Below are 144179 nucleotides of genomic sequence, written 5' to 3'. Positions count from 1 at the left end.
GGCATTAGGAGTAGCTAGTCGACTCGTGGACTCGGTACCTGATTCGAGGAGTGAACTCAACTCGAGGAGAAATGTAGAGTCGGCACGAGGAGTAGCTAATCGACTCATGGACTCGGTACTCGACTTAAGGAGTGAACTCAACTCGAGGAGAAATGTAGAGTCGGCACGAGGAGTTGCTAGTCAAGTCGTGGAATCGGTACTCGACTCGAGGAATGAACTCAACTCGAGGAGAAATGTAGAGTCGGCACGAGGAGTAGCTCGTCGACTCGTGGACTCGGTACTCGACTCGAGGAATGAACTCAACTCGAGGAGATATGTAGAGTCGGCACGAGGACTAGCTCGTCGACTCATGGACTCGGTACTCGACTCGAGGAATGAACTCAACTCGAGGAGAAATGTCGAGTCGGCATGAGGAGTACCTAGATGACTCGTGGACTCGGTACTCGACTCGAGGAGTAAACTCAACTCGTGGAGAAATGTAGAGTCGGCACGAGGAGTAGCTAGTCGACTTATGGACTCGGTACTCGACTCGAGGAGTGAACTCAACTCGAGGAGAAATGTAGAGTCGGCACGAGGAGTGGCTTGTCAACTCGTGGACTCGGTACTCGACTCGAGGAATGAACTCAACTCGAGGAGAAATGTAGAGTCGGCATGAGGAGTAGCTCGTCGACTCATGGACTCGGTACTCGACTCGAGGAATGAACTCAACACGAGGAGTAGCTAGTTGACTCGTGGACTCGGTACCCGACTCGAGGAGTGAACTCAACTCGAGGAGAAATGTAGAGTCGGCACGAGGAGTAGCTAATTGACTCGTGGACTCGATACTCGACTTGAGGATTGAACTCAACTCGAGGAGAAATGTAGAGTCGGCACGAGGAGTTGCTAGTCAACTCGTGGACTCGGTACTCGACTCGAGGAATGAACTCAACTCGAGGAGAAATGTAGAGTCGGCACGAGGAGTAGCTCATCGACTCGTGGACTCGGTACTCGACTCGAGGAATGAACTCAACTCGAGGAGATTTTTGTAGAGTCGGCACGAGGAGTAGGTAGTCGACTCATGGACTCGGTACTCGACTCGAGTAGTGAACTCAACTCGAGGAGAAATGTAGAGTCAGCACGAGGAGTGTTGTCGACTCGTGGGCTCGGTACTCGACTCGAGGAATGAACTCAACTCAAGGAATGAACTCAACTCGAGGAGATTTTTGTAGAGTCGGCACGAGGAGTAGCTAGTCGACTCATGGACTCGGTACTCGACTCGAGTAGTGAACTCAACTCGAGGAGAAATGTATTGTTGGCACGAGGAGTGGCTTGTCGACTCGTGGACTCGGTACTCGACTCGAGTAGTAAACTCAACTCGTGGAGAAATGTAGAGTCGGCACGAGGAGTAGCTAGTCGACTTATGGACTCGGTACTCAACTCGAGGAGTGAACTCAACTCAAGGAGAAATGTAGTGTCGACACGAGGAGTGGCTTGTCGACTCGTAGACTCGGTACTCGACTCGAGGAGTGAACTCAACTCGTGGAGAAATGTAGAGTCGGCACGAGGAGTAGCTAGTCGACTTATGGACTCGGTACTCGACTCGAGGAGTGAACTCAACTCGAGGAGAAATGTAGAGTCGGCACGAGGAGTGGCTTGTCGACTCGTGGACTCGGTACTCGACTCGAGGAATGAACTCAACTCGAGGAGAAATGTAGAGTCGGCACGAGGAGTAGCTCGTCGACTCATGGACTCGGTACTCGACTCGAGGAATGAACTCAACTCATGGAGATCTTTATAGAGTCAGCACGAGGAGTAGCTAGTCGACTCGTGGACTCGGTACCCGACTCGAGGAGTGAACTCAACTCGAGGAGAAATGTAGAGTCGGCACGAGGAGTAGCTATTCGACTCGTGGACTCGGTACTCGACTTGAGGCGTGAACTCAACTCGAGGAGAAATGTAGAGTCGGCATGAGGAGTAGCTAATCGACTCATGGACTCGGTACTCGACTTAAGGAGTGAACTCAACTCGAGGAGAAATGTAGAGTCGGCACGAGGAGTTGCTAGTCAAGTCGTGGAATCGGTACTCGACTCGAGGAATGAACTCAACTCGAGGAGAAATGTAGAGTCGGCACGAGGAGTAGCTCGTCGACTCGTGGACTCGGTACTCGACTCGAGGAATGAACTCAACTCGAGGAGATTTTTGTAGAGTCGGCACGAGGAGTAGCTAGTCGACTCATGGACTCGGTACTCGACTCGAGTAGTGAACTCAACTCGAGGAAAAATGTAGAGTCGGCACGAGGAGTGGCTTGTCGACTCGTGGACTCGGTACTCGACTCGAGGCGTAAACTCAACTCGTGGAGAAATGTAGAGTCGGCACGAGGAGTAGCTAGTCAACTTATGGACTCGGTACTCGACTCGAGGAGTGAACTCAACTCGAGGAGAAATGTAGAGTCGGCACGAGGAGTGGCTTGTCAACTCGTGGACTCGGTACTCGACTCGAGGAATGAACTCAACTCGAGGAGAAATGTAGAGTCGACATGAGGAGTAGCTCGTCGACTCATGGACTCGGTACTCGACTCGAGGAATGAACTCAACACGAGGAGTAGCTAGTTGACTCGTGGACTCGGTACCCGACTCGAGGAGTGAACTCAACTCGAGGAGAAATGTAGAGTCGGCACGAGGAGTAGCTAATTGACTCGTGGACTCGGTACTCGACTCGAGGAATGAACTCAACTCGAGGAGAAATGTAGAGTCGGCACGAGGAGTAGCTCATCGACTCGTGGACTCGGTACTCGACTCGAGGAATGAACTCAACTCGAGGAGATTTTTGTAGAGTCGGCACGAGGAGTAGCTAGTCGACTCATGGACTCGGTACTCGACTCGAGTAGTGAACTCAACTCGAGGAGAAATGTAGAGTCAGCACGAGGAGTGTTGTCGACTCGTTGGCTCGGTACTCGACTCGAGGAATGAACTCAACTCAAGGAATGAACTCAACTCGAGGAGATTTTTGTAGAGTCGGCACGAGGAGTAGCTAGTCGACTCATGGACTCGGTACTCGACTCGAGTAGTGAACTCAACTCGAGGAGAAATGTATTGTTGGCACGAGGAGTGGCTTGTCGACTCGTGGGCTCGGTACTCGACTCTAGTAGTAAACTCAACTCGTGGAGAAATGTAGAGTCGGCACGAGGAGTAGCTAGTCGACTTATGGACTCGGTACTCAACTCGAGGAGTGAACTCAACTCAAGGAGAAATGTAGAGTCGGCACGAGGAGTGGCTTGTCGACTCGTAGACTCGGTACTCGACTCGAGGAGTGAACTCAACTCGTGGAGAAATGTAGAGTCGGCACGAGGAGTAGCTAGTCGACTTATGGACTCGGTACTCGACTCGAGGAGTGAACTCAACTCGAGGAGAAATGTAGAGTCGGCACGAGGAGTGGCTTGTCGACTCGTGGACTCGGTACTCGACTCGAGGAATGAACTCAACTCGAGGAGAAATGTAGAGTCGGCACGAGGAGTAGCTCGTCGACTCATGGACTCGGTACTCGACTCGAGGAATGAACTCAACTCATGGAGATTTTTATAGAGTCAGCACGAGGAGTAGCTAGTCGACTCGTGGACTCGGTACCCGACTCGAGGAGTGAACTCAACTCGAGGAGAAATGTAGAGTCGGCACGAGGAGTAGCTATTCGACTCGTGGACTTGGTACTCGACTTGAGGCGTGAACTCAACTCGAGGAGAAATGTAGAGTCGGCACGAGGAGTAGCTAATCGACTCATGGACTCGGTACTCGACTTAAGGAGTGAACTCAACTCGAGGAGAAATGTAGAGTCGGCACGAGGAGTTGCTGGTCAAGTCGTGGAATCGGTACTCGACTCGAGGAATGAACTCAACTCGAGGAGAAATGTAGAGTCGGCACGAGGAGTAGCTCGTCGACTCGTGGACTCGGTACTCGACTCGAGGAATGAACTCAACTCGAGGAGATTTTTGTAGAGTCGGCACGAGGAGTAGCTAGTCGACTCATGGACTCGGTACTCGACTCGAGTAGTGAACTCAACTCGAGGAGAAATGTAGAGTCGGCACGAGGAGTGGCTTGTCGACTCGTGGACTCGGTACTCGACTCGAGGCGTAAACTCAACTCGTGGAGAAATGTAGAGTCGGCACGAGGAGTAGCTAGTCGACTTATGGACTCGGTACTCGACTCGAGGAGTGAACTCAACTCGAGGAGAAATGTAGAGTCGGCACGAGGAGTGGCTTGTCAACTCGTGGACTCGGTACTCGACTCGAGGAATGAACTCAACTCGAGGAGAAATGTAGAGTCGGCATGAGGAGTAGCTCGTCGACTCATGGACTCGGTACTCGACTCGAGGAATGAACTCAACACGAGGAGTAGCTAGTTGACTCGTGGACTCGGTACCCGACTCGAGGAGTGAACTCAACTCGAGGAGAAATGTAGAGTCGGCACGAGGAGTAGCTAATTGACTCGTGGACTCGATACTCGACTTGAGGATTGAACTCAACTCGAGGAGAAATGTAGAGTCGGCACGAGGAGTTGCTAGTCAACTCGTGGACTCGGTACTCGACTCGAGGAATGAACTCAACTCGAGGAGAAATGTAGAGTCGGCACGAGGAGTAGCTCATCGACTCGTGGACTCGGTACTCGACTCGAGGAATGAACTCAACTCGAGGAGATTTTTGTAGAGTCGGCACGAGGAGTAGCTAGTCGACTCATGGACTCGGTACTCGACTCGAGTAGTGAACTCAACTCGAGGAGAAATGTAGAGTCAGCACGAGGAGTGTTGTCGACTCGTGGGCTCGGTACTCGACTCGAGGAATGAACTCAACTCAAGGAATGAACTCAACTCGAGGAGATTTTTGTAGAGTCGGCACAAGGAGTAGCTAGTCGACTCATGGACTCGGTACTCGACTCGAGTAGTGAACTCAACTCGAGGAGAAATGTATTGTTGGCACGAGGAGTGGCTTGTCGACTCGTGGACTCGGTACTCGACTCGAGTAGTAAACTCAACTCGTGGAGAAATGTAGAGTCGGCACGAGGAGTAGCTAGTCGACTTATGGACTCGGTACTCAACTCGAGGAGTGAACTCAACTCAAGGAGAAATGTAGAGTCGGCACGAGGAGTGGCTTGTCGACTCGTAGACTCGGTACTCGACTCGAGGAGTGAACTCAACTCGTGGAGAAATGTAGAGTCGGCACGAGGAGTAGCTAGTCGACTTATGGACTCGGTACTCGACTCGAGGAGTGAACTCAACTCGAGGAGAAATGTAGAGTCGGCACGAGGAGTGGCTTGTCGACTCGTGGACTCGGTACTCGACTCGAGGAATGAACTCAACTCGAGGAGAAATGTAGAGTCGGCACGAGGAGTAGCTCGTCGACTCATGGACTCGGTACTCGACTCGAGGAATGAACTCAACTCATGGAGATTTTTATAGAGTCAGCACGAGGAGTAGCTAGTCGACTCGTGGACTCGGTACCCGACTCGAGGAGTGAACTCAACTCGAGGAGAAATGTAGAGTCCGCACGAGGAGTAGCTATTCGACTCGTGGACTCGGTACTCGACTTGAGGCGTGAACTCAACTCGAGGAGAAATGTAGAGTCGGCACGAGGAGTAGCTAATCGACTCATGGACTCGGTACTCGACTTAAGGAGTGAACTCAACTCGAGGAGAAATGTAGAGTCGGCACGAGGAGTTGCTAGTCAAGTCGTGGAATCGGTACTCGACTCGAGGAATGAACTCAACTCGAGGAGAAATGTAGAGTCGGCACGAGGAGTAGCTCGTCGACTCGTGGACTCGGTACTCGACTCGAGGAATGAACTCAACTCGAGGAGATTTTTGTAGAGTCGGCACGAGGAGTAGCTAGTCGACTCATGGACTCGGTACTCGACTCGAGTAGTGAACTCAACTCGAGGAGAAATGTAGAGTCGGCACGAGGAGTGGCTTGTCGACTCGTGGACTCGGTACTCGACTCGAGGCGTAAACTCAACTCGTGGAGAAATGTAGAGTCGGCACGAGGAGTAGCTAGTCGACTTATGGACTCGGTACTCGACTCGAGGAGTGAACTCAACTCGAGGAGAAATGTAGAGTCGGCACGAGGAGTGGCTTGTCAACTCGTGGACTCGGTACTCGACTCGAGGAATGAACTCAACTCGAGGAGAAATGTAGAGTCGGCATGAGGAGTAGCTCGTCGACTCATGGACTCGGTACTCGACTCGAGGAATGAACTCAACACGAGGAGTAGCTAGTTGACTCGTGGACTCGGTACCCGACTCGAGGAGTGAACTCAACTCGAGGAGAAATGTAGAGTCGGCACGAGGAGTAGCTAATTGACTCGTGGACTCGATACTCGACTTGAGGATTGAACTCAACTCGAGGAGAAATGTAGAGTCGGCACGAGGAGTTGCTAGTCAACTCGTGGACTCGGTACTCGACTCGAGGAATGAACTCAACTCGAGGAGAAATGTAGAGTCGGCACGAGGAGTAGCTCATCGACTCGTGGACTCGGTACTCGACTCGAGGAATGAACTCAACTCGAGGAGATTTTTGTAGAGTCGGCACGAGGAGTAGCTAGTCGACTCATGGACTCGGTACTCGACTCGAGTAGTGAACTCAACTCGAGGAGAAATGTAGAGTCAGCACGAGGAGTGTTGTCGACTCGTGGGCTCGGTACTCGACTCGAGGAATGAACTCAACTCAAGGAATGAACTCAACTCGAGGAGATTTTTGTAGAGTCGGCACGAGGAGTAGCTAGTCGACTCATGGACTCGGTACTCGACTCGAGTAGTGAACTCAACTCGAGGAGAAATGTATTGTTGGCACGAGGAGTGGCTTGTCGACTCGTGGACTCGGTACTCGACTCGAGTAGTAAACTCAACTCGTGGAGAAATGTAGAGTCGGCACGAGGAGTAGCTAGTCGACTTATGGACTCGGTACTCAACTCGAGGAGTGAACTCAACTCAAGGAGAAATGTAGAGTCGGCACGAGGAGTGGCTTGTCGACTCGTAGACTCGGTACTCGACTCGAGGAGTGAACTCAACTCGTGGAGAAATGTAGAGTCGGCACGAGGAGTAGCTAGTCGACTTATGGACTCGGTACTCGACTCGAGGAGTGAACTCAACTCGAGGAGAAATGTAGAGTCGGCACGAGGAGTGGCTTGTCGACTCGTGGACTCGGTACTCGACTCGAGGAATGAACTCAACTCGAGGAGAAATGTAGAGTCGGCACGAGGAGTAGCTCGTCGACTCATGGACTCGGTACTCGACTCGAGGAATGAACTCAACTCATGGAGATTTTTATAGAGTCAGCACGAGGAGTAGCTAGTCGACTCGTGGACTCGGTACCCGACTCGAGGAGTGAACTCAACTCGAGGAGAAATGTAGAGTCGGCACGAGGAGTAGCTATTCGACTCGTGGACTCGGTACTCGACTTGAGGCGTGAACTCAACTCGAGGAGAAATGTAGAGTCGGCACGAGGAGTAGCTAATCGACTCGTGGACTCGGTACTCGACTCGAGGAGTGAACTGAACTCGAGGAGAAATGTAGAGTCGGCACGAGGAGTTGCTAGTCAACTCGTGGACTCGGTACTCGACTCGAGGAATGGACTCAGCTCGAGGAGAAATGTCGAGTCGGCACGAGGAGTAGCTACTCGACTCGTGGACTCGGTACTCGACTCGAGGAATGAACTCAACTAGAGGAGAAATGTAGAGTCGGCACGAGGAGTGGCTAGTAGACTCGTGGACTCGGTACTCGACTCGAGGAGTGGACTCAACTCGAGGAGAAATGTAGACTCGGCACGAGGAGTAGCTAGTCGACTCATGGACTCGGTACTCGACTCGAGTAGTGAACTCAACTCGAGGAGAAATGTAGACTCGGCACGAGGAGTGGCTTGTCGACTCCTGGACTCGGTACTCGACTCGAGGAATGAACTCAAGTCGAGGAGATTTTTGTAGAGTCGGCACGAGAAGTAGCTAGTCGACTCGTGGACTCGGTACCCGACCCGAGGAGTGAACTCAACTCGAGGAGAAATGTAGAGTCGGCACGAGGAGTAGCTAATTGACTCGTGGACTCGATACTCGACTTAAGGAGTGAACTCAACTCGAGGAGTAATGTAGGGTCGGTACGAGGAGTTGCTAGTCAACTCGTGGACTCGGTACTCGACTCGAGGAATGAACTCAACTCGAGGAGAAATGTAGAGTCGGCACGAGGAGTAGCTCGTCGACTCGTGGACTCGGTACTCGACTGGAGGAATGAACTCAACTCGAGGAGATTTTTATAGAGTCGGCACGAGGAGTAGCTAGTCGACTCATGGACTCGGTACTCGACTCCAGTAGTGAACTCTACTCGAGGAGAAATGTAGAGTCGGCACGAGGAGTGGCTTGTCGACTCGTGGACTCGGTACTCGACTCGAGGAGTGAACTCAACTCGTGGAGAAATGTAGAGTCGGCACGAGGAGTAGCTAGTCGACTCATGGACTCGGTACTCGACTCGAGGAGTGAACTCAACTCGAGGAGAAATGTAGAGTCGGCACGAGGAGTGGTTTGTCGACTCGTGGACTCGGTACTCGACTCAAGGAATGAACTCAACTCGAGGAGAAATGTAGAGTCGGCACGAGGAGTAGCTCATCGACTCATGGACTCGGTACTCAACCCGAGGAATGAACTCAACTCGAGGAGATTTTTGTAGAGTCGGCACGAGGTGTAGCTAGTCGACTCGTGGACTCGGTACTCGACTCGAGGAGTGAACTCAACTCGAAGAGAAATGTAGAGTCAGCACGAGCAGTAGCTCGTCGACTCATGGACTCGGTACTCGATTCGAGGAGTGAACTCAACTCATGGAGAAATGTAGAGTCGGCACGAGGAGTAGCTAGTCGACTCATGGACTCGGTACTCGACTCGAGGAATGAACTCAACTCGAGGAGAAATGTAGAGTCGGCACGAGGAGTAGCTCGTCGACTCATGGACTCGGTACTCGACTCGAGGAATGAACTCAACTCATGGAGATTTTTATAGAGTCAGAACGAGGAGTAGCTAGTCGACACGTGGACTCGGTACCCGACTCGAGGAGTGAACTCAACTCGAGGAGAAATGTAGAGTCGGCACGAGGAGTAGCTATTCGACTCGTGGACTCGGTACTCGACTTGAGGCGTGAACTCAACTCGAGGAGAAATGTAGAGTCGGCACGAGGAGTAGCTAATCGACTCGTGGACTCGGTACTCGACTCGAGGAGTGAACTGAACTCGAGGAGAAATGTAGAGTCGGCACGAGGAGTTGCTAGTCAACTAGTGGACTCGGTACTCGACTCGAGGAATGGACTCAGCTCGAGGAGAAATGTCGAGTCGGCACGAGGAGTAGCTACTCGACTCGTGGACTCGGTACTCGACTCGAGGAATGAACTCAACTAGAGGAGAAATGTAGAGTCGGCACGAGGAGTGGCTAGTAGACTCGTGGACTCGGTACTCGACTCGAGGAGTGGACTCAACTCGAGGAGAAATGTAGACTCGGCACGAGGAGTAGCTAGTCGACTCATGGACTCGGTACTCGACTCGAGTAGTGAACTCAACTCGAGGAGAAATGTAGACTCGGCACGAGGAGTGGCTTGTCGACTCCTGGACTCGGTACTCGACTCGAGGAATGAACTCAAGTCGAGGAGATTTTTGTAGAGTCGGCACGAGAAGTAGCTAGTCGACTCGTGGACTCGGTACCCGACCCGAGGAGTGAACTCAACTCGAGGAGAAATGTAGAGTCGGCACGAGGAGTAGCTAATTGACTCGTGGACTCGATACTCGACTTAAGGAGTGAACTCAACTCGAGGAGTAATGTAGGGTCGGCACGAGGAGTTGCTAGTCAACTCGTGGACTCGGTACTCGACTCGAGGAATGAACTCAACTCGAGGAGAAATGTAGAGTCGGCACGAGGAGTAGCTCGTCGACTCGTGGACTCGGTACTCGACTGGAGGAATGAACTCAACTCGAGGAGATTTTTATAGAGTCGGCACGAGGAGTAGCTAGTCGACTCATGGACTCGGTACTCGACTCCAGTAGTGAACTCTACTCGAGGAGAAATGTAGAGTCGGCACGAGGAGTGGCTTGTCGACTCGTAGACTCGGTACTCGACTCGAGGAGTGAACTCAACTCGTGGAGAAATGTAGAGTCGGCACGAGGAGTAGCTAGTCGACTCATGGATTCGGTACTCGACTCGAGGAGTGAACTCAACTCGAGGAGAAATGTAGAGTCGGCACGAGGAGTGGTTTGTCGACTCGTGGACTCGGTACTCGACTCAAGGAATGAACTCAACTCGAGGAGAAATGTAGAGTCGGCACGAGGAGTAGCTCATCGACTCATGGACTCGGTACTCAACCCGAGGAATGAACTCAACTCGAGGAGATTTTTGTAGAGTCGGCACGAGGTGTAGCTAGTCGACTCGTGGACTCGGTACTCGACTCGAGGAGTGAACTCAACTCGAAGAGAAATGTAGAGTCAGCACGAGCAGTAGCTCGTCGACTCATGGACTCGGTACTCGATTCGAGGAGTGAACTCAACTCATGGAGAAATGTAGAGTCGGCACGAGGAGTAGCTAGTCGACTCATGGACTCGGTACTCGACTCGAGGAATGAACTCAACTCGAGGAGAAATGTAGAGTCGGCACGAGGAGTAGCTCATCGACTCATGGACTCGGTACTCAACTCGAGGAATGAACTCAACTCGAGGAGATTTTTGTAGAGTCGGCACGAGGTGTAGCTAGTCGACTCGTGGACTCGGTACCCGACTCGAGGAGTGAACTCAACTCGAAGAGAAATGTAGAGTCGGCACGAGCAGTAGCTCGTCGACTCATGGACTCGGTACTCGATTCGAGGAGTGAACTCAACTCGTGGAGAAATGTAGAGTCGGCACGAGGAGTAGCTAGTCGACTCATGGACTCGGTACTCGACTCGAGGAATGAACTCAACTCGAGGAGAAATGTAGAGTCCGCCCGAGGAGTTGCTAGTCAACTCGTGGACTCGGTACTCGACTCGAGGACTGAACTCAACTCGAGGAGAAATGTAGAGTCGGCACGAGGAGTAGCTAGTCGACTCATGGACTCGGTACTCGACTCGAGTAGTGAACTCAACTCGAGGAGAAATGTAGAGTCGGCACGAGGAGTGTTGTCGAGTCGTGGACTCGATACTCGACTCGAGGAATGAACTCAACTCGAGGAGATTTTTGTAGAGTCGGCACTAGGAGTAGCTAGTCGACTCGTGGACTCGGTACCTGATTCGAGGAGTGAACTCAACTCGAGGAGAAATGTAGAGTCGGCACGAGGAGTAGCTAATCGACTCATGGACTCGGTACTCGACTTAAGGATTGAACTCAACTCGGGGAGAAATGTAGAGTCGGCACGAGGAGTTGCTAGTCAAGTCGTGGAATCGGTACTCGACTCGAGGAATGAACTCAACTCGAGGAGAAATGTAGAGTCGGCACGAGGAGTAGCTCGTCGACTCGTGGACTCGGTACTCGACTCGAGGAATGAACTCAACTCGAGGAGATTTTTGTAGAGTCGGCACGAGGAGTAGCTAGTCGACTCATGGACTCGGTACTCGACTCGAGTAGTGAACTCAACTCGAGGAGAAATGTAGAGTCGGCACGAGGAGTGGCTTGTCGACTCGTGGACTCGGTACTCGACTCGAGGCGTAAACTCAACTCGTGGAGAAATGTAGAGTCGGCACGAGGAGTAGCTAGTCGACTTATGGACTCGGTACTCGACTCGAGGAGTGAACTCAACTCGAGGAGAAATGTAGAGTCGGCACGAGGAGTGGCTTGTCAACTCGTGGACTCGGTACTCGACTCGAGGAATGAACTCAACTCGAGGAGAAATGTAGAGTCGGCATGAGGAGTAGCTCGTCGACTCATGGACTCGGTACTCGACTCGAGGAATGAACTCAACACGAGGAGTAGCTAGTTGACTCGTGGACTCGGTACCCGACTCGAGGAGTGAACTCAACTCGAGGAGAAATGTAGAGTAGGCACGAGGAGTAGCTAATTGACTCGTGGACTCGATACTCGACTTGAGGATTGAACTCAACTCGAGGAGAAATGTAGAGTCGGCACGAGGAGTTGCTAGTCAACTCGTGGACTCGGTACTCGACTCGAGGAATGAACTCAACTCGAGGAGAAATGTAGAGTCGGCACGAGGAGTAGCTCATCGACTCGTGGACTCGGTACTCGACTCGAGGAATGAACTCAACTCGAGGAGATTTTTGTAGAGTCGGCACGAGGAGTAGCTAGTCGACTCATGGACTCGGTACTCGACTCCAGTAGTGAACTCTACTCGAGGAGAAATGTAGAGTCGGCACGAGGAGTGGCTTGTCGACTCGTAGACTCGGTACTCGACTCGAGGAGTGAACTCAACTCGTGGAGAAATGTAGAGTCGGCACGAGGAGTAGCTAGTCGACTCATGGATTCGGTACTCGACTCGAGGAGTGAACTCAACTCGAGGAGAAATGTAGAGTCGGCACGAGGAGTGGTTTGTCGACTCGTGGACTCGGTACTCGACTCAAGGAATGAACTCAACTCGAGGAGAAATGTAGAGTCGGCACGAGGAGTAGCTCATCGACTCATGGACTCGGTACTCAACCCGAGGAATGAACTCAACTCGAGGAGATTTTTGTAGAGTCGGCACGAGGTGTAGCTAGTCGACTCGTGGACTCGGTACTCGACTCGAGGAGTGAACTCAACTCGAAGAGAAATGTAGAGTCAGCACGAGCAGTAGCTCGTCGACTCATGGACTCGGTACTCGATTCGAGGAGTGAACTCAACTCATGGAGAAATGTAGAGTCGGCACGAGGAGTAGCTAGTCGACTCATGGACTCGGTACTCGACTCGAGGAATGAACTCAACTCGAGGAGAAATGTAGAGTCGGCACGAGGAGTAGTTCATCGACTCATGGACTCGGTACTCAACTCGAGGAATGAACTCAACTCGAGGAGATTTTTGTAGAGTCGGCACGAGGTGTAGCTAGTCGACTCGTGGACTCGGTACCCGACTCGAGGAGTGAACTCAACTCGAAGAGAAATGTAGAGTCGGCACGAGCAGTAGCTCGTCGACTCATGGACTCGGTACTCGATTCGAGGAGTGAACTCAACTCGTGGAGAAATGTAGAGTCGGCACGAGGAGTAGCTAGTCGACTCATGGACTCGGTACTCGACTCGAGGAATGAACTCAACTCGAGGAGAAATGTAGAGTCCGCCCGAGGAGTTGCTAGTCAACTCGTGGACTCGGTACTCGACTCGAGGACTGAACTCAACTCGAGGAGAAATGTAGAGTCGGCACGAGGAGTAGCCAGTCGACTCATGGACTCGGTACTCGACTCGAGTAGTGAACTCAACTCGAGGAGAAATGTAGAGTCGGCACGAGGAGTGTTGTCGAGTCGTGGACTCGATACTCGACTCGAGGAATGAACTCAACTCGAGGAGATTTTTGTAGAGTCGGCACTAGGAGTAGCTAGTCGACTCGTGGACTCGGTACCTGATTCGAGGAGTGAACTCAACTCGAGGAGAAATGTAGAGTCGGCACGAGGAGTAGCTAATCGACTCATGGACTCGGTACTCGACTTAAGGATTGAACTCAACTCGGGGAGAAATGTAGAGTCGGCACGAGGAGTTGCTAGTCAAGTCGTGGAATCGGTACTCGACTCGAGGAATGAAGTCAACTCGAGGAGAAATGTAGAGTCGGCACGAGGAGTAGCTCGTCGACTCGTGGACTCGGTACTCGACTCGAGGAATGAACTCAACTCGAGGAGATTTTTGTAGAGTCGGCACGAGGAGTAGCTAGTCGACTCATGGACTCGGTACTCGACTCGAGTAGTGAACTCAACTCGAGGAGAAATGTAGAGTCGGCACGAGGAGTGGCTTGTCGACTCGTGGACTCGGTACTCGACTCGAGGCGTAAACTCAACTCGTGGAGAAATGTAGAGTCGGCACGAGGAGTAGCTAGTCGACTTATGGACTCGGTACTCGACTCGAGGAGTGAACTCAACTCGAGGAGAAATGTAGAGTCGGCACGAGGAGTGGCTTGTCAACTCGTGGACTCGGTACTCGACTCGAGGAATGAACTCAACTCGAGGAGAAATGTAGAGTCGGCATGAGGAGTAGCTCGTCGACTCATGGACTCGGTACTCGACTCGAGGAATGAACTCAACACGAGGAGTAGCTAGTTGACTCGTGGACTCGGTACCCGACTCGAGGAGTGAACTCAACTCGAGGAGAAATGTAGAGTCGGCACGAGGAGTAGCTAATTGACTCGTGGACTCGATACTCGACTTGAGGATTGAACTCAACTCGAGGAGAAATGTAGAGTCGGCACGAGGAGTTGCTAGTCAACTCGTGGACTCGGTACTCGACTCGAGGAATGAACTCAACTCGAGGAGAAATGTAGAGTCGGCACGAGGAGTAGCTCATCGACTCGTGGACTCGGTACTCGACTCGAGGAATGAACTCAACTCGAGGAGATTTTTGTAGAGTCGGCACGAGGAGTAGCTAGTCGACTCATGGACTCGGTACTCGACTCGAGTAGTGAACTCAACTCGAGGAGAAATGTAGAGTCAGCACGAGGAGTGTTGTCGACTCGTGGGCTCGGTACTCGACTCGAGGAATGAACTCAACTCAAGGAATGAACTCAACTCGAGGAGATTTTTGTAGAGTCGGCACGAGGAGTAGCTAGTCGACTCATGGACTCGGTACTCGACTCGAGTAGTGAACTCAACTCGAGGAGAAATGTATTGTTGGCACGAGGAGTGGCTTGTCGACTCGTGGACTCGGTACTCGACTCGAGTAGTAAACTCAACTCGTGGAGAAATGTAGAGTCGGCACGAGGAGTAGCTAGTCGACTTATGGACTCGGTACTCAACTCGAGGAGTGAACTCAACTCAAGGAGAAATGTAGAGTCGGCACGAGGAGTGGCTTGTCGACTCGTAGACTCGGTACTCGACTCGAGGAGTGAACTCAACTCGTGGAGAAATGTAGAGTCGGCACGAGGAGTAGCTAGTCGACTTATGGACTCGGTACTCGACTCGAGGAGTGAACTCAACTCGAGGAGAAATGTAGAGTCGGCACGAGGAGTGGCTTGTCGACTCGTGGACTCGGTACTCGACTCGAGGAATGAACTCAACTCGAGGAGAAATGTAGAGTCGGCACGAGGAGTAGCTCGTCGACTCATGGACTCGGTACTCGACTCGAGGAATGAACTCAACTCATGGAGATTTTTATAGAGTCAGCACGAGGAGTAGCTAGTCGACTCGTGGACTCGGTACCCGACTCGAGGAGTGAACTCAACTCGAGGAGAAATGTAGAGTCGGCACGAGGAGTAGCTATTCGACTCGTGGACTCGGTACTCGACTTGAGGCGTGAACTCAACTCGAGGAGAAATGTAGAGTCGGCACGAGGAGTAGCTAATCGACTCGTGGACTCGGTACTCAACTCGAGGAGTGAACTGAACTCGAGGAGAAATGTAGAGTTGGCACGAGGAGTTGCTAGTCAACTCGTGGACTCGGTACTCGACTCGAGGAATGGACTCAGCTCGAGGAGAAATGTCGAGTCGGCACGAGGAGTAGCTACTCGACTCGTGGACTCGGTACTCGACTCGAGGAATGAACTCAACTAGAGGAGAAATGTAGAGTCGGCACGAGGAGTGGCTAGTAGACTCGTGGACTCGGTACTCGACTCGAGGAGTGGACTCAACTCGAGGAGAAATGTAGACTCGGCACGAGGAGTAGCTAGTCGACTCATGGACTCGGTACTCGACTCGAGTAGTGAACTCAACTCGAGGAGAAATGTAGACTCGGCACGAGGAGTGGCTTGTCGACTCCTGGACTCGGTACTCGACTCGAGGAGTGAACTCAACTCGAGGAGAAATGTAGAGTCGGCACGAGGAGTAGCTAATTGACTCGTGGACTCGATACTCGACTTAAGGAGTGAACTCAACTCGAGGAGTAATGTAGGGTCGGCACGAGGAGTTGCTAGTCAACTCGTGGACTCGGTACTCGACTCGAGGAATGAACTCAACTCGAGGAGAAATGTAGAGTCGGCATGAGGAGTAGCTCGTCGACTCATGGACTCGGTACTCGACTCGAGGAATGAACTCAACACGAGGAGTAGCTAGTTGACTCGTGGACTCGGTACCCGACTCGAGGAGTGAACTCAACTCGAGGAGAAATGTAGAGTCGGCACGAGGAGTAGCTAATTGACTCGTGGACTCGATACTCGACTTGAGGATTGAACTCAACTCGAGGAGAAATGTAGAGTCGGCACGAGGAGTTGCTAGTCAACTCGTGGACTCGGTACTCGACTCGAGGAATGAACTCAACTCGAGGAGAAATGTAGAGTCGGCACGAGGAGTAGCTCATCGACTCGTGGACTCGGTACTCGACTCGAGGAATGAACTCAACTCGAGGAGATTTTTGTAGAGTCGGCACGAGGAGTAGCTAGTCGACTCATGGACTCGGTACTCGACTCGAGTAGTGAACTCAACTCGAGGAGAAATGTAGAGTCAGCACGAGGAGTGTTGTCGACTCGTGGGCTCGGTACTCGACTCGAGGAATGAACTCAACTCAAGGAATGAACTCAACTCGAGGAGATTTTTGTAGAGTCGGCACGAGGAGTAGCTAGTCGACTCATGGACTCGGTACTCGACTCGAGTAGTGAACTCAACTCGAGGAGAAATGTATTGTTGGCACGAGGAGTGGCTTGTCGACTCGTGGACTCGGTACTCGACTCGAGTAGTAAACTCAACTCGTGGAGAAATGTAGAGTCGGCACGAGGAGTAGCTAGTCGACTTATGGACTCGGTACTCAACTCGAGGAGTGAACTCAACTCAAGGAGAAATGTAGAGTCGGCACGAGGAGTGGCTTGTCGACTCGTAGACTCGGTACTCGACTCGAGGAGTGAACTCAACTCGTGGAGAAATGTAGAGTCGGCACGAGGAGTAGCTAGTCGACTTATGGACTCGGTACTCGACTCGAGGAGTGAACTCAACTCGAGGAGAAATGTAGAGTCGGCACGAGGAGTGGCTTGTCGACTCGTGGACTCGGTACTCGACTCGAGGAATGAACTCAACTCGAGGAGAAATGTAGAGTCGGCACGAGGAGTAGCTCGTCGACTCATGGACTCGGTACTCGACTCGAGGAATGAACTCAACTCATGGAGATTTTTATAGAGTCAGCACGAGGAGTAGCTAGTCGACTCGTGGACTCGGTACCCGACTCGAGGAGTGAACTCAACTCGAGGAGAAATGTAGAGTCGGCACGAGGAGTAGCTATTCGACTCGTGGACTCGGTACTCGACTTGAGGCGTGAACTCAACTCGAGGAGAAATGTAGAGTCGGCACGAGGAGTAGCTAATCGACTCGTGGACTCGGTACTCAACTCGAGGAGTGAACTGAACTCGAGGAGAAATGTAGTGTTGGCACGAGGAGTTGCTAGTCAACTCGTGGACTCGGTACTCGACTCGAGGAATGGACTCAGCTCGAGGAGAAATGTCGAGTCGGCACGAGGAGTAGCTACTCGACTCGTGGACTCGGTACTCGACTCGAGGAATGAACTCAACTAGAGGAGAAATGTAGAGTCGGCACGAGGAGTGGCTAGTAGACTCGTGGACTCGGTACTCGACTCGAGGAGTGGACTCAACTCGAGGAGAAATGTAGACTCGGCACGAGGAGTAGCTAGTCGACTCATGGACTCGGTACTCGACTCGAGTAGTGAACTCAACTCGAGGAGAAATGTAGACTCGGCACGAGGAGTGGCTTGTCGACTCCTGGACTCGGTACTCGACTCGAGGAGTGAACTCAACTCGAGGAGAAATGTAGAGTCGGCACGAGGAGTAGCTAATTGACTCGTGGACTCGATACTCGACTTAAGGAGTGAACTCAACTCGAGGAGTAATGTAGGGTCGGCACGAGGAGTTGCTAGTCAACTCGTGGACTCGGTACTCGACTCGAGGAATGAACTCAACTCGAGGAGAAATGTAGAGTCGGCACGAGGAGTAGCTCGTCGACTCGTGGACTCGGTACTCGACTCGAGGAATGAACTCAACTCGAGGAGATTTTTGTAGAGTCGGCACGAGAAGTAGCTAGTCGACTCGTGGACTCGGTACCCGACCCGAGGAGTGAACTCAACTCGAGGAGAAATGTAGAGTCGGCACGAGGAGTAGCTAATTGACTCGTGGACTCGATACTCGACTTAAGGAGTGAACTCAACTCGAGGAGTAATGTAGGGTCGGCACGAGGAGTTGCTAGTCAACTCGTGGACTCGGTACTCGACTCGAGGAATGAACTCAACTCGAGGAGAAATGTAGAGTTGGCACGAGGAGTAGCTCGTCGACTCGTGGACTCGGTACTCGACTGGAGGAATGAACTCAACTCGAGGAGATTTTTATAGAGTCGGCACGAGGAGTAGCTAGTCGACTCATGGACTCGGTACTCGACTCCAGTAGTGAACTCTACTCGAGGAGAAATGTAGAGTCGGCACGAGGAGTGGCTTGTCGACTCGTGGACTCGGTACTCGACTCGAGGAGTGAACTCAACTCGTGGAGAAATGTAGAGTCGGCACGAGGAGTAGCTAGTCGACTCATGGACTCGGTACTCAACTCGAGGAGTGAACTCAACTCGAGGAGAAATGTAGAGTCGGCACGAGGAGTGGTTTGTCGACTCGTGGACTCGGTACTCGACTCAAGGAATGAACTCAACTCGAGGAGAAATGTAGAGTCGGCACGAGGAGTAGCTCATCGACTCATGGACTCGGTACTCAACCCGAGGAATGAACTCAACTCGAGGAGATTTTTGTAGAGTCGGCACGAGGTGTAGCTAGTCGACTCGTGGACTCGGTACTCGACTCGAGGAGTGAACTCAACTCGAAGAGAAATGTAGAGTCAGCACGAGCAGTAGCTCGTCGACTCATGGACTCGGTACTCGATTCGAGGAGTGAACTCAACTCATGGAGAAATGTAGAGTCGGCACGAGGAGTAGCTAGTCGACTCATGGACTCGGTACTCGACTCGAGGAATGAACTCAACTCGAGGAGAAATGTAGAGTCGGCACGAGGAGTAGCTCGTCGACTCATGGACTCGGTACTCGACTCGAGGAATGAACTCAACTCATGGAGATTTTTATAGAGTCAGCACGAGGAGTAGCTAGTCGACACGTGGACTCGGTACCCGACTCGAGGAGTGAACTCAACTCGAGGAGAAATGTAGAGTCGGCACGAGGAGTAGCTATTCGACTCGTGGACTCGGTACTCGACTTGAGGCGTGAACTCAACTCGAGGAGAAATGTCGAGTCGGCACGAGGAGTAGCTAATCGACTCGTGGACTCGGTACTCGACTCGAGGAGTGAACTGAACTCGAGGAGAAATGTAGAGTCGGCACGAGGAGTTGCTAGTCAACTCGTGGACTCGGTACTCGACTCGAGGAATGGACTCAGCTCGAGGAGAAATGTCGAGTCGGCACGAGGAGTAGCTACTCGACTCGTGGACTCGGTACTCGACTCAAGGAATGAACTCAACTAGAGGAGAAATGTAGAGTCGGCACGAGGAGTGGCTAGTAGACTCGTGGACTCGGTACTCGACTCGAGGAGTGGACTCAACTCGAGGAGAAATGTAGACTCGGCACGAGGAGTAGCTAGTCGACTCATGGACTCGGTACTCGACTCGAGTAGTGAACTCAACTCGAGGAGAAATGTAGACTCGGCACGAGGAGTGGCTTGTCGACTCCTGGACTCGGTACTCGACTCGAGGAATGAACTCAAGTCGAGGAGATTTTTGTAGAGTCGGCACGAGAAGTAGCTAGTCGACTCGTGGACTCGGTACCCGACCCGAGGAGTGAACTCAACTCGAGGAGAAATGTGGAGTCGGCACGAGGAGTAGCTAATTGACTCGTGGACTCGATACTCGACTTAAGGAGTGAACTCAACTCGAGGAGTAATGTAGGGTCGGCACGAGGAGTTGCTAGTCAACTCGTGGACTCGGTACTCGACTCGAGGAATGAACTCAACTCGAGGAGAAATGTAGAGTCGGCACGAGGAGTAGCTCGTCGACTCGTGGACTCGGTACTCGACTGGAGGAATGAACTCAACTCGAGGAGATTTTTATAGAGTCGGCACGAGGAGTAGCTAGTCGACTCATGGACTCGGTACTCGACTCCAGTAGTGAACTCTACTCGAGGAGAAATGTAGAGTCGGCACGAGGAGTGGCTTGTCGACTCGTGGACTCGGTACTCGACTCGAGGAGTGAACTCAACTCGTGGAGAAATGTAGAGTCGGCACGAGGAGTAGCTAGTCGACTCATGGACTCGATACTCGACTCGAGGAGTGAACTCAACTCGAGGAGAAATGTAGAGTCGGCACGAGGAGTGGTTTGTCGACTCGTGGACTCGGTACTCGACTCAAGGAATGAACTCAACTCGAGGAGAAATGTAGAGTCGGCACGAGGAGTAGCTCATCGACTCATGGACTCGGTACTCAACCCGAGGAATGAACTCAACTCGAGGAGATTTTTGTAGAGTCGGCACGAGGTGTAGCTAGTCGACTCGTGGACTCGGTACTCGACTCGAGGAGTGAACTCAACTCGAAGAGAAATGTAGAGTCGGCACGAGCAGTAGCTCGTCGACTCATGGACTCGGTACTCGATTCGAGGAGTGAACTCAACTCATGGAGAAATGTAGAGTCGGCACGAGGAGTAGCTAGTCGACTCATGGACTCGGTACTCGACTCGAGGAGTGAACTCAACTCGAGGAGAAATGTAGAGTCGGCCCGAGGAGTTGCTAGTCAACTCGTGGACTCGGTACTCGACTCGAGGACTGAACTCAACTCGAGGAGAAATGTAGAGTAGGCACGAGGAGTAGCTAGTCGACTCATGGACTCGGTACTCGACTCGAGTAGTGAACTCAACTCGAGGAGAAATGTAGAGTCGGCACGAGGAGTGTTGTCGACTCGTGGACTCGGTACTCGACTCGAGGAATGAACTCAACACGAGGAGATTTTTGTAGAGTCGGCACTAGGAGTAGCTAGTCGACTCGTGGACTCGGTACCTGATTCGAGGAGTGAACTCAACTCGAGGAGAAATGTAGAGTCGGCACGAGGAGTAGCTAATCGACTCATGGACTCGGTACTCGACTTAAGGAGTGAACTCAACTCGAGGAGAAATGTAGAGTCGGCACGAGGAGTTGCTAGTCAAGTCGTGGAATCGGTACTCGACTCGAGGAATGAACTCAACTCGAGGAGAAATGTAGAGTCGGCACGAGGAGTAGCTCGTCGACTCGTGGACTCGGTACTCGACTCGAGGAATGAACTCAACTCGAGGAGATTTTTGTAGAGTCGGTACGAGGAGTAGCTAGTCGACTCATGGACTCGGTACTCGACTCGAGTAGTGAACTCAACTCGAGGAGAAATGTAGAGTCGGCACGAGGAGTGGCTTGTCGACTCGTGGACTCGGTACTCGACTCGAGGAGTAAACTCAACTCGTGGAGAAATGTAGAGTCGGCACGAGGAGTAGCTAGTCGACTTATGGACTCGGTACTCGACTCGAGGAGTGAACTCAACTCGAGGAGAAATGTAGAGTCGGCACGAGGAGTGGCTTGTCAACTCGTGGACTTGGTACTCGACTCGAGGAATGAACTCAACTCGAGGAGAAATGTAGAGTCGGCATGAGGAGTAGCTCGTCGACTCATGGACTCGGTACTCGACTCGAGGAATGAACTCAACACGAGGAGTAGCTAGTTGACTCGTGGACTCGGTACCCGACTCGAGGAGTGAACTCAACTCGAGGAGAAATGTAGAGTCGGCACGAGGAGTAGCTAATTGACTCGTGGACTCGATACTCGACTTGAGGATTGAACTCAACTCGAGGAGAAATGTAGAGTCGGCACGAGGAGTTGCTAGTCAACTCGTGGACTCGGTACTCGACTCGAGGAATGAACTCAACTCGAGGAGAAATGTAGAGTCGGCACGAGGAGTAGCTCGTCGACTCGTGGACTCGGTACTCGACTCGAGGAATGAACTCAACTCGAGGAGATTTTTGTAGAGTCGGCACGAGGAGTAGCTAGTCGACTCATGGACTCGGTACTCGACTCGAGTAGTGAACTCAACTCGAGGAGAAATGTAGAGTCGGCACGAGGAGTGTTGTCGACTCGTGGACTCGGTACTCGACTCGAGGAATGAACTCAACTCGAGGAATGAACTCAACTCGAGGAGATTTTTGTAGAGTCGGCACGAGGAGTAGCTAGTCGACTCATGGACTCGGTACTCGACTCGAGTAGTGAATTCAACTTGAGGATAAATGTATTGTTGGCACGAGGAGTGGCTTGTCGACTCGTGGACTCGGTACTCGACTCGAGGAGTAAACTCAACTCGTGGAGAAATGTAGAGTCGGCACGAGGAGTAGCTAGTCGACTTATGGACTCGGTACTCGACTCGAGGAGTGAACTCAACTCGAGGAGAAATGTAGAGTCGGCACGAGGAGTGGCTTGTCAACTCGTGGACTCGGTACTCGACTTGAGGAATGAACTCAACTCGAGGAGAAATGTAGAGTCGGCATGAGGAGTAGCTCGTCGACTCATGGACTCGGTACTCGACTCGAGGAATGAACTCAACACGAGGAGTAGCTAGTTGACTCGTGGACTCGGTACCCGACTCGAGGAGTGAACTCAACTCGAGGAGAAATGTAGAGTCGGCACGAGGAGTAGCTAGTCGACTTATGGACTCGGTACTCGACTCGAGGAGTGAACTCAACTCGAGGAGAAATGTAGAGTCGGCACGAGGAGTTGCTAGTCAACTCGTGGACTCGGTACTCGACTCGAGGAATGAACTCAACTCGAGGAGAAATGTAGAGTCGGCACGAGGAGTAGCTCGTCGACTCGTGGACTCGGTACTCGACTCGAGGAATGAACTCAACTCGAGGAGATTTTTGTAGAGTCGGCACGAGGAGTAGCTAGTCGACTCATGGACTCGGTACTCGACTCGAGTAGTGAACTCAACTCGAGGAGAAATGTAGAGTCGGCACGAGGAGTGTTGTCGACACGTGGACTCGGTACTCGACTCGAGGAATGAACTCAACTCGAGGAATGAACTCAACTCGAGGAGATTTTTGTAGAGTCGGCACGAGGAGTAGCTAGTCGACTCATGGACTCGGTACTCGACTCGAGTAGTGAACTCAACTCGAGGAGAAATGTATTGTTGGCACGAGGAGTGGCTTGTCGACTCGTGGACTCGGTACTCGACTCGAGGAGTAAACTCAACTCGTGGAGAAATGTAGAGTCGGCACGAGGAGTAGCTAGTCGACTTATGGACTCGGTACTCGACTCGAGGAGTGAACTCAACTCGAGGAGAAATGTAGAGTCGGCACGAGGAGTTGCTAGTCAACTCGTGGACTCGGTACTCGACTCGAGGAATGAACTCAACTCGAGGAGAAATGTAGAGTCGGCACGAGGAGTAGCTCGTCGACTCGTGGACTCGGTACTCGACTCGAGGAATGAACTCAACTCGAGGAGATTTTTGTAGAGTCGGCACGAGGAGTAGCTAGTCGACTCATGGACTCGGTACTCGACTCGAGTAGTGAACTCAACTCGAGGAGAAATGTAGAGTCGGCACGAGGAGTGTTGTCGACACGTGGACTCGGTACTCGACTCGAGGAATGAACTCAACTCGAGGAATGAACTCAACTCGAGGAGATTTTTGTAGAGTCGGCACGAGGAGTAGCTAGTCGACTCATGGACTCGGTACTCGACTCGAGTAGTGAACTCAACTTGAGGATAAATGTATTGTTGGCACGAGGAGTGGCTTGTCGACTCGTGGACTCGGTACTCGACTCGAGGAGTAAACTCAACTCGTGGAGAAATGTAGAGTCGGCACGAGGAGTAGCTAGTCGACTTATGGACTCGGTACTCGACTCGAGGAGTGAACTCAACTCGAGGAGAAATGTAGAGTCGGCACGAGGAGTTGCTAGTCAACTCGTGGACTCGGTACTCGACTCGAGGAATGAACTCAACTCGAGGAGAAATGTAGAGTCGGCACGAGGAGTTGCTAGTCAACTCGTGGACTCGGTACTCGACTCGAGGAATGAACTCAACTCGAGGAGAAATGTAGAGTCGGCACGAGGAGTAGCTCGTCGACTCGTGGACTCGGTATTCGACTCGAGGAATGAACTCAACTCGAGGAGATTTTTGTAGAGTCGGCACGAGGAGTAGCTAGTCGACTCATGGACTCGGTACTCGACTCGAGTAGTGAACTCAACTCGAGGAGAAATGTAGAGTCGGCACGAGGAGTGTTGTCGACTCGTGGACTCGGTACTCGACTCGAGGAATGAACTCAACTCGAGGAATGAACTCAACTCGAGGAGATTTTTGTAGAGTCGGCACGAGGAGTAGCTAGTCGACTCATGGACTCGGTACTCGACTCGAGTAGTGAATTCAACTTGAGGATAAATGTATTGTTGGCACGAGGAGTGGCTTGTCGACTCGTGGACTCGGTACTCGACTCGAGGAGTAAACTCAACTCGTGGAGAAATGTAGAGTCGGCACGAGGAGTAGCTAGTCGACTTATGGACTCGGTACTCGACTCGAGGAGTGAACTCAACTCGAGGAGAAATGTAGAGTCGGCACGAGGAGTGGCTTGTCAACTCGTGGACTCGGTACTCGACTTGAGGAATGAACTCAACTCGAGGAGAAATGTAGAGTCGGCATGAGGAGTAGCTCGTCGACTCATGGACTCGGTACTCGACTCGAGGAATGAACTCAACACGAGGAGTAGCTAGTTGACTCGTGGACTCGGTACCCGACTCGAGGAGTGAACTCAACTCGAGGAGAAATGTAGAGTCGGCACGAGGAGTAGCTAGTCGACTTATGGACTCGGTACTCGACTCGAGGAGTGAACTCAACTCGAGGAGAAATGTAGAGTCGGCACGAGGAGTTGCTAGTCAACTCGTGGACTCGGTACTCGACTCGAGGAATGAACTCAACTCGAGGAGAAATGTAGAGTCGGCACGAGGAGTAGCTCGTCGACTCGTGGACTCGGTACTCGACTCGAGGAATGAACTCAACTCGAGGAGATTTTTGTAGAGTCGGCACGAGGAGTAGCTAGTCGACTCATGGACTCGGTACTCGACTCGAGTAGTGAACTCAACTCGAGGAGAAATGTAGAGTCGGCACGAGGAGTGTTGTCGACACGTGGACTCGGTACTCGACTCGAGGAATGAACTCAACTCGAGGAATGAACTCAACTCGAGGAGATTTTTGTAGAGTCGGCACGAGGAGTAGCTAGTCGACTCATGGACTCGGTACTCGACTCGAGTAGTGAACTCAACTCGAGGAGAAATGTATTGTTGGCACGAGGAGTGGCTTGTCGACTCGTGGACTCGGTACTCGACTCGAGGAGTAAACTCAACTCGTGGAGAAATGTAGAGTCGGCACGAGGAGTAGCTAGTCGACTTATGGACTCGGTACTCGACTCGAGGAGTGAACTCAACTCGAGGAGAAATGTAGAGTCGGCACGAGGAGTTGCTAGTCAACTCGTGGACTCGGTACTCGACTCGAGGAATGAACTCAACTCGAGGAGAAATGTAGAGTCGGCACGAGGAGTAGCTCGTCGACTCGTGGACTCGGTACTCGACTCGAGGAATGAACTCAACTCGAGGAGATTTTTGTAGAGTCGGCACGAGGAGTAGCTAGTCGACTCATGGACTCGGTACTCGACTCGAGTAGTGAACTCAACTCGAGGAGAAATGTAGAGTCGGCACGAGGAGTGTTGTCGACACGTGGACTCGGTACTCGACTCGAGGAATGAACTCAACTCGAGGAATGAACTCAACTCGAGGAGATTTTTGTAGAGTCGGCACGAGGAGTAGCTAGTCGACTCATGGACTCGGTACTCGACTCGAGTAGTGAACTCAACTCGAGGAGAAATGTATTGTTGGCACGAGGAGTGGCTTGTCGACTCGTGGACTCGGTACTCGACTCGAGGAGTAAACTCAACTCGTGGAGAAATGTAGAGTCGGCACGAGGAGTAGCTAGTCGACTTATGGACTCGGTACTCGACTCGAGGAGTGAACTCAACTCGAGGAGAAATGTAGAGTCGGCACGAGGAGTGGCTTGTCGACTCGTAGACTCGGTACTCGACTCGAGGAGTGAACTCAACTCGTGGAGAAATGTAGAGTCGGCACGAGGAGTAGCTAGTCGACATATGGACTCGGTACTCGACTCGAGGAGTGAACTCAACTCGAGGAGAAATGTAGAGTCGGCACGAGGAGTGGCTTGTCGACTCGTGGACTCGGTACTCGACTCGAGGAATGAACTCAACTCGAGGAGAAATGTAGAGTCGGCACGAGGAGTAGCTAGTCGACTCATGGACTCGGTACTCGACTCGAGTAGTGAACTCAACTCGAGGAGAAATGTAGAGTCGGCACGAGGAGTGTTGTCGACTTGTGGACTCGGTACTCGACTCGAGGAATGAACTCAACTCGAGGAATGAACTCAATTCGAGGAGATTTTTGTAGAGTCGGCACGAGGAGTAGCTAGTCGACTCATGGACTCGGTACTCGACTCGAGTAGTGAACTCAACTTGAGGATAAATGTATTGTTGGCACGAGGAGTGGCTTGTCGACTCGTGGACTCGGTACTCGACTCGAGGAGTAAACTCAACTCGTGGAGAAATGTAGAGTCGGCACGAGGAGTAGCTAGTCGACTTATGGACTCGGTACTCGACTCGAGGAGTGAACTCAACTCGAGGAGAAATGTAGAGTCGGCACGAGGAGTGGCTTGTCAACTCGTGGACTCGGTACTCGACTCGAGGAATGAACTCAACTCGAGGAGAAATGTAGAGTCGGCATGAGGAGTAGCTCGTCGACTCATGGACTCGGTACTCGACTCGAGGAATGAACTCAACACGAGGAGTAGCTAGTTGACTCGTGGACTCGGTACCCGACTCGAGGAGTGAACTCAACTCGAGGAGAAATGTAGAGTCGGCACGAGGAGTAGCTAATTGACTCGTGGACTCGATACTCGACTTGAGGATTGAACTCAACTCGAGGAGAAATGTAGAGTCGGCACGAAGAGTTTCTAGTCAACTCGTGGACTCGGTACTCGACTCGAGGAATGAACTCAACTCGAGGAGAAATGTAGAGTCGGCACGAGGAGTAGCTCGTCGACTCGTGGACTCGGTACTCGACTCGAGGAATGAAGTCAACTCGAGGAGATTTTTGTAGAGTCGGCACGAGGAGTAGCTAGTCGACTCATGGACTCGGTACTCGACTCGAGTAGTGAACTCAACTCGAGGAGAAATGTAGAGTCGGCACGAGGAGTGTTGTCGACACGTGGACTCGGTACTCGACTCGAGGAATGAACTCAACTCGAGGAATGAACTCAACTCGAGGAGATTTTTGTAGAGTCGGCACGAGGAGTAGCTAGTCGACTCATGGACTCGGTACTCGACTCGAGTAGTGAACTCAACTCGAGGAGAAATGTATTGTTGGCACGAGGAGTGGCTTGTCGACTCGTGGACTCGGTACTCGACTCGAGGAGTAAACTCAACTCGTGGAGAAATGTAGAGTCGGCACGAGGAGTAGCTAGTCGACTTATGGACTCGGTACTCGACTCGAGGAGTGAACTCAACTCGAGGAGAAATGTAGAGTCGGCACGAGGAGTGGCTTGTCGACTCGTAGACTCGGTACTCGACTCGAGGAGTGAACTCAACTCGTGGAGAAATGTAGAGTCGGCACGAGGAGTAGCTAGTCGACTTATGGACTCGGTACTCGACTCGAGGAGTGAACTCAACTCGAGGAGAAATGTAGAGTCGGCACGAGGAGTGGCTTGTCGACTCGTGGACTCGGTACTCGACTCGAGGAATGAACTCAACTCGAGGAGAAATGTAGAGTCGGCACGAGGAGTAGCTACTCGACTCGTGGACTCGGTACTCGACTCGAGGAATGAACTCAACTAGAGGAGAAATGTAGAGTCGGCACGAGGAGTGGCTAGTAGACTCGTGGACTCGGTACTCGACTCGAGGAGTGGACTCAACTCGAGGAGAAATGTAGAGTCGGCACGAGGAGTAGCTAGTCGACTCATGGACTCGGTACTCGACTCGAGTAGTGAACTCAACTCGAGGAGAAATGTAGACTCGGCACGAGGAGTGGCTTGTCGACTCCTGGACTCGGTACTCGACTCGAGGAATGAACTCAACTCGAGGAGATTTTTGTAGAGTCGGCACGAGAAGTAGCTAGTCGCCTCATGGACTCGGTACCCGACTCGAGGAGTGAACTCAACTCGAGGAGAAATGTAGAGTCGGCACGAGGAGTAGCTAATTGACTCGTGGACTCGATACTCGACTTAAGGAGTGAACTCAACTCGAGGAGTAATGTAGGGTCGGCACGAGGAGTTGCTAGTCAACTCGTGGACTCGGTACTCGACTCGAGGAATGAACTCAACTCGAGGAGAAATGTAGAGTCGGCACGAGGAGTAGCTCGTCGACTCGTGGACTCGGTACTCGACTGGAGGAATGAACTCAACTCGAGGAGATTTTTAAAGAGTCGGCACGAGGAGTAGCTAGTCGACTCATGGACTCGGTACTCGACTCGAGTAGTGAACTCAACTCGAGGAGAAGTGTAGAGTCGGCACGAGGAGTGGCTTGTCGACTCGTGGACTGGGTACTCGACTCGAGGAGTGAACTCAACTCGTGGAGAAATGTAGAGTCGGCACGAGGAGTAGCTAGTCGACTCATGGAATCGGTACTCGACTCGAGGAGTGAACTCAACTCGAGGAGAAATGTAGAGTCGGCACAAGGAGTGGTTTGTCGACTCGTGGACTCGGTACTCGACTCAAGGAATGAACTCAACTCGAGGAGAAATGTAGAGTCGGCACGAGGAGTAGCTCATCGACTCATGGACTCGGTACTCAACCCGAGGAATGAACTCAACTCGAGGAGATTTTTGTAGAGTCGGCACGAGGTGTAGCTAGTCAACTCGTGGACTCGGTACTCGGCTCGAGGAGTGAACTCAACTCGAAGAGAAGTGTAGAGTCGGCACGAGCAGTAGCTCGTCGACTCATGGACTCAGTACTCGATTCGAGGAGTGAACTCAACTCATGGAGAAATGTAGAGTCGGCACGAGGAGTAGCTAGTCGACTCATGGACTCGGTACTCGACTCGAGGAGTGAACTCAACTCGAGGAGAAATGTAGAGTCGGCCCGAGGAGTTGCTAGTCAACTCGTGGACTCGGTACTCGACTCGAGGACTGAACTCAACTCGAGGAGAAATGTAGAGTCGGCACGAGGAGTAGCTAGTCGACTCATGGACTCGGTACTCGACTCGAGTAGTGAACTCAACTCGAGGAGAAATGTAGAGTCGGCACTAGGAGTAGCTAGTCGACTCGTGGAATCGGTACCTGATTCGAGGAGTGAACTCAACTCGAGGAGAGATGTAGAGTCGGCACGAGAAGTAGCTAATCGACTCATGGACTCGGTACTCGACTTAAGGAGTGAACTCAACTCGAGGAGAAATGTAGAGTCGGCACGAGGAGTTGCTAGTCAAGTCGTGGAATCGGTACTCGACTCGAGGAATGAACTCAACTCGAGGAGAAATGTAGAGTCGGCACGAGGAGTAGGTCATCGACTCATGGACTCGGTACTCAACCCGAGGAATGAACTCAACTCGAGGAGATTTTTGTAGAGTCGGCACGAGGTGTAGCTAGTCGACTCGTGGACTCGGTACTCGACTCGAGGAGTGAACTCAACTCGAAGAGAAATGTAGAGTCGGCACGAGCAGTAGCTCGTCGACTCATGGACTAAGTACTCGATTCGAGGAGTGAACTCAACTCATGGAGAAATGTAGAGTCGGCACGACGAGTAGCTAGTCGACTCATGGACTCGGTACTCGACTCGAGGAGTGAACTCAACTCGAGGAGAAATGTAGAGTCGGCCCGGGGAGTTGCTAGTCAACTCGTGGACTCGGTACTCGACTCGAGGACTGAACTCAACTCGAGGAGAAATGTAGAGTCGGCACGAGGAGTAGCTAGTCGACTCATGGACTCGGTACTCGACTCGAGTAGTGAACTCAACTCGAGGAGAAATGTAGAGTCGGCACTAGGAGTAGCTAGTCGACTCGTGGACTCGGTACCTGATTCGAGGAGTGAACTCAACTCGAGGAGAGATGTAGAGTCGGCACGAGGAGTAGCTAATCGACTCATGGACTCGGTACTCGACTTAAGGAGTGAACTCAACTCGAGGAGAAATGTAGAGTCGGCACGAGGAGTTGCTAGTCAAGTCGTGGAATCGGTACTCGACTCGAGGAATGAACTCAACTCGAGGAATGAACTCAATTCGAGGAGATTTTTGTAGAGTCGGCACGAGGAGTAGCTAGTCGACTCATGGACTCGGTACTCGACTCGAGTAGTGAACTCAACTTGAGGATAAATGTATTGTTGGCACGAGGAGTGGCTTGTCGACTCGTGGACTCGGTACTCGACTCGAGGAGTAAACTCAACTCGTGGAGAAATGTAGAGTCGGCACGAGGAGTAGCTAGTCGACTTATGGACTCGGTACTCGACTCGAGGAGTGAACTCAACTCGAGGAGAAATGTAGAGTCGGCACGAGGAGTGGCTTGTCAACTCGTGGACTCGGTACTCGACTCGAGGAATGAACTCAACTCGAGGAGAAATGTAGAGTCGGCATGAGGAGTAGCTCGTCGACTCATGGACTCGGTACTCGACTCGAGGAATGAACTCAACACGAGGAGTAGCTAGTTGACTCGTGGACTCGGTACCCGACTCGAGGAGTGAACTCAACTCGAGGAGAAATGTAGAGTCGGCACGAGGAGTAGCTAATTGACTCGTGGACTCGATACTCGACTTGAGGATTGAACTCAACTCGAGGAGAAATGTAGAGTCGGCACGAAGAGTTTCTAGTCAACTCGTGGACTCGGTACTCGACTCGAGGAATGAACTCAACTCGAGGAGAAATGTAGAGTCGGCACGAGGAGTAGCTCGTCGACTCGTGGACTCGGTACTCGACTCGAGGAATGAAGTCAACTCGAGGAGATTTTTGTAGAGTCGGCACGAGGAGTAGCTAGTCGACTCATGGACTCGGTACTCGACTCGAGTAGTGAACTCAACTCGAGGAGAAATGTAGAGTCGGCACGAGGAGTGTTGTCGACACGTGGACTCGGTACTCGACTCGAGGAATGAACTCAACTCGAGGAATGAACTCAACTCGAGGAGATTTTTGTAGAGTCGGCACGAGGAGTAGCTAGTCGACTCATGGACTCGGTACTCGACTCGAGTAGTGAACTCAACTCGAGGAGAAATGTATTGTTGGCACGAGGAGTGGCTTGTCGACTCGTGGACTCGGTACTCGACTCGAGGAGTAAACTCAACTCGTGGAGAAATGTAGAGTCGGCACGAGGAGTAGCTAGTCGACTTATGGACTCGGTACTCGACTCGAGGAGTGAACTCAACTCGAGGAGAAATGTAGAGTCGGCACGAGGAGTGGCTTGTCGACTCGTAGACTCGGTACTCGACTCGAGGAGTGAACTCAACTCGTGGAGAAATGTAGAGTCGGCACGAGGAGTAGCTAGTCGACTTATGGACTCGGTACTCGACTCGAGGAGTGAACTCAACTCGAGGAGAAATGTAGAGTCGGCACGAGGAGTGGCTTGTCGACTCGTGGACTCGGTACTCGACTCGAGGAATGAACTCAACTCGAGGAGAAATGTAGAGTCGGCACGAGGAGTAGCTACTCGACTCGTGGACTCGGTACTCGACTCGAGGAATGAACTCAACTAGAGGAGAAATGTAGAGTCGGCACGAGGAGTGGCTAGTAGACTCGTGGACTCGGTACTCGACTCGAGGAGTGGACTCAACTCGAGGAGAAATGTAGAGTCGGCACGAGGAGTAGCTAGTCGACTCATGGACTCGGTACTCGACTCGAGTAGTGAACTCAACTCGAGGAGAAATGTAGACTCGGCACGAGGAGTGGCTTGTCGACTCCTGGACTCGGTACTCGACTCGAGGAATGAACTCAACTCGAGGAGATTTTTGTAGAGTCGGCACGAGAAGTAGCTAGTCGCCTCATGGACTCGGTACCCGACTCGAGGAGTGAACTCAACTCGAGGAGAAATGTAGAGTCGGCACGAGGAGTAGCTAATTGACTCGTGGACTCGATACTCGACTTAAGGAGTGAACTCAACTCGAGGAGTAATGTAGGGTCGGCACGAGGAGTTGCTAGTCAACTCGTGGACTCGGTACTCGACTCGAGGAATGAACTCAACTCGAGGAGAAATGTAGAGTCGGCACGAGGAGTAGCTCGTCGACTCGTGGACTCGGTACTCGACTGGAGGAATGAACTCAACTCGAGGAGATTTTTAAAGAGTCGGCACGAGGAGTAGCTAGTCGACTCATGGACTCGGTACTCGACTCGAGTAGTGAACTCAACTCGAGGAGAAGTGTAGAGTCGGCACGAGGAGTGGCTTGTCGACTCGTGGACTGGGTACTCGACTCGAGGAGTGAACTCAACTCGTGGAGAAATGTAGAGTCGGCACGAGGAGTAGCTAGTCGACTCATGGAATCGGTACTCGACTCGAGGAGTGAACTCAACTCGAGGAGAAATGTAGAGTCGGCACAAGGAGTGGTTTGTCGACTCGTGGACTCGGTACTCGACTCAAGGAATGAACTCAACTCGAGGAGAAATGTAGAGTCGGCACGAGGAGTAGCTCATCGACTCATGGACTCGGTACTCAACCCGAGGAATGAACTCAACTCGAGGAGATTTTTGTAGAGTCGGCACGAGGTGTAGCTAGTCAACTCGTGGACTCGGTACTCGGCTCGAGGAGTGAACTCAACTCGAAGAGAAGTGTAGAGTCGGCACGAGCAGTAGCTCGTCGACTCATGGACTCAGTACTCGATTCGAGGAGTGAACTCAACTCATGGAGAAATGTAGAGTCGGCACGAGGAGTAGCTAGTCGACTCATGGACTCGGTACTCGACTCGAGGAGTGAACTCAACTCGAGGAGAAATGTAGAGTCGGCCCGAGGAGTTGCTAGTCAACTCGTGGACTCGGTACTCGACTCGAGGACTGAACTCAACTCGAGGAGAAATGTAGAGTCGGCACGAGGAGTAGCTAGTCGACTCATGGACTCGGTACTCGACTCGAGTAGTGAACTCAACTCGAGGAGAAATGTAGAGTCGGCACTAGGAGTAGCTAGTCGACTCGTGGAATCGGTACCTGATTCGAGGAGTGAACTCAACTCGAGGAGAGATGTAGAGTCGGCACGAGAAGTAGCTAATCGACTCATGGACTCGGTACTCGACTTAAGGAGTGAACTCAACTCGAGGAGAAATGTAGAGTCGGCACGAGGAGTTGCTAGTCAAGTCGTGGAATCGGTACTCGACTCGAGGAATGAACTCAACTCGAGGAGAAATGTAGAGTCGGCACGAGGAGTAGGTCATCGACTCATGGACTCGGTACTCAACCCGAGGAATGAACTCAACTCGAGGAGATTTTTGTAGAGTCGGCACGAGGTGTAGCTAGTCGACTCGTGGACTCGGTACTCGACTCGAGGAGTGAACTCAACTCGAAGAGAAATGTAGAGTCGGCACGAGCAGTAGCTCGTCGACTCATGGACTAAGTACTCGATTCGAGGAGTGAACTCAACTCATGGAGAAATGTAGAGTCGGCACGACGAGTAGCTAGTCGACTCATGGACTCGGTACTCGACTCGAGGAGTGAACTCAACTCGAGGAGAAATGTAGAGTCGGCCCGGGGAGTTGCTAGTCAACTCGTGGACTCGGTACTCGACTCGAGGACTGAACTCAACTCGAGGAGAAATGTAGAGTCGGCACGAGGAGTAGCTAGTCGACTCATGGACTCGGTACTCGACTCGAGTAGTGAACTCAACTCGAGGAGAAATGTAGAGTCGGCACTAGGAGTAGCTAGTCGACTCGTGGACTCGGTACCTGATTCGAGGAGTGAACTCAACTCGAGGAGAGATGTAGAGTCGGCACGAGGAGTAGCTAATCGACTCATGGACTCGGTACTCGACTTAAGGAGTGAACTCAACTCGAGGAGAAATGTAGAGTCGGCACGAGGAGTTGCTAGTCAAGTCGTGGAATCGGTACTCGACTCGAGGAATGAACTCAACTCGAGGAGAAATGTAGAGTCGGCACGAGGAGTAGCTCGTCGACTCGTGGACTCGGTACTCGACTCGAGGAATGAACTCAACTCGAGGAGATTTTTGTAGAGTCGGCACGAGGAGTAGCTAGTCGACTCATGGACTCGGTACTCGACTCGAGTAGTGAACTCAACTCGAGGAGAAATGTAGAGTCGGCAGGAGGAGTGGCTTGTCGACTCGTGGACTCGGTACTCGACTCGAGGAGTAAACTCAACTCGTGGAGAAATGTAGAGTCGGCACGAGGAGTAGCTAGTCGACTTATGGACTCGGTACTCGACTCGAGGAGTGAACTCAACTCGAGGAGAAATGTAGAGTCGGCACGAGGAGTGGCTTGTCAACTCGTGGACTCGGTACTCGACTCGAGGAATGAACTCAACTCGAGGAGAAATGTAGAGTCGGCATGAGGAGTAGCTCGTCGACTCATGGACTCGGTACTCGACTCGAGGAATGAACTCAACACGAGGAGTAGCTAGTTGACTCGTGGACTCGGTACCCGACTCGAGGAGTGAACTCAACTCGAGGAGAAATGTAGAGTCGGCACGAGGAGTAGCTAATTGACTCGTGGACTCGATACTCGACTTGAGGATTGAACTCAACTCGAGGAGAAATGTAGAGTCGGCACGAGGAGTTGCTAGTCAACTCGTGGAGTTGGTACTCGACTCGAGGAATGAACTCAACTCGAGGAGAAATGTAGAGTCGGCACGAGGAGTAGCTCGTCGACTCGTGGACTCGGTACTCGACTCGAGGAATGAACTCAACTCGAGGAGATTTTTGTAGAGTCGGCACGAGGAGTAGCTAGTCGACTCATGGACTCGGTACTCAACTCGAGTAGTGAACTCAACTCGAGGAGAAATGTAGAGTCGGCACGAGGAGTGTTGTCGACTCGTGGACTCGGTACTCGACTCGAGTAATGAACTCAACTCGAGGAGATTTTTGTAGAGTCGGCACGAGGAGTAGCTAGTCGACTCATGGACTCGGTACTCGACTCGAGTAGTGAACTCAACTCGAGGAGAAATGTATTGTTGGCACGAGGAGTGGCTTGTCGACTCGTGGACTCGGTACTCGACTCGAGGAGTAAACTCAACTCGTGGAGAAATGTAAAGTCGGCACGAGGAGTAGCTAGTCGACTTATGGACTCGGTACTCGACTCGAGGAGTGAACTCAACTCGAGGAGAAATGTAGAGTCGGCACGAGGAGTGGCTTGTCGACTCGTAGACTCGGTACTCGACTCGAGGAGTGAACTCAACTCGTGGAGAAATGTAGAGTCGGCACGAGGAGTAGCTAGTCGACTTATGGACTCGGTACTCGACTCGAGGAGTGAACTCAACTCGAGGAGAAATGTAGAGTCGGCACGAGGAGTGGCTTGTCGACTCGTGGACTCGGTACTCGACTCGAGGAATGAACTCAACTCGAGGAGAAATGTAGAGTCGGCACGAGGAGTAGCTACTCGACTCGTGGACTCGGTACTCGACTCGAGGAATGAACTCAACTAGAGGAGAAATGTAGAGTCGGCACGAGGAGTGGCTAGTAGACTCGTGGACTCGGTACTCGACTCGAGGAGTGGACTCAACTCGAGGAGAAATGTAGAGTCGGCACGAGGAGTAGCTAGTCGACTCATGGACTCGGTACTCGACTCGAGTAGTGAACTCAACTCGAGGAGAAATGTAGACTCGGCACGAGGAGTGGCTTGTCGACTCCTGGACTCGGTACTCGACTCGAGGAATGAACTCAACTCGAGGAGATTTTTGTAGAGTCGGCACGAGAAGTAGCTAGTCGCCTCATGGACTCGGTACCCGACTCGAGGAGTGAACTCAACTCGAGGAGAAATGTAGAGTCGGCACGAGGAGTAGCTAATTGACTCGTGGACTCGATACTCGACTTAAGGAGTGAACTCAACTCGAGGAGTAATGTAGGGTCGGCACGAGGAGTTGCTAGTCAACTCGTGGACTCGGTACTCGACTCGAGGAATGAACTCAACTCGAGGAGAAATGTAGAGTCGGCACGAGGAGTAGCTCGTCGACTCGTGGACTCGGTACTCGACTGGAGGAATGAACTCAACTCGAGGAGATTTTTATAGAGTCGGCACGAGGAGTAGCTAGTCGACTCATGGACTCGGTACTCGACTCGAGTAGTGAACTCAACTCGAGGAGAAGTGTAGAGTCGGCACGAGGAGTGGCTTGTCGACTCGTGGACTGGGTACTCGACTCGAGGAGTGAACTCAACTCGTGGAGAAATGTAGAGTCGGCACGAGGAGTAGCTAGTCGACTCATGGAATCGGTACTCGACTCGAGGAGTGAACTCAACTCGAGGAGAAATGTAGAGTCGGCACGAGGAGTGGTTTGTCGACTCGTGGACTCGGTACTCGACTCAAGGAATGAACTCAACTCGAGGAGAAATGTAGAGTCGGCACGAGGAGTAGCTCATCGACTCATGGACTCGGTACTCAACCCGAGGAATGAACTCAACTCGAGGAGATTTTTGTAGAGTCGGCATGAGGTGTAGCTAGTCGACTCGTGGACTCGGTACTCGGCTCGAGGAGTGAACTCAACTCGAAGAGAAGTGTAGAGTCGGCACGAGCAGTAGCTCGTCGACTCATGGACTCAGTACTCGATTCGAGGAGTGAACTCAACTCATGGAGAAATGTAGAGTCGGCACGAGGAGTAGCTAGTCGACTCATGGACTCGGTACTCGACTCGAGGAGTGAACTCAACTCGAGGAGAAATGTAGAGTCGGCCCGAGGAGTTGCTAGTCAACTCGTGGACTCGGTACTCGACTCGAGGACTGAACTCAACTCGAGGAGAAATGTAGAGTCGGCACGAGGAGTAGCTAGTCGACTCATGGACTCGGTACTCGACTCGAGTAGTGAACTCAACTCGAGGAGAAATGTAGAGTCGGCACTAGGAGTAGCTAGTCGACTCGTGGAATCGGTACCTGATTCGAGGAGTGAACTCAACTCGAGGAGAGATGTAGAGTCGGCACGAGGAGTAGCTAATCGACTCATGGACTCGGTACTCGACTTAAGGAGTGAACTCAACTCGAGGAGAAATGTAGAGTCGGCACGAGGAGTTGCTAGTCAAGTCGTGGAATCGGTACTCGACTCGAGGAATGAACTCAACTCGAGGAGAAATGTAGAGTCGGCACGAGGAGTAGGTCATCGACTCATGGACTCGGTACTCAACCCGAGGAATGAACTCAACTCGAGGAGATTTTTGTAGAGTCGGCACGAGGTGTAGCTAGTCGACTCGTGGACTCGGTACTCGACTCGAGGAGTGAACTCAACTCGAAGAGAAATGTAGAGTCGGCACGAGCAGTAGCTTGTCGACTCATGGACTCAGTACTCGATTCGAGGAGTGAACTCAACTCATGGAGAAATGTAGAGTCGGCACGAGGAGTAGCTAGTCGACTCATGGACTCGGTACTCGACTCGAGGAGTGAACTCAACTCGAGGAGAAATGTAGAGTCGGCCCGAGGAGTTGCTAGTCAACTCGTGGACTCGGTACTCGACTCGAGGACTGAACTCAACTCGAGGAGAAATGTAGAGTCGGCACGAGGAGTAGCTAGTCGACTCATGGACTCGGTACTCGACTCGAGTAGTGAACTCAACTCGAGGAGAAATGTAGAGTCGGCACTAGGAGTAGCTAGTCGACTCGTGGACTCGGTACCTGATTCGAGGAGTGAACTCAACTCGAGGAGAGATGTAGAGTCGGCACGAGGAGTAGCTAATCGACTCATGGACTCGGTACTCGACTTAAGGAGTGAACTCAACTCGAGGAGAAATGTAGAGTCGGCACGAGGAGTTGCTAGTCAAGTCGTGGAATCGGTACTCGACTCGAGGAATGAACTCAACTCGAGGAGAAATGTAGAGTCGGCACGAGGAGTAGCTCGTCGACTCGTGGACTCGGTACTCGACTCGAGGAATGAACTCAACTCGAGGAGATTTTTGTAGAGTCGGCACGAGGAGTAGCTAGTCGACTCATGGACTCGGTACTCGACTCGAGTAGTGAACTCAACTCGAGGAGAAATGTAGAGTCGGCAGGAGGAGTGGCTTGTCGACTCGTGGACTCGGTACTCGACTCGAGGAGTAAACTCAACTCGTGGAGAAATGTAGAGTCGGCACGAGGAGTAGCTAGTCGACTTATGGACTCGGTACTCGACTCGAGGAGTGAACTCAACTCGAGGAGAAATGTAGAGTCGGCACGAGGAGTGGCTTGTCAACTCGTGGACTCGGTACTCGACTCGAGGAATGAACTCAACTCGAGGAGAAATGTAGAGTCGGCATGAGGAGTAGCTCGTCGACTCATGGACTCGGTACTCGACTCGAGGAATGAACTCAACACGAGGAGTAGCTAGTTGACTCGTGGACTCGGTATCCGACTCGAGGAGTGAACTCAACTCGAGGAGAAATGTAGAGTCGGCACGAGGAGTAGCTAATTGACTCGTGGACTCGATACTCGACTTGAGGATTGAACTCAACTCGAGGAGAAATGTAGAGTCGGCACGAGGAGTTGCTAGTCAACTCGTGGAGTTGGTACTCGACTCGAGGAATGAACTCAACTCGAGGAGAAATGTAGAGTCGGCACGAGGAGTAGCTCGTCGACTCGTGGACTCGGTACTCGACTCGAGGAATGAACTCAACTCGAGGAGATTTTTGTAGAGTCAGCACGAGGAGTAGCTAGTCGACTCATGGACTCGGTACTCAACTCGAGTAGTGACTTCAACTCGAGGAGAAATGTAGAGTCGGCACGAGGAGTGTTGTCGACTCGTGGACTCGGTACTCGACTCGAGGAATGAACTCAACTCGAGGAGATTTTTGTAGAGTCGGCACGAGGAGTAGCTAGTCGACTCATGGACTCGGTACTCGACTCGAGTAGTGAACTCAACTCGAGGAGAAATGTATTGTTGGCACGAGGAGTGGCTTGTCGACTCGTGGACTCGGTACTCGACTCGAGGACTGAACTCAACTCGAGGAGAAATGTAGAGTCAGCACGAGGAGTAGCTAGTCGACTCATGGACTCGGTACTCGACTCGAGTAGTGAACTCAACTCGAGGAGAAATGTAGAGTCGGCACTAGGAGTAGCTAGTCGACTCGTGGACTCGGTACCTGATTCGAGGAGTGAACTCAACTCGAGGAGAGATGTAGAGTCGGCACGAGGAGTAGCTAATCGACTCATGGACTCGGTACTCGACTTAAGGACTGAACTCAACTCGAGGAGAAATGTAGAGTCGGCACGAGGAGTTGCTAGTCAAGTCGTGGAATCGGTACTCGACTCGAGGAATGAACTCAACTCGAGGAGAAATGTAGAGTCGGCACGAGGAGTAGCTCGTCGACTCGTGGACTCGGTACTCGACTCGAGGAATGAACTCAACTCGAGGAGATTTTTGTAGAGTCGGCACGAGGAGTAGCTAGTCGACTCATGGACTCGGTACTCGACTCGAGTAGTGAACTCAACTCGAGGAGAAATGTAGAGTCGGCAGGAGGAGTGGCTTGTCGACTCGTGGACTCGGTACTCGACTCGAGGAGTAAACTCAACTCGTGGAGAAATGTAGAGTCGGCACGAGGAGTAGCTAGTCGACTTATGGACTCGGTACTCGACTCGAGGAGTGAACTCAACTCGAGGAGAAATGTAGAGTCGGCACGAGGAGTGGCTTGTCAACTCGTGGACTCGGTACTCGACTCGAGGAATGAACTCAACTCGAGGAGAAATGTAGAGTCGGCATGAGGAGTAGCTCGTCGACTCATGGACTCGGTACTCGACTCGAGGAATGAACTCAACACGAGGAGTAGCTAGTTGACTCGTGGACTCGGTACCCGACTCGAGGAGTGAACTCAACTCGAGGAGAAATGTAGAGTCGGCACGAGGAGTAGCTAATTGACTCGTGGACTCGATACTCGACTTGAGGATTGAACTCAACTCGAGGAGAAATGTAGAGTCGGCACGAGGAGTTGCTAGTCAACTCGTGGAGTTGGTACTCGACTCGAGGAATGAACTCAACTCGAGGAGAAATGTAGAGTCGGCACGAGGAGTAGCTCGTCGACTCGTGGACTCGGTACTCGACTCGAGGAATGAACTCAACTCGAGGAGATTTTTGTAGAGTCAGCACGAGGAGTAGCTAGTCGACTCATGGACTCGGTACTCAACTCGAGTAGTGACCTCAACTCGAGGAGAAATGTAGAGTCGGCACGAGGAGTGTTGTCGACTCGTGGACTCGGTACTCGACTCGAGGAATGAACTCAACTCGAGGAGATTTTTGTAGAGTCGGCACGAGGAGTAGCTAGTCGACTCATGGACTCGGTACTCGACTCGAGTAGTGAACTCAACTCGAGGAGAAATGTATTGTTGGCACGAGGAGTGGCTTGTCGACTCGTGGACTCGGTACTCGACTCGAGGAGTAAACTCAACTCGTGGAGAAATGTAGAGTCGGCACGAGGAGTAGCTAGTCGACTTATGGACTCGGTACTCGACTCGAGGAGTGAACTCAACTCGAGGAGAAATGTAGAGTCGGCACGAGGAGTGGCTTGTCGACTCGTAGACTCGGTACTCGACTCGAGGAGTGAACTCAACTCGTGGAGAAATGTAGAGTCGGCACGAGGAGTAGCTAGTCGACTTATGGACTCGGTACTCGACTCGAGGAGTGAACTCAACTCGAGGAGAAATGTAGAGTCGGCACGAGGAGTGGCTTGTCGACTCGTGGACTCGGTACTCGACTCGAGGAATGAACTCAACTCGAGGAGAAATGTAGAGTCGGCACGAGGAGTAGCTACTCGTCTCGTGGACTCGGTACTCGACTCGAGGAATGAACTCAACTAGAGGAGAAATGTAGAGTCGGCACGAGGAGTGGCTAGTAGACTCGTGGACTCGGTACTCGACTCGAGGAGTGGACTCAACTCGAGGAGAAATGTAGAGTCGGCACGAGGAGTAGCTAGTCGACTCATGGACTCGGTACTCGACTCGAGTAGTGAACTCAACTCGAGGAGAAATGTAGACTCGGCACGAGGAGTGGCTTGTCGACTCCTGGACTCGGTACTCGACTCGAGGAATGAACTCAACTCGAGGAGATTTTTGTAGAGTCGGCACGAGAAGTAGCTAGTCGCCTCATGGACTCGGTACCCGACTCGAGGAGTGAACTCAACTCGAGGAGAAATGTAGAGTCGGCACGAGGAGTAGCTAATTGACTCGTGGACTCGATACTCGACTTAAGGAGTGAACTCAACTCGAGGAGTAATGTAGGGTCGGCACGAGGAGTTGCTAGTCAACTCGTGGACTCGGTACTCGACTCGAGGAATGAACTCAACTCGAGGAGAAATGTAGAGTCGGCACGAGGAGTAGCTCGTCGACTCGTGGACTCGGTACTCGACTGGAGGAATGAACTCAACTCGAGGAGATTTTTATAGAGTCGGCACGAGGAGTAGCTAGTCGACTCATGGACTCGGTACTCGACTCGAGTAGTGAACTCAACTCGAGGAGAAATGTAGAGTCGGCACGAGGAGTGGCTTGTCGACTCGTGGACTCGGTACTCGACTCGAGGAGTGAACTCAACTCGTGGAGAAATGTAGAGTCGGCACGAGGAGTAGCTAGTCGACTCATGGAATCGGTACTCGACTCGAGGAGTGAACTCAACTCGAGGAGAAATGTAGAGTCGGCACGAGGAGTGGTTTGTCGACTCGTGGACTCGGTACTCGACTCAAGGAATGAACTCAACTCGAGGAGAAATGTAGAGTCGGCACGAGGAGTAGCTCATCGACTCATGGACTCGGTACTCAACCCGAGGAATGAACTCAACTCGAGGAGATTTTTGTAGAGTCGGCACGAGGTGTAGCTAGTCGACTCGTGGACTCGGTACTCGGCTCGAGGAGTGAACTCAACTCGAAGAGAAGTGTAGAGTCGGCACGAGCAGTAGCTCGTCGACTCATGGACTCACTACTCGATTCGAGGAGTGAACTCAACTCATGGAGAAATGTAGAGTCGGCACGAGGAGTAGCTAGTCGACTCATGGACTCGGTACTCGACTCGAGGAGTGAACTCAACTCGAGGAGAAATGTAGAGTCGGCCCGAGGAGTTGCTAGTCAACTCGTGGACTCGGTACTCGACTCGAGGACTGAACTCAACTCGAGGAGAAATGTAGAGTCGGCACGAGGAGTAGCTAGTCGACTCATGGACTCGGTACTCGACTCGAGTAGTGAACTCAACTCGAGGAGAAATGTAGAGTCGACACTAGGAGTAGCTAGTCGACTCGTGGAATCGGTACCTGATTCGAGGAGTGAACTCAACTCGAGGAGAGATGTAGAGTCGGCACGAGGAGTAGCTAATCGACTCATGGACTCGGTACTCGACTTAAGGAGTGAACTCAACTCGAGGAGAAATGTAGAGTCGGCACGAGGAGTTGCTAGTCAAGTCGTGGAATCGGTACTCGACTCGAGGAATGAACTCAACTCGAGGAGAAATGTAGAGTCGGCACGAGGAGTAGGTCATCGACTCATGGACTCGGTACTCAACCCGAGGAATGAACTCAACTCGAGGAGATTTTTGTAGAGTCGGCACGAGGTGTAGCTAGTCGACTCGTGGACTCGGTACTCGACTCGAGGAGTGAACTCAACTCGAAGAGAAATGTAGAGTCGGCACGAGCAGTAGCTCGTCGACTCATGGACTCAGTACTCGATTCGAGGAGTGAACTCAACTCATGGAGAAATGTAGAGTCGGCACGAGGAGTAGCTAGTCGACTCATGGACTCGGTACTCGACTCGAGGAGTGAACTCAACTCGAGGAGAAATGTAGAGTCGGCCCGAGGAGTTGCTAGTCAACTCGTGGACTCGGTACTCGACTCGAGGACTGAACTCAACTCGAGGAGAAATGTAGAGTCGGCACGAGGAGTAGCTAGTCGACTCATGGACTCGGTACTCGACTCGAGTAGTGAACTCAACTCGAGGAGAAATGTAGAGTCGGCACTAGGAGTAGCTAGTCGACTCGTGGACTCGGTACCTGATTCGAGGAGTGAACTCAACTCGAGGAGAGATGTAGAGTCGGCACGAGGAGTAGCTAATCGACTCATGGACTCGGTACTCGACTTAAGGAGTGAACTCAACTCGAGGAGAAATGTAGAGTCGGCACGAGGAGTTGCTAGTCAAGTCGTGGAATCGGTACTCGACTCGAGGAATGAACTCAACTCGAGGAGAAATGTAGAGTCGGCACGAGGAGTAGCTCGTCGACTCGTGGACTCGGTACTCGACTCGTGGAATGAACTCAACTCGAGGAGATTTTTGTAGAGTCGGCACGAGGAGTAGCTAGTCGACTCATGGACTCGGTACTCGACTCGAGTAGTGAACTCAACTCGAGGAGAAATGTAGAGTCGGCATGAGGAGTAGCTCGTCGACTCATGGACTCGGTACTCGACTCGAGGAATGAACTCAACACGAGGAGTAGCTAGTTGACTCGTGGACTCGGTACCCGACTCGAGGAGTGAACTCAACTCGAGGAGAAATGTAGAGTCGGCACGAGGAGTAGCTAATTGACTCGTGGACTCGATACTCGACTCGAGGAGTGAACTCAACTCGAGGAGAAATGTAGAGTCGGCACGAGGAGTGGCTTGTCAACTCGTGGACTCGGTACTCGACTCGAGGAATGAACTCAACTCGAGGAGAAATGTAGAGTCGGCACGAGGAGTAGCTCGTCGACTCGTGGACTCGGTACTCGACTCGTGGAATGAACTCAACTCGAGGAGATTTTTGTAGAGTCGGCACGAGGAGTAGCTAGTCGACTCATGGACTCGGTACTCGACTCGAGTAGTGAACTCAACTCGAGGAGAAATGTAGAGTCGGCACGAGGAGTGGCTTGTCGACTCGTGGACTCGGTACTCGACTCGAGGAGTAAACTCAACTCGTGGAGAAATGTAGAGTCGGCACGAGGAGTAGCTAGTCGACTTATGGACTCGGTACTCGACTCGAGGAGTGAACTCAACTCGAGGAGAAATGTAGAGTCGGCACGAGGAGTGGCTTGTCAACTCGTGGACTCGGTACTCGACTCGAGGAATGAACTCAACTCGAGGAGAAATGTAGAGTCGGCATGAGGAGTAGCTCGTCGACTCATGGACTCGGTACTCGACTCGAGGAATGAACTCAACACGAGGAGTAGCTAGTTGACTCGTGGACTCGGTACCCGACTCGAGGAGTGAACTCAACTCGAGGAGAAATGTAGAGTCGGCACGAGGAGTAGCTAATTGACTCGTGGACTCGATACTCGACTTGAGGATTGAACTCAACTCGAGGAGAAATGTAGAGTCGGCACGAGGAGTTGCTAGTCAACTCGTGGAGTTGGTACTCGACTCGAGGAATGAACTCAACTCGAGGAGAAATGTAGAGTCGGCACGAGGAGTAGCTCGTCGACTCGTGGACTCGGTACTCGACTCGAGGAATGAACTCAACTCGAGGAGATTTTTGTAGAGTCGGCACGAGGAGTAGCTAGTCGACTCATGGACTCGGTACTCAACTCGAGTAGTGAACTCAACTCGAGGAGAAATGTAGAGTCGGCACGAGGAGTGTTGTCGACTCGTGGACTCGGTACTCGACTCGAGGAATGAACTCAACTCGAGGAGATTTTTGTAGAGTCGGCACGAGGAGTAGCTAGTCGACTCATGGACTCGGTACTCGACTCGAGTAGTGAACTCAACTCGAGGAGAAATGTAGAGTCGGCACGAGGAGTGGCTTGTCGACTCGTGGACTCGGTACTCGACTCGAGGAGTAAACTCAACTCGTGGAGAAATGTAGAGTCGGCACGAGGAGTAGCTAGTCGACTTATGGACTCGGTACTCGACTCGAGGAGTGAACTCAACTCGAGGAGAAATGTAGAGTCGGCACGAGGAGTGGCTTGTCAACTCGTGGACTCGGTACTCGACTCGAGGAATGAACTCAACTCGAGGAGAAATGTAGAGTCGGCATGAGGAGTAGCTCGTCGACTCATGGACTCGGTACTCGACTCGAGGAATGAACTCAACACGAGGAGTAGCTAGTTGACTCGTGGACTCGGTACCCGACTCGAGGAGTGAACTCAACTCGAGGAGAAATGTAGAGTCGGCACGAGGAGTAGCTAATTGACTCGTGGACTCGATACTCGACTTGAGGATTGAACTCAACTCGAGGAGAAATGTAGAGTCGGCACGAGGAGTTGCTAGTCAACTCGTGGAGTTGGTACTCGACTCGAGGAATGAACTCAACTCGAGGAGAAATGTAGAGTCGGCACGAGGAGTAGCTCGTCGACTCGTGGACTCGGTACTCGACTAGAGGAATGAAGTCAACTCGAGGAGATTTTTGTAGAGTCGGCACGAGGAGTAGCTAGTCGACTCATGGACTCGGTACTCAACTCGAGTAGTGAACTCAACTCGAGGAGAAATGTAGAGTCGGCACGAGGAGTGTTGTCGACTCGTGGACTCGGTACTCGACTCGAGGAATGAACTCAACTCGAGGAGATTTTTGTAGAGTCGGCACGAGGAGTAGCTAGTCGACTCATGGACTCGGTACTCGACTCGAGTAGTGAACTCAACTCGAGGAGAAATGTATTGTTGGCACGAGGAGTGGCTTGTCGACTCGTGGACTCGGTACTCGACTCGAGGAGTAAACTCAACTCGTGGAGAAATGTAGAGTCGGCACGAGGAGTAGCTAGTCGACTTATGGACTCGGTACTCGACTCGAGGAGTGAACTCAACTCGAGGAGAAATGTAGAGTCGGCACGAGGAGTGGCTTGTCGACTCGTAGACTCGGTACTCGACTCGAGGAGTGAACTCAACTCGTGGAGAAATGTAGAGTCGGCACGAGGAGTAGCTAGTCGACTTATGGACTCGGCACTCGACTCGAGGAGTGAACTCAACTCGAGGAGAAATGTAGAGTCGGCACGAGGAGTGGCTTGTCGACTCGTGGACTCGGTACTCGACTCGAGGAATGAACTCAACTCGAGGAGAAATGTAGAGTCGGCACGAGGAGTAGCTAGTCGACTTATGGACTCGGTACTCGACTCGAGGAATGAACTCAACTAGAGGAGAAATGTAGAGTCGGCACGAGGAGTGGCTAGTAGACTCGTGGACTCGGTACTCGACTCGAGGAGTGGACTCAACTCGAGGAGAAATGTAGAGTCGGCACGAGGAGTAGCTAGTCGACTCATGGACTCGGTACTCGACTCGAGTAGTGAACTCAACTCGAGGAGAAATGTAGACTCGGCACGAGGAGTGGCTTGTCGACTCCTGGACTCGGTACTCGACTCGAGGAGATTTTTGTAGAGTCGGCACGAGAAGTAGCTAGTCGCCTCGTGGACTCGGTACCCGACTCGAGGAGTGAACTCAACTCGAGGAGAAATGTAGAGTCGGCACGAGGAGTAGCTAATTGACTCGTGGACTCGATACTCGACTTAAGGAGTGAACTCAACTCGAGGAGTAATGTAGGGTCGGCACGAGGAGTAGCTAGTCGACTCATGGACTCGGTACTCGACTCGAGTAGTGAACTCAACTTGAGGATAAATGTATTGTTGGCACGAGGAGTGGCTTGTCGACTCGTGGACTCGGTACTCGACTCGAGGAGTAAACTCAACTCGTGGAGAAATGTAGAGTCGGCACGAGGAGTAGCTAGTCGACTTATGGACTCGGTACTCGACTCGAGGAGTGAACTCAACTCGAGGAGAAATGTAGAGTCGGCACGAGGAGTGGCTTGTCAACTCGTGGACTCGGTACTCGACTCGAGGAATGAACTCAACTCGAGGAGAAATGTAGAGTCGGCATGAGGAGTAGCTCGTCGACTCATGGACTCGGTACTCGACTCGAGGAATGAACTCAACACGAGGAGTAGCTAGTTGACTCGTGGACTCGGTACCCGACTCGAGGAGTGAACTCAACTCGAGGAGAAATGTAGAGTCGGCACGAGGAGTAGCTAATTGACTCCTGGACTCGATACTCGACTTGAGGATTGTACTCAACTCGAGGAGAAATGTAGAGTCGGCACGAGGAGTTGCTAGTCAACTCGTGGACTCGGTACTCGACTCGAGGAATGAACTCAACTCGAGGAGAAATGTAGAGTTGGCACGAGGAGTAGCTCGTCGACTCGTGGACTCGGTACTCGACTCGAGGAATGAATTCAGCTCCAGGAGATTTTTGTAGAGTCGGCACGAGGAGTAGCTAGTCGACTCATGGACTCGGTACTCGACTCGAGTAGTGAACTCAACTCGAGGAGAAATGTAGAGTCGGCACGAGGAGTGTTGTCGACACGTGGACTCGGTACTCGACTCGAGGAATGAACTCAACTCGAGGAATGAACTCAACTCGAGGAGATTTTTGTAGAGTCGGCACGAGGAGTAGCTAGTCGACTCATGGACTCGGTACTCGACTCGAGTAGTGAACTCAACTCGAGGAGAAATGTATTGTTGGCACGAGGAGTGGCTTGTCGACTCGTGGACTCGGTACTCGACTCGAGGAGTAAACTCAACTCGTGGAGAAATGTAGAGTCGGCACGAGGAGTAGCTAGTCGACTTATGGACTCGGTACTCGACTCGAGGAGTGAACTCAACTCGAGGAGAAATGTAGAGTCGGCACGAGGAGTGGCTTGTCGACTCGTAGACTCGGTACTCGACTCGAGGAGTGAACTCAACTCGTGGAGAAATGTAGAGTCGGCACGAGGAGTAGCTAGTCGACTTATGGACTCGGTACTCGACTCGAGGAGTGAACTCAACTCGAGGAGAAATGTAGAGTCGGCACGAGGAGTGGCTTGTCGACTCGTGGACTCGGTACTCGACTCGAGGAATGAACTCAACTCGAGGAGAAATGTAGAGTCGGCACGAGGAGTAGCTAGCCGACTCATGGACTCGTTACTCGACTCGAGTAGTGAACTCAACTCGAGGAGAAATGTAGAGTCGGCACGAGGAGTGTTGTCGACTTGTGGACTCGGTACTCGACTCGAGGAATGAACTCAACTCGAGGAATGAACTCAATTCGAGGAGATTTTTGTAGAGTCGGCACGAGGAGTAGCTAGTCGACTCATGGACTCGGTACTCGACTCGAGTAGTGAACTCAACTTGAGGATAAATGTATTGTTGGCACGAGGAGTGGCTTGTCGACTCGTGGACTCGGTACTCGACTCGAGGAGTAAACTCAACTCGTGGAGAAATGTAGAGTCTGCACGAGGAGTAGCTAGTCGACTTATGGACTCGGTACTCGACTCGAGGAGTGAACTCAACTCGAGGAGAAATGTAGAGTCGGCACGAGGAGTGGCTTGTCAACTCGTGGACTCGGTACTCGACTCGAGGAATCAACTCAACTCGAGGAGAAATGTAGAGTCGGCATGAGGAGTAGCTCGTCGACTCATGGACTCGGTACTCGACTCGAGGAATGAACTCAACACGAGGAGTAGCTAGTTGACTCGTGGACTCGGTACCCGACTCGAGGAGTGAACTCAACTCGAGGAGAAATGTAGAGTCGGCACGAGGAGTAGCTAATTGACTCGTGGACTCGATACTCGACTTGAGGATTGAACTCAACTCGAGGAGAAATGTAGAGTCGGCACGAGGAGTTGCTAGTCAACTCGTGGACTCGGTACTCGACTCGAGGAATGAACTCAACTCGAGGAGAAATGTAGAGTCGGCACGAGGAGTAGCTCGTCGACTCGTGGACTCGGTACTCGACTCGAGGAATGAAGTCAACTCGAGGAGATTTTTGTAGAGTCGGCACGAGGAGTAGCTAGTCGACTCATGGACTCGGTACTCGACTCGAGTAGTGAACTCAACTCGAGGAGAAATGTAGAGTCGGCACGAGGAGTGTTGTCGACACGTGGACTCGGTACTCGACTCGAGGAATGAACTCAACTCGAGGAATGAACTCAACTCGAGGAGATTTTTGTAGAGTCGGCACGAGGAGTAGCTAGTCGACTCATGGACTCGGTACTCGACTCGAGTAGTGAACTCAACTCGAGGAGAAATGTATTGTTGGCACGAGGAGTGGCTTGTCGACTCGTGGACTCGGTACTCGACTCGAGGAGTAAACTCAACTCGTGGAGAAATGTAGAGTCGGCACGAGGAGTAGCTAGTCGACTTATGGACTCGGTACTCGACTCGAGGAGTGAACTCAACTCGAGGAGAAATGTAGAGTCGGCACGAGGAGTGGCTTGTCGACTCGTAGACTCGGTACTCGACTCGAGGAGTGAACTCAACTCGTGGAGAAATGTAGAGTCGGCACGAGGAGTAGCTAGTCGACTTATGGACTCGGTACTCGACTCGAGGAGTGAACTCAACTCGAGGAGAAATGTAGAGTCGGCACGAGGAGTGGCTTGTCGACTCGTGGACTCGGTACTCGACTCGAGGAATGAACTCAACTCGAGGAGAAATGTAGAGTCGGCACGAGGAGTAGCTACTCGACTCGTGGACTCGGTACTCGACTCGAGGAATGAACTCAACTAGAGGAGAAATGTAGAGTCGGCACGAGGAGTGGCTAGTAGACTCGTGGACTCGGTACTCGACTCGAGGAGTGGACTCAACTCGAGGAGTGGACTCAACTCAAGGAGAAATGTAGAGTCGGCACGAGGAGTAGCTAGTCGACTCATGGACTCGGTACTCGACTCGAGTAGTGAACTCAACTCGAGGAGAAATGTAGACTCGGCACGAGGAGTGGCTTGTCGACTCCTGGACTCGGTACTCGACTCGAGGAATGAACTCAACTCGAGGAGATTTTTGTAGAGTCGGCACGAGAAGTAGCTAGTCGCCTCGTGGACTCGGTACCCGACTCGAGGAGTGAACTCAACTCGAGGAGAAATGTAGAGTCGGCACGAGGAGTAGCTAATTGACTCGTGGACTCGATACTCGACTTAAGGAGTGAACTCAACTCGAGGAGTAATGTAGGGTCGGCACGAGGAGTTGCTAGTCAACTCGTGGACTCGGTACTCGACTCGAGGAATGAACTCAACTCGAGGAGAAATGTAGAGTCGGCACGAGGAGTAGCTCGTCGACTCGTGGACTCTGTACTCGACTGGAGGAATGAACTCAACTCGAGGAGATTTTTATAGAGTCGGCACGAGGAGTAGCTAGTCGACTCATGGACTCGGTACTCGACTCGAGTAGTGAACTCAACTCGAGGAGAAATGTAGAGTCGGCACGAGGAGTGGCTTGTCGACTCGTGGACTCGGTACTCGACTCGAGGAGTGAACTCAACTCGAGGAGAAATGTAGAGTCGGCACGAGGAGTGGTTTGTCGACTCGTGGACTCGGTACTCGACTCAAGGAATGAACTCAACTCGAGGAGAAATGTAGAGTCGGCACGAGGAGTAGCTCATCGACTCATGGACTCGGTACTCAACCCGAGGAATGAACTCAACTCGAGGAGATTTTTGTAGAGTCGGCACGAGGTGTAGCTAGTCGACTCGTGGACTCGGTACTCGACTCGAGGAGTGAACTCAACTCGAAGAGAAATGTAGAGTCGGCACGAGCAGTAGCTCGTCGACTCATGGACTCAGTACTCGATTCGAGGAGTGAACTCAACTCATGGAGAAACGTAGAGTCGGCACGAGGAGTAGCTAGTCGACTCATGGACTCGGTACTCGACTCGAGGAGTGAACTCAACTCGAGGAGAAATGTAGAGTCGGCCCGAGGAGTTGCTAGTCAACTCGTGGACTCGGTACTCGACTCGAGGACTGAACTCAACTCGAGGAGAAATGTAGAGTCGGCACGAGGAGTAGCTAGTCGACTCATGGACTCGATACTCGACTCGAGTAGTGAACTCAACTCGAGGAGAAATGTAGAGTCGGCACTAGGAGTAGCTAGTCGACTCGTGGACTCGGTACCTGATTCGAGGAGTGAACTCAACTCGAGGAGAAATGTAGAGTCGGCACGTGGAGTAGCTAATCGACTCATGGACTCGGTACTCGACTTAAGGAGTGAACTCAACTCGAGGAGAAATGTAGAGTCGGCATGAGGAGTTGCTAGTCAAGTCGTGGAATCGGTACTCGACTCGAGGAATGAACTCAACTCGAGGAGAAATGTAGAGTCGGCACGAGGAGTAGCTCGTCGACTCGTGGACTCGGTACTCGACTCGAGGAATGAACTCAACTCGAGGAGATTTTTGTAGAGTCGGCACGAGGAGTAGCTAGTCGACTCATGGACTCGGTACTCGACTCGAGTAGTGAACTCAACTCGAGGAGAAATGTAGAGTCGGCAGGAGGAGTGGCTTGTCGACTCGTGGACTCGGTACTCGATTCGAGGAGTAAATTCAACTCGTGGAGAAATGTAGAGTCGGCACGAGGAGTAGCTAGTCGACTTATGGACTCGGTACTCGACTCGAGGAGTGAACTCAACTCGAGGAGAAATGTAGAGTCGGCACGAGGAGTAGCTACTCGACTCGTGGACTCGGTACTCGACTCGAGGAATGAACTCAACTAGAGGAGAAATGTAGAGTCGGCACGAGGAGTGGCTAGTAGACTCGTGGACTCGGTACTCGACTCGAGGAGTGGACTCAACTCGAGGAGTGGACTCAACTCAAGGAGAAATGTAGAGTCGGCACGAGGAGTAGCTAGTCGACTCATGGACTCGGTACTCGACTCGAGTAGTGAACTCAACTCGAGGAGAAATGTAGACTCGGCACGAGGAGTGGCTTGTCGACTCCTGGACTCGGTACTCGACTCGAGGAATGAACTCAACTCGAGGAGATTTTTGTAGAGTCGGCACGAGAAGTAGCTAGTCGCCTCGTGGACTCGGTACCCGACTCGAGGAGTGAACTCAACTCGAGGAGAAATGTAGAGTCGGCACGAGGAGTAGCTAATTGACTCGTGGACTCGATACTCGACTTAAGGAGTGAACTCAACTCGAGGAGTAATGTAGGGTCGGCACGAGGAGTTGCTAGTCAACTCGTGGACTCGGTACTCGACTCGAGGAATGAACTCAACTCGAGGAGAAATGTAGAGTCGGCACGAGGAGTAGCTCGTCGACTCGTGGACTCTGTACTCGACTGGAGGAATGAACTCAACTCGAGGAGATTTTTATAGAGTCGGCACGAGGAGTAGCTAGTCGACTCATGGACTCGGTACTCGACTCGAGTAGTGAACTCAACTCGAGGAGAAATGTAGAGTCGGCACGAGGAGTGGCTTGTCGACTCGTGGACTCGGTACTCGACTCGAGGAGTGAACTCAACTCGTGGAGAAATGTAGAGTCGGCACGAGGAGTAGCTAGTCGACTCATGGAATCGGTACTCGACTCGAGGAGTGAACTCAACTCGAGGAGAAATGTAGAGTCGGCACGAGGAGTGGTTTGTCGACTCGTGGACTCGGTACTCGACTCAAGGAATGAACTCAACTCGAGGAGAAATGTAGAGTCGGCACGAGGAGTAGCTCATCGACTCATGGACTCGGTACTCAACCCGAGGAATGAACTCAACTCGAGGAGATTTTTGTAGAGTCGGCACGAGGTGTAGCTAGTCGACTCGTGGACTCGGTACTCGACTCGAGGAGTGAACTCAACTCAAAGAGAAATGTAGAGTCGGCACGAGCAGTAGCTCGTCGACTCATGGACTCAGTACTCGATTCGAGGAGTGAACTCAACTCATGGAGAAATGTAGAGTCGGCACGAGGAGTAGCTAGTCGACTCATGGACTCGGTACTCGACTCGAGGAGTGAACTCAACTCGAGGAGAAATGTAGAGTCGGCCCGAGGAGTTGCTAGTCAACTCGTGGACTCGGTACTCGACTCGAGGACTGAACTCAACTCGAGGAGAAATGTAGAGTCGGCACGAGGAGTAGCTAGTCGACTCATGGACTCGGTACTCGACTCGAGTAGTGAACTCAACTCGAGGAGAAATGTAGAGTCGGCACTAGGAGTAGCTAGTCGACTCGTGGACTCGGTACCTGATTCGAGGAGTGAACTCAACTCGAGGAGAAATGTAGAGTCGGCACGTGGAGTAGCTAATCGACTCATGGACTCGGTACTCGACTTAAGGAGTGAACTCAACTCGAGGATAAATGTAGAGTCGGCACGAGGAGTTGCTAGTCAAGTCGTGGAATCGGTACTCGACTCGAGGAATGAACTCAACTCGAGGAGAAATGTAGAGTCGGCACGAGGAGTAGCTCGTCGACTCGTGGACTCGGTACTCGACTCGAGGAATGAACTCAACTCGAGGAGATTTTTGTAGAGTCGGCACGAGGAGTAGCTAGTCGACTCATGGACTCGGTACTCGACTCGAGTAGTGAACTCAACTCGAGGAGAAATGTAGAGTCGGCAGGAGGAGTGGCTTGTCGACTCGTGGACTCGGTACTCGATTCGAGGAGTAAACTCAACTCGTGGAGAAATGTAGAGTCGGCACGAGGAGTAGCTAGTCGACTTATGGACTCGGTACTCGACTCGAGGAGTGAACTCAACTCGAGGAGAAATGTAGAGTCGGCACGAGGAGTAGCTACTCGACTCGTGGACTCGGTACTCGACTCGAGGAATGAACTCAACTAGAGGAGAAATGTAGAGTCGGCACGAGGAGTGGCTAGTAGACTCGTGGACTCGGTACTCGACTCGAGGAGTGGACTCAACTCGAGGAGTTGACTCAACTCAAGGAGAAATGTAGAGTCGGCACGAGGAGTAGCTAGTCGACTCATGGACTCGGTACTCGACTCGAGTAGTGAACTCAACTCGAGGAGAAATGTAGACTCGGCACGAGGAGTGGCTTGTCGACTCCTGGACTCGGTACTCGACTCGAGGAATGAACTCAACTCGAGGAGATATTTGTAGAGTCGGCACGAGAAGTAGCTAGTCGCCTCGTGGACTCGGTACCCGACTCGAGGAGTGAACTCAACTCGAGGAGAAATGTAGAGTCGGCACGAGGAGTAGCTAATTGACTCGTGGACTCGATACTCGACTTAAGGAGTGAACTCAACTCGAGGAGTAATGTAGGGTCGGCACGAGGAGTTGCTAGTCAACTCGTGGACTCGGTACTCGACTCGAGGAATGAACTCAACTCGAGGAGAAATGTAGAGTCGGCACGAGGAGTAGCTCGTCGACTCGTGGACTCTGTACTCGACTGGAGGAATGAACTCAACTCGAGGAGATTTTTATAGAGTCGGCACGAGGAGTAGCTAGTCGACTCATGGACTCGGTACTCGACTCGAGTAGTGAACTCAACTCGAGGAGAAATGTAGAGTCGGCACGAGGAGTGGCTTGTCGACTCGTGGACTCGGTACTCGACTCGAGGAGTGAACTCAACTCGTGGAGAAATGTAGAGTCGGCACGAGGAGTAGCTAGTCGACTCATGGAATCGGTACTCGACTCGAGGAGTGAACTCAACTCGAGGAGAAATGTAGAGTCGGCACGAGGAGTGGTTTGTCGACTCGTGGACTCGGTACTCGACTCAAGGAATGAACTCAACTCGAGGAGAAATGTAGAGTCGGCACGAGGAGTAGCTCATCGACTCATGGACTCGGTACTCAACCCGAGGAATGAACTCAACTCGAGGAGATTTTTGTAGAGTCGGCACGAGGTGTAGCTAGTCGACTCGTGGACTCGGTACTCGACTCGAGGAGTGAACTCAACTCAAAGAGAAATGTAGAGTCGGCACGAGCAGTAGCTCGTCGACTCATGGACTCAGTACTCGATTCGAGGAGTGAACTCAACTCATGGAGAAATGTAGAGTCGGCACGAGGAGTAGCTAGTCGACTCATGGACTCGGTACTCGACTCGAGGAGTGAACTCAACTCGAGGAGAAATGTAGAGTCGGCCCGAGGAGTTGCTAGTCAACTCGTGGACTCGGTACTCGACTCGAGGACTGAACTCAACTCGAGGAGAAATGTAGAGTCGGCACGAGGAGTAGCTAGTCGACTCATGGACTCGGTACTCGACTCGAGTAGTGAACTCAACTCGAGGAGAAATGTAGAGTCGGCACTAGGAGTAGCTAGTCGACTCGTGGACTCGGTACCTGATTCGAGGAGTGAACTCAACTCGAGGAGAAATGTAGAGTCGGCACGTGGAGTAGCTAATCGACTCATGGACTCGGTACTCGACTTAAGGAGTGAACTCAACTCGAGGATAAATGTAGAGTCGGCACGAGGAGTTGCTAGTCAAGTCGTGGAATCGGTACTCGACTCGAGGAATGAACTCAACTCGAGGAGAAATGTAGAGTCGGCACGAGGAGTAGCTCGTCGACTCGTGGACTCGGTACTCGACTCGAGGAATGAACTCAACTCGAGGAGATTTTTGTAGAGTCGGCACGAGGAGTAGCTAGTCGACTCATGGACTCGGTACTCGACTCGAGTAGTGAACTCAACTCGAGGAGAAATGTAGAGTCGGCAGGAGGAGTGGCTTGTCGACTCGTGGACTCGGTACTCGACTCGAGGAGTAAACTCAACTCGTGGAGAAATGTAGAGTCGGCACGAGGAGTAGCTAGTCGACTTATGGACTCGGTACTCGACTCGAGGAGTGAACTCAACTCGAGGAGAAATGTAGAGTCGGCACGAGGAGTGGCTTGTCAACTCGTGGACTCGGTACTCGACTCGAGGAATGAACTCAACTCGAGGAGAAATGTAGAGTCGGCATGAGGAGTAGCTCGTCGACTCATGGACTCGGTACTCGACTCGAGGAATGAACTCAACACGAGGAGTAGCTAGTTGACTCGTGGACTCGGTACCCGACTCGAGGAGTGAACTCAACTCGAGGAGAAATGTAGACTCGGCACGAGGAGTAGCTAATTGACTCGTGGACTCGATACTCGACTTGAGGATTGAACTCAACTCGAGGAGAAATGTAGAGTCGGCACGAGGAGTTGCTAGTCAACTCGTGGAGTCGGTACTCGACTCGAGGAATGAACTCAACTCGAGGAGAAATGTAGAGTCGGCACGAGGAGTAGCTCATCGACTTGTGGACTCGGTACTCGACTCGAGGAATGAACTCAACTCGAGGAGATTTTTGTAGAGTCGGCACGAGGAGTAGCTAGTCGACTCATGGACTCGGTACTCAACTCGAGTAGTGAACTCAACTCGAGGAGAAATGTAGAGTCGGCACGAGGAGTGTTGTCGACTCGTGGACTCGGTACTCGACTCGAGGAATGAACTCAACTCGAGGAATGAACTCAACTCGAGGAGATATTTGTAGAGTCGGCACGAGGAGTAGCTAGTCGACTCATGGACTCGGTACTCGACTCGAGTAGTGAACTCAACTTGAGGATAAATGTATTGTTGGCACGAGGAGTGGCTTGTCGACTCGTGGACTCGGTACTCGACTCGAGGAGTAAACTCAACTCGTGGAGAAATGTAGAGTCGGCACGAGGAGTAGCTAGTCGACTTATGGACTCGGTACTCGACTCGAGGAGTGAACTCAACTCGAGGATAAATGTAGAGTCGGCACGAGGAGTGGCTTGTCGACTCGTAGACTCGGTACTCGACTCGTGAGTGAACTCAACTCGTGGAGAAATGTAGAGTCGGCACGAGGAGTAGCTACTTGACTCGAGGAGTGAACTCAACTCGAGGAGTGAACTCAACTCGAGGAGAAATGTAGAGTCGGCACGAGGAGTGGCTTGTCGACTCGTGGACTCGGTACTCGACTCGAGGAATGAACTCAACTCGAGGAGAAATGTAGAGTCGGCACGAGGAGTAGCTCGTCGACTCATGGACTCGGTACTCGACTCGAGGAATGAACTCAACTCATGGAGATTTTTATAGAGTCAGCACGAGGAGTAGCTAGTCGACTCGTGGACTCGGTACCCGACTCGAGGAGTGAACTCCACTCGAGGAGAAATGTAGAGTCGGCACGAGGAGTAGCTATTCGACTCGTGGACTCGGTACTCGACTTGAGGCGTAAACTCAACTCGAGGAGAAATGTAGAGTCGGCACGAGGAGTAGCTAGTCGACTCATGGACTCGGTACTCAACTCGAGTAGTGAACTCAACTCGAGGAGAAATGTAGAGTCGGCACGAGGAGTGTTGTCGACTCGTGGACTCGGTACTCGACTCGAGGAATGAACTCAACTCGAAGAATGAACTCAACTCGAGGAGATATTTGTAGAGTCGGCACGAGGAGTAGCTAGTCGACTCATGGACTCGGTACTCGACTCGAGTAGTGAACTCAACTTGAGGATAAATGTATTGTTGGCACGAGGAGTGGCTTGTCGACTCGTGGACTCGGTACTCGACTCGAGGAGTAAACTCAACTCGTGGAGAAATGTAGAGTCGGCACGAGGAGTAGCTAGTCGACTTATGGACTCGGTACTCGACTCGAGGAGTGAACTCAACTCGAGGATAAATGTAGAGTCGGCACCAGGAGTGGCTTGTCGACTTGTAGACTCGGTACTCGACTCGTGAGTGAACTCAACTCGTGGAGAAATGTAGAGTCGGCACGAGGAGTAGCTACTTGACTCGAGGAGTGAACTCAACTCGAGGAGTGAACTCAACTCGAGGAGAAATGTAGAGTCGGCACGAGGAGTGGCTTGTCGACTCGTGGACTCGGTACTCGACTCGAGGAATGAACTCAACTCGAGGAGAAATGTAGAGTCGGCACGAGGAGTAGCTCGTCGACTCATGGACTCGGTACTCGACTCGAGGAATGAACTCAACTCATGGAGATTTTTATAGAGTCAGCACGAGGAGTAGCTAGTCGACTCGTGGACTCGGTACCCGACTCGAGGAGTGAACTCAACTCGAGGAGAAATGTAGAGTCGGCACGAGGAGTAGCTATTCGACTCGTGGACTCGGTACTCGACTTGAGGCGTAAACTCAACTCGAGGAGAAATGTAGAGTCGGCACGAGGAGTAGCTAATCGACTCGTGGACTCGGTACTCGACTCGAGGAGTGAACTGAACTCGAGGAGAAATGTAGAGTCGGCACGAGGAGTTGCTAGTCAACTCGTGGACTCGGTACTCGACTCGAGGAATGGACTCAGCTCGAGGAGAAATGTCGAGTCGGCACGAGGAGTAGCTACTCGACTCGTGGACTCGGTACTCGACTCGAGGAATGAACTCAACTAGAGGAGAAATGTAGAGTCGGCACGAGGAGTGGCTAGTAGACTCGTGGACTCGGTACTCGACTCTAGGAGTGGACTCAACTCGAGGAGAAATATAGAGTCGGGACGAGGAGTAGCTACTCGACTCATGGACTCGGTACTCGACTGGAGTAGTGAACTCAACTCGAGGAGAAATGTACAGTCGGCACGAGGAGTGGCTTGTCGAATCCTGGACTCGGTACTCAACTCGAGGAATGAACTCAACTCGAGGAGATTTTTGTAGAGTCGGCACGAGAAGTAGCTAGTCGACTCGTGGACTCGGTACCCGACTTGAGGAGTGAACTCAAATCGAGGAGTAATGTAGAGTCGGCACGAGGAGTTGCTAGTCAACTCGTGGACTCGGTCCTCGACTCGAGGAATGAACTCAACTCGAGGAGAAATGTAGAGTCGGCACGAGGAGTAGCTCGTCGACTCGTGGACTCGGTACTCGACTCGAGGAATGAATTCAACTCGAGGAGATTTTTGTAGAGTCGGCACGAGGAGTAGCTATTCAACTCATGGACTCGGTACTCAACTCGAGTAGTGAACTCAACTCGAGGAGAAATGTAGAGTCGGCACGAGGAGTGTTGTCGACTCGTGGACTCGGTACTCGACTCGAGGAATGAACTCAACTCGAGGAATGAACTCAACTCGAGGAGATTTTTGTAGAGTCGGCACGAGGAGTAGCTAGTCGACTCATGGACTCGGTACTCGACTCGAGTAGTGAACTCAACTCGAGGAGAAATGTAGAGTCGGCACGAGGAGTGGCTTGTCGACTCGTGGACTCGGTACTCGACTCGAGGAGTAAACTCAACTTGTGGAGAAATGTAGAGTCGGCACGAGGAGTAGCTAGTCGACTTATGGACTCGGTACTCGACTCGAGGAGTGAACTCAACTCGAGGAGAAATGTAGAGTCGGCACGAGGAGTGGCTTGTCGACTCCTGGACTCGGTACTCGACTCGAGGAATGAACTCAACTCGAGGAGAAATGTAGAGTCGGCACGAGGAGTGGCTTGTCGACTCCTGGACTCGGTACTCGACTCGAGGAATGAACTCAACTGGAGGAGATTTTTGTAGAGTCGGACCGAGAAGTAGCTAGTCGACTCGTGGACTCGGTACCCGACTCGAGGAGTGAACTCAACTCGAGGAGAAATGTAGAGTCGGCACGAGGAGTAGCTAATTGACTCGTGAACTCGATACTCGACTTGAGGAGTGAACTCAACTCGAGGAGTAATGTAGAGTCGGCACGAGGAGTTGCTAGTCAACTCGTGGACTCGGTACTCGACTCGAGGAATGAACTCAACTCGAAAGGAAATGTAGAGTCGGCACGAGGAGTAGCTCGTCGACTCGTGGACTCGGTACTCGACTCGAGGAATGAACTCAACTCGAGGAGATTTTTGTAGAGTCGGCACGAGGAGTAGCTAGTCGACTCATGGACTCGGTACTCGACTCGAGTAGTGAACTCAACTCGAGGAGAAATGTAGAGTCGGCACGAGGAGTGTTGTCGACTCGTGGACTCGGTACTCGACTCGAGGAATGAACTCAACTCGAGGAATGAACTCAACTCGAGGAGATTTTTGTAGAGTCGGCACGAGGAGTAGCTAGTCGACTTATGGACTCGGTACTCGACTCGAGTAGTGAACTCAACTCGAGGAGAAATGTAGAGTCGGCACGAGGAGTGGCTTGTCGACTCGTGGACTCGGTATTCGACTCGAGGAGTAAACTCAACTCGTGGAGAAATGTAGAGTCGGCACGAGGAGTAGCTAGTCGACTTATGGACTCGGTACTCGACTCGAGGAGTGAACTCAACTTGAAGTGAAATGTAGAGTCGGCACGAGGAATGGCTTGTCGACTCGTGGACTCGGTACTCGACTCGAGGAATGAACTCAACTCGAGGAGAAATGTAGAGTCGGCACGAGGAGTAGCTCGTCGACTCATGGACTCGGTACTCGACTCGAGGAATGAACTCAACTCATGGAGATTTTTATAGAGTCAGCACGAGGAGTAGCTAGTCGACTTATGGACTCGGTACTCGACTCGAGGAGTGAACTCAACTCGAGGAGAAATGTAGAGTCGGCACGAGGAGTGGCTTGTCAACTCGTGGACTCGGTACTCGACTCGAGGAATGAACTCAACTCGAGGAGAAATGTAGAGTCGGCACGAGGAGTAGCTCGTTGACTCATGGACTCGGTACTCGACTCGAGGAATGAACTCAACACGAGGAGTAGCTAGTTGACTCGTGGACTCGGTACCCGACTCGAGGAGTGAACTCAACTCGGGGAGAAATGTAGAGTCGGCACGAGGAGTAGCTAGTCGACTCATGGACTCGGTACCCGACTCGAGGAGTGAACTCAACTCGAGGAGAAATGTAGAGTCGGCACGAGGAGTAGCTAATTGACTCGTGAACTCGATACTCGACTTGAGGAGTGAACTCAACTCGAGGAGTAATGTAGAGTCGGCACGAGGAGTTGCTAGTCAACTCGTGGACTCGGTACTCGACTCGAGGAATGAACTCAACTCGAGGAGAAATGTAGAGTCGGCACGAGGAGTAGCTCCTCGACTCGTGGACTCGGTACTCGACTCGAGGAATGAACTCAACTCGAGGAGATTTTTGTAGAGTCGGCACGAGGAGTAGCTAGTCGACTCATGGACTCGGTACTCGACTCGAGTAGTGAACTCAACTCGAGGAGAAATGTAGAGTCGGCACGAGGAGTGTTGTCGACTCGTGGACTCGGTACTCGACTCGAGGAATGAACTCAACTCGAGGAGATTTTTGTAGAGTCGGCACGAGGAGTAGCTAGTCGACTCATGGACTCGGTACTCGACTCGAGTAGTGAACTCAACTCGAGGAGAAATGTAGAGTCGGCACGAGGAGTAGCTAGTCGACTCATGGACTCGGTACTCGACTCGAGTAGTGAACTCAACTCGAGGAGAAATGTAGAGTCGGCACGAGGAGTGGCTTGTCGACTCGTGGACTCGGTATTCGACTCGAGGAGTAAACTCAACTCGTGGAGAAATGTAGAGTCGGCACGAGGAGTAGCTAGTCGACTTATGGACTCGGTACTCGACTCGAGGAGTGAACTCAACTTGAAGTGAAATGTAGAGTCGGCACGAGGAATGGCTTGTCGACTCGTGGACTCGGTACTCGACTCGAGGAATGAACTCAACTCGAGGAGAAATGTAGAGTCGGCACGAGGAGTAGCTCGTCGACTCATGGACTCGGTACTCGACTCGAGGAATGAACTCAACTCATGGAGATTTTTATAGAGTCAGCACGAGGAGTAGCTAGTCGACTTATGGACTCGGTACTCGACTCGAGGAGTGAACTCAACTCGAGGAGAAATGTAGAGTCGGCACGAGGAATGGCTTGTCAACTCGTGGACTCGGTACTCGACTCGAGGAATGAACTCAACTCGAGGAGAAATGTAGAGTCGGCACGAGGAGTAGCTCGTCGACTCATGGACTCGGTACTCGACTCGAGGAATGAACTCAACACGAGGAGTAGCTAGTTGACTCGTGGACTCGGTACCCGACTCGAGGAGTGAACTCAACTCGGGGAGAAATGTAGAGTCGGCACGAGGAGTAGCTAGTCGACTCATGGACTCGGTACCCGACTCGAGGAGTGAACTCAACTCGAGGAGAAATGTAGAGTCGGCACGAGGAGTAGCTAATTGACTCGTGAACTCGATACTCCACTTGAGGAGTGAACTCAACTCGAGGAGTAATGTAGAGTCGGCACGAGGAGTTGCTAGTCAACTCGTGGACTCGGTACTCGACTCGAGGAATGAACTCAACTCGAGGAGAAATGTAGAGTCGGCACGAGGAGTAGTTCGTCGACTCGTGGACTCGGTACTCGACTCGAGGAATGAACTCAACTCGAGGAGATTTATGTAGAGTCGGCACGAGGAGTAGCTAGTCGACTCATGGACTCGGTACTCGACTCGAGTAGTGAACTCAACTCGAGGAGAAATGTAGAGTCGGCACGAGGAGTGTTGTCGACTCGTGGACTCGGTACTCGACTCGAGGAATGAACTCAACTCGAGGAATGAACTCAACTCGAGGAGATTTTTGTAGAGTCGGCACGAGGAGTAGCTAGTCGACTCATGGACTCGGTATTCGACTCGAGTAGTGAACTCAACTCGAGGAGAAATGTAGAGTCGGCACGAGGAGTAGCTAGTCGACTTATGGACTCGGTACTCGACTCGAGGAGTGAACTCAACTTGAAGTGAAATGTAGAGTCGGCACGAGGAATGGCTTGTCGACTCGTGGACTCGGTACTCGACTCGAGGAATGAACTCAACTCGAGGAGAAATGTAGAGTCGGCACGAGGAGTAGCTCGTCGACTCATGGACTCGGTACTCGACTCGAGGAATGAACTCAACTCATGGAGATTTTTATAGAGTCAGCACGAGGAGTAGCTAGTCGACTTATGGACTCGGTACTCGACTCGAGGAGTGAACTCAACTCGAGGAGAAATGTAGAGTCGGCACGAGGAGTGGCTTGTCAACTCGTGGACTCGGTACTCGACTCGAGGAATGAACTCAACTCGAGGAGAAATGTAGAGTCGGCACGAGGAGTAGCTCGTCGACTCATGGACTCGGTACTCGACTCGAGGAATGAACTCAACACGAGGAGTAGCTAGTTGACTCGTGGACTCGGTACCCGACTCGAGGAGTGAACTCAACTCGGGGAGAAATGTAGAGTCGGCACGAGGAGTAGCTAGTCGACTCATGGACTCGGTACCCGACTCGAGGAGTGAACTCAACTCGAGGAGAAATGTAGAGTCGGCACGAGGAGTAGCTAATTGACTCGTGAACTCGATACTCGACTTGAGGAGTGAACTCAACACGAGGAGTAATGTAGAGTCGGCACGAGGAGTTGCTAGTCAACTCGTGGACTCGGTACTCGACTCGAGGAATGAACTCAACTCGAGGAGAAATGTAGAGTCCGCACGAGGAGTAGCTCGTCGACTCGTGGACTCGGTACTCGACTCGAGGAATGAACTCAACTCGAGGAGATTTTTGTAGAGTCGGCACGAGGAGTAGCTAGTCGACTCATGGACTCGGTACTCGACTCGAGTAGTGAACTCAACTCGAGGAGAAATGTAGAGTCGGCACGAGGAGTGTTGTCGACTCGTGGACTCGGTACTCGACTCGAGGAATGAACTCAACTCGAGGAATGAACTCAACTCGAGGAGATTTTTGTAGAGTCGGCACGAGGAGTAGCTAGTCGACTCATGGACTCGGTACTCGACTCGAGTAGTGAACTCAACTCGAGGAGAAATGTAGAGTCGGCACGAGGAGTAGCTAGTCGACTCATGGACTCGGTACTCGACTCGAGTAGTGAACTCAACTCGAGGAGAAATGTAGAGTCGGCACGAGGAGTGGCTTGTCGACTCGTGGACTCGGTATTCGACTCGAGGAGTAAACTCAACTCGTGGAGAAATGTAGAGTCTGCACGAGGAGTAGCTAGTCGACTTATGGACTCGGTACTCGACTCGAGGAGTGAACTCAACTTGAAGTGAAATGTAGAGTCGGCACGAGGAATGGCTTGTCGACTCGTGGACTCGGTACTCGACTCGAGGAATGAACTCAACTCGAGGAGAAATGTAGAGTCGGCACGAGGAGTAGCTCGTCGACTCATGGACTCGGTACTCGACTCGAGGAATGAACTCAACTCATGGAGATTTTTATAGAGTCAGCACGAGGAGTAGCTAGTCGACTTATGGACTCGGTACTCGACTCGACGAGTGAACTCAACTCGAGGAGAAATGTAGAGTCGGCACGAGGAGTGGCTTGTCAACTCGTGGACTCGGTACTCGACTCGAGGAATGAACTCAACTCGAGGAGAAATGTAGAGTCGGCACGAGGAGTAGTTCGTCGACTCGTGGACTCGGTACTCGACTCGAGGAATGAACTCAACTCGAGGAGATTTATGTAGAGTCGGCACGAGGAGTAGCTAGTCGACTCATGGACTCGGTACTCGACTCGAGTAGTGAACTCAACTCGAGGAGAAATGTAGAGTCGGCACGAGGAGTGTTGTCGACTCGTGGACTCGGTACTCGACTCGAGGAATGAACTCAACTCGAGGAATGAACTCAACTCGAGGAGATTTTTGTAGAGTCGGCACGAGGAGTAGCTAGTCGACTCATGGACTCGGTATTCGACTCGAGTAGTGAACTCAACTCGAGGAGAAATGTAGAGTCGGCACGAGGAGTAGCTAGTCGACTTATGGACTCGGTACTCGACTCGAGGAGTGAACTCAACTTGAAGTGAAATGTAGAGTCGGCACGAGGAATGGCTTGTCGACTCGTGGACTCGGTACTCGACTCGAGGAATGAACTCAACTCGAGGAGAAATGTAGAGTCGGCACGAGGAGTAGCTCGTCGACTCATGGACTCGGTACTCGACTCGAGGAATGAACTCAACTCATGGAGATTTTTATAGAGTCAGCACGAGGAGTAGCTAGTCGACTTATGGACTCGGTACTCGACTCGAGGAGTGAACTCAACTCGAGGAGAAATGTAGAGTCGGCACGAGGAGTGGCTTGTCAACTCGTGGACTCGGTACTCGACTCGAGGAATGAACTCAACTCGAGGAGAAATGTAGAGTCGGCACGAGGAGTAGCTCGTCGACTCATGGACTCGGTACTCGACTCGAGGAATGAACTCAACACGAGGAGTAGCTAGTTGACTCGTGGACTCGGTACCCGACTCGAGGAGTGAACTCAACTCGGGGAGAAATGTAGAGTCGGCACGAGGAGTAGCTAGTCGACTCATGGACTCGGTACCCGACTCGAGGAGTGAACTCAACTCGAGGAGAAATGTAGAGTCGGCACGAGGAGTAGCTAATTGACTCGTGAACTCGATACTCGACTTGAGGAGTGAACTCAACACGAGGAGTAATGTAGAGTCGGCACGAGGAGTTGCTAGTCAACTCGTGGACTCGGTACTCGACTCGAGGAATGAACTCAACTCGAGGAGAAATGTAGAGTCCGCACGAGGAGTAGCTCGTCGACTCGTGGACTCGGTACTCGACTCGAGGAATGAACTCAACTCGAGGAGATTTTTGTAGAGTCGGCACGAGGAGTAGCTAGTCGACTCATGGACTCGGTACTCGACTCGAGTAGTGAACTCAACTCGAGGAGAAATGTAGAGTCGGCACGAGGAGTGTTGTCGACTCGTGGACTCGGTACTCGACTCGAGGAATGAACTCAACTCGAGGAATGAACTCAACTCGAGGAGATTTTTGTAGAGTCGGCACGAGGAGTAGCTAGTCGACTCATGGATTCGGTACTCGACTCGAGTAGTGAACTCAACTCGAGGAGAAATGTAGAGTCGGCACGAGGAGTAGCTAGTCGACTCATGGACTCGGTACTCGACTCGAGTAGTGAACTCAACTCGAGGAGAAATGTAGAGTCGGCACGAGGAGTGGCTTGTCGACTCGTGGACTCGGTATTCGACTCGAGGAGTAAACTCAACTCGTGGAGAAATGTAGAGTCTGCACGAGGAGTAGCTAGTCGACTTATGGACTCGGTACTCGACTCGAGGAGTGAACTCAACTTGAAGTGAAATGTAGAGTCGGCACGAGGAATGGCTTGTCGACTCGTGGACTCGGTACTCGACTCGAGGAATGAACTCAACTCGAGGAGAAATGTAGAGTCGGCACGAGGAGTAGCTCGTCGACTCATGGACTCGGTACTCGACTCGAGGAATGAACTCAACTCATGGAGATTTTTATAGAGTCAGCACGAGGAGTAGCTAGTCGACTTATGGACTCGGTACTCGACTCGACGAGTGAACTCAACTCGAGGAGAAATGTAGAGTCGGCACGAGGAGTGGCTTGTCAACTCGTGGACTCGGTACTCGACTCGAGGAATGAACTCAACTCGAGGAGAAATGTAGAGTCGGCACGAGGAGTAGCTCGTCGACTCATGGACTCGGTACTCGACTCGAGGAATGAACTCAACACGAGGAGTAGCTAGTTGACTCGTGGACTCGGTACCCGACTCGAGGAGTGAACTCAACTCGGGGAGAAATGTAGAGTCGGCACGAGGAGTAGCTAGTCGACTCATGGACTCGGTACCCGACTCGAGGAGTGAACTCAACTCGAGGAGAAATGTAGAGTCGGCACGAGGAGTAGCTAATTGACTCGTGAACTCGATACTCGACTTGAGGAGTGAACTCAACTCGAGGAGTAATGTAGAGTCGGCACGAGGAGTTGCTAGTCAACTCGTGGACTCGGTACTCGACTCGAGGAATGAACTCAACTCGAGGAGAAATGTAGAGTCGGCACGAGGAGTAGCTCGTCGACTCGTAGACTCGGTACTCGACTCGAGGAATGAACTCAACTCGAGGAGATTTATGTAGAGTCGGCACGAGGAGTAGCTAGTCGACTCATGGACTCGGTACTCGACTCGAGTAGTGAACTCAACTCGAGGAGAAATGTAGAGTCGGCACGAGGAGTGTTGTCGACTCGTGGACTCGGTACTCGACTCGAGGAATGAACTCAACTCGAGGAATGAACTCAACTCGAGGAGATTTTTGTAGAGTCGGCACGAGGAGTAGCTAGTCGGCTCATGGACTCGGTATTCGACTCGAGTAGTGAACTCAACTCGAGGAGAAATGTAGAGTCGGCACGAGGAGTAGCTAGTCGACTTATGGACTCGGTACTCGACTCGAGGAGTGAACTCAACTTGAAGTGAAATGTAGAGTCGGCACGAGGAATGGCTTGTCGACTCGTGGACTCTGTACTCGACTCGAGGAATGAACTCAACTCGAGGAGAAATGTAGAGTCGGCACGAGGAGTAGCTCGTCGACTCATGGACTCGGTACTCGACTCGAGGAATGAACTCAACTCATGGAGATTTTTATAGAGTCAGCACGAGGAGTAGCTAGTCGACTTATGGACTCGGTACTCGACTCGAGGAGTGAACTCAACTCGAGGAGAAATGTAGAGTCGGCACGAGGAGTGGCTTGTCAACTCGTGGACTCGGTACTCGACTCGAGGAATGAACTCAACTCGAGGAGAAATGTAGAGTCGGCACGAGGAGTAGCTAGTCGACTCATGGACTCGGTACTCGACTCGAGGAATGAACTCAACACGAGGAGTAGCTAGTTGACTCGTGGACTCGGTACCCGACTCGAGGAGTGAACTCAACTCGGGGAGAAATGTAGAGTCGGCACGAGGAGTAGGTAGTCGACTCATGGACTCGGTACCCGACTCGAGGAGTGAACTCAACTCGAGGAGAAATGTAGAGTCGGCACGAGGAGTAGCTAATTGACTCGTGAACTCGATACTCGACTTGAGGAGTGAACTCAACTCGAGGAGTAATGTAGAGTCGGCACGAGGAGTTGCTAGTCAACTCGTGGACTCGGTACTCGACTCGAGGAATGAACTCAACTCGAGGAGAAATGTAGAGTCTGGACGAGGAGTAGCTCGTCGACTCGTGGACTCGGTACTCGACTCGAGGAATGAACTCAACTCGAGGAGATTTTTGTAGAGTCGGCACGAGGAGTAGCTAGTCAACTCATGGACTCGGTACTCGACTCGAGTAGTGAACTCAACTCGAGGAGAAATGTAGAGTCGGCACGAGGAGTGTTGTCGACTCGTGGACTCGGTACTCGACTCGAGGAATGAACTCAACTCGAGGAATGAACTCAACTCGAGGAGATTTTTGTAGAGTCGGCACGAGGAGTAGCTAGTCGACTCATGGACTCGGTATTCGACTCGAGTAGTTAACTCAACTCGAGGAGAAATGTAGAGTCGGCACGAGGAGTAGCTAGTCGACTTATGGACTCGGTACTCGACTCGAGGAGTGAACTCAACTTGAAGTGAAATGTAGAGTCGGCACGAGGAATGGCTTGTCGACTCGTGGACTCGGTACTCGACTCGAGGAATGAACTCAACTCTGTAGAGTCGGCACGAGGAGTAGCTCGTCGACTCATGGACTCGGTACTCGACTCGAGGAATGAACTCAACTCATGGAGATTTTTATAGAGTCAGCACGAGGAGTAGCTAGTCGACTTATGGACTCGGTACTCGACTCGAGGAGTGAACTCAACTCGAGGAGAAATGTAGAGTCGGCACGAGGAGTGGCTTGTCAACTCGTGGACTCGGTACTCGACTCGAGGAATGAACTCAACTCGAGGAGAAATGTAGAGTCGGCACGAGGAGTAGCTCGTCGACTCATGGACTCGATACTCGACTCGAGGAATGATATCAACACGAGGAGTAGCTAGTTCACTCGTGGACTCGGTACCCGACTCGAGGAGTGAACTCAACTCGGGGAGAAATGTAGAGTCGGCACGAGGAGTAGCTAGTCGACTCATGGACTCGGTACCCGACTCGAGTAGTGAACTCAACTCGAGGAGAAATGTAGAGTCGGCACGAGGAGTAGCTAGTCGACTTATGGACTCGGTACTCGACTCGAGGAGTGAACTCAAATCGAGGAGAAATGTAGAGTCGGCACGAGGAGTGGCTTGTCAACTCGTGGACTCGGTACTCGACTCGAGGAATGAACTCAACTCGAGGAGAAATGTAGAGTCGGCACGAGGAGTAGCTCGTCGACTCATGGACTCGGTACTCGACTCGAGGAATGAACTCAACACGAGGAGTAGCTAGTTGACTCGTGGACTCGGTACCCGACTCGAGGAGTGAACTCAACTCGGGGAGAAATGAAGAGTCGGCACGAGGAGTAGCTAGTCAACTCATGGACTCGGTACCCGACTCGAGGAGTGAACTCAACTCGAGGAGAAATGTAGAGTCGGCACGAGGAGTAGCTAATTGACTCGTGAACTCGATACTCGACTTGAGGAGTGAACTCAACTCGAGGAGTAATGTAGAGTCGGCACGAGGAGTTGCTAGTCAACTCGTGGACTCGGTACTCGACTCGAGGAATGAACTCAACTCGAGGAGAAATGTAGAGTCGGCACGAGGAGTAGCTCGTCGACTCGTGGACTTGGTATTCGACTCGAGGAATGAACTCAACTCGAGGAGATTTTTGTAGAGTCGGCACGAGGAGTAGCTAGTCGACTCATGGACTCGGTGTTGTCGCACGAAAATGAACAACTATTTAAAACCTCGGGCGGTTCGATCCAAGGCCGGACCAAGTGATCGCACCCGGGCGAAGAGTGTGAACTCGATAGTCTCGAGCTAGGGTTTTCTCCGATCAACCCGCCTCTCGGGAGAGGTAGGGGGTGAGGAGGATGAGTGACCGTGCCTTGGTTGTCGGCTGCCTACGTACCCGTTCGTGGGATCAGGTCAGAACGTAGTTCAAGCGTGTGTGACGCAGTATGAGGCGTGGAGCCTTGGTGAAGAGGCGTGCTCGACGAAGGAAACGGGGCGCGAGGAGTCCTCGGCAGCGTCTCAGAACTTCGGAGATCGCGTACGCGTCTAGCGTGTTAGACGCGTAAGGGTAGCTCTAGTTGAGAACCCTAGGGGCGTGCTTGAGCACCGGAGAACGTTCGGTCAAAGGGAGCGACGTCCGGGAAGTTCCCGTGAGTGCTTCGGGACCTTTGAGAACGAGGGAGAGAGAAAAGAACCTGCTTCAGGCCAAATATGGCATCCAGAGAAGCAGAGAAATCGATCGTGTCGATAAGAGATGAAGAGAATTATTAGATATTCTTGGATATCTTGGGATGGCTTTCCCCTCAATGGGAGAGGGTATTTATACGTGTTTGGGAGCCTTAGAAGGTCCCTTTTTCGTCCATGTGGGACTAGGAATGCGTGTGGCATCAAGTGGAGGCGCACGGCGCGCGCGGCGCACAAAGGGCGGCGCACAACGCGCGGCGCGCGGCGCGCGGCGCAGGGGGCGCGGCGCGCGGCGCAGGGGGCGCGGCGCGCGGGTCACCGGGCGCGGCGCGGGACGCGCGGCGCAGGACGCGCGGCGCAGGGTTCCTTTGACCGGCGCGGCGCGCTGCCTGGCCGGCGCGGCGCGCTGCCTGCTGCCCGGCTGGCCGGTGCAGCGCGTTGCGTGCGCAGTGAGCGGCTCGTCTTGCCGGGCTCTTGCGGGCCTTCGAATGCCATTCTTCTCACGTGAAATATGAAGCTTTCTACTTGATGAGAGTGACTCGATCCGAGGGGCAAGGCTCGGCCCGGCGAGAGCGACTAGCGACTTGATTCGAGGAGTGACTCGAGGATGACTCGAGGCTCGACTCGAAAGTGACTCGAGGCTCGACTCGAGGGACAATTAAAGGCTCGACTCGAGGAACCATTCAAGGCTCGACTCAAGGAGCGAAGCTCGACTCGAGGAGATTGACTCAAGGCTCGACTCGAGGAGCGAAGCTCGACTCGAGGAGTCAGGAGTTTGGGCGAGGGCTTGAAGATTTGCCGCTCTTCAGGACCTCCGGCCTGACCATCGGCCCTTTGAGCGACGTGCCTTCTTGGCGTCTCGGGTTTTCCGAAAACGACCGACAACATTAGCCCCCCAAGTTCGTCGTTCGGGAGGCGTCCCAGCGATGAACTTTTTGTTCTTCTAGTTGGGTGTTTGAGGAAAATGTTTCCCGTGCCTTGTGGCCCCGAGGAAAATTTTTTCCTCTTCTCTTTTTCCTTTCTTTTCTTTTTTTTTTTTTCAGGTGGTGGCCGCGCGGCGCGCGCCCTGGACGGCGCGGCGCGCGGTCTGCGCTGCACGACCCGCGCGGCGCGCGGGCTTGGCGCGCGGCGCGCCCCGTGCGCGGGGCTGGGTCGCTTCGCGCGGGAGAACTCCGACTTTTTGGAGTTTCTACTCCGATTTTGCTCCTTGTGGGAGTAGGATTTCGACTCCTACCCCCCTAGAAGTCTATAAATAGACCTCCCCCCTTCCCTTTACTCCTCACATTATTTTTTCTCTTTTCTTACGCTTGTTTTCTTCTTTTACGTTTGCATCATGGGTGTCCCTCCCCTTTTCTCAGCTGAGAGTCCCGAGATTGATTTCTCTCTCTTGTTTCAGGGTTCTGAACACGCAGAGGATGATCTCTTCGCGGGATTAAGGGAAGTCCCTCTGCACGTGGAAGAAAATCCAAGCGGAGTAGAGCAGTGGTTGGAGGAAGGCGAGCTGGGTGCGACCGTGCCCGCTGCTCAGCCTCTCGAAGGGTGCGCGCCAACTGGGCGTGGTACAGGCGGGGAGTTTGATCGTCCCGCGTCCGGGGAGCCTGCCCCTCGCCTCGTGATCAACTTAGTTGGCGGGGGGGTCCGTGACAAAGTTCGCCTCGACGTGCCGCAGTCCGACTTGGGCTTTCAAGGCGCGCCGGGAGATGTTACGGACGCGGATGCGGTGACTCCGCTAGAGTCGGTTCTCGACGAGATAGACTGCGTGGACGACTTTGGTCCCGAGTCTGAAGATCCCGGAGGTGAGTCAGAGACATGTCCGGGGGCCGAAGGCCTCGCGTCGGAGTGTCCCGAGGTACCGTCGGCAGCTGCCGCGGTCGTGTCGGAGGGCGGGGACCCTTCCGTGGAGCCAGGGGATTCTCAGCCCGAGACCCCTGACGCGGAGGCGTTGGTATCGGCGAGGTCGCTTGCTAGGACGGAGTGGTATCCCGAGGAGGGCCTTGCTGCTCCCGAGGACTTCGATTGTTCGGGGGTTGATGCTTCGAGCACGCTTACCTACCGGACATTCGTCGGTCTCCGGGAGGCTTTTGCCATTCCGTCATCCGTGGCGCTTCTCCGTCCTTTAAAGGACGACCGTCCTTTCCGGCCTCGTCGTGGTTTTGCCGCAGTTTCAGTTGCGAGTCTTAACTGCGGGTTGCGGCTGCCGTTTCAACCCATCGTTCAGCAGCTTCTCGCCCGTCTGGGGGTGCACGCATGTCAGATGAGCCCGGCATTCTACCGCATAGTGGCGATGTGCCATATGGAGTGGCATTGCCAGACCGAGCGGGTGATGACCGTGAGTGATTTTCGCAATCTCATCGCGGTCTTTCCTGCGCCCGGGCAACCCAGTTTCTTTGTGGCCCGCGATCGACGGAATACTAAGCTGATCATTGATTCAGAGAAGTACAATCGACGACCGTGGGTGTGGGTCTCGGCGGAGGCTTTTGGTGACGCCCCGCTCCGGTTCGGCCCCTTGTCCGAGTTTCCTGCTAACGAGGGGGCCGATGATCTCGACTTTGTGAAGGAGATCCGGGGAATGTCGGAGGCTCGGAAAGCCGTTGAACGATTTCGTTCTCCTGAGCTGATGGCTTCCACTGGGTGGTTCCCGCCGTTTCCTCAGCGGACCGAGGGTACCCCAAGTGCCGCATCATCTCTCTCGAGCGGCGATCCTCAAGGTATGTTGACGTTTCGTATTTTTGCTTTTGTTTTTAGCTCAAGGTTTTGACTTTGTCGCTTTTGCAGTCTCTTCGGCTAGGGCGAGGGCTCGGGCTCGTCTAGCGAAGGCTTCCCGGGACCCGAAGTCGTTGGCGGCGGTTCGCCGTCAGATTGCTGCGCGGGATGGTCGGGAGAAACTCGATACCGATCATCGGGCGGAGAGCGGTCCTCGCGCTTCCTTGAAGCGACCTTCCCCCTCGGCTTTGCCAGACACGTCTTCGGACTCTAAGCGCGTGAATTCGATGGTCGACGTGGAGGCCGCGGAGGTTAGGGGGGAATGTTCCCTGGGCCTTGCTCAATCTTCGATGAAGATGTGGAAGAGCGTTGTGGCCAGCAGTGACGTAGAGTTCTTTCGTCACGACGTTTCCGATGCACAGAGAGTGAGTTTCCCTTGCCTCTTTTGCGATGAATCTGTCTTTCGCTAAACTGTCTTTTTGCCTTCTCAGGTGCTTGCTCGAGCGACCCGGGGCGAGAAGATCCTTCACGACCTCATCAGGCGGATGAGTCGCGCTCAGGAGGAGCTTGCTCAAGCGAAGTCTCAGTTGGCTCACGCCGAGCGAGGTTCTCACTCAAAGGCGGAGTTTGCGAGTCTCCGTGAGCAGCTTCAGGAGGCTCGCGTGGAACTGGGAGTTACCCGCGGCAAGTGCGACCGTGCTCAGGCGGCGGTGGCGAAGATGGCTGAGGAGCTAACGACGGAACGTCAAGCCCTTGAAGTGGCGACTCGATCGACGGAGATCTTCCGGAGCGAAGCGCGGGACCTTCGACGTCAGTTGGAATCGCGCACGGAAGAAGTTGGCATTCTTCAGGGCCAGCTTACATCGAGTGAGGCTGCCCGTGTTCGTGCGGAGCGTAAGCGTGACTCCTTGGCGGAGGAGGTGGCTCGGGTCACCGAGGAGAAAGCCGCGGCGGAGCAGCTTGCGTCCGACCTTCAGGACGACTTTGATGTCTGAGTCGAGGAGGCAAGGCACGCAGCGGCGGTGGAGTGTCGGGACGCCACAGCTGCCGAGAATGTTTCTCGGGGGGTCACCTTTGACTTCTTCGACTCGCTTTTCCCACCACTTGACGGGGCCGACCCTGTGGGCGACGATCCCGCCGAGTGACCGTTTTCTTTCTTTATTTTTCCTGCGCAAATGTTTTAGCGCGTGCTTTTTAGGTTTTTCCGTTCAGCGCACTTGTCTTAGCGCTTGCTTACTAGGATATTTCCCTTTAGCGCACTTGTCTTAGCGCATGCTTTCTAGGTTTTGAGGCAGTTGCCCCTTTCTTTTATGAGGAGTTATTCATTTATTTTTATGAATGTTTTCGCACATTTATCTCCTATGGTATGCATGGATGGTCACTTGTTTGTGTCCATCCTTTTATCTCAGCAGGATACTTTTTCAAACACGCCAGTCACTTGGATGGTTTGCGTTCTTAAGTATTTTCAACTGCGAGTCAGCCATGCTACGTAGGTGTGTTACGTGCGCCGGATTGCGCCACGCGGGCGTCTCAAATCGCGCCATGTAGGCATCTTGGGTTGCGCCATGTAAGCGACTTACGTACGCCATGTAGGCGTCTTACGGGTTGCGCCATGTAGGCGTCTTGCGGGCTGCACCTTTACGCGACTTACATGCGCCATGTAGGCGTCTTAGGTTGCGCCATGTAGGCATCTTACGCGCCATGTAGGCGCCGGGTTGTGCCACGTGGGCGTCTCAAATTGCGCCATGTATGCATCTTGGGTTGCGCCATGTAAGCGACTTACGTGCGCCATGTAGGCGTCTTACGGGTTGCGCCATGTAGGCGTCTTACGGGCTGCTCCTTTACGCGACTTACGTGCGCCATGTAGGCGTCTTAGGTTGCGCCATGTAAGCGTCTTACGGGCTGCGCCTTTACGCGACTTACGTGCGCCATGTAGGCGTCTTAGGTTGCGCCATGTAGGCGTCTTACGGGCTGCGCCTTTACGCGACTTACGTGCGCCATGTAGGCGTCTTAGGTTGCGCCATGTAGGCGTCTTACGGGCTGCGCCTTTACGCGACTTACATGCGCCATGTAGGCGTCTTAGGTTGCGCCATGTAGGCGTCTTACGGGCTCCGCCTTTACACGACTTACGTGCGCCATGTAGGCGTCTTAGGTTGCGCCATGTAGGCGTCTTACGGGCTGCGCCTTTACGCGACTTACGTGCGCCATGTAGGCGTCTTAGGTTGCGCCATGTAGGCGTCTTACGGGCAGCGCCTTTACGCGACTTACGTGCGCCATGTAGGCGTCTTAGGTTGCGCCATGTAAGCGTCTTACGGGCTGCGCCTTTACGCCACTTACGTGCGCCATGTAGGCGTCTTAGGTTGCGCCATGTAGGCGTCTTACGGGCTGCGCCATGTAGGCGTCTTGCGGGCTGCGCCTTTACGCGACTTACATGCGCCATGTAGGCGTCTTAGGTTGCGCCATGTAGGCGTCTTACGCGCCATGTAGGCGCCGGGTTGTGCCACGTGGGCGTCTCAAATTGCACCATGTAGGCATCTTGGGTTGCGCCATGTAAGCGACTTACGTGCGCCATGTAGGCGTCTTACGGGTTGCGCCATGTAGGCGTCTTACGGGCTGCGCCTTTTCGCGACTTACATGCGCCATGTAGGCGTCTTAGGTTGCGCCATGTAGGCGTCTTACGGGCTTCGCCTTTACGCGACTTACGTGCGCCATGTAGGCGTCTTAGGTTGCGCCATGTAGGCGTCTTACGGGCTGCGCCTTTACGCGACTTACGTGCGCCATGTAGGCGTCTTAGGTTGCGCCATGTAGGCGTCTTACGGTCTGCGCCTTTACGCGACTTACGTGCGCCATGTAGGCGTCTTAGGTTGCGCCATGTAAGCGTCTTACGGGCTGCGCCTTTACGCGACTTACGTGCGCCATGTAGGCGTCTTAGGTTGCGCCATGTAGGCGTCTTACGGGCTGCGCCTTTACGCGACTTACGTGCGCCATGTAGGCGTCTTAGGTTGCGCCATGTAGGCGTCTTACGGGCTGCGCCTTTACGCGACTTACATGCGCCATGTAGGCGTCTTAGGTTGCGCCATGTAGGCGTCTTACGGGCTGCGCCTTTACGCGACTTACGTGCGCCATGTAGGCGTCTTAGGTTGCGCCATGTAGGCGTCTTACGGGCTGCGCCTTTACGCGACTTACGTGCGCCATGTAGGCGTCTTAGGTTGCGCCATGTAAGCGTCTTACGGGCTGCGCCTTTACGCGACTTACGTGCGCCATGTAGGCGTCTTAGGTTGCGCCATGTAGGCGTCTTACGGGCTGCGCCTTTACGCGACTTACGTGCGCCATGTAGGCGTCTTAGGTTGCGCCATGTAGGCGTCTTACGGGCTGCGCCTTTACGCGACTTACATGCGCCATGTAGGCGTCTTAGGTTGCGCCATGTAGGCGTCTTACGGGCTGCGCCTTTACGCGACTTACGTGCGCCATGTAGGCGTCTTAGGTTGCGCCATGTAGGCGTCTTACGATTTTTTTTGGTGGAGCGTGTTCTTTTGAGAGTTTCCTTACCATAGCTAGCCCCCCCAAGTTTTTTGGGTTATAAGTTAATTATTGATAACCAGAAAACTTGCATAAAATGAAATTGAAATGGAAAACTTGAGTTTTATTACTTTTGCGAAAAAAAACTTGCGAGAAATTTTAAATCTTAAAACATTGGCTCGTAGGCCTTATTGAAAATGGAAATAAAAGCGATAAAAAAGCGGGGGACGCTAGCTACTGATAGTACTGCCTCAAGTGTTCTGCGTTCCACGGGTGGCGAATCGGAGTCCCGTCCGTGTGCTCGATGTAGTATGTCCCGTCGTGAATGACTTTGCGGACTCTGTAAGGGCCTTTCCAGTTTGGGCCTAGGACGCCGGCGCCTTGGACTTGTGTGTTTTGGAACACTCGTCTGAGGACAAGGCTTCCGACGGCAAAGGTTCGCCTTTTGATTTTGGAGTTGTAGTATCTTTCGACCTTGCGTTTCTGTGCGGCGAGGCGTCTGAATGCTTCCGCCCTCTTTTCGTCGATCAGGTCCAACTCAAGGCGCATGGCCTCGTTGTTTTCCGCTTCGTCGAACGTGTCGACTCGGAACGTGGGTATCTCGGTTTCAATTGGAACCACAGCCTCGACCCCATATGCAAGGGAGAATGGCGTCTCGCCGGTGGCGTTTCGCGCGGTTGTCCTATACGCCCATAGGACGAATGGTAATTCATCGGCCCAGGCGCCTTTCTTGTCTTCGAGCTTCTTTTTCAGGTTGCTCTTGATAGTCTTGTTGACTGCCTCGACTTGGCCGTTGGCCTGAGGATGTCGCGGCGAGGAGAAGGTCTTGCTGATCTTCAGTTGATCGCAGATATCTCTTACTCGCGCGTTGTCAAATTGTGCCCCGTTGTCGGTCACAATCGAGGCGGGGATACCGTGCCTGCATATGATGTTCTTCCAGATGAAGTTCGTCGTGTTTGCTTCAGTTATTCTGGCAAGCGGCTCGGCCTCTACCCACTTAGTGAAGTAGTCGATGGCGATAATGGCGTACTCGTATTGCCTTGGCGCTCTAGGGAGCTTGCCAATGATGTCCACGCCCCACTTAGCAAAGGGACGTGGGACAACGATGCTGCTTAACGGGGTCGGGGGCTGTCGCGGAATTTCCGCGAAGCGCTGGCATTTATCGCAACGCCTTGCCCATTCGCAAGCATCTCGCTTCATGGAAGGCCAGAAATAGCCTTGCTTGAGCGCTTTGAGCGCAAGGGAAGTCCCAGCGGCGTGGTTTCCGCAGATGCCCTCATGGATTTCGCGGAGGACCTTGGTCGACTCAACGCTATCGAGGCATCGGAGCAGCGGTGTCGAGTAACCGCGCTTATAGAGCGTGCCCTCACGGAGCGTGTATTTGGATGCTAAGGCCCTCAATTTATCGGCTTCCTTGCGGTCTTCGGGGAGTTCCCCTCTTCGCAAAAACTCGACAATTGAGTCCATCCAAGTGGGCTGAGATGCCACTTCTATGGTCCCGACTTCGTCTCGGGAGACGGATGGTCGTGGGAGAGATTCAATGGGCACAGTCCCCAATCCGTCTTCGTCGATGCCAGATCCGAGGCGAGCAAGCGCATCAGCCTCCGAATTTTGTTCTCTCGGGATTTGGTGAATCTCGAACCAAGAGAAGGCCTCGAGTTTGGAGTTCGTCTTAGCCAGGTATGCGACCATGTTGGGCTCCTTGGCGATGTAATCTCCCTTAACCTGGTTTACGATCAACTGCGAGTCGCAGTGTATTCGCAGGTTATGGGAGCCGAGCTTCTGAGCTAGCTCTATCCCTACAATGAGCGCTTCGTATTCAGCTTCATTGTTGGAGGCTTGGAAGCCGTAGTGGAGGGCATATCGCAGCTTTTCCCCATCGGGGCTAATTAGGATTATTCCGGCGCCAGCCCCCCGAGCATTATATGCTCCGTCTACGTATAACTCCCAGACGGGACCCGTTGGGTCTACCTTCCTTTTCCGAGTTAGCTCGTTATCGTTTAAGTCAGTTTCCGCTCTTCCCATATCGGGAGCGTAGGAGAATTCTGCCACGAAGTCGGCTAAGGCCTGCCCCTTTATAGCCGTTCTTGGGTGGAACTCAATCCCGTACTCGCTCAATTCCTGGGACCAGATCGCCATGCGAGTCGACGTTCCCTTTTGAAGAGCTTTACCGATTGGATGCTCAGTCCGCACCGCAATTGGGTGAGCTTGGAAGTACGGTCGTAGCTTCTTAGCTGCCGTTACGAGAGCCAGAGAAAGTTTCTCAATCTCGGTATAGCGTGTTTCCGCGTCGAGTAAGGCCTTGCTTACGTAGTAGATTGGCCATTGGACCTTGTTCTCTTCGCGGACAAGGACGGCGCTTACAGCTCTTTCAGAGACGGCGAGATACACGTACAGCGTCTCGCCCTCTTTTGGTTTAGAGAGGAATGGTGGGGACCCAAAGTAAGCCTTCATTTCTTGGAAGGCACTTTCGCATTCGTCCGTCCACTCAAAGCCGTCCGTCTTCTTCAGAGCTTTGAAGAACGGTTGACACTTGTCGGTGGCTTTAGACACGAAGCGTGTCAGAGCGGCAATCCGACCGGTCAGGCTTTGTACTTCTTTGACTCGCCTTGGCGACTTCATTTCAAGGAGTGCCTTGATTTTTTCCGGGTTCGCTTCTATGCCTCGTCGGCTGACGATATAACCGAGGAACTTTCCGGATTCAACCCCGAATACGCACTTGTTGGGGTTGAGCTTCATTTTATATCGGCGGAGGATTGTGAACATCTCCCTAAGGTCGCGTACGTGATTAGTTGCCAGCAGGCTTTTAACGAGCATGTCGTCCACGTATACTTCCATTGTCTTGCCGATTTGATCGGCGAAGATCCGATTTACCAAGCGTTGGTATGTTGCTCCCGCGTTCTTAAGGCCGAAAGGCATGACCTTGTAACAGTAGAGACCTCGATCAGTGACAAAGGTTGTCTTAATTTGATCGGGCTCGTGCATTCGAATTTGGTTGTAGCCTGAATAGGCGTCCATGAAGCTTAGGAGTTCATGGCCCGCCGTGGCGTCCACCAGTTGTTCGATGCGCGGGAGTGGAAAGCAATCCTTAGGGCAGGCTTTGTTAAGATCTTTGTAATCTATACAAATTCGCCACTTCCCGTTGGGCTTTTTTACCATTACCACGTTGGCGACCCACTTGGGGTATTTAGCCTCTCGAATGAAGTTTGCGGTGAGGAGTTTCTCGACCTCTTCATTTATGGCCAGGTATCGTTCTGGGTTGAACGTTCGTCTAGCCTGTACTTTTTCGGCGACCTTTGGGTCGTCGTTCAGTCGGTGCACTATTACCTCGGGATCGATTCCGGGCATGTCCGCATGAGTCCATGCAAAAACATCCTTGAACTCCCTAAGGAAGGCGGTAAGCTGAGTTTTGATGGCGAGTGGAAGTCGGGTGCCGATTTTTACAACTTGATCAGGCTTCGACTCGTCCAGGACGATTGGCACAAGATCATCGGAGGTTTCCACTTTAAGTCTTTCGATTTCATCACGGGGGTCAAGTTCTCCGAACTTCCTTGCATCCCTTAGGTTGCATGGGTAATCGTCTTCCAGTTGGAAGATTGTGTTGACCGCTTTTCCCGCGGACTTGCCATCAATTCCTTGCACGTAGCATATTCTGGCTTGGGATTGGTCTCCAGCCATGATGCCAATTCCCCCTTCGGTGGGGAACTTCACCAGTAGGTGATACGTGGAAGTGATTGCCCTCATCCGGTTCAACGTGGGTCGCCCAATGATTAAGTTGTAGGGCGACTCTTGATCGACCACTAGGAATGGGACCATGTGAACGGCTTCGATTCCTCCAGGGGTTCCAAAGGTGACCGGCAGGTCGATGATGCCCTCGGTCATAACCTTTTCCCCAGTGAACTCAAACAATGGCGTTTGGGTCGGAGTCGGGCGCAGCCCCCCGAGCTTCATGCGCTCTAGGGTGGACTTGAAGATTATGTCGGCAGCGCTGCCGTTATCGATGAGAACCCTTTTCACCAAGTTATTGGCCACTTGGGCTTTGAGCACGATCGCGTCATTGTGCGGATGCACAACTCGCTTGGCCTCTTCATTGGTGAAATACATCGTCTCGTGAGGCACGGACGGAGGTTCTTCATATGTGAAGTTGACGTGCATAGCAGCGTCTTCCTGAGACACGACCCTAAGGAATTTCTTCCGTTGGCGGGCCAAATCCCCATCTTGTGGACCTCCCAGTATGGTGGTTACCACGTGCAGTTGTGGGTTGGCGTTGGCAGTAGCCGGAGTTTGGTTGGCAGAGGCGGCTGCTCCTCCTCCTTGACCAGACTGCTGTCTGTTCGCGGTGGGGCCCGCAGCGCCAATCATGCGCAACACGAACTCCTTCAGCTCGCCCCGTTGGATCAGAGCCTCGATTTGCCTTTTGAGGTTGTAGCATTCCGAGGTCAAATGACCATATTCCCGATGGAACTCACAATACCTGGACCGATCGCGAGTTGCGGGATCCTTCTTCATTGGAGCCGGGGGCGTGAACTTGTCACGTGCCAGAGCCAAGATCCTTTCCGGCGCCGTGTTCAGCGGCGTGAACGACGAGTACCCTTTGAAGTTTTCCGCAAGTCGCGGTTTCTGAGGTACAGGGGGTTGGTTGCTAGAAACCTGGTTCCCCTTGTTTCGCCTCTTACGAGGTTCGTTCTGCTCGCGGATAGGTTCTTCCCGGCGGCGAGAGCTTTGATTAGTGCTCTTGCGGCCGTCGAGGTAGTCTTCGACTCCCATGAAGGTCTTAGCTCGAGTCATTAACTCGGCCATGGTGGAAGGGACACGGCCGACGACAGACTTGAGGAAGTCACTCGTGCGCAAGCCTTCTATGATAGCGGCAATCGCGTCACTGTCGTCAAAGCGGTCGACCTTGTTTGACTCTTCTGTGAATCGGGCGAGGTATCGTCTAAGAGACTCGCGACTCTCTTGCCTGATTGACCACAGGTACATCTTGGTCTTCTTTTGGACCATAGACGTAGCGAATCGTGCTAGGAACATGTCCTTCAGGTCTTTGAACGAGTGGATGCTCCCTGGTCTCAAGTTTTTGAACCACTCAAAGCCGGGTCCGGTGAGGGTCAAACTAAAGGCTTGGCACATGGCACCAGGAGAAACACCCTGCATCGTCATCCAGGTTTCATAGTGCTGGATGTGGTAAGCAGGATCTGCTTTCCCATCATAGGGAGCGAGGTTCGGGAGCTTGAAATTCCCCGTACAAACCTCAGCCAATATCTGAGTAGTGAAAGGCGATGAGTTCTCCTCAACGACTCCGTAGGCGCTTCCACCTATTCCGTATTCTCGGAGATCTCGTACCTCATTTCGAAGGTTGTGGATCATAGTGACCACATCGAGACCGGTCGTTGGAGTAACCCCTTGATCGGGAGGAGTCACCTGCAGCCTCTCGTTAGACCCCTGTCCTGCGCGGCGGTTCCCGTTAGTTGGGGCTGCCAGCGGGATGTTGGGTCTAGAGCTAAGTCGCTCTCTCAGATCATTGCCACGCCCAATGCGTTGAGCAGTGAGGTGGTCCCTAAGATCAGGGCTGGCCGTACGGAGGCGCCGGCTCTGCTTGCGGCGGTGCGCTCTCCGCGCGCCCTGACTTTCCGCAACATTTTCCCTTGGACCTAGTCGGTCGAGGGCCGAACGTCGGGAATTCCCCTCTTGAGAAGCTACCGGCGCATCGCCTGTTCGGGGTAAAGGATTCGACGGACCGGCTTCAAACACGGCGGGGAGTCCCCCGTCCTTCGTGAGAGAAGTCTCGACATCCTCCGAGTCACCAGTATCCTCATAATCAGGGTCGCGGCCTTCCTCGTTGAGGTTCTCAGGATCCCCGTTGGGGATCGTCGTGCCACGCATAGGTTGCTTCGCAGCCAGTTGGCGGTGATACCTTGCGTTCCTCGCCTTCAATCGGCGGATACTCTCCTCCAACTCCCTGATGCGGTTGTCCCTGCTATCAGGAGATGGAGATGGTGAGCGGGTCGAGCTCTCTTCGTGGAGCGACTCTTCGTCACCATGCGCTTGGGAGCGCAAGAAGTATTTCTTGGTCTTAGCGACGTTTTCGGGGTTGTTTGCGCCCTCAGAACGTACGGGTGGTTGGCTACTCATCGTTTCTCAAGTTCGAGAAGGTTGAGTTCGCAGAAGAAAAGAAGAAGATGAATAGAAGGGATTTCGGGCTGAATAGGTCGGGAAGTCCCCCTCCTTCTAGCACCAAAATGTTGTCGCACGAAAATGAACAACTATTTAAAACCTCGGGCGGTTCGATCCAAGGCCGGACCAAGTGATCGCACCCGGGCCAAGAGTGTGAACTCGATAGTCTCGAGCTAGGGTTTTCTCCGATCAACCCGCCTCTCGGGAGAGGTAGGGGGTGAGGAGGATGAGTGACCGTGCCTTGGTTGTCGGCTGCCTACGTACCCGTTCGTGGGATCAGGTTAGAACGTAGTTCAAGCGTGTGTGACGCAGTATGAGGCGTGGAGCCTTGGTGAAGAGGCGTGCTCGACGAAGGAAACGGGGCGCGAGGAGTCCTCGGCAGCGTCTCAGAACTTCGGAGATCGCGTACGCGTCTAGCGTGTTAGACGCGTAAGGGTAGCTCTAGTTGAGAACCCTAGGGGCGTGCTTGAGCACCGGAGAACGTTCGGTCAAAGGGAGCGACGTCCGGGAAGTTCCCGTGAGTGCTTCGGGACCTTTGAGAACGAGGGAGAGAGAAAAGAACCTGCTTCAGGCCAAATATGGCATCCAGAGAAGCAGAGAAATCGAGCGTGTCGATAAGAGATGAAGAGAATTATTAGATATTCTTGGATATCTTGGGATGGCTTTCCCCTCAATGGGAGAGGGTATTTATAGGTGTTTGGGAGCCTTAGAAGGTCCCTTTTTCGTCCATGTGGGACTAGGAATGCGTGTGGCATCAAGTGGAGGCGCACGGCGCGCGCGGCGCACAAAGGGCGGCGCACAACGCGCGGCGCGCGGCGCAGGGGGCGCGGCGCGCGGGTCACCGGGCGCGGCGCGGGACGCGCGGCGCAGGGTTCCTTTGACCGGCGCGGCGCGCTGCCTGGCCGGCGCGGCGCGCTGCCTGCTGCCCGGCTGGCCGGTGCAGCGCGTTGCGTGCGCAGTGAGCGGCTCGTCTTGCCGGGCTCTTGCGGGCCTTCGAATGCCATTCTTCTCACGTGAAATATGAAGCTTTCTACTTGATGAGAGTGACTCGATCCGAGGGGCAAGGCTCGGCCCGGCGAGAGCGACTAGCGACTTGATTCGAGGAGTGACTCGAGGCTCGACTCGAAAGTGACTCGAGGCTCGACTCGAGGGACAATTAAAGGCTCGACTCGAGGAACCATTCAAGGCTCGACTCAAGGAGCGAAGCTCGACTCGAGGAGATTGACTCAAGGCTCGACTCGAGGAGCGAAGCTCGACTCGAGGAGTCAGGAGTTTGGGCGAGGGCTTGAAGATTTGCCGCTCTTCAGGACCTCCGGCCTGACCATCGGCCCTTTGAGCGACGTGCCTTCTTGGCGTCTCGGGTTTTCCGAAAACGACCGACAACACTCGGTACTCGACTCGAGTAGTGAACTCAACTCGAGGAGAAATGTAGAGTCGGCACGAGGAGTGTTGTCGACTCGTGGACTCGGTACTCGACTCGAGGAATGAACTCAACTCGAGGAGATTTTTGTAGAGTCGGCACGAGGAGTAGCTAGTTGACTCATGGACTCGGTACTCGACTCGAGTAGTGAACTCAACTCGAGGAGAAATGTAGAGTCGGCACGAGGAGTGGCTTGTCGACTCGTGGACTCGGTACTCGACTCGAGGAGTAAACTCAACTCGTGGAGAAATGTAGAGTCGGCACGAGGAGTAGCTAGTCGACTTATGGAGTCGGTACTCGACTCGAGGAGTGAACTCAACTCGAGGAGAAATGTAGAGTCGGCACGAGGAGTGGCTTGTCGACTCGTGGACTCGGTACTCGACTCGAGGAATGAACTCAACTCGAGGAGAAATGTAGAGTCGGCACGAGGAGTGGCTTGTCGACTCCTGGACTCGGTACTCGACTCGAGGAATGAAATCAACTCGAGGAGATTTTTGTAGAGTCGGCACGAGAAGTAGCTAGTCGACTCGTGGACTCGGTACCCGACTCGAGGAGTGAACTCAACTCGAGGAATGAACTCAACTCGAGGAGTAGCTAGTCGACTCAAGGACTCGGTACTGGACTCGAGTAGTGAACTCAACTCGAGGAGAAAGGTAGAGTCGGCACGAGGAGTGTTGTCGACTCGTGGACTCGGTACTCAACTAGAGTAGTGAACTCAACTCGAGGAGAAATGTAGAGTCGGCACGAGGAGTGGCTTGTCGACTCGTGGACTCGGTACTCGACTCGAGGAGTAAACTCAACTCGTGGAGAAATGTAGAGTCGGCACGAGGAGTAGCTAGTCGACTTATGGACTCGGTACTCGACTCGAGGAGTGAACTCAACTTGAAGTGAAATATAGAGTCGGCACGAGGAATGGCTTGTCGACTCGTGGACTCGGTACTCGACTCGAGGAATGAACTCAACTCGAGGAGAAATGTAGAGTCGGCACGAGGAGTAGCTCGTCGACTCATGGACTCGGTACTCGACTCGAGGAATGAACTCAACTCAAGGAGATTTTTATAGAGTCAGCACGAGGAGTAGCTAGTCGACTTATGGACTCGGTACTCGACTCGAGGAGTGAACTCAACTCGAGGAGAAATGTAGAGTCGGCACGAGGAGTGGCTTGTCAACTCGTGGACTCGGTACTCGACTCGAGGAATGAACTCAACTCGAGGAGAAATGTAGAGTCGGCACGAGGAGTAGCTCGTCGACTCATGGACTCGGTACTCGACTCGAGGAATGAACTCAACACGAGGAGTAGCTAGTTGACTCGTGGACTCGGTACCCGACTCGAGGAGTGAACTCAACTCGAGGAGAAATGTAGAGTCGGCACGAGGAGTAGCTAGTCGACTCATGGACTCGGTACTCGACTCGAGTAGTGAACTCAACTCGAGGAGAAATGTAGAGTCGGCACGAGGAGTGGCTTGTCGACTCGTGGACTCGGTACTCGACTCGAGGAGTAAACTCAACTCGTGGAGAAATGTAGAGTCGGCACGAGGAGTAGCTAGTCGACTTATGGACTCGGTACTCGACTCGAGGAGTGAACTCAACTCGAGGAGAAATGTAGAGTCGGCACGAGGAGTGGCTTGTCGACTCGTAGACTCGGTACTCGACTCGAGGAGTGAACTCAACTCGTGGAGAAATGTAGAGTCGGCACGAGGAGTAGCTAGTCGACTTATGGACTCGGTACTCGACTCGAGGAGTGAACTTAACTCGAGGAGAAATGTAGAGTCGGCACGAGGAGTGGCTTGTCGACTCGTGGACTCGGTACTTGACTCGAGGAATGAACTCAACTCGAGGAGAAATGTAGAGTCGGCACGAGGAGTAGCTCGTCGACTCATGGACTCGGTACTCGACTCGAGGAATGAACTCAACTCATGGAGATTTTTATAGAGTCAGCAAGAGGAGTAGCTAGTCGACTCGTGGACTCGGTACTCGACTCGAGGAGTGAACTCAACTCGAGGAGAAATGTAGAGTCGGCACGAGGAGTAGCTAATCGACTCGTGGACTCGGTACTCGACTTGAGGCGTGAACTCAACTCGAGGAGAAATGTAGAGTCGGCACGAGGAGTAGCTAATCGACTCGTGGACTCGGTACTCGACTCGAGGAGTGAACTGAACTCGAGGAGAAATGTAGAGTCGGCACAAGGAGTTGCTAGTCAACTCGTGGACTCGGTACTCGACTCGAGGAATGGACTCAGCTCGAGGAGAAATGTCGAGTCGGCACGAGGAGTAGCTAGTCGACTTATGGACTCGGTACTCGACTCGAGGAGTGAACTCAACTCGAGGAGAAATGTAGAGTCGGCACGAGGAGTGGCTTGTCGACTCGTAGACTCGGTACTCGACTCGAGGAGTGAACTCAACTCGTGGAGAAATGTAGAGTCGGCACGAGGAGTAGCTAGTCGACTTATGGACTCGGTACTCGACTCGAGGAGTGAACTCAACTCGAGGAGAAATGTAGAGTCGGCACGAGGAGTGGCTTGTCGACTCGTGGACTCGGTACTCGACTCGAGGAATGAACTCAACTCGAGGAGAAATGTAGAGTCGGCACGAGGAGTAGCTCGTCGACTCATGGACTCGGTACTCGACTCGAGGAATGAACTCAACTCATGGAGATTTTTATAGAGTCAGCACGAGGAGTAGCTAGTCGACTCGTGGACTCGGTACCCGACTCGAGGAGTGAACTCAACTCGAGAAGAAACGTAGAGTCGGCACGAGGAGTAGCTAATCGACTCGTGGACTCGGTACTCGACTTGAGGCGTGAACTCAACTCGAGGAGAAATGTAGAGTCGGCACGAGGAGTAGCTAATCGACTCGTGGACTCGGTACTCGACTCGAGGAGTGAACTGAACTCGAGGAGAAATGTAGAGTCGGCACGAGGAGTTGCTAGTCAACTCGTGGACTCGGTACTCTACTCGAGGAATGGACTCAGCTCGAGGAGAAATGTCGAGTCGGCACGAGGAGTAGCTACTCGACTCGTGGACTCGGTACTCGACTCGAGGAATGAACTCAACTAGAGGAGAAATGTAGAGTCGGCACGAGGAGTGGCTAGTAGACTCGTGGACTCGGTACTCGACTCTAGGAGTGGACTCAACTCGAGGAGAAATGTAGAGTCGGCACGAGGAGTAGCTAGTCGACTCATGGACTCGGTACTCGACTCGAGTAGTGAACTCAACTCGAGGAGAAATGTAGAGTCGGCACGAGGAGTGGCTTGTCGACTCCTGGACTCGGTACTCGACTCGAGGAATGAACTCAACTCGAGGAGATTTTTGTAGAGTCGGCACGAGAAGTAGCTAGTCGACTCGTGGACTCGGTACCCGACTCGAGGAGTGAACTCAACTCGAGGAGAAATGTAGAGTCGGCACGAGGAGTAGCTAATTGACTCGTGAACTCGATACTCGACTTGAGGAGTGAACTCAACTCGAGGAGTAATGTAGAGTCAGCACGAGGAGTTGCTAGTCAACTCGTGGACTCGGTACTCGACTCGAGGAATGAACTCAACTCGAGGAGAAATGTAGAGTCGGCACGAGGAGTAGCTCGTCGACTCGTGGACTCGGTACTCGACTCGAGGAATGAACTCAACTCGAGGAGATTTTTGTAGACTCGGCACGAGGAGTAGCTAGTCGACTCATGGACTCGGTACTCGACTCGAGTAATGAACTCAACTCGAGGAGAAATGTAGAGTCGGCACGAGGAGTGTTGTCGACTCGTGGACTCGGTACTCGACTCGAGGAATGAACTCAACTCGAGGAATGAACTCAACTCGAGGAGATTTTTGTAGATTCGGCACGAGGAGTAGCTAGTCGACTCATGGACTCGGTTCTCGACTCGAGTAGTGAACTCAACTCGAGGAGAAATGTAGAGTCGGCACGAGGAGTGGCTTGTCGACTCGTGGACTCGGTACTCGACTCGAGGAATGGACTCAACTCGAGGAGAAATGTCGAGTCGGCACGAGGAGTAGCTACTCGACTCGTGGACTCGGTACTCGACTCGAGGAATGAACTCAATGTTGGAATCGATCTAGGGTTTAAGAAAAAGATTAAACGCTTCGCAAAGCGGCGGAATTTTAAAAATTTTCTTTTTAAGTAAAACTAGTTTTTACTAACCTAGACAAGAGCATATGCATGTAAATAAAAACTAATATGAGCTTTAAAAGTTACTAACCTTTTTGATGCTTGAACGTTTATGAGCCTTTGGAAGGTTGGCAACGTTCGTCTCCCCTCGCAGCACGTCTCTCTTTTCTTTCCTCGGCACCTCGAGCAACCACGAAAGTTTCTATCACTAAATCACTCGAAAAGAAGGAATTAGTGAGTGGGCACTTTTAAACACTACGACTTGAGAACGAGTCTCGAAGTCGCAGAGCTAAAGACTAGGTCGAGTGAGGACCTAGGTGCCAAGACAAGAGAAAACCGAAAATAAACTAGAGAGAGAGAGAAGAGGACTTCGGCCAAGTTCTAGAGAGAGAGTCTCTCAAATCTCTTAAACTTGGATGATTGAATTGTGAGGAAATGAGGCTCCTATTTATAGGAGAGGTCTCACCTTCAATAAGGTAGTTTCCTCTTCTATGGAATATCACATATTCATGAGCAATTTCCCCTTTTTCCCTTTGAGATACTCGGCCAAGCTAGGGCTTCTAGAAGCCTTGATTTGTTTCCTATTTTGTTCAAGGCTTGCCTTGTCTCTCTCTTGGCCGAATTCCATATAGCATCCTTATGCAAATTTGTTTCCTCTTTTTCTTTTGGCAAGTATCTTGATACATTTATGCACAAAATATTCTCTCTTGGTTGGGTATGTTGGGCGCCCAAGGCCTTCTAGAAAAGGCTTCTAGAAGCTTTTCCATTTGTTCATGACAACATGAAAAAGGCCCAATAAGAATTTTCAATAAAATTCTTATGAAATGAAATTAATTCACAAGGCCCAATGATCAAGTCATGGCCGAGTGAAACATGTCACAAAATGACCTTGTCAAAAAATTTATTGACATTCATTTCATCCTTTGTCTCAAAAGACAAAAATACCCTTTTAACTATTTTCGTTCTTGTTTTGGCTTAGCTTCCAGTTTAACTATTCCTATCGATGTGATTCGTGACAGTGACCTCATGGACCCAAATGAACAAAGCTTTAGCTAAACACTTGGACTCAAAAGTTCACAAACCTTTTCCAAGTTTAGCTTAATGCCAACTGACTCCACTAAAGAGCTGACACTGAAAATCTCTCGGTTCAAATGAATTTATTTTCTACTCAAGAATTCGACCTAATTATGATGAGCGGATCCACTGAATATTATCTATGTTTACCCTTCATGAATGTCATCAGCTAGTCGGGATTTACTAAATTACCATTTTACCCTTCTAGCTGTTATTTCCTCAACTCCTTTGTCGCTTGTGAATAAGTTAGAAACAATGTATTGACGAGGAGCTAACAAGTCACATTGTTTCATCCAAAAGAGTCAAGACTCAATTTGGACACTGGCCAGTTCATTTATTCACACTCCAAGGAACAAAGCATGAGGTGACATACATTGCATTTCAGCAATCTTGTACATGAATTCCATATCTATGAGAACTTCACAAAGTTACTCATGACAGACTCACAACTTAGTACTTCACCAATAGGCCTTGTTTGGAATCACATAGTGAGTCCGAACTTTGACTTTCTCAAATGAGAATACTAAGGTGTGAAATGGCATGTCTCATTTCAGGATTAAGGTAAGCATGATGCAATTCATACATAGTGACTTCGAGACATAAGAGGTTAAATGGTTTGTTCTTATATTGTCTCTAGAAGTGCACTGGTCAATTCAGTACCTTCGGAAGATACCTAGAAGAACTATAGAGTCCCCAACTCTCAATGCCTCATAACCAGACATCATAGATTCTTCTAACAATCATACTGAGGTCAATAGTCCTTTGACCCTAAGATTGCGAATATATCGTTTTAAGCAAACTACGAAGAGTTTGTTCATGCAAATCTACATTTGTCTCTTCGTAAGTTGTTAAGTTTGTTTATGGACTATAAGACTATGGTTTTATCATAAAGCTTCAGACAAGGAAGATTGAATGAACGTTTCAACTTTATTAATGAATGAATAGGCAATTACAAGCAAGAGTCTTCATGAGACTTTATTACATCAAATGTTCAAAATAAAGACTACAACTCTTCTTGTGGGCACCATTGACAACAAACTCCCACTTGACTCAAAGAAGGTGTGTGTAGTCCTTCATGCCTAATCCCTCACGATGTTGGTCGAAGACCTTGTTCGCTAGGGCCTTGGTGAATGGATCTGCGAGGTTGTCCACCGTTGAGATCTTCTTCACTTCCACGTCTCCGCGCTGCACGATCTCTCGAATCAAATGGTATTTCCTCTCAATATGCTTAGAGCGCTTATGGCTTCTAGGTTCCTTTGAGTTAGCGACAGCCCCACTATTATCACAATAAAGGGTCATGGGCTCGTCGACGTTTGGAACAACTTCCAAATACTTAAGGAACTTTCTAAGCCATACAGCCTCTTTGGATGCTTCACAAGCAGCCACATATTCTGCTTCCATTGTGGAGTCAGCAATGCAAGATTGCTTAATACTTCTCCACACAACAGCTCCACCATTAAGGATGAACACAGATCCCGAAGTGGATTTCCTGGAATCCTTATCCGCTTGAAAATCGGAGTCGGTATATCCCGTCATAGTCAGGTCAGTACCTGAGTATGTAAGCATCAAGTTCCTAGTTCTTCGAAGATACTTAAGAACATGCTTAACAGCAATCCAGTGCTCGGGTCCAGGGTTGGATTGGAAACGACTAACTACGCCAACGGCGAAACATATATCAGGTCGGGTGCAAAGCATAGCATACATGAGGCTTCCTACGGCAGAGGCGTAAGGAATTTTCCTCATGTCTTCAATCTCTTGTGCAGTCTTGGGAGACTGGTCCTTAGAGAGTGAAACTCCATGCCTAAAGGGTGTTTGACCCCTCTTGCAGTCTTGCATCGAGAAGCGATCCATCACCTTATCAATATAAGATGCTTGAGAGAGCGACAGGGTCCGGTTTTTCCTATCTCGAAAGATTTGGATTCCCAGAATGTATGCGGCTTCTCCTAGATCCTTCATATCGAATTGCTTTGCTAGCCAGACCTTAACCTCAGATAACTTACCCACGTCATTACCAATGAGTAGTATATCATCGACATATAGTACCAGAAACACAACTTTGCCTTCGTGTATTAACTTGTAAACACAAGGCTCATCTATTGACTGTTCAAAGCCGAAGCTCTTTACAGTTTCATCGAATCTAATGTTCCATGACCTAGATGCTTGCTTTAGTCCATAAATGGATTTAAGCAACTCACAAACCTTGGTCTCTTGACCTTTATCCACGAAACCGTCTGGTTGAGCCATGTAAATGCGCTCGTCAAGATTGCCATTCAGAAAAGCTGTCTTGACATCCATTTGCCAGATCTCATAGTCGAGAGCTGCAGCTATGGATATGAGTATGCGGATGGATTTAAGCATCGCGACTGGCGAGAAGGTTTCTTCATAGTCAATCCCTTCTTGTTGGGTATAACCCTTCGCCACAAGTCGTGCTTTGAACGTCTCAACGTTCCCATCAGGACCCCTTTTCTTCTTGTATATCCACTTACACCCTACGGGTTTAATCCCTTCAGGAAGGTCTACAAGTTTCCAGACTTTGTTGACATACATCGAGTGCATCTCAACTTTCATGGCGTCAAGCCAAAGGTTTGATTCAGAACAAGCCATTGCTTGGCTATAGGAAACAGGATCATCCATGTCAGAGACGGCTACAAGAGAGTCTCCATAAGACATGTACCTGTCAGGCTTTTGAGTAGCCCTCCCACTACGTCGAAGTACTACTTGACGAGATTCTGATGAGTTAGGTTGTGTTTCAGTTGGGGTAAGAACAGTTCTTACAGATGAGGTAGAAGCTTCCTCACCCAACTTTTCTTCAAGCACAATTTTGCTTCTAGGTTTCGCATCCTTCATAAAGTCCTCCTCGAGGAAACGAGCATTCGTGCTAACGAAAGTCTTATCGTCCTCGGGACTATAGAAAGTAAAACCTTTGGTTTCCTTCGGATATCCTACAAACAGGCACAATTCTGACCTACTAGCCAACTTGCTAGTCTTTTGCCTTAGCACGTGTGCAGGGCAACCCCAAATTCGGATGCGGCCAAGATTCACTTTACGGCCAGTCCATCGTTCATAAGGAGTACCAGGAACCGTTTTGGACGGAACTTGATTCAGAATATAAGCGGCTGTTTCGAGGGCATATCCCCAAAAGGAAAGCGGGAGTGATGAGTAACTCATCATTGATCTAACCATCTCCATAAGAGTTCGGTTTCTTCTCTCTGACACTCCGTTTTGTTGAGGTGTGCCAGGCGCGGTAAGCTGAGAAGCGATACCTTCTTCTTTAAGAAAGTCATCGAACTCTCCAGACATATACTCACCACCTCGATCAGATCGAAGGGTTTTGATCACTTTGCCAGTTTGCTTTTCCACTAAAGCCCTAAAGACCTTAAATACGTTAAAGGTCTCGGATTTGTGTTTAAGCAAATAGACAAACCCATATCTTGAGTAATCATCAGTGAAGGTAACGAAGTATTCGTATCCTCCACGTGCCTGTTGGTTGAGTGGACCACATACATCAGAATGTATTAGTTCCAGCAACTCAGTGGCTCTTCGACCCTTATCGGAGAAAGGTCGCTTAGTCATTTTTCCTTCTATGCAGGATTCACAAGTAGGTAGTGAACCTATTGCAGAGGCTTGGAGTGGACCATCCCTCACAAGTCTCTTAATCCTATCTAGACTGATATGACCAAGTCTTAAGTGCTAGAGGTGTGTTGATTTTGTTAGATCGGAGGATTCAGAAAGTTTGATCCTCTTTGGCTCCCTAATTAGATCGTTATCTATTTCGGTGTCTAAGAGAGAAGGTTGAGTGGGATAGATGTAAAAAAGACCATTCTTCATACATGCATCAGTGACGAAAGAATTAGAAAAAGAAATACGAATTCCATTCTTTATAAACTTTAAATAATAATCTTGCTCGAAAAGTTGAGCAACAGATACTAGGTTTTTCCCAAAGGAAGGAACATAATAAACATTATTCAAATTTAAAGTTCGATCTTCAAAAGATAGCGTCACGGATCCCACAGCCTTCGCAGACACCACGGTCTCATCACCCCACTTGAAGCAGAAGTCGCCATCCTCTAAGCTTTTGCTTTTCCTAAAACCAGTCAAGGAGCAGCAAATATGGTTAGTAGCAGCGGAGTCAATAATCCACGATGATACATTATCAGCTACTAAACAGGCTTCAGTAACAAGTACAATACCTTTAGCTTTGGTTTTGAGGTAGGCGGGACAGTTCCTACGCCAGTGACCAGGCTCGTTGCAGTGGTGGCACTTGTCTTTAGACTTGTCCACCTTCGGAGCCTTTGGCGCCTTCTTCTTCGTTTGAACCTTAGGTTGGTTCTTTTTCTCGGCGTTGCGAGGTCTCTTCTTAGATCCAGAGGTGGAGGCAGTAGCATGTACTTCTCCTTGAGCCCTCTTTTTCTTAGTGAGTGCCTCAGCGGTTTGAAGTTCCTTCATGAGCTCGGTAACAGTGTACTCCAGCTTGTTCATGGAATAGTTCAATTTGAAGGTATCAAAGGTTTCGGGGAGAGTTTCCAAGATCATATCTATTTTGGTCTCCCCATCAATCTCAGATCCAAGAATCTCCATCTCGTTGAGATAGCTAATGATCAGCATCATATGATCTCTAACGGGAGTTCCAGCCTTCATACGACAGTTCATGAATTGTCGGACCGCTTGTTGCCTAGCTTGACGTCCTTGCCCTCCAAACATCTCATGGAGATTGTAGAGCATATCGGTGGCAGTTTCGAAATCACGATGTTGTTGTTGCAACACATTGTTCATCGATGCCAAAATATAGCATCTCGCAATCTCATCGGATCGAAGCCAGGCCGCCAGGACGTCTTTCTCCTCTTGCGTCGAATCATCATTCGTTTGAGGACAGGGGGTGGTGAGAACCCATTTGTGCTTGTCGACAGTAAGGACTATGTCGAGGTTACGTTTCCAGTCGACGTAATTGTCGCCTTCGAGTTTATTTGAGGAAAGAATTGTTGAGAGAGGGTTGAGAGACATATTGCCTATAACAGTTGAAACAAGTTTATGATTAGTCTTTGGTTTAGGATTTAAGTTTTATTAAGACTTTTGTAAAACCCAAAGGTGTTATAAACCAAACGATAATTTACTCCCTCAAGAGAAGGCCGCAAAAATCTCCTTTTATAAGTAAATGACACATCATTAATGCTAAGCCAAGATGTCAGTACATCATTTCGACTAGCCACCTTGTAAATTGGTTTGATCACTCATATCCTTTCGCAGAGCCTTAAGGAAGGATACTAGGGATTGAGCCTAAGTGTGCAACCAACCACTTAGTCCAAAAGATCAGCTTTGAAAAACAATCCCCCAAGGCGAGGCCTTGCCATCATTGCATCACTCTCGGACGTAGCTCATTGAGCAATGATCGAAGCAATAACGCCTTGGAGTACTCACATTTAAGTGAGGGTCGCAAGAGCGGCTCTTAGTCCCACGTTATTGCATCTTTCACTAGTGTTGGGGATCGCGGGTTACAAACAACGAGTATAACCCTCCCACTTAGTTTTTGGAGTTGGTTCATCGACTCTTTTAAGTTCGGAAACAGATTTCCTAGTTAGAGAGCGACAGAGCGGACAACTAGAAGAGAATCCTAGATCGACATGTTCAGAGCAGTATTAGTGCATAAAGGCACAAGGGACATACTCGATCTTTTCCTATTTTCTATTTCGGGAAAGTGCGTGAGGGAAGTGTGAACTTCAACTCACTCGAACACTTGAAAGTTTGAGATTACACATCTTTTTATTTTTCGGTTTTGTCTACAAAGAGACCTCCCACTCAAAATTTCAAGAGCATATAGATTTTGAACATATGTGATATAGATATAGTTTTGAAAACATTTTGAAAATTTATTTGATTTGGATGACAAAATATTTTCAAGTTTGAAAGTGAAAACGGTTTTTCAAAATTCAAACTAGTTTTGTAAAAATTCAATTTCAATTAATCTTTCAAAAACCAAAACTTTTAATCTTTACACATCATGTTTATAATCATATGAAAAACATTTTTGCTCAAGAAAGTTTTCTCATTAGAGTTCTATAACTCATGGTAGTGGGGTTTGAAAATCCGGATTTCTAAAAAACTGGAGTTTCAGACAGCCGCGCACCTTGGAGTAAAATCGCCATAACTGGCGGCTCCGATGTCCTTTTGAGCCGAAACCGGTGGCATTGGACAGAGGACAGACAGAGCTTTAATACGATTCAAGAATCATTAAATTTCGATTTCTGAGCAGAGAGTTATGCCGCTTTTAATGCGGGTTTACATTCCAGCTCGAAGAAAAAGAAATAAATTAAAGCTTTGTCCTTTTAGGTGCGAAAAAGAATCGAGTGTAACGGAACGTTTTATGAAGTTGTTTAAAGCTTTTATTTGTGTTTTATTAGCAGGGTAATAACATAGAATAAAAGAAATAACAACATGCATAAAACGATTCAAGTAAATAAACGGAACTAGTAAGAAAATAAAACTAGTCACAAAATTTACTCGAAAATTCTCAAACCTTTAAAACACGTTTTTCAATATAAAAAATTAAAAACTTTTAGAACTGATTCTAATGTGTTTTAACATCATCCCAAACTCATAGAAAATCAACATGGTTTTTAATTTAAAGGCATGAGCAATAAATTAAAAAAAAATCTAAGATTACAATTCTAACTTGTCACAAAATTAGTAAACTTTCGAAAACGATTTTCAAGCTCATAATTTAAAAAACATGCACATGCATTCCTTTGACCATAGCTCTGATACCATTTGTTGGAATCGATCTAGGGTTTAAGAAAAAGATTAAACGCTTCGCAAAGCGGCGGAATTTTAAAAATTTTCTTTTTAAGTAAAACTAGTTTTTACTAACCTAGACAAGAGCATATGCATGTAAATAAAAACTAATATGAGCTTTAAAAGTTACTAACCTTTTTGATGCTTGAACGTTGATGAGCCTTTGGAAGGTTGGCAACGTTCGTCTCCCCTCGCAGCACGTCTCTCTTTTCTTTCCTCGGCACCTCGAGCAACCACGAAAGTTTCTATCACTAAATCACTCGAAAAGAAGGAATTAGTGAGTGGGCACTTTTAAACACTACGACTTGAGAACGAGTCTCGAAGTCGCAGAGCTAAAGACTAGGTCGAGTGAGGACCTAGGTGCCAAGACAAGAGAAAACCGAAAATAAACTAGAGACAGAGAGAAGAGGACTTCGGCCAAGTTCTAGAGAGAGAGTCTCTCAAATCTCTTAAACTTGGATGATTGAATTGTGAGGAAATGAGGCTCCTATTTATAGGAGAGGTCTCACCTTCAATAAGGTAGTTTCCTCTTCTATGGAATATCACATATTCATGAGCAATTTCCCCTTTTTCCCTTTGAGATACTCGGCCAAGCTAGGGCTTCTAGAAGCCTTGATTTGTTTCCTATTTTGTTCAAGGCTTGCCTTGTCTCTCTCTTGGCCGAATTCCATATAGCATCCTTATGCAAATTTGTTTCCTCTTTTTCTTTTGGCAAGTATCTTGATACATTTATGCACAAAATATTCTCTCTTGGTTGGGTATGTTGGGCGCCCAAGGCCTTCTAGAAAAGGCTTCTAGAAGCTTTTCCATTTGTTCATGACAACATGAAAAAGGCCCAATAAGAATTTTCAATAAAATTCTTATGAAATGAAATTAATTCACAAGGCCCAATGATCAAGTCATGGCCGAGTGAAACATGTCACAAAATGACCTTGTCAAAAAATTTATTGACATTCATTTCATCCTTTGTCTCAAAAGACAAAAATACCCTTTTAACTATTTTCGTTCTTGTTTTGGCTTAGCTTCCAGTTTAACTATTCCTATCGATGTGATTCGTGACAGTGACCTCATGGACCCAAATGAACAAAGCTTTAGCTAAACACTTGGACTCAAAAGTTCACAAACCTTTTCCAAGTTTAGCTTAATGCCAACTGACTCCACTAAAGAGCTGACACTGAAAATCTCTCGGTTCAAATGAATTTATTTTCTACTCAAGAATTCGACCTAATTATGATGAGCGGATCCACTGAATATTATCTATGTTTACCCTTCATGAATGTCATCAGCTAGTCGGGATTTACTAAATTACCATTTTACCCTTCTAGCTGTTATTTCCTCAACTCCTTTGTCGCTTGTGAATAAGTTAGAAACAATGTATTGACGAGGAGCTAACAAGTCACATTGTTTCATCCAAAAGAGTCAAGACTCAATTTGGACACTGGCCAGTTCATTTATTCACACTCCAAGGAACAAAGCATGAGGTGACATACATTGCATTTCAGCAATCTTGTACATGAATTCCATATCTATGAGAACTTCACAAAGTTACTCATGACAGACTCACAACTTAGTACTTCACCAATAGGCCTTGTTTGGAATCACATAGTGAGTCCGAACTTTGACTTTCTCAAATGAGAATACTAAGGTGTGAAATGGCATGTCTCATTTCAGGATTAAGGTAAGCATGATGCAATTCATACATAGTGACTTCGAGACATAAGAGGTTAAATGGTTTGTTCTTATATTGTCTCTAGAAGTGCACTGGTCAATTCAGTACCTTCGGAAGATACCTAGAAGAACTATAGAGTCCCCAACTCTCAATGCCTCATAACCAGACATCATAGATTCTTCTAACAATCATACTGAGGTCAATAGTCCTTTGACCCTAAGATTGCGAATATATCGTTTTAAGCAAACTACGAAGAGTTTGTTCATGCAAATCTACATTTGTCTCTTCGTAAGTTGTTAAGTTTGTTTATGGACTATAAGACTATGGTTTTATCATAAAGCTTCAGACAAGGAAGATTGAATGAACGTTTCAACTTTATTAATGAATGAATAGGCAATTACAAGCAAGAGTCTTCATGAGACTTTATTACATCAAATGTTCAAAATAAAGACTACAACTCTTCTTGTGGGCACCATTGACAACACTCAACTAGAGGAGAAATGTAGAGTCGGCACGAGGAGTGGCTAGTAGACTCGTGGACGCGGTACTCGACTCTAGGAGTGGACTCAACTCGAGGAGAAATGTAGAGTCGGCACGAGGAGTAGCTAGTCGACTCATGGACTTGGTACTCGACTCGAGTAGTGAACTCAACTCGAGGAGAAATGTAGAGTCGGCACGAGGAGTGGCTTGTCGACTCCTGGACTCGATACTCGACTCGAGGAATGAACTCAACTCGAGGAGATTTTTGTAGAGTCAGCACGAGAAGTAGCTAGTCGACTCGTGGACTCGGTACCCGACTCGAGGAGTGAACTCAACTCGAGCAGAAATGTAGATTCGGCACGAGGAGTAGCTAGTCGACTTATGGACTCGGTACTCGACTCGAGGAGTGAACTCAACTCGAGGAGAAATGTAGAGTCGGCACGAGGAGTGGCTTGTCGACTCGTGGACTCGGTACTCGACTCGAGGAATGAACTCAACTCGAGGAGAAATATAGAGTCAGCACGAGGAGTAGCTAGTCGACTCGTGGACTCGGTACCCGACTCGAGGAGTGAACTCAACTCGAGGAGAAATGTAGAGTCGGCACGAGGAGTAGCTAATCGACTCGTGGACTCGGTACTCGACTTGAGGCGTGACCTCAACTCGAGGAGAAATGTAGAGTCGGCACGAGGAGTAGCTAATCGACTCGTGGACTCGGTACTCGACTCGAGGAGTGAACTGAACTCGAGGAGAAATGTAGAGTCGGCACGAGGAGTTGCTAGTCAACTCGTGGACTCGGTACTCGACTCGAGGAATGGACTCAACTCGAGGAGAAATGTCGAGTCGGCACGAGGAGTAGCTACTCGACTCGTGGACTCGGTACTCGACTCGAGGAATGAACTCAACTAGAGGAGAAATGTAGAGTCGGCACGAGGAGTGGCTAGTAGACTCGTGGACGCGGTACTCGACTCTAGGAGTGGACTCAACTCGAGGAGAAATGTAGAGTCGGCACGAGGAGTAGCTAGTCGACTCATGGACTTGGTACTCGACTCGAGTAGTGAACTCAACTCGAGGAGAAATGTAGAGTCGGCACGAGGAGTGGCTTGTCGACTCCTGGACTCGATACTCGACTCGAGGAATGAACTCAACTCGAGGAGATTTTTGTAGAGTCAGCACGAGAAGTAGCTAGTCGACTCGTGGACTCTGTACCCGACTCGAGGAGTGAACTCAACTCGAGGAGAAATGTAGAGTCGGCACGAGGAGTAGCTAATTGACTCGTGGACTCGATACTCGACTTGAGGAGTGAACTCAACTCGAGGAGTAATGTAGAGTCGGCACGAGGAGTTGCTAGTCAACTCGTGGACTCGGTACTCGACTCGAGGAATGAACTCAACTCGAGGAGAAATGTAGAGTCGGCACGAGGAGTAGCTCGTTGACTCGTGGACTCGGTACTCGACTCGAGGAATGAACTCAACTCGAGGAGATTTTTGTAGAGTCGGCACGAGGAGTAGCTAGTCGACTCATGGACTCGGTACTCGACTCGAGTAGTGAACTCAACTCGAGGAGAAATGTAGAGTCGGCACGAGGAGTGTTGTCGACTCGTGGACTCTGTACTCGACTCGAGGAGTAAACTCAACTCGTGGAGAAATGTAGAGTCGGCACGAGGAGTGTTGTCGACTCGTGGACTCGGTACTCGACTCGAGGAATGAACTCAACTCGAGGAGATTTTTGTAGACTCGGCACGAGGAGTAGCTAGTCGACTCATGGACTCGGTACTCGACTCGAGTAGTGAACTCAACTCGAGGAGAAATGTAGAGTCGGCACGAGGAGTGTTGTCGACTCGTGGACTCGGTACTCGACTCGAGGAATGAACTCAACTCGAGGAATGAACTCAACTCGAGGAGATTTTTGTAGATTCGGCACGAGGAGTAGCTAGTCGACTCATGGACTCGGTTCTCGACTCGAGTAGTGAACTCAACTCGAGGAGAAATGTAGAGTCGGCACGAGGAGTGGCTTGTCGACTCGTGGACTCGGTACTCGACTCGAGGAGTAAACTCAACTCGTGGAGAAATGTAGAGTCGGCACGAGGAGTAGCTAGTCGACTTATGGACTCGGTACTCGACTCGAGGAGTGAACTCAACTCGAGGAGAAATGTAGAGTCGGCACGAGGAGTGGCTTGTCGACTCGTGGACTCGGTACTCGACTCGAGGAGTGAACTCAACTGGTGGAGATATGTAGAGTCGGCACGAGGAGTAGCTAGTCGACTTATGGACTCGGTACTCGACTCGAGGAGTGAACTCAACTCGAGGAGAAATGTAGAGTCGGCACGAGGAGTGGCTTGTCGACTCGTGGACTCGGTACTCGACTCGAGGAATGAACTCAACTCGAGGAGAAATGTAGAGTCGGCACGAGGAGTAGCTCGTCGACTCATGGACTCGGTACTCGACTCGAGGAATGAACTCAACTCATGGAGATTTTTATAGAGTCAGCACGAGGAGTAGCTAGTCAACTCGTGGACTTGGTACCCGACTCGAGGAGTGAACTCAACTCGAGGAGAAATGTAGAGTCGGCACGAGGAGTAGCTAATCGACTCGTGGACTCGGTACTCGACTTGAGGCGTGAACTCAACTCGAGGAGAAATGTAGAGTCGGCACGAGGAGTAGCTAATCGACTCGTGGACTCGGTACTCGACTCGAGGAGTGAACTCAACTCGAGGAGAAATGTAGAGTCGGCACGAGGAGTTGCTACTCAACTCGTGGACTCGGTACTCGACTCGAGGAATGGACTAAACTCGAGGAGAAATGTCGAGTCGGCACGAGGAGTAGCTACTCGACTCGTGGACTCGGTACTCGACTCGAGGAATGAACTCAACTAGAGGAGAAATGTAGAGTCGGCACGAGGAGTGGCTAGTAGACTCGTGGACTCGGTACTCGACTCTAGGAGTGGACTCGACTCGAGTAGAAATGTAGAGTCGGCACGAGGAGTAGCTAGTCGACTCATGGACTCGGTACTCGACTCGAGTAGTGAACTCAACTCGAGGAGAAATGTAGAGTCGGCACGAGGAGTGTTGTCGACTCGTGGACTCTGTACTCGACTCGAGGAGTAAACTCAACTCGTGGAGAAATGTAGAGTCGGCACGAGGAGTGTTGTCGACTCGTGGACTCGGTACTCGACTCGAGGAATGAACTCAACTCGAGGAGATTTTTGTAGACTCGGCACGAGGAGTAGCTAGTCGACTCATGGACTCGGTACTCGACTCGAGTAGTGAACTCAACTCGAGGAGAAATGTAGAGTCGGCACGAGGAGTGTTGTCGACTCGTGGACTCGGTACTCGACTCGAGGAATGAACTCAACTCGAGGAATGAACTCAACTCGAGGAATGAACTCAACTCGAGGAGATTTTTGTAGATTCGGCACGAGGAGTAGCTAGTCGACTCATGGACTCGGTTCTCGACTCGAGTAGTGAACTCAACTCGAGGAGAAATGTAGAGTCGGCACGAGGAGTGGCTTGTCGACTCGTCGACTCGGTACTCGACTCGAGGAATGGACTCAACTCGAGGAGAAATGTCGAGTCGGCACGAGGAGTAGCTACTCGACTCGTGGACTCGGTACTCGACTCGAGGAATGAACTCAACTAGAGGAGAAATGTAGAGTCGGCACGAGGAGTGGCTAGTAGACTCGTGGACGCGGTACTCGACTCTAGGAGTGGACTCAACTCGAGGAGAAATGTAGAGTCGGCACGAGGAGTAGCTAGTCGACTCATGGACTTGGTACTCGACTCGAGTAGTGAACTCAACTCGAGGAGAAATGTAGAGTCGGCACGAGGAGTGGCTTGTCGACTCCTGGACTCGATACTCGACTCGAGGAATGAACTCAACTCGAGGAGATTTTTGTAGAGTCAGCACGAGAAGTAGCTAGTCGACTCGTGGACTCGGTACCCGACTCGAGGAGTGAACTCAACTCGAGGAGAAATGTAGAGTCGGCACGAGGAGTAGCTAATTGACTCGTGGACTCGATACTCGACTTGAGGAGTGAACTCAACTCGAGGAGTAATGTAGAGTCGGCACGAGGAGTTGCTAGTCAACTCGTGGACTCGGTACTCGACTCGAGGAATGAACTCAACTCGAGGAGAAATGTAGAGTCGGCACGAGGAGTAGCTCGTCGACTCGTGGACTCGGTACTCGACTCGAGGAATGAACTCAACTCGAGGAGATTTTTGTAGAGTCGGCACGAGGAGTAGCTAGTCGACTCATGGACTCGGTACTCGACTCGAGTAGTGAACTCAACTCGAGGAGAAATGTAGAGTCGGCACGAGGAGTGTTGTCGACTCGTGGACTATGTACTCGACTCGAGGAGTAAACTCAACTCGTGGAGAAATGTAGAGTCGGCACGAGGAGTGTTGTCGACTCGTGGACTCGGTACTCGACTCGAGGAATGAACTCAACTCGAGGAGATTTTTGTAGACTCGGCACGAGGAGTAGCTAGTCGACTCATGGACTCGGTACTCGACTCGAGTAGTGAACTCAACTCGAGGAGAAATGTAGAGTCGGTACGAGGAGTGTTGTCAACTCGTGGACTCGGTACTCGACTCGAGGAATGAACTCAACTCGAGGAATGAACTCAACTCGAGGAGATTTTTGTAGATTCGGCACGAGGAGTAGCTAGTCGACTCATGGACTCGGTTCTCGACTCGAGTAGTGAACTCAACTCGAGGAGAAATGTAGAGTCGGCACGAGGAGTGGCTTGTCGACTCGTGGACTCGGTACTCGACTCGAGGAGTAAACTCAACTCGTGGAGAAATGTAGAGTCGGCACGAGGAGTAGCTAGTCGACTTATGGACTCGGTACTCGACTCGAGGAGTGAACTCAACTCGAGGAGAAATGTAGAGTCGGCACGAGGAGTGGCTTGTCGACTCGTGGACTCGGTACTCGACTCGAGGAGTGAACTCAACTGGTGGAGATATGTAGAGTCGGCACGAGGAGTAGCTAGTCGACTTATGGACTCGGTACTCGACTCGAGGAGTGAACTCAACTCGAGGAGAAATGTAGAGTCGGCACGAGGAGTGGCTTGTCGACTCGTGGACTCGGTACTCGACTCGAGGAATGAACTCAACTCGAGGAGAAATGTAGAGTCGGCACGAGGAGTAGCTCGTCGACTCATGGACTCGGTACTCGACTCGAGGAATGAACTCAACTCATGGAGATTTTTATAGAGTCAGCACGAGGAGTAGCTAGTCAACTCGTGGACTCGGTACCCGACTCGAGGAGTGAACTCAACTCGAGGAGAAATGTAGAGTCGGCACGAGGAGTAGCTAATCGACTCGTGGACTCGGTACTCGACTTGAGGCGTGAACTCAACTCGAGGAGAAATGTAGAGTCGGCACGAGGAGTAGCTAATCGACTCGTGGCCTCGGTACTCGACTCGAGGAGTGAACTCAACTCGAGGAGAAATGTAGAGTCGGCACGAGGAGTTGCTAGTCAACTCGTGGACTCGGTACTCGACTCGAGGAATGGACTAAACTCGAGGAGAAATGTCGAGTCGGCACGAGGAGTAGCTACTCGACTCGTGGACTCGGTACTCGACTCGAGGAATGAACTCAACTAGAGGAGAAATGTAGAGTCGGCACGAGGAGTGGCTAGTAGACTCGTGGACTCGGTACTCGACTCTAGGAGTGGACTCGACTCGAGGAGAAATGTAGAGTCGGCACGAGGAGTAGCTAGTCGACTCATGGACTCGGTACTCGACTCGAGTAGTGAACTCAACTCGAGGAGAAATGTAGAGTCGGCACGAGGAGTGGCTTGTCGACTCCTGGACTCGGTACTCGACTCGAGGAATGAACTCAACTCGAGGAGATTTTTGTAGAGTCGGCACGAGAAGTAGCTATTCGACTCGTGGACTCGGTACCCGACTCGAGGAGTGAACTCAACTCGAGGAGAAATGTAGAGTCGGCACGAGGAGTAGCTAATCGACTCGTGGACTCGGTACTCGACTCGAGGAGTGAACTGAACTCGAGGAGAAATGTAGAGTCGGCACGAGGAGTTGCTTGTCAACTCGTGGACTCGGTACTCGACTCGAGGAATGGACTCAGCTCGAGGAGAAATGTCGAGTCGGCACGAGGATTAGCTACTCGACTCGTGGACTCGGTACTCTACTCGAGGAATGAACTCAACTAGAGGAGAAATGTAGAGTCGGCACGAGGAGTGGCTAGTAGACTCGTGGACTCGGTACTTGACTCGAGGAGTGGACTCAACTCGAGGAGAAATGTAGAGTCGGCACGAGGAGTAGCTAGTCGACTCATGGACTCGGTACTCGACTCGAGTAGTGAACTCAACTCGAGGAGAAATGTAGAGTCGGCGCGAGGAGTGGCTTGTCGACTACTGGACTCGGTACTCGACTCGAGGAATGAACTCAACTCGAGGATATTTTTGTAGAGTCGGTACGAGAAGTAGCTAGTCGACTCGTGGACTCGGTACCCGACTCGAGGAGTGAACTCAACTCGAGGAGAAATGTAGAGTCAGCACGAGGAGTAGCTAATTGACTCGTGGACTCGATACTCGACTTGAGGAGTGAACTCAACTCGAGGAGTAATGTAGAGTCGGCACGAGCAGTTGCTAGTCAACTCGTGGACTCGGTACTCGACTCGAGGAATGAACTCAACTCGAGGAGAAATGTAGAGTCGACACGAGGAGTAGCTCGTCGACTCGTGGACTCGGTACTCGACTCGAGGAATGAACTCAACTCGAGGAGATTTTTGTAGAGTCGGCACGAGGAGTAGCTAGTCGACTCATGGACTCGGTACTCGACTCGAGTAGTGAACTCAACTCGAGGAGAAATGTAGAGTCGGCACGAGGAGTGTTGTCGACTCGTGGACTCTGTACTCGACTCGAGGAGTAAACTCAACTCGTGGAGAAATGTAGAGTCGGCACGAGGAGTGTTGTCGACTCGTGGACTCGGTACTCGACTCGAGGAATGAACTCAACTCGAGGAGATTTTTGTAGACTCGGCACGAGGAGTAGCTAGTCGACTCATGGACTCGGTACTCGACTCGAGTAGTGAACTCAACTCGAGGAGAAATGTAGAGTCGGCACGAGGAGTGTTGTCGACTCGTGGACTCGGTACTCGACTCGAGGAATGAACTCAACTCGAGGAGATTTTTGTAGATTCGGCACGAGGAGTAGCTAGTCGACTCATGGACTCGGTTCTCGACTCGAGTAGTGAACTCAACTCGAGGAGAAATGTAGAGTCGGCACGAGGAGTGGCTTGTCGACTCGTGGACTCGGTACTCGACTCGAGGAGTAAACTCAACTCGTGGAGAAATGTAGAGTCGGCACGAGGAGTAGCTAGTCGACTTATGGACTCGGTACTCGACTCGAGGAGTGAACTCAACTCGAGGAGAAATGTAGAGTCGGCACGAGGAGTGGCTTGTCGACTCGTGGACTCGGTACTCGACTCGAGGAGTGAACTCAACTGGTGGAGATATGTAGAGTCGGCACGAGGAGTAGCTAGTCGACTTATGGACTCGGTACTCGACTCGAGGAGTGAACTCAACTCGAGGAGAAATGTAGAGTCGGCACGAGGAGTGGCTTGTCGACTCGTGGACTCGGTACTCGACTCGAGGAATGAACTCAACTCGAGGAGAAATGTAGAGTCGGCACGAGGAGTAGCTCGTCGACTCATGGACTCGGTACTCGACTCGAGGAATGACCTCAACTCATGGAGATTTTTATAGAGTCAGCACGAGGAGTAGCTAGTCAACTCGTGGACTCGGTACCCGACTCGAGGAGTGAACTCAACTCGAGGAGAAATGTAGAGTCGGCACGAGGAGTAGCTAATCGACTCGTGGACTCGGTACTCGACTTGAGGCGTGAACTCAACTCGAGGAGAAATGTAGAGTCAGCACGAGGAGTAGCTAGTCAACTCGTGGACTCGGTACCCGACTCGAGGAGTGAACTCAACTCGAGGAGAAATGTAGAGTCGGCACGAGGAGTAGCTAATCGACTCGTGGACTCGGTACTCGACTTGAGGCGTGAACTCAACTCGAGGAGAAATGTAGAGTCGGCACGAGGAGTAGCTAATCGACTCGTGGACTCGGTAGTCGACTCTAGGAGTGGACTCAACTCGAGGAGAAATGTAGAGTCGGCACGAGGAGTAGCTAGTCGACTCATGGACTCGGTACTCGACTCGAGTAGTGAACTCAACTCGAGGAGAAATGTAGAGTCGGCACGAGGAGTGGCTTGTCGACTCCTGGACTCGGTACTCGACTCGAGGAATGAACTCAACTCGAGGAGATTTTTGTAGAGTCGGCACGAGAAGTAGCTAGTCGACTCGTGGACTCGGTACCCGACTCGAGGAGTGAACTCAACTCGAGGAGAAATGTAGAGTCGGCACGAGGAGTAGCTAATCGACTCGTGGACTCGGTACTCGACTCGAGGAGTGAACTGAACTCGAGGAGAAATGTAGAGTCGGCACGAGGAGTTGCTTGTCAACTCGTGGACTCGGTACTCGACTCGAGGAATGGACTCAGCTCGAGGAGAAATGTCGAGTCGGCACGAGGAGTAGCTACTCGACTCGTGGACTCGGTACTCTACTCGAGGAATGAACTCAACTAGAGGAGAAATGTAGAGTCGGCACGAGGAGTGGCTAGTAGACTCGTGGACTCGGTACTTGACTCGAGGAGTGGACTCAACTCGAGGAGAAATGTAGAGTCGGCACGAGGAGTAGCTAGTCGACTCATGGACTCGGTACTCGACTCGAGTAGTGAACTCAACTCGAGGAGAAATGTAGAGTCGGCGCGAGGAGTGGCTTGTCGACTACTGGACTCGGTACTCGACTCGAGGAATGAACTCAACTCGAGGATATTTTTGTAGAGTCGGTACGAGAAGTAGCTAGTCGACTCGTGGACTCGGTACCCGACTCGAGGAGTGAACTCAACTCGAGGAGAAATGTAGAGTCAGCACGAGGAGTAGCTAATTGACTCGTGGACTCGATACTCGACTTGAGGAGTGAACTCAACTCGAGGAGTAATGTAGAGTCGGCACGAGGAGTTGCTAGTCAACTCGTGGACTCGGTACTCGACTCGAGGAATGAACTCAACTCGAGGAGAAATGTAGAGTCGGCACGAGGAGTAGCTCGTCGACTCGTGGACTCGGTACTCGACTGGAGGAATGAACTCAACTCGAGGAGATTTTTATAGAGTCGGCACGAGGAGTAGCTAGTCGACTCATGGACTCGGTACTCGACTCGAGGAATGAACTCAACTCGAGGAATGAACTCAACTCGAGGAATGAACTCAACTCGAGGAGATTTTTGTAGATTCGACACGAGGAGTAGCTAGTCGACTCATGGACTCGGTTCTCGACTCGAGTAGTGAACTCAACTCGAGGAGAAATGTAGAGTCGGCACGAGGAGTGGCTTGTCGACTCGTGGACTCGGTACTCGACTCGAGGAATGGACTCAACTCGAGGAGAAATGTCGAGTCGGCACGAGGAGTAGCTACTCGACTCGTGGACTCGGTACTCGACTCGAGGAATGAACTCAACTAGAGGAGAAATGTAGAGTCGGCACGAGGAGTGGCTAGTAGACTCGTGGACGCGGTACTCGACTCTAGGAGTGGACTCAACTCGAGGAGAAATGTAGAGTCGGCACGAGGAGTAGCTAGTCGACTCATGGACTTGGTACTCGACTCGAGTAGTGAACTCAACTCGAGGAGAAATGTAGAGTCGGCACGAGGAGTGGCTTGTCGACTCCTGGACTCGATACTCGACTCGAGGAATGAACTCAACTCGAGGAGATTTTTGTAGAGTCAGCACGAGAAGTAGCTAGTCGACTCGTGGACTCGGTACCCGACTCGAGGAGTGAACTCAACTCGAGGAGAAATGTAGAGTCGGCACGAGGAGTAGCTAATTGACTCATGGACTCGATACTCGACTTGAGGAGTGAACTCAACTCGAGGAGTAATGTAGAGTCGGCACGAGGAGTTGCTAGTCAACTCGTGGACTCGGTACTCGACTCGAGGAATGAACTCAACTCGAGGAGAAATGTAGAGTCGGCACGAGGAGTAGCTCGTCGACTCGTGGACTCGGTACTCGACTCGAGGAATGAACTCAACTCGAGGAGATTTTTGTAGAGTCGGCACGAGGAGTAGCTAGTCGACTCATGGACTCGGTACTCGACTCGAGTAGTGAACTCAACTCGAGGAGAAATGTAGAGTCGGCACGAGGAGTGTTGTCGACTCGTGGACTCTGTACTCGACTCGAGGAGTAAACTCAACTCGTGGAGAAATGTAGAGTCGGCACGAGGAGTGTTGTCGACTCGTGGACTCGGTACTCGACTCGAGGAATGAACTCAACTCGAGGAGATTTTTGTAGACTCGGCACGAGGAGTAGCTAGTCGACTCATGGACTCGGTACTCGACTCGAGGAGAAATGTAGAGTCGGCACGAGGAGTGTTGTCGACTCGTGGACTCGGTACTCGACTCGAGGAATGAACTCAACTCGAGGAATGAACTCAACTCGAGGAGATTTTTGTAGATTCGGCACGAGGAGTAGCTAGTCGACTCATGGACTCGGTTCTCGACTCGAGTAGTGAACTCAACTCGAGGAGAAATGTAGAGTCGGCACGAGGAGTGGCTTGTCGACTCGTGGACTCGGTACTCGACTCGAGGAGTAAACTCAACTCGTGGAGAAATGTAGAGTCGGCACGAGGAGTAGCTAGTCGACTTATGGACTCGGTACTCGACTCGAGGAGTGAACTCAACTCGAGGAGAAATGTAGAGTCGGCACGAGGAGTGGCTTGTCGACTCGTGGACTCGGTACTCGACTCGAGGAGTGAACTCAACTGGTGGAGATATGTAGAGTCGGCACGAGGAGTAGCTAGTCGACTTATGGACTCGGTACTCGACTCGAGGAGTGAACTCAACTCGAGGAGAAATGTAGAGTCGGCACGAGGAGTGGCTTGTCGACTCGTGGACTCGGTACTCGACTCGAGGAATGAACTCAACTCGAGGAGAAATGTAGAGTCGGCACGAGGAGTAGCTCGTCGACTCATGGACTCGGTACTCGACTCGACGAATGAACTCAACTCATGGAGATTTTTATAGAGTCAGCACGAGGAGTAGCTAGTCAACTCGTGGACTCGGTACCCGACTCGAGGAGTGAACTCAACTCGAGGAGAAATGTAGAGTCGGCACGAGGAGTAGCTAATCGACTCGTGGACTCGGTACTCGACTTGAGGCGTGAACTCAACTCGAGGAGAAATGTAGAGTCGGCACGAGGAGTAGCTAATCGACTCGTGAACTCGGTACTCGACTCGAGGAGTGAACTCAACTCGAGGAGAAATGTAGAGTCGGCACGAGGAGTTGCTAGTCAACTCGTGGACTCAGTACTCGACTCGAGGAATGGACTAAACTCGAGGGGAAATGTCGAGTCGGCACGAGGAGTAGCTACTCGACTCGTGGACTCGGTACTCGACTCGAGGAATGAACTCAACTAGAGGAGAAATGTAGAGTCGGCACGAGGAGTGGCTAGTAGACTCGTGGACTCGGTACTCGACTCTAGGAGTGGACTCGACTCGAGGAGAAATGTAGAGTCGGCACGAGGAGTAGCTAGTCGACTCATGGACTCGGTACTCGACTCGAGTAGTGAACTCAACTCGAGGAGAAATGTAGAGTCGGCACGAGGAGTGGCTTGTCGACTCCTGGACTCGGTACTCGACTCGAGGAATGAACTCAACTCGAGGAGATTTTTGTAGAGTCGGCACGAGAAGTAGCTAGTCGACTCGTGGACTCGGTACCCGACTCGAGGAGTGAACTCAACTCGAGGAGAAATGTAGAGTCGGCACGAGGAGTAGCTAATCGACTCGTGGACTCGGTACTCGACTCGAGGAGTGAACTGAACTCGAGGAGAAATGTAGAGTCGGCACGAGGAGTTGCTTGTCAACTCGTGGACTCGGTACTCGACTAGAGGAATGGACTCAGCTCGAGGAGAAATGTCGAGTCGGCACGAGGAGTAGCTACTCGACTCGTGGACTCGGTACTCTACTCGAGGAATGAACTCAACTAGAGGAGAAATGTAGAGTCGGCACGAGGAGTGGCTAGTAGACTCGTGGACTCGGTACTTGACTCGAGGAGTGGACTCAACTCGAGGAGAAATGTAGAGTCGGCACGAGGAGTAGCTAGTCGACTCATGGACTCGGTACTCGACTCGAGTAGTGAACTCAACTCGAGGAGAAATGTAGAGTCGGCGCGAGGAGTGGCTTGTCGACTACTGGACTCGGTACTCGACTCGAGGAATGAACTCAACTCGAGGATATTTTTGTAGAGTCGGTACGAGAAGTAGCTAGTCGACTCGTGGACTCGGTACCCGACTCGAGGAGTGAACTCAACTCGAGGAGAAATGTAGAGTCAGCACGAGGAGTAGCTAATTGACTCGTGGACTCGATACTCGACTTGAGGAGTGAACTCAACTCGAGGAGTAATGTAGAGTCGGCACGAGGAGTTGCTAGTCAACTCGTGGACTCGGTACTCGACTCGAGGAATGAACTCAACTCGAGGAGAAATGTAGAGTCGGAACGAGGAGTAGCTCGTCGACTCGTGGACTCGGTACTCGACTGGAGGAATGAACTCAACTCGAGGAGATTTTTATTGAGTCGGCACGAGGAGTAGCTAGTCGACTCATGGACTCGGTACTCGACTCGAGTAGTGAACTCAACTCGAGGAGAAATGTAGAGTCGGCACGAGGAGTGTCTTGTCGACTCGTGGACTCGGTACTCGACTCGAGGAGTGAACTCAACTCGTGGAGAAATGTAGAGTCGGCACGAGGAGTAGCTAGTCGACTCATGGACTCGGTACTCGACTCGAGAAGTGAACTCAACTCGAGGAGAAATGTAGAGTCGGCACGAGGATTGGTTTGTCGACTCGTGGACTCGGTACTCGACTCAAGGAATGAACTCAACTCGAGGAGAAATGTAGAGTCGGCACGAGGAGTAGCTCGTCGACTCATGGACCCGGTACTCGACTCGAGGAATGAACTCAACTCATGGAGATTTTTATAGAGTCAGCACGAGGAGTAGCTAGTCGACTCGTGGACTCGGTACCCGACTCGAGGAGTGAACTCAACTCGAGGAGAAATGTAGAGGCGGCACGAGGAGTAGCTAATCGACTCGTGGACTCGGTACTCGACTTGAGGCGTGAACTCAACTCGAGGAGAAATGTAGAGTCGGCACGAGGAGTAGCTAATCGACTCGTGGACTCGGTACTCGACTCGAGGAGTGCACTGAACTCGAGGAGAAATATAGAGTCGGCACGAGGAGTTGCTAGTCAACTCGTGGACTCGGTACTCGACTCGAGGAATGGACTCAGCTCGAGGAGAAATGTCGAGTCGGCACGAGGAGTAGCTACTCGACTCGTGGACTCGGTACTCGACTCGAGGAATGAACTCAACTAGAGGAGAAATGTAGAGTTGGCACGAGGAGTGGCTAGTAGACTCGTGGACTCGGTACTCGACTCTAGGAGTGGACTCAACTCGAGGAGAAATGTAGAGTCGGCACGAGGAGTAGCTAGTCGACTCATGGACTCGGTACTCGACTCGAGTAGTGAACTCAACTCGAGGAGAAATGTAGAGTCGGCACGAGGAGTGGCTTGTCGACTCCTGGACTCGTTACTCGACTCGAGGAATGAACTCAACTCGAGGAGATTTTTGTAGAGTCGGCACGAGAAGTAGCTAGTCGACTCGTGGACTTGGTACCCGACTCGAGGAGTGAACTCAACTCGAGGAGAAATGTAGAGTCGGCACGAGGAGTAGCTAATTGACTCGTGGACTCGGTACTTGACTCGAGGAATGAACTCAACTCGAGGAGAAATGTAGAGTCGGCACGAGGAGTAGCTCGTCGACTCGTGGACTCGGTACTCGACTCGAGGAATGAACTCAACTCGAGGAATGAACTCAACTCGAGGAGTAATGTAGAGTCGGTACGAGGAGTAGCTAGTCGACTCATGGACTCGGTACTCGACTCGAGTAGTGAACTCAACTCGAGGAGAAATGTAGAGTCGGCACGAGGAGTGTTGTCGACTCGTGGACTCTGCACTCGACTCGAGGAGTAAACTCAACTCGTGGAGAAATGTAGAGTCGGCACGAGGAGTAGCTAGTCGACTTATGGACTCTGTACTCGACTCGAGGAGTGAACTCAACTCGAGGAGAAATGTAGAGTCGGCACGAGGAGTGGCTTGTCGACTCGTGGACTCGGTACTCGACTCGAGGAGTGAACTCAACTCGTGGAGATATGTAGAGTCGGCACGAGGAGTAGCTAGTCGACTTATGGACTCGGTACTCGACTCGCGGAGTGAACTCAACTCGGGGAGAAATGTAGAGTCGGCACGAGGAGTGGCTTGTCGACTCGTGGACTCGGTACTCGACTCGAGGAATGAACTCAACTCGAGGAGAAATGTAGAGTCGGCACGAGGAGTAGCTCGTCGACTCATGGACTCGGTACTCGACTCGAGGAATGAACTCAACTCGAGGAGATTTTTGTAGAGTCGGCACGAGAAGTAGCTAGTCGACTCGTGGACTCGGTACCCGACTCGAGGAGTGAACTCAACTCGAGGAGAAATGTAGAGTCGGCACGAGAAGTAGCTAGTCGACTCGTGGACTCGGTACCCGACTCGAGGAGTGAACTCAACTCGAGGAGAAATATAGAGTCGGCACGAGGAGTAGCTAATCGACTCGTGGACTCGGTACTCGACTTGAGGCGTGAACTCAACTCGAGGAGAAATGTAGAGTCGGCACGAGGAGTAGCTAATCGACTCGTGGACTCGGTACTCGACTCGAGGAGTGAACTGAACTCGAGGAGAAATGTAGAGTCGGCACGAGGAGTTGCTAGTCAACTCGTGGACTCGGTACTCGACTCGAGGAATGGACTCAACTCGAGGAGAAATGTCGAGTCGGCACGAGTAGCTACTCGACTCGTGGACTCGGTACTCGACTCGAGGAATGAACTCAACTAGAGGAGAAATGTAGAGTCGGCACGAGGAGTGGCTAGTAGACTCGTGGACTCGGTACTCGACTCTAGGAGTCGACTCAACTCGAGGAGAAATGTAGAGTCGGCACGAGGAGTAGCTAGTCGACTCATGGACTCGGTACTCGACTCGAGTAGTGAACTCAACTCGAGGAGAAATGTAGAGTCGGCACGAGGAGTGGCTTGTCGACTCCTGGACTCGGTACTCGACTCGAGGAATGAACTCAACTCAAGGAGATTTTTGTAGAGTCGGCACGAGAAATAGTTAGTCGACTCGTGGACTCGGTACCCGACTCGAGGAGTGAACTCAACTCGAGGAGAAATGTAGAGTCGGCACGAGGAGTAGCTAATCGACTCGTGGACTCGGTACTCGACTCGAGGAGTGAACTGAACTCGAGGAGAAATGTAGAGTCGGCACGAGGAGTTGCTAGTCAACTCGTGGACTCGGTACTCGACTCGAGGAATGGACTCAGCTCGAGGAGAAATGTCGAGTCGGCACGAGGAGTAGCTACTCGACTCGTGGACTCGGTACTCTACTCGAGGAATGAACTCAACTAGAGGAGAAATGTAGAGTCGGCACGAGGAGTGGCTAGTAGACTCGTGGACTCGGTACTTGACTCGAGGAGTGGACTCAACTCGAGGAGAAATGTAGAGTCGGCACGAGGAATAGCTAGTCGACTCATGGACTCGGTACTCGACTCGAGTAGTGAACTCAACTCGAGGAGAAATGTAGAGTCGGCGCGAGGAGTGGCTTGTCGACTACTGGACTCGGTACTCGACTCGAGGAATGAACTCAACTCGAGGATATTTTTGTAGAGTCGGTACGAGAAGTAGCTAGTCGACTCGTGGACTCGGTACTCGACTCGAGTAGTGAACTCAACTCGAGGAGAAATGTAGAGTCGGCACGAGGAGTAGCTAGTCGACTCATGGACTCGGTACTCGACTCGAGTAGTGAACTCAACTCGAGGAGAAATGTAGAGTCGGCACGAGGAGTGGCTTGTCGACTCCTGGACTCGTTACTCGACTCGAGGAATGAACTCAACTCGAGGAGATTTTTGTAGAGTCGGCACGAGAAGTAGCTAGTCGACTCGTGGACTTGGTACCCGACTCGAGGAGTGAACTCAACTCGAGGAGAAATGTAGAGTCGGCACGAGGAGTAGCTAATTGACTCGTGGACTCGATACTCGACTTGAGGAGTGAACTCAACTCGAGGAGTAATGTAGAGTCGGCACGAGGAGTTGCTAGTCAACTCGTGGACTCGGTACTTGACTCGAGGAATGAACTCAACTCGAGGAGAAATGTAGAGTCGGCACGAGGAGTAGCTCGTCGACTCGTGGACTCGGTACTCGACTCGAGGAATGAACTCAACTCGAGGAATGAACTCAACTCGAGGAGTAATGTAGAGTCGGTACGAGGAGTAGCTAGTCGACTCATGGACTCGGTACTCGACTCGAGTAGTGAACTCAACTCGAGGAGAAATGTAGAGTCGGCACGAGGAGTGTTGTCGACTCGTGGACTCTGCACTCGACTCGAGGAGTAAACTCAACTCGTGGAGAAATGTAGAGTCGGCACGAGGAGTAGCTAGTCGACTTATGGACTCGGTACTCGACTCGAGGAGTGAACTCAACTCGAGGAGAAATGTAGAGTCGGCACGAGGAGTGGCTTGTCGACTCGTGGACTCGGTACTCGACTCGAGGAGTGAACTCAACTCGTGGAGATATGTAGAGTCGGCACGAGGAGTAGCTAGTCGACTTATGGACTCGGTACTCGACTCGCGGAGTGAACTCAACTCGGGGAGAAATGTAGAGTCGGCACGAGGAGTGGCTTGTCGACTCGTGGACTCGGTACTCGACTCGAGGAATGAACTCAACTCGAGGAGAAATGTAGAGTCAGCACGAGGAGTAGCTCGTCGACTCATGGACTCGGTACTCGACTCGAGGAATGAACTCAACTCGAGGAGATTTTTGTAGAGTCGGCACGAGAAGTAGCTAGTCGACTCGTGGACTCGGTACCCGACTCGAGGAGTGAACTCAACTCGAGGAGAAATGTAGAGTCGGCACGAGGAGTAGCTCGTCGACTCATGGACTCGGTACTCGACTCGAGGAATGAACTCAACTCATGGAGATTTTTATAGAGTCAGCACGAGGAGTAGCTAGTCGACTCGTGGACTCGGTACCCGACTCGAGGAGTGAACTCAACTCGAGGAGAAATGTAGAGTCGGCACGAGGAGTAGCTAATCGACTCGTGGACTCGGTACTCGACTCGAGGAGTGAACTGAACTCGAGGAGAAATGTAGAGTCGGCACGAGGAGTTGCTAGTCAACTCGTGGACTCGGTACTCGACTCGAGGAATGGACTCAACTCGAGGAGAAATGTCGAGTCGGCACGAGTAGCTACTCGACTCGAGGAATGAACTCAACTAGAGGAGAAATGTAGAGTCGGCACGAGGAGTGGCTAGTAGACTCGTGGACTCGGTACTCGACTCTAGGAGTGGACTCAACTCGAGGAGAAATGTAGAGTCGGCACGAGGAGTAGCTAGTCGACTCATGGACTCGGTACTCGACTCGAGTAGTGAACTCAACTCGAGGAGAAATGTAGAGTCGGCACGAGGAGTGGCTTGTCGACTCCTGGACTCGGTACTCGACTCGAGGAATGAACTCAACTTGAGGAGATTTTTGTAGAGTCGGCATGAAAAATAGTTAGTCGACTCGTGGACTCGGTACCCGACTCGAGGAGTGAACTCAACTCGAGGAGAAATGTAGAGTCGGCACGAGGAGTAGCTAATCGACTCGTGGACTCGGTACTCGACTCGAGGAGTGAACTGAACTCGAGGAGAAATGTAGAGTCGGCACGAGGAGTTGCTAGTCAACTCGTGGACTCGGTACTCGACTCGAGGAATGGACTCAGCTCGAGGAGAAATGTCGAGTCGGCACGAGGAGTAGCTACTCGACTCGTGGACTCGGTACTCTACTCGAGGAATGAACTCAACTAGAGGAGAAATGTAGAGTCGGCACGAGGAGTGGCTAGTAGACTCGTGGACTCGGTACTTGACTCGAGGAGTGGACTCAACTCGAGGAGAAATGTAGAGTCGGCACGAGGAATAGCTAGTCGACTCATGGACTCGGTACTCGACTCGAGTAGTGAACTCAACTCGAGGAGAAATGTAGAGTCGGCGCGAGGAGTGGCTTGTCGACTACTGGACTCGGTACTCGACTCGAGGAATAAACTCAACTCGAGGATATTTTTGTAGAGTCGGTACGAGAAGTAGCTAGTCGACTCGTGGACTCGGTACCCGACTCGAGGAGTGAACTCAACTCGAGGAGAAATGTAGAGTCAGCACGAGGAGTAGCTAATTGACTCGTGGACTCGATACTCGACTTGAGGAGTGAACTCAACTCGAGGAGTAATGTAGAGTCGGCACGAGGAGTTGCTAGTCAACTCGTGGACTCCGTACTCGACTCGAGGAATGAACTCAACTCGAGGAGAAATGTAGAGTCGGCACGAGGAGTAGCTCGTCGACTCGTGGACTCGGTACTCGACTGGAGGAATGAACTCAACTCGAGGAGATTTTTATAGAGTCGGCACGTGGAGTAGCTAGTCGACTCATGGACTCGGTACTCGACTCGAGTAGTGAACTCAACTCGAGGAGAAATGTAGAGTCGGCACGAGGAGTGGCTTGTCGACTCGTGGACTCGGTACTCGACTCGAGGAGTGAACTCAACTCGTGGAGAAATGTAGAGTCGGCACGAGGAGTAGCTAGTCGACTCATGGACTCGGTACTCGACTCGAGGAGTGAACTCAACTCAAGGAGAAATGTAGAGTCGGCACGAGGAGTGGTTTGTCGACTCGTGGACTCGGTACTCGACTCAAGGAATGAACTCAACTCGAGGAGAAATGTAGAGTCGGCACGAGGAGTAGCTAATTGACTCGTGGACTCGATACTCGACTCGAGGAGTGAACTGAACTCGAGGAGAAATGTAGAGTCGGCACGAGGAGTTGCTAGTCAACTCGTGGACTCGGTACTCGACTCGAGGAATGGACTCAACTCGAGGAGAAATGTCGAGTCGGCACGAGTAGCTACTCGACTCGTGGACTCGGTACTCGACTCGAGGAATGAACTCAACTAGAGGAGAAATGTAGAGTCGGCACGAGGAGTGGCTAGTAGACTCGTGGACTCGGTACTCGACTCTAGGAGTGGACTCAACTCGAGGAGAAATGTAGAGTCGGCACGAGGAGTAGCTAGTCGACTCATGGACTCGGTACTCGACTCGAGTAGTGAACTCAACTCGAGGAGAAATGTAGAGTCGGCACGAGGAGTGGCTTGTCGACTCCTGGACTCGGTACTCGACTCGAGGAATGAACTCAACTCGAGGAGATTTTTGTAGAGTCGGCATGAAAAATAGTTAGTCGACTCGTGGACTCGGTACCCGACTCGAGGATTTAACTCAACTCGAGGAGAAATGTAGAGTCGGCACGAGGAGTAGCTAATCGACTCGTGGACTCGGTACTCGACTCGAGGAGTGAACTGAACTCGAGGAGAAATGTAGAGTCGGCACGAGGAGTTGCTAGTCAACTCGTGGACTCGGTACTCGACTCGAGGAATGGACTCAGCTCGAGGAGAAATGTCGAGTCGGCACGAGGAGTAGCTACTCGACTCGTGGACTCGGTACTCTACTCGAGGAATGAACTCAACTAGAGGAGAAATGTAGAGTCGGCACGAGGAGTGGCTAGTAGACTCGTGGACTCGGTACTTGACTCGAGGAGTGGACTCAACTCGAGGAGAAATGTAGAGTCGGCACGAGGAATAGCTAGTCGACTCATGGACTCGGTACTCGACTCGAGTAGTGAACTCAACTCGAGGAGAAATGTAGAGTCGGCACGAGGAGTGGCTTGTCGACTACTGGACTCGGTACTCGACTCGAGGAATAAACTCAACTCGAGGATATTTTTGTAGAGTCGGTACGAGAAGTAGCTAGTCGACTCGTGGACTCGGTACCCGACTCGAGGAGTGAACTCAACTCGAGGAGAAATGTAGAGTCAGCACGAGGAGTAGCTAATTGACTCGTGGACTCGATACTCGACTTGAGGAGTGAACTCAACTCGAGGAGTAATGTAGAGTCGGCACGAGGAGTTGCTAGTCAACTCGTGGACTCCGTACTCGACTCGAGGAATGAACTCAACTCGAGGAGAAATGTAGAGTCGGCACGAGGAGTAGCTCGTCGACTCGTGGACTCGGTACTCGACTGGAGGAATGAACTCAACTCGAGGCGATTTTTATAGAGTCGGCACGAGGAGTAGCTAGTCGACTCATGGACTCGGTACTCGACTCGAGTAGTGAACTCAACTCGAGGAGAAATGTAGAGTCGGCACGAGGAGTGGCTTGTCGACTCGTGGACTCGGTACTCGACTCGAGGAGTGAACTCAACTCGTGGAGAAATGTAGAGTCGGCACGAGGAGTAGCTAGTCGACTCATGGACTCGGTACTCGACTCGAGGAGTGAACTCAACTCAAGGAGAAATGTAGAGTCGGCACGAGGAGTGGTTTGTCGACTCGTGGACTCGGTACTCGACTCAAGGAATGAACTCAACTCGAGGAGAAATGTAGAGTCGGCACGAGGAGTAGCTAATTGACTCGTGGACTCGATACTCGACTCGAGGAGTGAACTGAACTCGAGGAGAAATGTAGAGTCGGCACGAGGAGTTGCTAGTCAACTCGTGGACTCGGTACTCGACTCGAGGAATGGACTCAACTCGAGGAGAAATGTCGAGTCGGCACGAGTAGCTACTCGACTCGTGGACTCGGTACTCGACTCGAGGAATGAACTCAACTAGAGGAGAAATGTAGAGTCGGCACGAGGAGTGGCTAGTAGACTCGTGGACTCGGTACTCGACTCTAGGAGTGGACTCAACTCGAGGAGAAATGTAGAGTCGGCACGAGGAGTAGCTAGTCGACTCATGGACTCGGTACTCGACTCGAGTAGTGAACTCAACTCGAGGAGAAATGTAGAGTCGGCACGAGGAGTGGCTTGTCGACTCCTGGACTCGGTACTCGACTCGAGGAATGAACTCAACTCGAGGAGATTTTTGTAGAGTCGGCATGAAAAATAGTTAGTCGACTCGTGGACTCGGTACCCGACTCGAGGATTGAACTCAACTCGAGGAGAAATGTAGAGTCGGCACGAGGAGTAGCTAATCGACTCGTGGACTCGGTACTCGACTCGAGGAGTGAACTGAACTCGAGGAGAAATGTAGAGTCGGCACGAGGAGTTGCTAGTCAACTCGTGGACTCGGTACTCGACTCGAGGAATGGACTCAGCTCGAGGAGAAATGTCGAGTCGGCACGAGGAGTAGCTACTCGACTCGTGGACTCGGTACTCTACTCGAGGAATGAACTCAACTAGAGGAGAAATGTAGAGTCGGCACGAGGAGTGGCTAGTAGACTCGTGGACTCGGTACTTGACTCGAGGAGTGGACTCAACTCGAGGAGAAATGTAGAGTCGGCACGAGGAATAGCTAGTCGACTCATGGACTCGGTACTCGACTCGAGTAGTGAACTCAACTCGAGGAGAAATGTAGAGTCGGCGCGAGGAGTGGCTTGTCGACTACTGGACTCGGTACTCGACTCGAGGAATAAACTCAACTCGAGGATATTTTTGTAGAGTCGGTACGAGAAGTAGCTAGTCGACTCGTGGACTCGGTACCCGACTCGAGGAGTGAACTCAACTCGAGGAGAAATGTAGAGTCAGCACAAGGAGTAGCTAATTGACTCGTGGACTCGATACTCGACTTGAGGAGTGAACTCAACTCGAGGAGTAATGTAGAGTCGGCACGAGGAGTTGCTAGTCAACTCGTGGACTCCGTACTCGACTCGAGGAATGAACTCAACTCGAGGAGAAATGTAGAGTCGGCACGAGGAGTAGCTCGTCGACTCGTAGACTCGGTACTCGACTGGAGGAATGAACTCAACTCGAGGAGATTTTTATAGAGTCGGCACGAGGAGTAGCTAGTCGACTCATGGACTCGGTACTCGACTCGAGTAGTGAACTCAACTCGAGGAGAAATGTAGAGTCGGCACGAGGAGTGGCTTGTCGACTCGTGGACTCGGTACTCGACTCGAGGAGTGAACTCAACTCGTGGAGAAATGTAGAGTCGGCACGAGGAGTAGCTAGTCGACTCATGGACTCGGTACTCGACTCGAGGAGTGAACTCAACTCAAGGAGAAATGTAGAGTCGGCACGAGGAGTGGTTTGTCGACTCGTGGACTCGGTACTCGACTCAAGGAATGAACTCAACTCGAGGAGAAATGTAGAGTCGGCACGAGGAGTAGCTCGTCGACTCATGGACTCGGTACTCGACTCGAGGAATGAACTCAACTCATGGAGATTTTTATAGAGTCAGCACGAGGAGTAGCTAGTCGACTCGTGGACTCGGTACCCGACTCGAGGAGTGAACTCAACTCGAGGAGAAATGTAGAGGCGGCACGAGGAGTAGCTAATCGACTCGTGGACTCGGTACTCGACTTGAGGCGTGAACTCAACTCGAGGAGAAATGTAGAGTCGGCACGAGGAGTAGCTAATCGACTCGTGGACTCGGTACTCGACTCGAGGAGTGAACTGAACTCGAGGAGAAATATAGAGTCGGCACGAGGAGTTGCTAGTCAACTCGTGGACTCGGTACTCGACTCGAGGAATGGACTCAGCTCGAGGAGAAATGTCGAGTCGGCACGAGGAGTAGCTACTCGACTCGTGGACTCGGTACTCGACTCGAGGAATGAACTCAACTAGAGGAGAAATGTAGAGTTGGCACGAGGAGTGGCTAGTAGACTCGTGGACTCGGTACTCGACTCTAGGAGTGGACTCAACTCGAGGAGAAATGTAGAGTCGGCACGAGGAGTAGCTAGTCGACTCATGGACTCGGTACTCGACTCGAGTAGTGAACTCAACTCGAGGAGAAATGTAGAGTCGGCACGAGGAGTGGCTTGTCGACTCCTGGACTTGTTACTCGACTCGAGGAATGAACTCAACTCGAGGAGATTTTTGTAGAGTCGGCACGAGAAGTAGCTAGTCGACTCGTGGACTTGGTACCCGACTCGAGGAGTGAACTCAACTCGAGGAGAAATGTAGAGTCGGCACGAGGAGTAGCTAATTGACTCGTGGACTCGATACTCGACTTGAGGAGTGAACTCAACTCGAGGAGTAATGTAGAGTCGGCACGAGGAGTTGCTAGTCAATTCGTGGACTCGGTACTCGACTCGAGGAATGAACTCAACTCGAGGAGAAATGTAGAGTCGGCACGAGGAGTAGCTCGTCGACTCGTGGACTCGGTACTCGACTGGAGGAATGAACTCAACTCGAGGAGATTTTTGTAGAGTCCGCACGAGGAGTAGCTAGTCGACTCATGGACTCGGTACTCGACTCGAGTAGTGAACTCAACTAGAGGACAAATGTAGAGTCGGCACGAGGAGTGTTGTCGACTCGTGGACTCGGTACTCGACTCTAGGAATGAACTCAACTCGAGGAATGAACTCAACTCGAGGAGATTTTTGTAGAGTCGGCACGAGGAGTAGCTAGTCGACTCATGGACTTGGTACTCGACTCGAGTAGTGAACTCAACTCGAGGAGAAATGTAGAGTCGGCACGAGGACTGGCTTGTCGACTCGTGGACTCGGTACTCGACTCGAGGAGTAAACTCAACTCGTGGAGAAATGTAGAGTCGGCACGAGGAGTAGCTAGTCGACTTATGGACTCGGTACTCGACTCGAGGAGTGAACTCAACTCTAGGAGAAATGTAGAGTCGGCACGAGGAGTGGCTTGTCAATTCGTGGACTCGATACTCGACTCGAGGAGTGAACTCATCTCGTGGAGAAATGTAGAGTCGGCACGAGGAGTAGCTAGTCGACTTATGGACTCGGTACTCGACTCGACGAGTGAACTCAACTCGAGGAGAAATGTAGAGTCGGCACGAGGAGTGGCTTGTCGACTCATGGACTCGGTACTCGACTCGAGGAATGAACTCAACTCGAGGAGAAATGTAGAGTCGGCACGAGGAGTAGCTCGTCGACTCATGGACTCGGTACTCGACTCGAGGAATGAACTCAACTCGAGGAGATTTTTGTAGAGTCGGCACGAGAAGTAGCTAGTCGACTCGTGGACTCGGTACCCGACTCGAGGAGTGAACTCAACTCGAGGAGAAATGTAGAGTCGGCACGAGAAGTAGCTAGTCGACTCGTGGACTCGGTACCCGACTCGAGGAGTGAACTCAACTCGAGGAGAAATATAGAGTCGGCACGAGGAGTAGCTAATCGACTCGTGGACTCGGTACTCGACTTGAGGCGTGAACTCAACTCGAGGAGAAATGTAGAGTCGGCACGAGGAGTAGCTAATCGACTCGTGGACTCGGTACTCGACTCGAGGAGTGAACTGAACTCGAGGAGAAATGTAGAGTCGGCACGAGGAGTTGCTAGTCAACTCGTGGACTCGGTACTCGACTCGAGGAATGGACTCAACTCGAGGAGAAATGTCGAGTCGGCACGAGTAGCTACTCGACTCGTGGACTCGGTACTCGACTCGAGGAATGAACTCAACTAGAGGAGAAATGTAGAGTCGGCACGAGGAGTGGCTAGTAGACTCGTGGACTCGGTACTCGACTCTAGGAGTGGACTCAACTCGAGGAGAAATGTAGAGTCGGCACGAGGAGTAGCTAGTCGACTCATGGACTCGGTACTCGACTCGAGTAGTGAACTCAACTCGAGGAGAAATGTAGAGTCGGCACGAGGAGTGGCTTGTCGACTCCTGGACTCGGTACTCGACTCGAGGAATGAACTCAACTCGAGGAGATTTTTGTAGAGTCGGCACGAGAAATAGTTAGTCGACTCGTGGACTCGGTACCCGACTCAAGGAGTGAACTCAACTCGAGGAGAAATGTAGAGTCGGCACGAGGAGTAGCTAATCGACTCGTGGACTCGGTACTCGACTCGAGGAGTGAACTGAACTCGAGGAGAAATGTAGAGTCGGCACGAGGAGTTGCTAGTCAACTCGTGGACTCGGTACTCGACTCGAGGAATGGACTCAGCTCGAGGAGAAATGTCGAGTCGGCACGAGGAGTATCTACTCGACTCGTGGACTCGGTACTCTACTCGAGGAATGAACTCAACTAGAGGAGAAATGTAGAGTCGGCACGAGGAGTGGCTAGTAGACTCGTGGACTCGGTACTTGACTCGAGGAGTGGACTCAACTCGAGGAGAAATGTAGAGTCGGCACGAGGAATAGCTAGTCGACTCATGGACTCGGTACTCGACTCGAGTAGTGAACTCAACTCGAGGAGAAATGTAGAGTCGGCGCGAGGAGTGGCTTGTCGACTACTGGACTCGGTACTCGACTCGAGGAATGAACTCAACTCGAGGAGAAATGTCGAGTCGGCACGAGGAGTATCTACTCGACTCGTGGACTCGGTACTCTACTCGAGGAATGAACTCAACTAGAGGAGAAATGTAGAGTCGGCACGAGGAGTGGCTAGTAGACTCGTGGACTCGGTACTTGACTCGAGGAGTGGACTCAACTCGAGGAGAAATGTAGAGTCGGCACGAGGAATAGCTAGTCGACTCATGGACTCGGTACTCGACTCGAGTAGTGAACTCAACTCGAGGAGAAATGTAGAGTCGGCGCGAGGAGTGGCTTGTCGACTACTGGACTCGGTACTCGACTCGAGGAATGAACTCAACTCGAGGATATTTTTGTAGAGTCGGTACGAGAAGTAGCTAGTCGACTCGTGGACTCGGTACCCGACTCGAGGAGTGAACTCAACTCGAGGAGAAATGTAGAGTCAGCACGAGGAGTAGCTAATTGACTCGTGGACTCGATACTCGACTTGAGGAGTGAACTCAACTCGAGGAGTAATGTAGAGTCGGCACGAGGAGTTGCTAGTCAACTCGTGGACTCCGTACTCGACTCGAGGAATGAACTCAACTCGAGGAGAAATGTAGAGTCGGCACGAGGAGTAGCTCGTCGACTCGTGGACTCGGTACTCGACTGGAGGAATGAACTCAACTCGAGGAGATTTTTATAGAGTCGGCACGAGGAGTAGCTAGTCGACTCATGGACTCGGTACTCGACTCGAGTAGTGAACTCAACTCGAGGAGAAATGTAGAGTCGGCACGAGGAGTGGCTTGTCGACTCGTGGACTCGGTACTCGACTCGAGGAGTGAACTCAACTCGTGGAGAAATGTAGAGTCGGCACGAGGAGTAGCTAGTCGACTCATGGACTCGGTACTCGACTCGAGGAGTGAACTCAACTCAAGGAGAAATGTAGAGTCGGCACGAGGAGTGGTTTGTCGACTCGTGGACTCGGTACTCGACTCAAGGAATGAACTCAACTCGAGGAGAAATGTAGAGTCGGCACGAGGAGTAGCTCGTCGACTCATGGACTCGGTACTCGACTCGAGGAATGAACTCAACTCATGGAGATTTTTATAGAGTCAGCACGAGGAGTAGCTAGTCGACTCGTGGACTCGGTACCCGACTCGAGGAGTGAACTCAACTCGAGGAGAAATGTAGAGGCGGCACGAGGAGTAGCTAATCGACTCGTGGACTCGGTACTCGACTTGAGGCGTGAACTCAACTCGAGGAGAAATGTAGAGTCGGCACGAGGAGTAGCTAATCGACTCGTGGACTCGGTACTCGACTCGAGGAGTGAACTGAACTCGAGGAGAAATATAAAGTCGGCACGAGGAGTTGCTAGTCAACTCGTGGACTCGGTACTCGACTCGAGGAATGGACTCAGCTCGAGGAGAAATGTCGAGTCGGCACGAGGAGTAGCTACTCGACTCGTGGACTCGGTACTCGACTCGAGGAATGAACTCAACTAGAGGAGAAATGTAGAGTTGGCACGAGGAGTGGCTAGTAGACTCGTGGACTCGGTACTCGACTCTAGGAGTGGACTCAACTCGAGGAGAAATGTAGAGTCGGCACGAGGAGTAGCTAGTCGACTCATGGACTCGGTACTCGACTCGAGTAGTGAACTCAACTCGAGGAGAAATGTAGAGTCGGCACGAGGAGTGGCTTGTCGACTCCTGGACTTGTTACTCGACTCGAGGAATGAACTCAACTCGAGGAGATTTTTGTAGAGTCGGCACGAGAAGTAGCTAGTCGACTCGTGGACTTGGTACCCGACTCGAGGAGTGAACTCAACTCGAGGAGAAATGTAGAGTCGGCACGAGGAGTAGCTAATTGACTCGTGGACTCGATACTCGACTTGAGGAGTGAACTCAACTCGAGGAGTAATGTAGAGTCGGCACGAGGAGTTGCTAGTCAATTCGTGGACTCGGTACTCGACTCGAGGAATGAACTCAACTCGAGGAGAAATGTAGAGTCGGCACGAGGAGTAGCTCGTCGACTCGTGGACTCGGTACTCGACTGGAGGAATGAACTCAACTCGAGGAGATTTTTGTAGAGTCCGCACGAGGAGTAGCTAGTCGACTCATGGACTCGGTACTCGACTCGAGTAGTGAACTCAACTAGAGGACAAATGTAGAGTCGGCACGAGGAGTGTTGTCGACTCGTGGACTCGGTACTCGACTCTAGGAATGAACTCAACTCGAGGAATGAACTCAACTCGAGGAGATTTTTGTAGAGTCGGCACGAGGAGTAGCTAGTCGACTCATGGACTTGGTACTCGACTCGAGTAGTGAACTCAACTCGAGGAGAAATGTAGAGTCGGCACGAGGACTGGCTTGTCGACTCGTGGACTCGGTACTCGACTCGAGGAGTAAACTCAACTCGTGGAGAAATGTAGAGTCGGCACGAGGAGTAGCTAGTCGACTTATGGACTCGGTACTCGACTCGAGGAGTGAACTCAACTCTAGGAGAAATGTAGAGTCGGCACGAGGAGTGGCTTGTCAATTCGTGGACTCGATACTCGACTCGAGGAGTGAACTCAACTCGTGGAGAAATGTAGAGTCGGCACGAGGAGTAGCTAGTCGACTTATGGACTCGGTACTCGACTCGACGAGTGAACTCAACTCGAGGAGAAATGTAGAGTCGGCACGAGGAGTGGCTTGTCGACTCGTGGACTCGGTACTCGACTCGAGGAATGATCTCAACTCGAGGAGAAATGTAGAGTCGGCACGAGAAGTAGCTCGTCGACTCATGGACTCGGTACTCGACTCGAGGAATGAACTCAACTCACGGAGATTTTTATAGAGTCAGCACGAGGAGTAGCTAATCGACTCGTGGACTCGGTACCCGACTCGAGGAGTGAACTCAACTCGAGGAGAAATGTAGAGTCGGCACGAGGAGTAGCTAATCGACTCGTAGACTCGGTACTCGACTTGAGTCGTGAACTCAACTCGAGGAGAAATGTAGAGTCGGCACGAGGAGTAGCTAATCGACTCGTGGACTCGGTACTCGACTCGAGGAGTGAACTGAACTCGAGGAAAATGTAGAGTCGGCACGAGGAGTTGCTAGTCAACTCGTGGACTCGGTACTCGACTCGAGGAATGGACTCAGCTCGAGGAGAAATGTCGAGTCGGCACGAGGAGTAGCTACTCGACTCGTGGACTCGTTACTCGACTCGAGGAATGAACTCAACTAGAGGAGAAATGTAGAGTCGGCACGAGGAGTGGCTAGTAGAGTCGTGGAATCGGTACTTGACTCGAGGAGTGGACTCAACTCGAGGAGAAATGTAGAGTCGGCACGAGGAGTAGCTAGTCGACTCATGGACTCGGTACTCGACTCGAGTAGTGAACTCAACTCGAGGAGAAATGTAGAGTCGGCGCGAGGAGTGGCTTGTCGACTACTGGACTCGGTACTCGACTCGAGGAATGAACTCAACTCGAGGATATTTTTGTAGAGTCGGCATGAGAAGTAGCTAGTCGACTCGTGGACTCGGTACCCGACTCGAGGAGTGAACTCAACTCGAGGAGAAATGTAGAGTCAGCACGAGGAGTAGCTAATTGACTCGTGGACTCGATACTCGACTTGAGGCATGAACTCAACTCGAGGAGTAATGTAGAGTCGGCACGAGGAGTAGCTAATCGACTCGTGGACTCGGTACTCGACTCGAGGAATGTACTCAACTAGAGGAGAAATGTAGAGTCGGCACGAGGAGTGGCTAGTAGACTCGTGGAATCGGTACTTGACTCGAGGAGTGGACTCAACTCGAGGAGAAATGTAGAGTCGGCACGAGGAGTAGCTAGTCGACTCATCGACTCGGTACTCGACTCGAGTAGTGAACTCAACTCGAGGAGAAATGTAGAGTCGGCACGAGGAGTGGCTTGTCGACTACTGGACTCGGTACTCGACTCGAGGAATGAACTCAACTCGAGGAGATTTTTATAGAGTCGGCACGAGGAGTAGCTAGTCGACTCATGGACTCGGTACTCGACTCGAGTAGTGAACTCAACTCGAGGAGAAATGTAGAGTCGGCACGAGGAGTGGCTTGTCGACTCGTGGACTCGGTACTCGACTCGAGGAGTGAACTCAACTCGTGGAGAAATGTAGAGTCGGCACGAGGAGTAGCTAGTCGACTCATGGACTCGGTACTCGACTCGAGGAGTGAACTCAACTCGAGGAGAAATGTAGAGTCGGCACGAGGAGTGGTTTGTCGACTCGTGAACTCGGTACTCGACTCAAGGAATGAACTCAACTCGAGGAGAAATGTAGAGTCGGCACGAGGAGTAGCTCGTCGACTCATGGACTCGGTACTCGACTCGAGGAATGGACTCAACTCGAGGAGAAATGTAGAGTCGGCACGAGGAGTGGCTTGTCGACTCCTGGACTCGTTACTCGACTCGAGGAATAAACTCAACTCGAGGAGATTTTTGTAGAGTCGGCACGAGAAGTAGCTAGTCGACTCGTGGACTCGGTACCCGACTCGAGGAGTGAACTCAACTCGAGGAGAAATGTAGAGTCGGCACGAGGAGTAGCTAATTGACTCGTGGACTCGATACTCGACTTGAGGAGTGAACTCAACTCGAGGAGTAATGTAGAGTCGGCACGAGGAGTTGCTAGTCAACTCGTGGACTCGGTACTCGACTCGAGGAATGAACTCAACTCGAGGAGAAATGTAGAGTCGGCACGAGGAGTAGCTAATCGACTCGTGGACTCGGTACTCGACTCGAGGAGTGAACTGAACTCGAGGAGAAATATAGAGTCGGCACGAGGAGTTGCTAGTCAACTCGTGGACTCGGTACTCGACTCGAGGAATGGACTCAGCTCGAGGAGAAATGTCGAGTCGGCACGAGGAGTAGCTACTCGACTCGTGGACTCGGTACTCGACTCGAGGAATGAACTCAACTAGAGGAGAAATGTAGAGTTGGCACGAGGAGTGGCTAGTAGACTCGTGGACTCGGTACTCGACTCAAGGAGTGGACTCAACTCGAGGAGAAATGTAGAGTCGGCACGAGGAGTAGCTAGTCGACTCATGGACTCGGTACTCGACTCGAGTAGTGAACTCAACTCGAGGAGAAATGTAGAGTCGGCACGAGGAGTGGCTTGTCGACTCCTGGACTCGTTACTCGACTCGAGGAATAAACTCAACTCGAGGAGATTTTTGTAGAGTCGGCACGAGAAGTAGCTAGTCGACTCGTGGACTCGGTACCCGACTCGAGGAGTGAACTCAACTCGAGGAGAAACGTAGAGTCGGCACGAGGAGTAGCTAATTGACTCGTGGACTCGATACTCGACTTGAGGAGTGAACTCAACTCGAGGAGTAATGTAGAGTCGGCACGAGGAGTTGCTAGTCAACTCGTGGACTCGGTACTCGACTCGAGGAATGAACTCAACTCGAGGAGAAATGTAGAGTCGGCACGAGGAGTAGCTCGTCGACTCGTGGACTCGGTACTCGACTCGAGGAATGAACTCAACTCGAGGAGATTTTTGTAGAGTCGGCACGAGGAGTAGCTTGTCGACTCATGGACTCGGTCCTCGACTCGAGTAGTGAACTCAACTAGAGGAGAAATGTAGAGTCGGCACGAGGAGTGTTGTCGACTCGTGGACTCGGTACTCGACTCGAGGAATGAACTCAACTCGAGGAATGAACTCAACTCGAGGAGATTTTTGTAGAGTCGGCACGAGGAGTAGCTAGTCGACTCATGGACTTGGTACTCGACTCGAGTAGTGAACTCAACTCGAGGAGAAATGTAGAGTCGGCACGAGGAGTGGCTTGTCGACTCGTGGACTCGGTACTCGACTCGAGGAGTAAACTCAACTCGTGGAGAAATGTAGAGTCGGCACGAGGAGTAACTAGTCGACTTATGGACTCGGTACTCGACTCGAGGAGTGAACTCAACTCGAGGAGAAATGTAGAGTCGGCACGAGGAGTAGCTAGTCGACTTATGGACTCGGTACTCGACTCGAGGAGTGAACTCAACTCGAGGAGAAATGTAGAGTCGGCACGAGGAATGGCTTGTCGATTCGTGGACTCGATACTCCACTCGAGGAGTGAACTCAACTTGTGGAGAAATGTAGAGTCGGCACGAGGAGTAGCTAGTCGACTTATGGACTCGGTACTCGACTCGAGGAGTGAACTCAACTCGAGGAGAAATGTAGAGTCGGCACGAGGAGTGGCTTGTCGACTCGTGGACTCGGTACTCGACTCGAGGAATGAACTCAACTCGAGGAGAAATGTAGAGTCGGCACGAGGAGTAGCTCGTCGACTCATGGACTCGGTACTCGACTCGAGGAATGAACTCAACTCACGGAGATTTTTATAGAGTCAGCACGAGGAGTAGCTAATCGACTCGTGGACTCGGTACCCGACTCGAGGAGTGAACTCAACTCGAGGAGAAATGTAGAGTCGGCACGAGGAGTAGCTAATCGACTCGTGGACTCGGTACTCGACTTGAGGCGTGAACTCAACTCGAGGAGAAATGTAGAGTCGGCACGAGGAGTAGCTAATCGACTCGTGGACTCGGTACTCGACTCGAGGAGTGAACTGAACTCGAGGAGAAATGTAGAGTCGGCACGAGGAGTTGCTAGTCAACTCGTGGACTCGCTACTCGACTCGAGGAATGGACTCAGCTCGAGGAGAAATGTCGAGTCGGCACGAGGAGTAGCTACTCGACTCGTGGACTCGGTACTCGACTCGAGGAATGTACTCAACTAGAGGAGAAATGTAGACTCGGCACGAGGAGTGGCTAGTAGACTCGTGGAATCGGTACTTGACTCGAGGAGTGGACTCAACTCGAGGATAAATGTAGAGTCGGCACGAGGAGTAGCTAGTCGACTCATGGACTCGGTACTCGACTCGAGTAGTGAACTCAACTCGAGGAGAAATGTAGAGTCGGCACGAGGAGTGGCTTGTCGACTACTGGACTCGGTACTCGACTCGAGGAATGAACTCAACTCGAGGAGATTTTTGTAGAGTCGGCACGAGAAGTAGCTAGTCGATTCGTGGACTCGGTACCCGACTCGAGGAGTGAACTCAACTCGAGGAGAAATTTAGAGTCAGCACGAGGAGTAGCTAATTGACTCGTGGACTCGATACTCGACTTGAGGAGTGAACTCAACTCGAGGAGTAATGTAGAGTCGGCACGAGGAGTTGCTAGTCAACTCGTGGACTCGGTACTCGACTCGAGGAATGAACTCAACTCGAGGACAAATGTAGAGTCGGCACGAGGAGTAGCTCGTCGACTCGTGGACTCGGTACTCGACTGGAGGAATGAACTCAACTCGAGGAGATTTTTATAGAGTCGGCACGAGGAGTACCTAGTCGACTCATGGACTTGGTACTCGACTCGAGTAGTGAACTCAACTCGAGGAGAAATGTAGAGTCGGCACGAGGAGTGGCTTGTCGATTCGTGGACTCGGTACTCGACTCGAGGAGTGAACTCAACTCGTGGAGAAATGTAGAGTCGGCACGAGGAGTAGCTAGTCGACTCATGGACTCGGTACTCGACTCGAGGAGTGAACTCAACTCGAGGAGAAATGTAGAGTCGGCACGAGGAGTGGTTTGTCGACTCGTGGACTCGGTACTCGACTCAAGGAATGAACTCAACTCGAGGAGAAATGTGGAGTTGGCACGCGGAGTAGCTCGTCGACTCATGGACTCGGTACTCAACTCGAGGAATGAACTCAACTCGAGGAGATTTTTTTAGAGTCGGCACGAGGAGTAGCTAGTCGACTCGTGGACTCGGTACCCGACTCGAGGAGTGAACTCAACTCGAAGAGAAATGTAGAGTCGGCACGAGCAGTAGCTCGTCGACTCATGGACTCGGTACCTGATTCGAGGAGTGAACTCAACTCGAGGAGAAATGTAGACTCGGCACGAGGAGTTGCTAGTCAAGTCGTGGAATAGGTACTCGACTCGAGGAATGAACTCAACTCGAGGAGAAATGTAGAGTCGGCACGAGGAGTAGCTCGTCGACTTGGGACTCGGTACTCGACTCGAGGAATGAACTCAACTCGAGGAGATTTTTGTAGAGTCGGCACAAGGAGTAGCTAGTCGACTTATGGATTCGGTACTCGACTCGAGTAGTGAACTCAACTCGAGGAGAAATGTAGAGTCGGCACGAGGAGTGGCTTGTCGACTCGTGGACTCGGTACTCGACTCGAGGAGTAAACTCAATTCGTGGAGAAATGTAGAGTCGGCACGAGGAGTGGCTTGTCGATTCGTGGACTCGGTACTCGACTCGAGGAGTGAACTCAACTCGTGGAGAAATGTAGAGTCGGCACGAGGAGTAGCTAGTCGACTCATGGACTCGGTACTCGACTCGAGGAGTGAACTCAACTCGAGGAGAAATGTAGAGTCGGCACGAGGAGTGGTTTGTCGACTCGTGGACTCGGTACTCGACTCAAGGAATGAACTCAACTCGAGGAGAAATGTGGAGTTGGCACGCGGAGTAGCTCGTCGACTCATGGACTCGGTACTCAACTCGAGGAATGAACTCAACTCGAGGAGATTTTTTTAGAGTCGGCACGAGGAGTAGCTAGTCGACTCGTGGACTCGGTACCCGACTCGAGGAGTGAACTCAACTCGAAGAGAAATGTAGAGTCGGCACGAGCAGTAGCTCGTCGACTCATGGACTCGGTACCTGATTCGAGGAGTGAACTCAACTCGAGGAGAAATGTAGACTCGGCACGAGGAGTTGCTAGTCAAGTCGTGGAATAGGTACTCGACTCGAGGAATGAACTCAACTCGAGGAGAAATGTAGAGTCGGCACGAGGAGTAGCTCGTCGACTTGGGACTCGGTACTCGACTCGAGGAATGAACTCAACTCGAGGAGATTTTTGTAGAGTCGGCACAAGGAGTAGCTAGTCGACTTATGGACTCGGTACTCGACTCGAGTAGTGAACTCAACTCGAGGAGAAATGTAGAGTCGGCACGAGGAGTGGCTTGTCGACTCGTGGACTCGGTACTCGACTCGAGGAGTAAACTCAATTCGTGGAGAAATGTAGAGTCGGCACGAGGAGTGGCTTGTCGATTCGTGGACTCGGTACTCGACTCGAGGAGTGAACTCAACTCGTGGAGAAATGTAGAGTCGGCACGAGGAGTAGCTAGTCGACTCATGGACTCGGTACTCGACTCGAGGAGTGAACTCAACTCGAGGAGAAATGTAGAGTCGGCACGAGGAGTGGTTTGTCGACTCGTGGACTCGGTACTCGACTCAAGGAATGAACTCAACTCGAGGAGAAATGTGGAGTTGGCACGCGGAGTAGCTCGTCGACTCATGGACTCGGTACTCAACTCGAGGAATGAACTCAACTCGAGGAGATTTTTTTAGAGTCGGCACGAGGAGTAGCTAGTCGACTCGTGGACTCGGTACCCGACTCGAGGAGTGAACTCAACTCGAAGAGAAATGTAGAGTCGGCACGAGCAGTAGCTCGTCGACTCATGGACTCGGTACCTGATTCGAGGAGTGAACTCAACTCGAGGAGAAATGTAGACTCGGCACGAGGAGTTGCTAGTCAAGTCGTGGAATAGGTACTCGACTCGAGGAATGAACTCAACTCGAGGAGAAATGTAGAGTCGGCACGAGGAGTAGCTCGTCGACTTGGGACTCGGTACTCGACTCGAGGAATGAACTCAACTCGAGGAGATTTTTGTAGAGTCGGCACAAGGAGTAGCTAGTCGACTTATGGATTCGGTACTCGACTCGAGTAGTGAACTCAACTCGAGGAGAAATGTAGAGTCGGCACGAGGAGTGGCTTGTCGACTCGTGGACTCGGTACTCGACTCGAGGAGTAAACTCAATTCGTGGAGAAATGTAGAGTCGGCACGAGGAGTGGCTTGTCGATTCGTGGACTCAGTACTCGACTCGAGGAGTGAACTCAACTCGTGGAGAAATGTAGAGTCGGCACGAGGAGTAGCTAGTCGACTCATGGACTCGGTACTCGACTCGAGGAGTGAACTCAACTCGAGGAGAAATGTAGAGTCGGCACGAGGAGTGGTTTGTCGACTCGTGGACTCGGTACTCGACTCAAGGAATGAACTCAACTCGAGGAGAAATGTGGAGTTGGCACGCGGAGTAGCTCGTCGACTCATGGACTCGGTAATCAACTCGAGGAATGAACTCAACTCGAGGAGATTTTTTTAGAGTCGGCACGAGGAGTAGCTAGTCGACTCGTGGACTCGGTACCCGACTCGAGGAGTGAACTCAACTCGAAGAGAAATGTAGAGTCGGCACGAGCAGTAGCTCGTCGACTCATGGACTCGGTACCTGATTCGAGGAGTGAACTCAACTCGAGGAGAAATGTAGACTCGGCACGAGGAGTTGCTAGTCAAGTCGTGGAATAGGTACTCGACTCGAGGAATGAACTCAACTCGAGGAGAAATGTAGAGTCGGCACGAGGAGTAGCTCGTCGACTTGGGACTCGGTACTCGACTCGAGGAATGAACTCAACTCGAGGAGATTTTTGTAGAGTCGGCACAAGGAGTAGCTAGTCGACTTATGGATTCGGTACTCGACTCGAGTAGTGAACTCAACTCGAGGAGAAATGTAGAGTCGGCACGAGGAGTGGCTTGTCGACTCGTGGACTCGGTACTCGACTCGAGGAGTAAACTCAATTCGTGGAGAAATGTAGAGTCGGCACGAGGAGTGGCTTGTCGATTCGTGGACTCGGTACTCGACTCGAGGAGTGAACTCAACTCGTGGAGAAATGTAGAGTCGGCACGAGGAGTAGCTAGTCGACTCATGGACTCGGTACTCGACTCGAGGAGTGAACTCAACTCGAGGAGAAATGTAGAGTCGGCACGAGGAGTGGTTTGTCGACTCGTGGACTCGGTACTCGACTCAAGGAATGAACTCAACTCGAGGAGAAATGTGGAGTTGGCACGCGGAGTAGCTCGTCGACTCATGGACTCGGTACTCAACTCGAGGAATGAACTCAACTCGAGGAGATTTTTTTAGAGTCGGCACGAGGAGTAGCTAGTCGACTCGTGGACTCGGTACCCGACTCGAGGAGTGAACTCAACTCGAAGAGAAATGTAGAGTCGGCACGAGCAGTAGCTCGTCGACTCATGGACTCGGTACCTGATTCGAGGAGTGAACTCAACTCGAGGAGAAATGTAGACTCGGCACGAGGAGTTGCTAGTCAAGTCGTGGAATAGGTACTCGACTCGAGGAATGAACTCAACTCGAGGAGAAATGTAGAGTCGGCACGAGGAGTAGCTCGTCGACTTGGGACTCGGTACTCGACTCGAGGAATGAACTCAACTCGAGGAGATTTTTGTAGAGTCGGCACAAGGAGTAGCTAGTCGACTTATGGACTCGGTACTCGACTCGAGTAGTGAACTCAACTCGAGGAGAAATGTAGAGTCGGCACGAGGAGTGGCTTGTCGACTCGTGGACTCGGTACTCGACTCGAGGAGTAAACTCAATTCGTGGAGAAATGTAGAGTCGGCACGAGGAGTGGCTTGTCGATTCGTGGACTCGGTACTCGACTCGAGGAGTGAACTCAACTCGTGGAGAAATGTAGAGTCGGCACGAGGAGTAGCTAGTCGACTCATGGACTCGGTACTCGACTCGAGGAGTGAACTCAACTCGAGGAGAAATGTAGAGTCGGCACGAGGAGTGGTTTGTCGACTCGTGGACTCGGTACTCGACTCAAGGAATGAACTCAACTCGAGGAGAAATGTGGAGTTGGCATGCGGAGTAGCTCGTCGACTCATGGACTCGGTACTCAACTCGAGGAATGAACTCAACTCGAGGAGATTTTTTTAGAGTCGGCACGAGGAGTAGCTAGTCGACTCGTGGACTCGGTACCCGACTCGAGGAGTGAACTCAACTCGAAGAGAAATGTAGAGTCGGCACGAGCAGTAGCTCGTCGACTCATGGACTCGGTACCTGATTCGAGGAGTGAACTCAACTCGAGGAGAAATGTAGACTCGGCACGAGGAGTTGCTAGTCAAGTCGTGGAATAGGTACTCGACTCGAGGAATGAACTCAACTCGAGGAGAAATGTAGAGTCGGCACGAGGAGTAGCTCGTCGACTTGGGACTCGGTACTCGACTCGAGGAATGAACTCAACTCGAGGAGATTTTTGTAGAGTCGGCACAAGGAGTAGCTAGTCGACTTATGGATTCGGTACTCGACTCGAGTAGTGAACTCAACTCGAGGAGAAATGTAGAGTCGGCACGAGGAGTGGCTTGTCGACTCGTGGACTCGGTACTCGACTCGAGGAGTAAACTCAATTCGTGGAGAAATGTAGAGTCGGCACGAGGAGTGGCTTGTCGATTCGTGGACTCGGTACTCGACTCGAGGAGTGAACTCAACTCGTGGAGAAATGTAGAGTCGGCACGAGGAGTAGCTAGTCGACTCATGGACTAGGTACTCGACTCGAGGAGTGAACTCAACTCGAGGAGAAATGTAGAGTCGGCACGAGGAGTGGTTTGTCGACTCGTGGACTCGGTACTCGACTCAAGGAATGAACTCAACTCGAGGAGAAATGTGGAGTTGGCACGCGGAGTAGCTCGTCGACTCATGGACTCGGTACTCAACTCGAGGAATGAACTCAACTCGAGGAGATTTTTTTAGAGTCGGCACGAGGAGTAGCTAGTCGACTCGTGGACTCGGTACCCGACTCGAGGAGTGAACTCAACTCGAAGAGAAATGTAGAGTCGGCACGAGCAGTAGCTCGTCGACTCATGGACTCGGTACCTGATTCGAGGAGTGAACTCAACTCGAGGAGAAATGTAGACTCGGCACGAGGAGTTGCTAGTCAAGTCGTGGAATAGGTACTCGACTCGAGGAATGAACTCAACTCGAGGAGAAATGTAGAGTCGGCACGAGGAGTAGCTCGTCGACTTGGGACTCGGTACTCGACTCGAGGAATGAACTCAACTCGAGGAGATTTTTGTAGAGTCGGCACAAGGAGTAGCTAGTCGACTTATGGACTCGGTACTCGACTCGAGTAGTGAACTCAACTCGAGGAGAAATGTAGAGTCGGCACGAGGAGTGGCTTGTCGACTCGTGGACTCGGTACTCGACTCGAGGAGTAAACTCAATTCGTGGAGAAATGTAGAGTCGGCACGAGGAGTGGCTTGTCGATTCGTGGACTCGATACTCGACTCGAGGAGTGAACTCAACTCGTGGAGAAATGTAGAGTCGGCACGAGGAGTAGCTAGTCGACTCATGGACTCGGTACTCGACTCGAGGAGTGAACTCAACTCGAGGAGAAATGTAGAGTCGGCACGAGGAGTGGTTTGTCGACTCGTGGACTCGGTACTCGACTCAAGAAATGAACTAAACTCGAGGAGTAATGTAGAGTCGGCACGAGGAGTAGCTCGTCGACTCATGGACTCGGTACTCAACTCGAGGAATGAACTCAACTCGAGGAGATTTTTGTAGAGTCGGCACGAGGAGTAGCTAGTCGACTCGTGGACTCGGTACCCGACTCGAGGAGTGAACTCAACTCGAAGAGAAATGTAGAGTCGGCATGAGCAGTAGCTCGTCGACTCATGGACTCGGTACTCGACTCGAGGAGTGAACTCAACTCGTGGAGAAATGTAGAGTCGGCACGAGGAGTAGCTAGTCGACTCATGGACTCGGTACTCGACTCGAGGAGTGAACTCAACTCGAGGAGAAATGTAGAGTCGGCCCGAGGAGTTGCTAGTCAACTCGTGGACTCGGTACTCGACTCGAGGACTGAACTCAACTCGAGGAGAAATGTAGAGTCGGCACGAGGAGTAGCTAGTCGACTCATGGACTCGGTACTCGACTCGAGTAGTGAACTCAACTCGAGTAGAAATGTAGAGTCGGCACGAGGAGTGTTGTCGACTCGTGGACTCGGTACTCGACTCGAGGAATGACCTCAACTCGGGGAGATTTTTGTAGAGTCGGCACTAGGAGTAGATAGTCGACTCGTGGACTCGGTACCTGATTCGAGGAGTGAACTCAACTCGAGGAGAAATGTAGAGTCTGCACGAGGAGTAGCTAATCGACTCATGGACTCGGTACTCGACTTAAGGAGTGAACTCAACTCGAGGAGAAATGTAGAGTCGGCACGAGGAGTTGCTAGTCAAGTCGTGGAATCGGTACTCGACTCGAGGAATGAACTCAACTCGAGGAGAAATGTAGAGTCGGCACGAGGAGTAGCTCGTCGACTTGGGACTCGGTACTCGACTCGAGGAATGAACTCAACTCGAGGAGATTTTTGTAGAGGCGGCACGAGGAGTAGCTAGTCGACTTCTGGACTCGGTACTCGACTCGAGTAGTGAACTCAACTCGAGGAGAAATGTAGAGTCGGCACGAGGAGTGGCTTGTCAATTCGTGGACTCGATACTCGACTCGAGGAGTGAACTCAACTCGTGGAGAAATGTAGAGTCGGCACGAGGAGTAGCTAGTCGACTTATGGACTCGGTACTCGACTCGACGAGTGAACTCAACTCGAGGAGAAATGTAGAGTCGGCACGAGGAGTGGCTTGTCGACTCGTGGACTCGGTACTCGACTCGAGGAATGATCTCAACTCGAGGAGAAATGTAGAGTCGGCACGAGGAGTAGCTCGTCGACTCATGGACTCGGTACTCGACTCGAGGAATAAACTCAACTCACGGAGATTTTTATAGAGTCAGCACGAGGAGTAGCTAATCGACTCGTGGACTCGGTACCCGACTCGAGGAGTGAACTCAACTCGAGGAGAAATGTAGAGTCGGCACGAGGAGTAGCTAATCGACTCGTGGACTCGGTACTCGACTTGAGTCGTGAACTCAACTCGAGGACAAATGTAGAGTCGGCACGAGGAGTAGCTAATCGACTCGTGGACTCGGTACTCGAGGAGAGGAGTGAACTGAACTCGAGGAGAAATGTAGAGTCGGCACGAGGAGTTGCTAGTCAAGTCGTGGAATCGGTACTCGACTCGAGGAATGAACTCAACTCGAGGAGAAATGTAGAGTCGGCACGAGGAGTAGCTCGTCGACTTGGGACTCGGTACTCGACTCGAGGAATGAACTTAACTCGAGGAGATTTTTGTAGAGGCGGCACGAGGAGTAGCTAGTCGACTTCTGGACTCGGTACTCGACTCGAGTAGTGAACTCAACTCGAGGAGAAATGTAGAGTCGGCACGAGGAGTGGCTTGTCAATTCGTGGACTCGATACTCGACTCGAGGAGTGAACTCAACTCGTGGAGAAATGTAGAGTCGGCACGAGGAGTAGCTAGTCGACTTATGGACTCGGTACTCGACTCGACGAGTGAACTCAACTCGAGGAGAAATGTAGAGTCGGCACGAGGAGTGGCTTGTCGACTCGTGGACTCGGTACTCGACTCGAGGAATGATCTCAACTCGAGGAGAAATGTAGAGTCGGCACGAGGAGTAGCTCGTCGACTCATGGACTCGGTACTCGACTCGAGGAATGAACTCAACTCACGGAGATTTTTATAGAGTCAGCACGAGGAGTAGCTAATCGACTCGTGGACTCGGTACCCGACTCGAGGAGTGAACTCAACTCGAGGAGAAATGTAGAGTCGGCACGAGGAGTAGCTAATCGACTCGTGGACTCGGTACTCGACTTGAGTCGTGAACTCAACTCGAGGACAAATGTAGAGTCGGCACGAGGAGTAGCTAATCGACTCGTGGACTCGGTACTCGACTCGAGGAGTGAACTGAACTCGAGGAGAAATGTAGAGTCGGCACGAGGAGTTGCTAGTCAACTCGTGGACTCGGTACTCGACTCGAGGAATGGACTCAGCTCGAGGAGAAATGTTGAGTCGGCACGAGGAGTAGCTACTCGACTCGTGGACTCGGTACTCGACTCGAGGAATGAACTCAACTAGAGGAGAAATGTAGAGTCGGCACGAGGAGTGGCTAGTAGAGTCGTGGAATCGGTACTTGACTCGAGGAGTGGACTCAACTCGAGGAGAAATGTAGAGTCGGCACGAGGAGTAGCTAGTCGACTCATGGACTCGGTACTCGACTCGAGTAGTGAACTCAACTCGAGGAGAAATGTAGAGTCGGCGCGAGGAGTGGCTTGTCGACTACTGGACTCGGTACTCGACTCGAGGAATGAACTCAACTCGAGGATATTTTTGTAGAGTCGGCACGAGAAGTAGCTAGTCGACTCGTGGACTCGGTACCCGACTCGAGGAGTGAACTCAACTCGAGGAGAAATGTAGAGTCAGCACGAGGAGTAGCTAATTGACTCGTGGACTCGATACTCGACTTGAGGAGTGAACTCAACTCGAGGAGTAATGTAGAGTCGGCACGAGGAGTTGCTAGTCAACTCGTGGACTCGGTACTCGACTCGAGGAATGAACTCAACTCGAGGAGAAATGTAGAGTCGGCACGAGGAGTAGCTCGTCGACTCGTGGACTCGGTACTCGACTGGAGGAATGAACTCAACTCGAGGAGATTTTTATAGAGTCGGCACGAGGAGTAGCTAGTCGACTCATGGACTCGGTACTCGACTCGAGTAGTGAACTCAACTCGAGGAAAAATGTAGAGTCGGCACGAGGAGTGGCTTGTCAACTCGTGGACTCGGTACTCGACTCGAGGAGTGAACTCAACTCGTGGAGAAATGTAGAGTCGGCATGAGGAGTAGCTAGTCGACTCATGGACTCGGTACTCGACTCGAGGAGTGAACTCAACTCGAGGAGAAATGTAGAGTCGGCACGAGGAGTGGTTTGTCGACTCGTGGACTCGGTACTCGACTCAAGGAATGAACTCAACTCGAGGAGAAATGTAGAGTCGGCACGAGGAGTAGCTCGTCGACTCATGGACTCGGTACTCGACTCGAGGAATGAACTCAACTCATGGAGATTTTTATAGAGTCAGCACGAGGAGTAGCTAGTCGACTCGTGGACTCGGTACCCGACTCGAGGAGTGAACTCAACTCGAGGAGAAATGTAGAGTCGGCACGAGGAGTAGCTAATCGACTCGTGGACTCGGTACTCGACTTGAGGCGTGAACTCAACTCGAGGAGAAATGTAGAGTCGGCACGAGGAGTAGCTAATCGACTCGTGGACTCGGTACTCGACTCGAGGAGTGAACTGAACTCGAGGAGAAATATAGAGTCGGCACGAGGAGTTGCTAGTCAACTCGTGGACTCGGTACTCGACTCGAGGAATGGACTCAGGTCGAGGAGAAATGTCGAGTCGGCATGAGGAGTAGCTACTCGACTCGTGGACTCGGTACTCGACTCGAGGAATGAACTCAACTAGAGGAGAAATGTAGAGTTGGCACGAGGAGTGCCTAGTAGACTCGTGGACTCGGTACTCGACTCAAGGAGTGGACTCAACTCGAGGAGAAATGTAGAGTCGGCACGAGGAGTAGCTAGTCGACTCATGGACTCGGTACTCGACTCGAGTAGTGAACTCAACTCGAGGAGAAATGTAGAGTCGGCACGAGGAGTGGCTTGTCGACTCCTGGACTCGTTACTCAACTCGAGGAATGAACTCAACTCGAGGAGATTTTTGTAGAGTCGGCACGAGAAGTAGCTAGTCGACTCGTGGACTCGGTACCCGACTCGTGGACTCGGTACCCGACTCGAGGAGTGAACTCAACTCGAGGAGAAATGTAGAGTCGGCACGAGGAGTAGCTAATTGACTTGTGGACTCGATACTCGACTTGAGGAGTGAACTCAACTCGAGGAGTAATGTAGAGTCGGCACGAGGAGTTGCTAGTCAACTCGTGGACTCGGTACTCGATTCGAGGAATGAACTCAACTCGAGGAGAAATGTAGAGTCGGCACGAGGAGTAGCTCGTCGACTCGTGGACTCGGTACTCGACTCGAGGAATGAACTCAACTCGAGGAGATTTTTGTAGAGTCGGCACGAGGAGTAGCTAGTCGACTCATGGACTCGGTACTCGACTCGAGTAGTGAACTCAACTAGAGGAGAAATGTAGAGTCGGCACGAGGAGTGTTGTCGACTCGTGGACTCGGTACTCGACTCGAGGAATGAACTCAACTCGAGGAATGAACTCAACTCGAGGAGATTTTTGAAGAGTCGGCACGAGGAGTAGCTAGTCGACTCATGGACTTGGTACTCGACTCGAGTAGTGAACTCAACTCGAGGAGAAATGTAGAGTCGGCACGAGGAGTGGCTTGTCGACTCGTGGACTCGGTACTCGACTCGAGGAGTAAACTCAACTCGTGGAGAAATGTAGAGTCGGCACGAGGAGTAACTAGTCGACTTATGGACTCGGTACTCGACTCGAGGAGTGAACTCAACTCGAGGAGAAATGTAGAGTCGGCACGAGGAGTGGCTTGTCGATTCGTGGACTCGATACTCGACTCGAGGAGTGAACTCAACTTGTGGAGAAATGTAGAGTCGGCACGAGGAGTAGCTAGTCGACTTATGGACTCGGTACTCGACTCGAGGAGTGAACTCAACTCGAGGAGAAATGTAGAGTCGGCACGAGGAGTAGCTAATCGACTCGTGGACTCGGTACTCGACTTGAGGCGTGAACTCAACTCGAGGAGAAATGTAGAGTCGGCACGAGGAGTAGCTAATCGACTCGTGGACTCGGTACTCGACTCGAGGAGTGAACTGAACTCGAGGAGAAATATAGAGTCGGCACGAGGAGTTGCTAGTCAACTCGTGGACTCGGTACTCGACTCGAGGAATGGACTCAGCTCGAGGAGAAATGTCGAGTCGGCATGAGGAGTAGCTACTCGACTCGTGGACTCGGTACTCGACTCGAGGAATGAACTCAACTAGAGGAGAAATGTAGAGTTGGCACGAGGAGTGCCTAGTAGACTCGTGGACTCGGTACTCGACTCAAGGAGTGGACTCAACTCGAGGAGAAATGTAGAGTCGGCACGAGGAATAGCTAGTCGACTCATGGACTCGGTACTCGACTCGAGTAGTGAACTCAACTCGAGGAGAAATGTAGAGTCGGCACGAGGAGTGGCTTGTCGACTCCTGGACTCGTTACTCGACTCGAGGAATGAACTCAACTCGAGGAGATTTTTGTAGAGTCGGCACGAGAAGTAGCTAGTCGACTCGTGGACTCGGTACCCGACTCGAGGAGTGAACTCAACTCGAGGAGAAATGTAGAGTCGGCACGAGGAGTAGCTAATTGACTTGTGGACTCGATACTCGACTTGAGGAGTGAACTCAACTCGAGGAGTAATGTAGAGTCGGCACGAGGAGTTGCTAGTCAACTCGTGGACTCGGTACTCGATTCGAGGAATGAACTCAACTCGAGGAGAAATGTAGAGTCGGCACGAGGAGTAGCTCGTCGACTCGTGGACTCGGTACTCGACTCGAGGAATGAACTCAACTCGAGGAGATTTTTGTAGAGTCGGCACGAGGAGTAGCTAGTCGACTCATGGACTCGGTACTCGACTCGAGTAGTGAACTCAACTAGAGGAGAAATGTAGAGTCGGCACGAGGAGTGTTGTCGACTCGTGGACTCGGTACTCGACTCGAGGAATGAACTCAACTCGAGGAATGAACTCAACTCGAGGAGATTTTTGTAGAGTCGGCACGAGGAGTAGCTAGTCGACTCATGGACTTGGTACTCGACTCGAGTAGTGAACTCAACTCGAGGAGAAATGTAGAGTCGGCACGAGGAGTGGCTTGTCGACTCGTGGACTCGGTACTCGACTCGAGGAGTAAACTCAACTCGTGGAGAAATGTAGAGTCGGCACGAGGAGTAACTAGTCGACTTATGGACTCGGTACTCGACTCGAGGAGTGAACTCAACTCGAGGAGAAATGTAGAGTCGGCACGAGGAGTGGCTTGTCGATTCGTGGACTCGATACTCGACTCGAGGAGTGAACTCAACTTGTGGAGAAATGTAGAGTCGGCACGAGGAGTAGCTAGTCGACTTATGGACTCGGTACTCGACTCGAGGAGTGAACTCAACTCGAGGAGAAATGTAGAGTCGGCACGAGGAGTGGCTTGTCGACTCGTGGACTCGGTACTCGACTCGAGGAATGAACTCAACTCGAGGAGAAATGTAGAGTCGGCACGAGGAGTAGCTCGTCGACTCATGGACTCGGTACTCGACTCGAGGAATGAACTCAACTCAAGGACATTTTTATAGAGTCAGCACGAGGAGTAGCTAATCGACTCGTGGACTCGGTACCCGACTCGAGGAGTGAACTCAACTCGAGGAGAAATGTAGAGTCGGCACGAGGAGTTGCTAGTCAACTCGTGGACTCGGTACTCGACTCGAGGAATGGACTCAGCTCGAGGAGAAATGTCGAGTCGGCACGAGGAGTAGCTACTCGACTCGTGGACTCGGTACTCGACTCGAGGAATGTACTCAACTAGAGGAGAAATGTAGAGTCGGCACGAGGAGTGGCTAGTAGACTCGTGGAATCGGTACTTGACTCGAGGAGTGGACTCAACTCGAGGAGAAATGTAGAGTCGGCACGAGGAGTAGCTAGTCGACTCATGGACTCGGTACTCGACTCGAGTAGTGAACTCAACTCGAGGAGAAATGTAGAGTCGGCACGAGGAGTGGCTTGTCGACTACTGGACTCGGTACTCGACTCGAGGAATGAACTCAACTCGAGGAGATTTTTGTAGAGTCGGCACGAGAAGTAGCTAGTCGATTCGTGGACTCGGTACCCGACTCGAGGAGTGAACTCAACTCGAGGAGAAATTTAGAGTCAGCACGAGGAGTAGCTAATTGACTCGTGGACTCGATACTCGACTTGAGGAGTGAACTCAACTCGAGGAGTAATGTAGAGTCGGCACGAGGAGTTGCTAGTCAACTCGTGGACTCGGTACTCGACTCGAGGAATGAACTCAACTCGAGGAGAAATGTAGAGTCGGCACGAGGAGTAGCTCGTCGACTCGTGGACTCGGTACTCGACTGGAGGAATGAACTCAACTCGAGGAGATTTTTATAGAGTCGGCACGAGGAGTACCTAGTCGACTCATGGACTTGGTACTCGACTCGAGTAGTGAACTCAACTCGAGGAGAAATGTAGAGTCGGCACGAGGAGTGGCTTGTCGATTCGTGGACTCGGTACTCGACTCGAGGAGTGAACTCAACTCGTGGAGAAATGTAGAGTCGGCACGAGGAGTAGCTAGTCGACTCATGGACTCGGTACTCGACTCGAGGAGTGAACTCAACTCGAGGAGAAATGTAGAGTCGGCAGGAGGAGTGGTTTGTCGACTCGTGGACTCGGTACTCGACTCAAGGAATGAACTCAACTCGAGGAGAAATGTAGAGTTGGCACGCGGAGTAGCTCGTCGACTCATGGACTCGGTACTCAACTCGAGGAATG

This window comes from Urtica dioica, chromosome 1 (assembly GCF_054948205.1).
Source record: "Urtica dioica subsp. dioica isolate 48M chromosome 1, U.dioica_male_clone48M_v1_H2, whole genome shotgun sequence".
Taxonomy (NCBI): Eukaryota; Viridiplantae; Streptophyta; class Magnoliopsida; order Rosales; family Urticaceae; genus Urtica; species Urtica dioica.
This window is presented reverse-complemented; position numbering follows the sequence as displayed.